Consider the following 130,844-nt stretch of genomic DNA (forward strand, 5'->3'; position numbering starts at 1 on the left):
ATGTACATGTTTTTTTACATTCATTTTTCACATGGTTACCGTGTGTATTGTTTACTTCTAGATATACACTGAGTGTATAAAACATTAGGAACACCTGCTCTTTCCATGACAGACTGACCAGGCGAATCCAGGTGAAAGYTATGAACCCTTATTGAGGTCACCTGTTAAATCCACTTCAATCAGTGATCAGTGTAGTTGAAGAGGAGATCGATTTTTAAATCAGGATTTTTAGGCCTTGAGACATGGATTGTGTTTGTGTGCCATTCAGAGGGGGAATGGGCAAGACAAAATATTTAAGTGCCTTTGAACGGGGTATGATAGTAGGTGCCAGGCGCACCGGTTTAAGTGTGTCACGAACTGCAATGCTGCTGGGTTTTTCACGCTCAACAGTTTTCTGTGTGTATCAAGAATGGTCCACCACCCAAAGGACATCCAGCCGTCATTGATGGAAGAGGACAAAGGAGGCTGACACGAAATGTGCAGAGCAACAGACTGGCTACAGTTAGTCAACTGACAGTCCAGTAYAACATTGGTGAACAAAGACCCATAAAATAATTCATAACTCGTCATGCCTTGACATGAATGGGGTATGGCAGCTGATGACCTTACACAGTTCCACTTCTTTCAGCAAAAAAACTAAAAACTGCATTTGCAGTGGGCTGAACAAAAACAAGGAACGAAAACACAGGACACTGGAGAATTGAGAAAACATGGTCTGATGAGTCCCTGTTCCTGCTGTTTCATGCTGATTGGGGGACTAGGGTACGGAGAAAACCACGAGTACATGCATCCGTCATACCGCGTGTCAACGTTGCAGACTGGTGGTGGGGGTGTGATTTCATGGCACACATTGGGCACCTTGATAAAAGTTTGAAAGCCACAGGAAGTCTGAACATCATTGCTAATCATGTGCATCCCTTCATGACAGCAGTGAATCCATCTGCAAATGTTTTATTTTGTAACAGGATAATGCCCCATGCCATAACGCTAGGATTGTACAGGTATGGTTCTGCGAACATGAAAGTGAATTCAGCTTACTGCAGTGGCCTGCCCAGTCACCAGATTTCAATTCAGTTGTGTATCTGTGGGAGGAGATGGAACAAGCTATTTGGATTAGAGCTCCACTACCAGCCAACTTGACACAACTGTGGGAAGCATTGGAGTCAACATGTGCCAGTATCCCAGTGGAACTCTTTCGAAGCCTTGTAGAGTCCATGCCCTGACGAATCAAGGCTGTTCTGAGGGCTAAATCCGGTGCAACTCAATATTCGGAAGGCGTTCCTAATGTTTTATACACTCGGCGTATAGGCCGATATAATTCATTTAGCGTTTGACAGGCTTTGTCAGTGTACCCCAAGCTATTTTACCACCACCACTAGATGGCAATAGCATCAATGCTTCAATCTCTGTTCAGCAGACCTAGRAGCTTTCTGAGCTGCAACAGTAACTTCCTCTATCAAAAGCCTTCTGATAAAGGGGAATCAAAACAATCATACAGGCAGTTTGACATATTGCAGCACTATTGCTCACATACCTAAACAAAAGCAGAACAATGCATGCCAAAATGTATCCGTTCCAGCAAGTACATTTCACGCCGCACAACATACGGTACTATTGATGGCTGCTATGCAAAGATCAGTCGGTATACATTTTGGCCAGGAACGCATCCATGACCAGCAGTGTCAAGAAGATTATCATCTCACTCTTAACAACCATTACCGTTCTCTCTTTGTAGATGTCTCAAAGCATGTCCTCGGTGTCATCACGGCATTCTGAGAAAATTGCCATCAGAGAGTAAGCATACGAAGATTGACACACAAAAGTGCTGATGTATAGTGTATATAGACTCCGTGGATGTACGTTTTCTCTAGCAAATCAAAGTATTTTATTTGTATTTCATCTTTCTCTCTTAATATCTGGTTCATTTTGTTGTTGTATATAGAATCTAGCACCATTTTGTGTGAAGGTTGACCGCTGTGTCTGTTTCAGTTTCCAGGTTGGCGACTTGGTTCTGATCATCCTAGATGAAAGGCATGACAACTATGTTCTATTCACCGTGGGTCCCACCCTGTACTTTCTCCACTCTGAGTCCCTCACGGCACTGGACCTCAAACCAGGTCAGAAAATCACCATCGCCTTTTAATTGTAGGCCTCAATTCTTAAAAACCATTAAGTTATTATAGAATAAAGTTATAATATACAAAAATGTACAATTTAACTTTTGTTGTATATAATAGACAATTATACTAAGTTATTGTGTAATGCGGTTTTGTAGAGCAAGTTATGTGCAAAAACAAGCAGGTATCTCTTTACAAGCTGTAAATACTGTTGAATTTATTAACTTGGACAGATAAGTGATTTTTGAGTAACCCGTGTCAAAGTTTGTGTACTGAGCATTGGTTTTATTGTGTCGATCACTGACAGATCCTATGTTTACTTCAGCATCAGGAGCCTCAAGACGGCCGTGGGTTCTTGGAAAAGTTATGGAGAAAGAATATTGCCAGGCGAAAAAGGTAAAGTATAGTAGTATATAGGTAATGAATTGTAATAGTCTAGTAGTAGAGCACAGTAGCTTTTCTTAATATAGATGGTCATTAAAGGAGGTCAAATAATCAATAATTAAAATAAAATGATGAACAATCAAAGGGTGACTTTCTAAGAGCATGTATGTTGTGTATGTTTCCCATCTTAGGCTCAAAACCGCTTCAAAGTTCCTTTGGGCACCAAGTTCTACAGGGTGAAAGCTGTTCCGTGGAACAAGAAAGTATAGTACAGCCAAGTTATGAGCTGAAATGTATATTTATATTGCATAAAGTTTTAAACACTCTCACATCATACATMATTTATAGATCTCTTATCAACTTGAAAATGAAAAGACCGATCATAATCGTGGTATTATTTTGGCCTTCAGTTCAATATCTCGTCAACCCCCTCTTTCTTTTTAATCTAGAGTATTTGTTGTTGTGGACCAAACGCTATTTCTTTATCAGGGCATGGCCCTAAACACTGGCAGAAAGCATTAATACCCGTGTGTTAATTGAACAAAAACTATTTGAATGTTTATATATTTAGTTCTCATTCATTATCAGCATTTGTCCTCTTTGTGGAAAATACTTCATCATTATCAGCAATATAATTCAAATGAAAATATACATTTATTGTAAATGTTTATGGATGAATGTTCACGGCATGCATATTGATATGTTTTCTTTGATTTGACTTATCCAGATAGATGTTGTAGTTGGAAGTGTAGTCAATGCTGTTTGTTACTCATGACRCAGTATGGCCCTCAGTTAATACTGAAATGTACATTTTGGCTGACTGACGAAAGCAGTCATCATTGCAATCATTGACAATGCACTTTCCAAAAACAATGCTTTTTGTTCATTCAAAAGGGAAGGAATTGTGCTATTAAATAAAATAAATACAGAAAAAACTAACAGCGCAAAACTTCCCGCTATCATAGAATATTGATATGTAGAAAGGAATACTTTGTTTGACCGTGTTTCATTATTGGATGACATTGTACATTAACCATCATTCAAATCACGGAAGTAACAATAAAGGACTGTATTGTAAAATAATTTAGAGTTTTGAAACAATAAAGGATTGATCCCAAATAACTTTACTGCACTTAGTTATTTCAACATAGCAGTTACACAACTAACATACTTGCCCATTACAAAATATACACATATAAGATGTAAAGACAGGACAGATATGGAAAATAGTTTAAGAAGATGTTTCCAATGCAACACCTCGAAGTGCAGCATTGGAGAGAGTATCATATATCGAATATACCTCAATGACCTGCATATGGGGATTTCAGTGGACACWAATTTATGTAAATCATGTCACTGAGCCGAGCCTGCCTTTGGAATGCTGTTAATTAAGGACATAGGAGGAAATGCTGCTTCTGTAGTTCAAGGACAATCAAGTCATTCAATACACTCCGTGACCACCTGCCTGTTTAAAAACCAGACTTGTTGGCTCCTTAAGAAATATAGTAGGCCAATATCTATGCTCACTATCTAAGAACATTTWATTAGAGATTTTCATTGTACTATACCAAAAACATTGAACGTTAATAGACCAAAGAAAAAAGCTCTTTATTGCTATTGATTTATTTTAATGGAATGGTGTAGTCCCCCTAACCCCCCCCCCCATTATGCTCGAATGAAAATGTACAAATAGACAAAAGAAAATATGTAACATTTGATAATAGCAGTTGTTTCCGAAATCGTTGGTTTGGAAATCCATGTAAGTTCGCACAAGCTATAAAGAAATAATTCTTATTTGATTTCGAATTTCTTCCTTTTGTGGAAAGCATTAGCTAATGTGGTTGTAGTGTTGGCATGCTATGGCAGGAAACAGACTTCAAAAAGGCTTCAAATCAGGAAGAACGGTGCGGCCCTCATGGAGGAGGAAGCACACCAACATCACTTTCCCAGATCACAGTAGGGTGCATCGCAGCTCTCCCTAACCATGTGGGTCTAGGGGTGTTTTAACAATGTTTAGCTCTATTTTCTCCATTAAGCATAAGCCTGTTGTCACATTTGGACGGCTTCTTCATAAATTGATGGTGTGATTCCTACAATTTTTTTTCAGGACGGGCTTGAATGAGAAAATATGCGACTACACACAGAATTCGATGATACCGAGGTGGCCTGGCACACACCAACCATGTGCACTGGATAGGCTCTTAGTGTAAATGTTTACGACCCCCCTCTGAGCATGGAGCTGCCTGGAGTCGCTCTCATCAGGCTCAATTGTATTTTAGCATTGCCATGTTAACAGTCAGCGGTTTAGGATTGTACTCAAACTACACTGAACAAAAACAAAAATATGAATGCAACATGCAACAACTTCAAAGATTTTACTGAGTTACAGTTCATGTAAAGAAATCAGTCAATTGAAATAAATGCATTAGGCCCTAATCTATGGATTTCACATGACTGGGAATACAGATATGCATCTGTTGGTTATAGATACTACTTTTTTTTTTTTAAGTAGGCGTGTGGATCACAAACCAGTCAGTATCTGGTGTGACCATTTGCCTCATGCTGCGTAACACATCTCCTTCGTATAGAGTTGGTCAGGCTGTTGGTTGTGGCCTGTGGAATGTTGTCCCACTCCTCTTCAAAGTCTGTGCGAAGTGGCTGGATATTGGTGGGAACTGGAACACGCTGTTGTACACGTCGATCCAGAGCATCCCAAACATGCTCAATGGGTGACATGTCTGAGTATGCAGGCCATGGAAGAACTGGGCCGTTTTCAGCTTCCAGGAATTGTGTACAGATCCTTGCGACATGGGGCCGTGCATTATCATGCTGAAACATGAGATGATGCTGGTGGATGAATGGCACGACAATTGGCCTTAGGTTCTCGTCACGGTATCTCTGTGCATTCAAATTACCATCGAATAAAATGCAACTGTGTTGTACGTAGCTTATTCCTGCTAATACCATAACCCCACCGCCACCATGGGGCACTCTGTTCACAATGTTGAGATCAGAAAACCGCTYGCCTACACAGCGCCATTTCTAATTGGTCACATACACATGTTTAGCAGATGTTATTGMGGGTGTAGTGAAATGCTTGTGTTCCTAGCTCCAACAGTGCAGTAGAATCACAGCGTGCCAGTGTCCATCAAAGGTGAGCATTTGCCCACTAAAGTAGGGTACAACGCCGAACTGCAGTCAGGTCAAGACCCTGGTGAGGACGACGAGCACGCAGATGTGCTTCCCCGAGACGGTTTCTGACAATTTATGCAGAAATTCTTCGGTTRTGCAAGCCCACAGTTTCATCGGCTGTCCGAGTGGCTGGTCTCAGACGATCCCCGCAGGTGAAGGAGCCAGATGTGGAGGTTGTGAGGCCGGTGGGACGTACTGTCAAATTCTGTCAAACGACATTCTCTGGCAACAGCTCTGGTGGACATTCCTGCAGTCGGCATGCCAATTGCACGCTCCCTCAAAACTTGAGACATCTGTGGCATTGTGTTGTATGACAAATCTGCACATTTTAGAGTGGCCTTTTACTGTCCCCAGCACAAGGTGCACCTGTGTAATGATCATGCTGTTTAATCAGCTTCTTGATATGCCAGACCTTTCAAGTGGATGAATTATCTTGGCAAAGGAGAAATGCTCAACAACAGGGATGTAAACAAATTTGAGAGAATTTAAAATAGGAATATATATTTTTAAATTCTGCAATCTTTTATTTCAGCTCATGAAACATGGGACCAACACTTTACATGTTGTGTTTAGTTTTTTGTACAGTGTAGTTCCATCAGTATCAGTTTGACTGATTCCTCCCTCAAATGTGTCTCWACACATCAGCTAAACTATTACCCCAAATAGGCCTATCCGTTATTCAAGTCAATAGGCCTTGTGCTTCTCCAAATGCATCAGAATAGAGCTATACCATACAAAATATTCAACAACTCACAAGTAGTTGTGTAAGGTGAATGAGGAGCTCAAAGTAGCTAGCAGGGAAGAAAGTGTTGTCTGTCWGAAAACMAGATTGTTCTCTGTATGTGGAGAGGCATTTGAAGGCAGGAAGGAGACCTTGGTTTCTACTATAGTATTTAGTCGCCCACAGCAATATGAAGGAAGAGAAAATGACTGCAATGCAGGAACTTTGAGAGTTATTTGTAAAACTATACAACTGCAGTAAATGTACAACCTGTTTTTCCAGAAACATACAAGAAAAAAAACATTTTAAAACGTCATTTTAGRGATTGGATAGCTACGTGCATCATACCCTGAATGTTACCTATGCATAACATAGTAGCAGCTTGTCATATGGAATTGGTCTCTTTAATACCATCAGCGCAACAAGTTGATTTGAAAGAAGCATCTCCTCTTGACTCGGCTCATGTATGAAAGACCAATAATAATCATCAAAGATACTCCAAACTGTAAAATGCAAGGGATAACCAACTACCCCTGCTTTGAAATGGCATATACGAAGAATTATTTCCTCCCGGCTTTTATGTACTTGTCATCAGATGCGATTCAAACACTCTAATGTTGTAGAGTTRTAGTGACATATCAAAAAGATGAAGTGAAAGAGAGCACGCACAATGAATGTCATATTTAGACTGTTAGATTCTACCCTTTGTTACTCATCTCTCTATTTCAAGATCATACATAAGTTGAATGTGATTTTCTTGCGTCTTTGACACTATAAATTAGATAGAGGGGCAGCAAATAAACAAGTATTATTCACTGAGTAAATATATGCATGAACTCAAAATGGGTAAATGAAAATGAATGGGAATGCATTATAGCAATCTTATTTTTTCCAAATCTAAATGAAACGGGTCTGTTGGAGAAGAACCAGTGGCATCGCGAAGGCTGGAACTGCAAACCAAGGAGTAAATAGACTTAATGCCATAAATTTTTCCCCTATTCATGATATAAGAATGGGGTTAGGGAAAGAGATTAGGTTATACATCTGCTGTCAGAGACTGGGGAGACCAAGCAGAGAACTTCACCTAAACAGAATGATCATCAAACAGGCATGTCTCCTATCTTCTCCTTTATTGTCCCTTCTTTCATTCGACTACAGGCACTAACCCAGACAGGTGCAGATTTAATACCTGATGAAATGAGCGAGAAATATGAGGGAGTAAGCAGCAATATCTGGATCTTACATTTTCTACCCACCACATATGAAGAAAAAACACTGTCACTATTAGTAACACATATTCACATAAATATGGATATTTTGTCATTCAACACTGCTATTTACTGTGTTGTTACTGCAAATGTACTTCTGATGGCATAGTTTTGTATGTAATTACTACCGTAGAGATAACTCACCATAGGAAAGCTGAGGTTTTGGGGCTCCTGCACTCACTAGGAAGAGACAGTGCGTAGGTTTATAGTTGAGTAGCTGTGCTGTGCCCTAAAGGCAAATATGAGGCAAAGTTTGGTAAGTAACATTCTAACGTGTGGTTAACAAGATTTCTTTCTTATCTTGAGTGCAACAGAAAGTATAAAAAAGTGTACTATATGCATTTGACGTGCTCTTTAAGTAATTTTCACATTCAGTTCAGAATCGTATGTAATCCTCTCAAATATAGAGTGAACTATTCCAGTTGCAAATGAGAATAATTATTCAAATACCACACACAACACTAAATCCCATTGATTTCAGTGCATGACACCATTTTTCCATTTCCTCCTCCCCGAAACAAAACAGCAAAGAAGCCAGTAAACATTAAATATCTGTTGTTTTATTGGGGTAATCTGGCTGCTTAGTAACTGACAAGTAAAAAATCTATACAAATAGTTTTGGAGTGTCTGAAAATAGATAGTCATTTAAACTGTAACTAACAGCCATGCGTTTTCCAGCTGCAGTGGCAGTGTTGAGGAAATGACACCAGCTTTGATGGGTTGTATAGCTTTTGAGATGAGCCTCTTTATGCCGCTTGCAGTTCCATTATGGCTTTGTTCGAAAGCTTGTTTACCTGCTGATAACATACACTGGTGGATTCAGGAGCACCGATCCAAAATCTGCTGCCAAAGTCACTCAAGTCTCATTGTACCACAGGAGGAGAAGAATGAAATGTTTACGCGGAGGGGAATGCAAAATGCTAAATGTGAAATCAAACTATGGGACCAATAAGGGATCAGAATAACTTTGCCAAGGTTTTATTTTTAGGCCCAGTTGCAATGCTAGCTTTCTGGAAAACGGTATATTTTTTTTGCCTCTGCTCTCTATGGCTAAGCTTGCACTCTATATTGGGGCTCTATATTGGGGGGTTTCTATCATTTTTACAAAATGGACAAACAAAAAGCGACATTTATGATAATTGTGGATTCAGTTTTCATAAAGAAATTGAATTAAATCATGGATTCAGCCAAACAATCTATTCTATACCATGCATCTCATTTGGTCTGTAGGTGTTTAATTTTAGAGAAGAAGCTAWGTTTGCAGATCAAAGGCCTCCTTTTGCTTTGTATATATAATAACATGGGCATGCAGGACCAGGCCCTCTGTGAGTCATGGCCCCAACATTGGGCCCCACACCCATCCACAGGCAGGTCTCCAGGGGGCCAGCAGGGCCCCCAGACGGCCATCCATGAGGGCCAGGTGACCCTGTCTCTGGGGTTAGCAGGAAACACTAAAGAGGGATGGGTAGAGAGGCTGAGGAGCTACTGAGTGTGAGTGTACGAGGCTGGTGACGGCAGCTGTCAATGGTTTGGAAGGAGAAGCCAGACAGATTGTGCGTTCTGCTGGTGCAGCCAGTTCGCCACCTGGCAGGCTTTCCCTTGTTAGAACTTCTTGCTGTTTCTGTTCTCGTCGTCAGAGAGATGTTTTTTCCCTCTCTCCTCGTTTGCGTTTTCATCCAGGAGGGAGATTTGAGATTTGCCAAATGGTTTAGAATGCTTTTGTATGAAATTATTGAAAATGTGCACTCTACGTTCTAGACAAAGTAGGCAGGTTAATCAGTGGCACTATGTCACATCACATCTAAAGCTATGGAAGTATCCCATTGATTCCCACAATAACATGAGTGATCAGCTTCTCCATGCCCATAAAACACATTACCCATTATAGCTTACTATGACAGTAATTAAGCAGTTTGATCATTTTAATATTGTCCTTGTCATGATATCTTAAGAGGCATTAATTACCATGAATTAATGAACATGTACAATATTGATTAATGATTGATTCAAGTTATCGGTCACCTCTCCCTCTCCAGGCATCTGATTGACAAGATAAAGTATAACACGTAGATGTTATCAGACTAACAGCCTGATGCAATTAGTTAGTCATTCCCACATGTACTGTATCACACCCGGAATCTAGATGTGGCTTCATAATTTCCTCCTATAATGCGTATGTGGCTCTCACCACCACTCACTTCACAACAACCACTGCCATCTCACAAATGAATACAGAGGGACGTGATTCAGTTCCAGGTTTTAGCTAATAACAGCAAGAGTCTGAAACTGGAGGTTGTCAATCCATTCTGGGATTTAGAATCATGATGTAGCCCACCAGTCATCTATGGTAAGATTTCTACAGAAGATTTATTGTAGACTATACATCTGATGTCAATATAAGTACTAGGCCTTTTCCTCAAACACTGCCTAACAAGTAACAACAGTGCCTTTCCAATGGCTGAAACCTCTTCACATGCACTTATAATAACCTCTTAATTCCTTAAAGAGATTCAGATGTGCAAATGCTATACTGTGTATGCACCATGTCATTGCTCTCTCTCGCTCTTCTGTGTGTGCATCTTGCTAGCTGTCACTCAAATGGCGAGGGACTGAAGCTCATTGATTAGAATTCGAATTGCTAAGAGGCTGGCCCACGTGGGATAAATGTAGGGAAAATGCTGCAGGACAGCTTCCAGAGAAACTGTGGCTTTCAAACTACTGATTTTGTGTCTAATTGAGGTAAAACAGTAATTCTGCTCATAGATGAGGTATTTATGAACGACACATTGACACATCCAGCCCAAAGTGGCAGGTTTAAAAAATACTACGTAGTCGCCAAAGTTTCAGAGCATGTCTTGAACAGGCATAACTATAAACTACAAGGATTGCAGAGTGTTCTATGATGGAGGTATCAAAGGTCAGAGGAAGTTCCCTCCAACCAGTCACAGTAGTAGGCGGAGACTATTATGACGAATTTCCACCAGAGATTTACCAAAAAGGTTTATGAGGTTGAAACACATTGTGGCTTGTGTTTCCCAGCTCCACRGCATGGCTTCAGTGTCCCAGTGGGCAAATGCCTCAGTGGATCTGCTCTGACTTGGGGCCAAGGCCAGGCCACTGGTACCTTTCAGCTGGCATTTACATAACAATGGCTGACTGTGGACTAACTGTGGGTTAAAGGTAGACTCCGCTAAATGAAGTTGACACGAGCAGCACCGCAGATACAGTATTGAGATGAGCGAGATGCTAGACTTCGCTCTCACAGACACACACACAGTATTTGTGCATGTGCATGGGTTCGCTTCACACTGTTCACAGTATGGTAGCCAGGGCACCAAAACGGGGGAGAAGTTGAGGCTAGCGCTTCAACGCTCTTAGTTGTTTGCGGAATTTGACCCAATATGCCGTTTACTTTCAGCATCTACATCCTATTGCTGAGTCTACCTTTAGCACCTTCTACGGTTAACACATTACAAAGCACCTTCTCATAAAGCAACTGTCTTGACGATGCGGAGGTTGTTGATTCTGTTTGCCTCAAGTCTTGATTCTAGTGTCACACTCCTGATGGAAACAGTTCCGGAAAAATAATTACACTAGAGCTTACTTAAGCAATAAGGCCCAATGGGGTGTGGTATATGGCCAATAGACCACAGCTAAGGGCTGTTCTTACTCACAACGCATCGCGGAGTGCCTGGATACAGACCTTATATTGGCCATATACCACCAACCCCCGAGGTGCCTTATTGCTATTTTAAACTGGTCACCAATGTAATTAGAGTAGTACAAATAAATGTTTTGTCATACCCGTGGTATACGGTCTGATATACCACGGCTGTCAGCCTATCAGCATTCTGGGCTGGAACCACCCAGTTTATAAATTCACATAAACACTGGCAACACTGTAGGTTAAGTCTCAGTTGGAATTGCGCCCCATTAGAAATCCAGTAGAGATCCACCATCCTTGATACAGCATACCTTTCTAAGACGTAGGGGAGTGACATCAAAAGTAATGTATGAATTGTATAAAGTCAAAAACTTAAGCAAAACATGAAGCAACTTACAATGAACATGTTGGTTGTTGTGCTGACATGGTAGCTAGCTTATAAGATCAAAATTACAAATGTGTGTGGTCCACCTGTCCACGATTTGTGAAGCTAAACTATAAGAAGTGAAAATATATAAATGATGCATTTAGAGCCTTAAATGTTTTTGTGACATTACATGCTTGCAAAACTAACTACATGCAACTTCAGAATAAGAATGCTTCTGAACACAACTAGAGGTAGCTACGGAAATCAATGAGCTGATATAATTCATCCTATTTTTGTTTGTTATTTCCCAACTGCCACAACTCATAGAGAGACTACAGTACAAACATGGCTGTGTCCCCTAAAAGAAGAACAAGGAGTAGTAGAGGTGAAGGGTCAACGCCAGCTGCTAAACAGAAAAGCTCACTGTCTGTTCAAGTTGGGAGGGAAGATTTTTTTTTCTCTCCAGAAGATAGTTTGCAACAAAAGTTGCACTGTTGGCCTGTTGAGTGTGGTGGTGTGGTGTCAGCTGGTCCCAGGCCCAGTGGCCCTCACCGGGCTCTGCTCTGCTGACGGGAGGGAGAGTGGCTGGTGGCTGGCCACGGCTCAGGACATGGCCTCGTTTGTTCACGGTCCCCCATCTCTGAAAAGAGTTATGCTGTCTGCTTTGAATGGACAGCGTTTTTCTTTGTGTGCTGGATCAAAACAGAGGGGCAAAGTTAGTCAGCAAGTTGCATAGCTATCTGCATTCTAATTCTTCAAGCCTCTTTTGTATGAAGTTTGGACATAAAGTTTCACACTGTGTTTGACGTGACTGGGATGCTGGAGGTAAGAGATCATTTTTTACCCCCCAAATACAAAATAGAACAGGCTAGACTGTAATTCAATAGTCAGCTACTTCTCAAATCTATAGACTACAGTACTGTACAGTAGCCTACAATCATCATAAAACTTCAGAATATAATAAATGATGGTACAGTGAGTATAGGCTATGTAGCTCAAATATTTATATACTTTTTTGAATCTGATCTATTTTCTAACCACAGGGTATTTGACTATGAATCCCTGGCACTTTTTATGTTACCTGAAGGCAAATGGTACAGATTTCTACAAGTTATTTACAACAACAGCCAAACCATTCCTCTGGAAACTAGGCTGCAGATCAAAGGATTGGTTTGATCTCTACTTAGCATATTTGTTTAACCTAGCCAGTGATTCTGAAAAGTGCACACGCTTTTGCCGTGATATGCAGAGCACCCTTTATCCGTCTTTTTCTTGTGTTAGCTCTGGATTTAAGTACTTTCTGTATTTAGGAGACAACTGGATTTGCCAGCTTTTGAAATTTAGTTGCCCACTGCTAGCAGTCTTGGCAGCCAGGGATAGATAACTAGGTATGTTCCACCGCTAATCCTGATCGGCCTTCTAATAGTATTTGTGGACTGTACAGCACTCAATTAGGGCATAATGTGCTATTTTTATTTCCTTTAAGTTGGATTAAATGAGAAAATGTGTTTTGCAGTTTTTGCATGTCTACTATTTACTTTTTGAAGTATTGTTTTATTTAGCAGTTTTATTCGGGCAATGCTGCTCTGCTCTCAACACACATGGATGCAAAATGTCAAGCAAAGAAACAATGTCCAAGCGCTCTAAAATAAAATACGTCAGGGCAATCAGCACATTTTCTGGAAAGAGAATGCTTATGCACACAATGCCCTAATTCTCTCTTACTTTGGGCTTTGGGAAAGATGAGCACAGGTTTATTGAGAGCCAGAAAAGAGGGCAGATGGCTCACAAGCGGGATAAACCTGGGAAGTCATGCTGTAAATGTGTTTTACAGAAAACAATGAAAGGAGCGGACAAAGCGATTGTGGCAAAGTCCTTTGGAAAATGGAAAAGCAGCTCTCAAAGGTCCAGGACCATGGAGAAGCCGGATGAGCCGTCTGAAGAAAGCAAGGAGGAGAACCTTTCCGGCTGCACCTGTGAGTCCCCACGAAAAGGCAAGAAACCAACAACCTATGGAGGAAAAGTACCTCATTTCCTTATTTAAAATAGTCATAGGCCTATTTCTCTCAGCTTATTTTTCTTGTGGCCATTTTAATTATTACTAGCAGCATTGTTTTCAATTTGACACTCTCTAGCTAGCCTGCTCTATCCAGCCAGTGAACAAACAAACCACATTGTTGGGCAGGAGAATTCCTTTTGAGCGAAAGTGTGTCTCCAATGATACCGCGTTGCCAGGAAAAAGACAAAGCAAAAAATAGCAAACACAAAAACAGTCACAGGTGCATGGGACTGAGAGAGAACCCAGTGAATGGTCACTGCAGTCCCTAGGAGGTCTTTCAGTGTAAGCCAGTGCGGTGGGTGGACTTCTGACAAGGACATTGGTGAGCAGCCAGGTGGAGTGTGTAACTGAGAATGCTCCTGTTTATTCTTTTCACATGCTAATGTAGCTCCAATCTGACTTCTCTCTCTATGCGGCAGAAACTTTACTTTGAGTCTACATTCATTCTTTCCTTTCAATACCTACAGAAGCATTTTGATACCTTGCATGCATTCAACGTAATCATTTATGATATGCATTGAACATTAATTAGTATGCGGTATTAAACTGCTGCAGGTGGTGAAAGAACGACAATCCAGTGTGACATGGAGATTTACAGGCCTTTTAGTGGTACTCTCTCAAAGTACGGTCTGACTTTCCATTCCTATTTGATGTACCCCTATTTACTTCCACACTTACATTAACATGTGTTTGTCTTATCAGCATACACAGTTTGCATCAAATATCCGGAAAGGGCAGATACGCTCCACGTTCTGTACACATGCACCAATATGAGGACAGAGGAAACACTGTGGAGTATGTGGATGATACGAACAGGTCATTTAGCCCATCTTGGCTAATGGACCCGCAATTCTGTCCAATTGATCAATTATCCATCTTGTTACCCTCTCATAACACCAACCTTACAGTAAATAGCTACCTTTAAAATGTATCATAATCTATCATCTTACGCTGAACAAAAAATATAAACTCAACATGCAACAATTTCAAAGATTTAACTGAGTTACAGTTCATATAAGGAAATCAGTTAATTTAAATAAATTCATTAGGCCCTAATCTATGGATTTCACCTGACTGGGAATACAGCTATGCATCTGTTGGTCACAGATACAGTACTTTAAAAAAGGTAGGGGTGTGGATCAAAAACCAGTCAGTATCTGGTGTGACCATGATTTGCCTCACGCAGCGTAACACCTCCTTCGTATAGAGTTGATCAATGTTGTCCCACTCCTCTTCAATGGCTGTGCGAAGTTGCTGGATATTGGCGGGAACTGGAACACGCTGTCGTACATGTCGATCCAGAGCCTCCCAAACATGCTCAATGGGTGACATGTCTGGGGAGTATACAGGTCATGGAAGAACTGGGACATTTTCAGCTTCCAGTAATTGTGTACAGATCCTTGCGGCATGGGGCCGTGCATTATCATGCTGAAACATGAGGTGATGGCGGCGGATGAATGGCACGACAATGGGCCTCAAGATCTCGTTACGCTATCTCTGTGCATTCAAATTGTCATCGATAAAATGCAATTGTGTTCATTGTTCATAGCTTATGCCTGCCCATGCCATAACCCCACCTCCATCATGGGACACACGTTGACATTAGCAAACTGCTTGCCCACACGAGGCCATCTGCCTGGTACAGTTGAAACCGGAATTCATCCGTGAAGAGCACACTTCTCCAGCGTACCAGTGGCCATCAAAGGTAAACATTTGCTCACTGATGTCGGTTACGATGCCAAGCTGCAGTCAGGTCAAGACCCTGGTGTACAAACCCCCAGTTTCATCAGCTGTCCGGGTGGCTGGTCTCAGACAATCCCGCAGGTGAAGAAGCCGGATGTGGAGGTCCTGGGCTGGCGTGGTTAAATGTGGTCTGCTGTTGTGAGCCCGGTTGGACGTACTGGCAAATTCTCTAAAACGACGTTGAAGGCGTCTAATGGTAGTGAAATGAACATTCAGTTATCTGGCAACAGCTCTGGTGGACATTCCTGCAGTCAGCATGCCAATTGCCCACTCCCTCAAAACTTGAGACATCTGTGGCATTATGTTGTGTGACAAAACTGCACATTTTAGATTGACCTTTTATTGTCCCCAGCACAAGGTGCACCTGTGTAATGATCATGCCGTTTAATCAGCTTCTTGATATGCCACACCTGTCAGGTGGCTGGATCATCTTGGCAAAGAGAAATGCTCACTAACAGGGATGTAAACAAATGTATGCATACAATTTGAGAGAAATAAGCTTTTTGTGCATATGGAACATTTCTGAGATCTTTTATTTCAGCTMATGAAACATTGGACCAACACTTTACATGTTGCRTTTATATTTTTGTTTAATGTAGTTCAATCGTTTACGTATCTGTGCATATCTGTCTTTTCCAAGTTCAGTTCCTGAAAAAGGGCAATATGGCTCCACTGTACTACACAAATGTTCATCCCTTCTAGTGTAAACTCCGTAAATAGCATCAAAGGCAGCATTGTCACTTACACCTCTAGCATCTTTTCTGCATAACCGACCACTACAACAGGCAGTCTCAGGGGACATACAGTTTTCCTATTCCAGCCCCAACCCTGAATTACTGTGTGTTCAGTGTAATTATAAAGGAGGGTTGTTGCCAGGCTATAATGCAGAATGCCAGGTGCACACTAGCAGTGTCTCCCATTCCCACTAACTCACAGAGCCGTATCTACACAGCCTACAGGAAGTACCCTAACCTCTAAGGGATTGTGCTGCTACTTCATTCAGCAGTAATCAGTTTAGATTTCTCTCTCTATTCCTTGTTGAAATGTTGAAACCTGAAATCAGCCATATGTCTGCCGATAAACATACATCATAAAGAGGGAAAGGGAGAAAGTGCAACACTTGGTGGTGCTCTATTTTCCTAAGCCTGCTTAGGTTATGTGACTGAGCCACAGTTGCTCTGTGAAATTATATCCCGATACTGGCACTGCATCCTTGTGAGGGAGTCTTGTAAAATGGGTTTACTTAGCGCCTTTGCTGGCATTTTCCGAAGATAGCAAATGCACAAACACTGCCCATGATCGGATTAACTGTACAACAAAATGATGTAACTCTTTGTCTTTCTTGTGTGGCATAGGTTTTCCTCTGCATGAGTTTAGTGGTCAGCTCAAAATGTAGACAGGGATGTTACAGAGCCAACATGCAGTTCAGCCATAAGACAAGTAGCACTATATAATATACAGTATATGAAAAGATTATGTCTCTTCTGTAGTTTACCATTGGACATGAATTGATTGTAAAGCGTCCGTCTCCAAAACACGCCATTTTAAACGACCGGGTCATAGAGACCTGCTGAGAGTGAGATACCCTTGCCCTTGGGCAACCATCCATGGAAGCAATCTCCCATAGTAACACACACTCCATCAATCTCAATCAAAGTATACACCTACTGAATAACACTTATTAGTTATTATTAATGGCGTTGCCCTTTTTTGCAAGCACACACGTCTTGTTGATGTCCTTCTCTAAGGCCTTCCTATGGACGCAAGGTAGTTTGTCACCATGTATACACATAATATACTGTATGACACTGAAATAAACCAAAGAATGCAGTATCTTGTACAACGTATACATGGCCCACACATGTACTGTACACCTGGTGTTCTACAGAGACTAGAATACAAAGATGTATCAAGGCCTTTCTTTAATCACTCAATTACAAATCAGTTGAAATATCTCCACGTATCCTACTTATTTACATTTTAATTACTACTATTACTTATTTTTCATTTTTTTTGGGATGTAACCATAGAAAGCTCAATTCCTCCCCTACACTAGAAAGAAGCAAAATGACTGTTTTTCACTGGAGGTTTAGATGCTTGTTTATCACTTTTAAATACCATCATCTTTGCTGAAATCCCCTCTCAAAAGAACCTTTCACTTGCTGGAATAAATTCAAATTAAAATTTAAATCCCTCTTTGCATTTCTTCAGCCTCTTTTAAAATAGCTGCCTCCTTTTAGAAAGCTGTTTATGTAGTGATCTGTTCATAATCCAGTTTGTTTCTCAACAGCGAAAAACACAGAAATCGTATTATCACTATCTTGGAGAGATGATGCGAGAAATCAGGAAGTATAAATGTCTGGATCTGTGGAAGTTTTCAAAGTGCTAAATCTTAAAGAATAAGGCGAAAGCCCTTTGATGAAGTACTCTGAACAGTAGCATTTGACTTGCAAATATCGATAGTACATTGTACTGAGAGAACTCAGAACGTATCAAATACCTTTTGTGATGTTATTCAAAAAACTAGACAATGGCTGTTCCTTGAACAAATATAAAGAAATCTTTCTCTCATTCACAGCAATCTGAAATATGTGCTAGGTAGATAACTCAATGTTCTACCATGTGATATACAGCTTTTTGTACTGAGCGTATGAAGATTTAACCACTGGCACAATGGGGGAACCTTACATGTCAAGTCTTCCATAATTCTATAAACAACAACCCTTCCCAATCTCACAAGGCTCACGTCTAATATTTTGTAGAAATCAAAATGTAATCAAGAATTTAATTAATAAAAACTGAAAAGTGCCTTGTGATAATAACTATCCAGTTGAAAATATGTAAAATAACTGGGAAGAGCCTGTTGGAAGATTTAATTTGCTCCAGCTAGATTGGGTTTATTGTTGGAAACAAATTATAATTGTGCCTCTAGAAAGTTAACAATGATCTAAACAAAAGGAAATCAATGGCCGAGCCCATTAATCACTCAAAGCAAGCTACTTGTGCTGAAGAAACTTACTTGATAATCAATTTCTTTGTTTTGCTCAAAAGGGCATTTGCATTCTGATTCACGTCAGCAAGCTTCCTGTATTGGGCGCAATCAAAACATTGTAAACCACATTAATGGGAGTATTTTTGTATTTTCAAGTGTATCTCTCTCTGTGTAGGCATCATGAAAAGCTGTGGCTGTCTTACAAACTGCTGTAAACGGCTGTTATTAACACGGACCCCTGCACTACTAATAAGGGTCAGTGTTGATTTGTCAACAACAATTATCAAGGTGAAACATTGTGCCAGACTCTTGTGTTTAATTAATTAAGACTTATGATTTTGGCATTGATAATACTGACCTTCGAGTACAAGTACAAGCAATCCAACTCTGTCTGCAGAGATTCTGCTAAAGATCATAGGTTATAAAATGGAGGCGAATTTGTAAGCTATGCATTGCCGGATGCTACTTATTATTACTCATATCAAGACAGTCTACTGCTCATCAGCGTCATCGTTACAGAAGCCATTAGACACACCTGTTGCCATTGTTCGTGGTCATCCTTTTGCCTGGCCATCCCAGGGGAACCACTGCTCCCCTGGCCTTTGTAGGCGGGTCTGTTTGTCTGCTTATCAGACATGGAGTTAAGATCTGTTGAAGACCCATTGAGACTCAGACCAAGACCCAACCTCTTTTATATAGACCAGAACAAGACCCAGCCTCTTTATACTCAGACCCAGAACAACACCCATCCTCTTTATACTCAGACCCAGAACAAGACCCAGTCTCTTTATACTCAGACCAGAACAAGACCAGCCTCTTTATACTCAGACACAGAACAAGACCCAGCTCCTTTATACTCAGACCAGAACAAGACCCAGCCTCTTTATACTCAGGCCCAGAACAAGACCCAGCCTCTTTTATACTCAGACCCAGAACAAGACTCAGTCTCTTTATACTCAGACCAGAACAGAACCCAGCCTCTTTATACTCAGACCCGAAACAAGACTCAGTCTCTTTATACTCAGACCCAGAACAAGACCCAGCCTCTTTATACTCAGACCCAGAACAAGAACCAGCCTCTTTATACTCAGACCCAGAACAAGACCCAGCCTCTTTATACTCAGACCCAGAACAAGACCCAGCCTCTTTATACTCAGACCCATAAACAAGACCCAGCCTCTTTATACTCAGACCCAGAACAAGACCCATCCTCTTTATACTCAGACCCAGAACAAGACCCAGACTCTTTATACTCAGACCCAGAACAAGACCCAGCCTCTTTATACTCAGACACAGAACAAGACCCAGCCTCTTTATACTCAGACCCAGAACAATACCCAGCCTCTTTATACTCAGACACAGAACAAGACCCAGCCCTCTTTATACTCAGACCCAGAACAGACCCAGCCCTCTTTATACTCAGACCCAGAACAAGACCCCAGCCTCTTTTATACTCAGACCAGAACAAGACCCAGCCTTCTTTCAACTCAGACCCAGAACAAGACCCAGCCTCTTTATACTCAGACCCAGAACAAGACCCAGCCTCTTTATACTCAGACCCAGAACAAGACCCAGTGTTTTAAAACTGTGGCAAGCTCAAGACCATTTAAAATGTTGAAATGCGATCCAGACCAAGATCACTGTAAAAAGTCAGCAAGAAAAGGCATATTATTCCTAAACATTATCCATTCATGCCCAACAGGCTCATACATTAGGGAAGCAAGGCGCCCTGGCACTTGTGTGTTTAATCATTCCTTCTTGGCCACATAACTCTGGTCAGAGGAGGTATTGGGCGATATATTTTAACCATGAACTTAGATACTACTAAAACCATCTTGTCCAGAACCATTAGTCCAGACCCACAGCAGAACATTGGGTGCCGAGTCACAGATCCAGACATTTTGGGCACTGACACCCAGACCAATGTGGTCCTTAGTGGTCTCAATATCAGGACCATGATATTAGTCTGATAAGGAATCGGTCCGTTTAAGTGTCAGTTAGTTGTTACAGAGCTTCTGTAGGCCATGGTACACCAACTTAAAGAAAGACATGAAAAGTACGGGAAAAGTCTGCAATCAGACTTTTTCACCATCACAGCAGATCCCTCAGTTATGCTATGTAGCTTTTGCAGTACTGCAGTAACTTCGACATAATATAATGAGGCTTCGATTAAGCATTGGGTGTGCGTCTTTAAAATATAGTGTAAGGTCGCCCACAGTTATACACTAGTTCTCCCCAAGGGTGCTGTCGGGTAGTACTAATCGTTTCTTTAACTGCGATGTAGTGACATGCAGTGAAGATAATGATGCCCGTGGAAAATGTCGTTTATTTTCAAAGAAACCTTCCCTGCCTGTTGACATCAACATAAAGATAGTTACACATCCTGGAGCTATGTCAACAACATGCACTTATGTTTTGTTGCTCCATATTTGCATATGCAAATTTTATTTATTTAATGTACCAGTCTTTTTATGTGACTCTTTCTGTGATGAACAAGGCATCAAGTGGTTGCACAATGGCAGACGGATGAGTTTACAGGGTTCACACTATAAACCAGGAGGTGGTGATTGGCTATTCATCTTATTTGAGGACAATTATGAAGCATTTTATCTTAAATTAACCTCACTTTATTTTAGAATATAATGATATTAACATATCCGGTTAATGACTGGAGAATATTAATGCCTACTTTGTTGTATTGAGTGAAAACTAGAGCTCTGTTTTGCCATGTAGTTGACTGTATTTGAATTGAGATAAAACGTGAAAAGGTTGGTTGACCTCATAAAGGTAATTTATGGTTCTTACCATGAAATAAATAAACAATGGAAAACATTATACAATACATGACCTAAAGTATGTGGACACCTGTTYGTCATTCCAAAATCATGGGCATTAATATGGAGTTGGTCCCCCCTTTGCTGCTATAACTGCCTTCGGGCAGGTAGCGTTCTTCTGGCATCCGCCAAACCCAGATTCGTCCGTTGGACTGCCAGATGGTGAAGCGTGATTCATCACTCCAGAGAACGAGTTGCTGCTCCAGAGTCCAATGGCAGCGAGCTTTACACCACTCCAGCCGACGCTTGGCCTTGCGCATGGTGATCTTAGGCTTGTGTGCGGCAGCTCAAGTCATGGAAACCCATTTCATGAAGCTTCCGACGAACAGTTCTTGTGCTGACGTTGCTTCCAGAGGCAGTTTAGAACTCGGTAGTGAGTGTTGTAACCAAAGACAGACGATTTTTACTCGCTACGTGCTTCAGCACTCGGATGGTCCCATTCTGTGAGCATGTGTGTCCTACCACTTCGCGGCTGAGCTCTTGCAGGGCAGAAATKTGCCGAACTGACTTGTTGGAAAGGCGGCATCCTATGACGGTGCCACATTGAAAGTCACTGAGCTCTTCAGTAAGGCCATTCTACTGCCAATGTTTGTCTATGGAGATTGCATGGCTGTTTGCTCGATTTTATACACCTGTCAGCAACCGGTGTGGCTGAAATAGCCGAATCCACTAATTTGAAGAGGTGTCCAAATACTTTTGTATATATAGTGTATTTGTAGGTTTTACACAAAGCCTGTATGGTGCTCAAAAACAATAGGGTGCTTTGACATTTCACTTCTTTGCTAACATAATTTGCAGCAGAATGCAGAAAAGCTTTTAGACACAGATGTGACCAATTGTAATACTTTTCTGAATGCAATCAAACACTTTCTATAAACACGAACAGGACTTTTGAAATGTGAACCCTTGTCTGACATGTAATTTCCTCCAACCCACTCCTCTTTTCATTTCTCCACTAACTCACCCCCAGTTTTGTGCATATTTCCTGTTGATGAAATAGTTTTGAAAACACTATAGGCTGGTTAACGGGTCATGTTGTAGGCTTTGGGATAAACCTTTTTGCAGATTAATCAGGGACAAAGCATATTTTTTGCGTGTTTGCGTTAGACTTCCACTGAATTTGTGAAAAACCGAACTGCTGGTCTTACTACACTGTCCTCTGTAATGGTTTTCATTTTGTCAGGATTGTTGTTGACAAGTTGATCCTTTTTAGGGTTTTATTTGATCGATGTGTTATTCTCACATTACAACAGTCTTACAGTAGTTCAGGACATGAAGTAATCGGTACTTTCTTGGACAAATGCTTATGATGTTCTTTCCCTATGATTGTCTGCATCAGGCTAAGGAAAGAAAGGAACATGCTTTTATTATTTGATATGATTTTTAAAGTGATGGCTCTATGCTTTCATATTTTCTAAACCACCATCTCACAGGAATGATGCAAAAGAAAGAACAAAAGGAACACGACTGTACTCTGGCAGTCCCTCTTTTCAGCATGTACCAATGGCGCTTGAAATACAGTTACAAAATTAGACTTTCAAATGAGGTATTAAACAAGTTGATGATCAACTGCCAAACCTTAAGTAATGATATACCCCAGCCATCCTCAAGTCCCCAGCCTTGCATAACCAAAATTCGCAGATGACAAAAAAGCACAGAAAATTCATTATTATTACACATGGTGTTCACACGTCTCTCCCCAGAGACTGGAGCGGCACAACCTAGAGATAAGCGTGTTTGGGTGGCCCCTGTTGTCAGCTGGGGAAGGGGATGCTTGCATCTCTAAGAGGCCCCTTACGGGTATCACTTATTTGAAAGGCTAAGCTACGGCCCCGTACCCCCATACTAACCCCCCTCCCCCCGCCCTGCTTCCTGCCCCTCCCCTCCCGCCCCAGGCTCCACCCAGAAGTGTGGCTTCCTTTTGTCATTGTAATCTGGCCCTGTTTGCTAAACGCTTCCACTGTTTACTCTCTGCTATGGCTGTCTCTTATACACATCTAGATGTGTATAAGAGACAGGGCCTACAGGGAGGAATTACACCGAATTACTTAAATATCTGCTATGCAGCAGCTAGCCTTCCTTCCTTCTGTCTCTTATACACATCTAGATGTGTATAAGAGACAGAGCTAACTCAGGAGGCTAACATGGCCTACAGGGAGGAATTACACCGAATTACTTAAATATCTGCTATGCAGCAGCTAGCCTTCCTTCCTTAGTCACCAAACATCACTTCCAGGTCCCTGCCTTTTACTGATAGCTAGTCCTCTCCGGTAACAGAAAAGGTCTAGGACAAAAGGGGTATTCATTCATTCAAATAGGAGAAGAAAAAAAAAGACAGACAGGTACTAAGATACAGAAGGGGGGAAAAAAATCAAATTAACAGACAAGGCTTTCATGACATACTTTGGTTGTTGTTGCCGTAGCGATAAAGTCGCAGACATTGAAACTCGTCTGTTGAGCCATTGTTATCATCCCTGGCCATCTGCTGCCGAGGAGTGACATTCCCGCTCATTTGCATGATGAGTGATATATGGGAAGCTTGGGAGAGCATATGCCCCACTCAGTCCTATGACAAAGCAAGTGAAAGTTTTAGAAGCATTAATATAAGGGGTGGAAATTAAAAAGGAGAAAAAAAATATGAAGATAAATCAGTGTGTGTGTGTGTGCGTGCGTGTGTGTGTGGTGTGTGATTGTGTGTAGTGTACTGTGTGTGTGGAGGGCTAACGCCTGCATCTGCCTCCTTGGTGCGCCTGTTTGTGTGTTTGCGGATGTGGGAGTAGAATGAGGAGGGGGTTGTCTGCTGTTGATGTGCAAATGTGCATCATATTGAAGGGCTGTGAATGGGGAGGTGTGACGTAAAAAGGGACCCGAACGCAGGTGCTTATCTCCAGGCTGTCAAAGGCACAGTATGTCATATTCCTGGGGACTACCTTTCAAAGACACAGCACCAGCTCGGCCATCAAGCGACTGGGGGGAAATCAAACTTTCTGGATCATAGAAGTAGGTTTGTGTCAAATTATTTTCCATAATAATAATGTAGTGGTTATGCTGGTGTTGGTGGTCAGTTGTTTTTGTCATTGACATCAATCGTAGACTGTGAGTGCATGTGAAAGACGAGCGTTTTTACCCTCTTGATGTTTGACGCTGTCATATGACTTCATCAAAAGCTGTTAGGGCTATATACCGTCTATGACTGTTTTACAGTTAATGCACATGCTTAAAGCTATTTGACAGATGACTACTAATGTGTTAAATGAGTTTGCTATGACTAGTTTTACGATATGAATACACAAATAATATACATTGTGCACTTCAAGAAAGTATTTTTCTGCTAAACACAGGATGGTTCTGTGTTCTTAGAAAACCTAGTGGAAAACAGCTTCTGCTCAGGTCTCCGACTGTTAGAGGGGAGATTATATGGCTCAAACTGGTTTTTAAGAAGTATGACCTATTTTTTATCATCCAGATAAAATTAGATGCTGTCTACACAAATGCTGTGTGTTTAATTTAGCTAGAGTATAAGCTACGGTCTTAGAAGAACGCATGTTAGTAATGTGTGTAGAGACAAAGCATTGTCAGGTTGTGCTGGACGGCTTTCGCAGTGACAGCTGTACACACGACTATCGAGCCGTAATGCACTTCAACTTTGACTTAGCCTTCCGGTAACATGGGAGTTTGTTGTTGAAACCGTTTCTTACATTTTATTTAGGCTTTAGACTCAGCTTATGTACAGCAGGACTTTATACGACGGTAACCTAAGACAAAAGTTGAATGAATGTTTGTTGGAATCCTGTTGTATTCTAAATGTTGTATTATAGTCGGTGATACGTGTTCATTGAGACTTTGCGGTGGCATACATGGTCCATACCTTACACTTGAACAAACTCTGAAGAGACACAGTACTCCAAGGTCTCCAGGGAAACTGTTGATTTAGTAGGAAGGATGGATGTTGCAAAGTTGATCATTTACCGGTAACTATCAATAGACTTAGGACTGTGCCTTGGAAGGGCAAAGCTAGGAGAATATTTTAAGGGATAATTTGGAAGAAAATTAATGCATTTTTCATAACATACTGTAGGTAGGGATTTTATCAAGACAAGTGGTGGGTTGATAAGTGCGTTGTGTATTGAGAAACACACAACTAGTGCAGCTCAGGATTTTTTCCAGGCCTTTGCTTAGTACACATGATTAAATTAACATACAGGCGTAACGTGTTGTGCGGGTTAGAAGACTTTAATTGGATTAAAATCCTTAAAGTAGTCAGTAAATTTGCGTCAGCTTCTTTTTTAAGATGTAAAAATGTGTATATTTGTTTGTGTAGTTTTCTATTTGCACCTTACGTTGTTTTGTTAAGCTTAAGTAAGCATGCAGAATAAAAAAAACATTCCAGCTTGTCATTTAAACAACATGTTCCTGTTGGAACAGTTTAGAACAGACCTCTCAAATATTACATTTTGTATCCTGTTATTGAAAAACCATACTAAATAAAACAAACAACAAAATGATCTATTTATCAACTTCAAATCCCTGAATCCCATTTGACCTGTGATATTTTAAAAAGGCAATGAGGTATACAGACCATTACGCCATGTCATATATAATAATTATTTTCAAGTTAGGTATGTCCAATAAAACTAGTTAGAGACATGTAATAACTGAGACAAACCACTGAGACCATGATCATATAGTCTCTTTACATGCTCTTGCAATACCACAGCTACAACAACACAAAGATTCCGRATGATATGGTATTGTAGTGTAAACAGTAATCTCCCCTCTACACTCTTGCTGTACTTTATGAAGCCCCCTTCCTGCTCCAAGCAAGTCAGTTGCTACATAATAGGGTAATGTTAGATCTGCCCGCACTCCTGTATGACAACAGGAGCTGTCCATGGTACCTAGAGAGTAACGACTTTGTTGTCCAGAGGGGGAGGTGAAATGACAAACTCCACTGCTGCATATCGTTTTTTTCTTTGTGAAAAGCTTGCTAAGTTGAGTTCTATGACGGTACATTGATTGTTCTATGGGATATCAAGTGCCCTCCTGTGACTTGTTAACTTTGTCACTTTGCACTCGACAAATCTCTCCATAACTCAACAAATAGATTCAAATAGTTATTCAAGACAAGAGCACACTTTACCTTTCAAAAATTAGATTGAAGAGCAAGTCAAATATAGAGAAAGTAACTGTTGAGCACTGTGAAACACTGCAGGCAGAAAATAGTTACAGTATAAAATAATTGCAGAAAATGCTCAGCGTTCAGTGTCCATCCAACATATATTTTGTTACCTGTTTTTCCACAATCAAACTTCACTTAGTTAATCCATGAAAATGAATTATGTGGATTTAATTCAGCAAGGTTTCAGAAATGTTCCATCTGCTGTTGAGCAGCTGGTGAAAGGATAAATGCAATTAATTACTTAACTTTTGAACAGAATTCCACAAAAACTGTTCTATTCGTGTATGATTGGGAATGAATTTGAAATCCCAAATGTACAACAGCAGTATGTATTTGTTATAACAATGCTGAATTAACCTTTTTGCTGCATGTGGTTGGTTTTGGGCCAAACTGATATTCACACCAAAATTGTATTTTTCAGCTTTCAGAAAGTATTCATACCCCTTGACTTATTCCACATTTTGTTTTCTTACAGCCTGAATTCAAAATTGATTAAATAGATTATTTTTCACACCCATCTACACACAATACACCATAATGAAAAAGTGAAAACCTGTTTTTAGACATTTTTGCAAATGTATTGAAAATGAAATACAGAAATATCTAATTTACATAAGTATTCACACGCCTGAGTCAATACATGTTAGAATCACCTTTGGCAGCGATTACAGCTGTGAATCTTTCTGGGTAAGTCTCTAAGTGCTTTGCACACCTGGATTGTACAATATTTGCACATTATTATTTTTAAATTATTCAAGCTCTATCAAGTTGGTTGTTGATCATTGCTAGAGAGCCATTTTCAAGTCTTGCCATAGATTTGAAAGCCGATTTAAGTCAAAACTGTTACCAGGCCACCCTGCAACATTCAATGTCATCTTGGTAAGCAACTCAAGTGTATATTTGGCCTTTTAGGTTATTATCCTGCTGAACGGAGAATTAGTCTCCCAATATCTGTTGGAAAGCAGACTTAACCTGGTTTTCCTCTAGGATTTTGCCTGTGCTTGGCTCTATTCCGTTTATTTTATCCCCAAAAAACTCCCTAGTCCTTGCAGATGACAAGCATACTCCTAACATGATGCAGTCACCACCATGCTTGAAAATATAAAGAGTGGTACTCAGTGAGGTGATGTGTTGGATTTGCCCCAAACATAACGCTTTGTATTCAGGACATAAAGCTCATATCGTTGCCACATTTTTTCCAGTTTTACTTTAGTGCCTAATTGCAAACAGGATGCATGTTTTGGAATATTTTTATTCTGTACAGGKTTCGTTCTTTTCACTCTTTCATTTAGGTTAGTATTGTGGAGGAACTGCAATGTTGTTTATGCATCCTCAGTTTTCCCCTATCACAGCCATTCAACTCTGTAACTGTTTCAAAGTCACCATTGGCTTCATGGTGAAATCTCTGAGCGGTTTCCCTTCTCTCCGGCAACTGAGTTAGGAAGGATGCCTGTATCTTTGTAGTGACTGGGTGTATTGATGCACAATCCAAAGTTGAATTAATAACTTCACCATGCTCAAAGGGATATTCAATGTCTGCTTTTTTATTTTTGACCCATTTACCAATACTGTAGGTGCCCTTTGCAAGGCACTGGAAAGCCGCCTTGGTCTTTGTGGTTGAATCTGTGTTTGAAATTCACTGCTTGACTGAAGGACCTAACAGATAATTGTATGTGTGGGGTACAGAGATGAGGTAGTCATTCATAAATCATGTTAAACACTATMATTGCACACAGAGCAAGTCCATACAACTTAATTACTTGTTAAGAACATTTTCCTCCTGAACTTATTTAGGCTTTCCATAAGAAAGGGGTTGAATACTTATTGACTCATGACATTTCAGCTTTCACATTTTTATGAACTGTTAAACATTTCTAAAAACATAATTCCATTTTGACATTATGGGGTATTGTGTGTAGGTCAGTGCCACAACATCTCAAATTAATCCCTTTTAAATTCAGGCTGTAACACAACAAAATGTGGGRAAAGTAAATGGGTGTGAATACTTTTTGAAGGCACTGCCTCTGTTTTATTGTCATGTAGGTCTTCTTATAGATCTATATGTATAGGATTTCAGCCAATATGATGTTTAGTAACCCATATTTGTGCTTTGGCTATATCAAATTAATATAAAACCCACAATGGTTTAAGTATATATAATGGATTCTGTATAATGATAAAGCACTAATCCTCTGAAGATCAATGTACTTAAGGCTATATATGTTTAAAATGCTCTTGTGGATCTGAGTGGGATAGACTATACATTTATTCCTGGCTGTGAAGTAGCAGTTGCTAGATATTTCCTGATGCGGACTATGAGATAAGTATTTAGTGATAAATACGAAATATTGAAATACTATATAAAACTTTGATATTATAAATGTTGTATAACCTAACTCAGATCATTTGATATATTCATATATGATCTATCTAGAAATAAATTAACTGAAAAGTGAACAGGTAGTATTATTTTTAAAAGAGAATAAATGTAAAATGTATCGTTTTTAGTGATTGGTTTTGTATGCTTGACATGTTGGAGCTATAAGCGATGTCCCTAATTAAAATTACATGGGATTTGTTTCCGCTCTTTTTTATTCAAAATATATTTTAACATTACCTTGATTGTAATGTTACCTCATTGGCTGCGGTTTTGTTTGTTGGCCTAACTATAAAGGATCTGCTTGTACCCTTGTGGGTTGGGAAGAATTAGGATTTATGAATTTATTTCCTCTGTTGTATTGTTTAAACAGCTTTGGTTTAGTTTTGATCCCTTCCTCTTGCCTTTGAGGCTGTTCCACGGTGTCAGCTGTTGACTGATAGTAAGAGAACTGCCTCACAGTGTGAATGAAAGAAAACTAGCGGTTGGTAAACACTGATAAGGGATAAATAGAAAGCGGTCAGGCAGAGATAGTTCTGTGGGAGCCCAGATTGTGTGCGGTCTGTTAAAATGAGATTCTGAGCCTGTCCTTTTTATTCTTACCCCCTCCCCTCCCCTGTTCTGTGTTTGTCTGGAAAATCTCCAGTGACCCTGCACGGCAGTCCCAGGCACTATTCTCTTTTTGTGTTTTGTTTTGTTTTCTAACAAGGGTCAAGTTGGCCAATAGACACGTCCCTGATGCTTATAGACAGCTGTCATGACTGCAAGTACTTACAATAATTCATTTTGCAAGGAATTATAGGTCTGCTGCTCTAGAAACACAGCATCAGTGAAATCGCTAAAAGAAAAGCAAAATGTGTAGAACATTATCAAAAATGTCCAGCCTTTTTGTCTTTTTGACAATTTATTGTCTTATGGTTTCACTTCATATTTCTTTAAAAAAAATGTCAATGATTTGTAAGCTACTTGAGAATTAAAAGTTTTGGACTCAATTTAAATTTGAATCAAAATTGAATGTTGTAACAGCTTATACAGTCATTATATAAAGTGCAATGTTAAAAAAAAACTTTTAAAAAACCAAAGCACAGATACAAAGATACATTACATACATGGACACATACATAGATCGTGTATATAGATAGCTACATAAATCAATAGATACATACACAGATCTATACATAGATACACATAGATTCATAGATACATACAGTACATACACACATACTGTACATACATACTGTACATACTTAAATATGCTGAACTTCATCAACATATAATTATAACCATATGTGTCTAAATACATAAAACCATGTCATGATATGATCGTTTAAACCAGAAATTGTCTACCTCACACCTAAAACTGAATATCTTCCACACAATGTTTTATTCAGTTCTTTTTTTAGGGGCAATCTGTTCATTCTTTTGGTCATTGATTTTTGGGGGGGATTCCATCTTTTATGTGATTAAAAAGACCTTCAGAGGTCTTACCTTGAGGGTCACCATGTGGTGTATTTACACAGAAAATAATTCAGCCCATTGTAGCCTGCCAGCTAATGAGATTGGTTGTTAAGTGAATGACACAAAGGCTACAAAAAAAGCTTAGCTGCTCCGTTGAATATCACAGTGTCCCCGCACACACACACACACACACACACCACGCGGCAGCGTCACACTGGACTAGCCTGGCTACCCACCCACCCCACTCCGATTTCCTTCAATACCATCACCTCCTTGATGTTACTATGAAAGGCAAAACAAAGGCTAAAAGGGGCATGGTAAGTCAGGCTAACAATTATGTCCTGTCGGAAATGTTCGTGTCTGTGTGTCTGTGTATCTACGTGTGAGAGTGTGAGTGAGTGAGTGAGTGAGTGAGTGAGTGAGTATATCTGTGTCTGTTTTGTGAATGCAGAGCTTTCAGTTTCAGAGTAAATAATGCTCTCAACAGATTAGTAGATTCATGAAAGGTTAGCGTAGCTTCTAAAGAGACTTTCACTTCCAGACATATTGGCTGATGTGATAGAGGACGAGACCCAGCTACCACATTAAGTTGAGACCGTTTCCTCTCCTTGCTTGCTTCCTTACTGTGACTTGACACGCTAGGAACCCCATCCATTACATCATGGTAGTTTCTTCGTGACTCCTCTGGTCAAACTCAAGTGTGCTTTCAGTCTTTTAGAGCGCTGTCCAAGTGCTGAAAATAAAAGTTTTATAGGTTGTTTTAAAGGGGACATGGTAGTGTATTTCAGTGCATTCTTTTTGGCTATTTCTTAATATTACAAAGTTACTAAATATCTTTCTAYGTATTCAGTTCATGTCCATAAAGTTTTTTTTTCTGACTTAAACTTATTTCTGGCTTAGACTTTGTCCTATGCTCACGGGACAGTATCAGTAGTATTCTCTACAGTTTTAGGTTGGTTAACATATATGTCAGTATATTATGTATCCTACATCATTTAAGTGTATCAAAATATCATGCATGGCCGGCAGACTGCAAAGTGGGTTAAAGTCCATCTTTTTTTTAAAACCCTGGAGTTAAGTCAAATTTACATTTGTTAAAGATTATTCATTTTATTGATGCATATAATCATAATCATGGACCATCTGCTGATCTGGCAAGCTTGGTCCAAACTCTAAAACAGCCCTGCTAACCTTTTAAGTACAAAATACTATAGTCAGGGCTTAACTCTTCTATCCCAGAAGTGTGTGTGTGTGTGTGTGTGCTGTGTTGTGTGTGTGTGTGTGTGTGTGTGTGTGTGTGTGTGTGTGTGTTGTGTGGTGTGTGTGTGTTGTGTGTGTTGTGTGTGTGTGTGTGTGTGTGTTTGTTGTGTGTGTGTGTGTGTGTGTGTGTGTGTGTGTGTGTGTGTGTTTGAGGAGATTGTATAGATGTTGGATAATACTTCATTCAGATCCTCTAGGGCTGCTCCAGACATATTTTTATATCACGCATCGCTTCGATAACCATGATATTAAGCATGATAAACTTCAAAAACAGCCTGGCTAACAGTACACATTACCAACTTGTATACTTTGACTGCACCACACACCGATGTGTACATTGCCATAGTTACGGGCATTTAACTGGATGAAGGTATTGTAGTAATTCCTGGTTTTGAACAATATTTGTGAAATGGTCAATGGAAACTATTGTATTCATTTTCTCCATTAGAATAACTAAATTGCTTTTATAAGCATTATGCATTTTTTCTAGCAAAATAAGAATTTTACAATAAGGCATCTCCATAAGGGATACAATACTTTTAACTTACTACTCATTCCAAACAAAGCTTATGCAGACTGAGAATTCATATGCCAGAGGTAAATCCGAGTTAACACGGAATTATACTGGCATGAGTTAAAGGACTAGAGTTTGTAATCCAGGTGGCCAGGGGATCACACAGTGGCAAAAATCACTTAAAACTCCCCAACATCCTGAGCCATGGAGCTCAGTGAGCTGGGAGATTTTTCAGAATTTATGACAGCACAGCTATATCAGAGAGTAGAGCTGAACACACACAAACTGTGTGTGTGTATGTGTGTGCGCGTCTGCTCACCTGCCCATGTGTATGTGGGTTGTGTCTGTGTTTATTGGGATAATTTACTTTATAAATGTATATACTCACTTAGTAAGAGTTGGAGCCAGATAACATGAGACCTTGACAGATTGGTATTATCCCCCTTTGACAGGTGAGGGGTTAGTATTCAGCATCCCAATTCAGCATCCCAATTCAGCATCCCATCTGCATGAACATAAATACATGTTTGGAGCTGAAAGTAAAGGATAATGGCCTCTATTTTAACAGCCGTTGACTCCACCTCTTCATTAGTAAAGTGACAAGTCTTTTTTGGGTCCATATCCAGAACATTGTTGGATGTGAGTGGCAGTGCAGGAAGAGAAGACATGGATAGAGTTTCTGTTGGTGTGTGTGTGTGTGTGTGTGTGTTGTGTGGTGTGTTGTGTGTGTGTGTGTGTGTGTGTGTGTGTGTTTGTGTGTTGTGTGTGTGTGTGGTGTGTGTGTGTGTGTGTGTGTGTGTGTGTGTGTGTGTGGTGTGTGTGTGTGTGTGTGTGTGTGTGGTGTGTGTGTGTGTGTGTGTGTCTATTCGCGTATACATGTGTTTTGGTATATGTGTGTGTGATTGTGTATGTGTGGAGGACAGGACAGGGCAGGACAGAGGAGCAGAGATAGAGTGGAGTTGTTTAATGACAGGAACAGCTGACTTGTTTAGAGAGCAGTGAAAGGTAATTAACCCTGGGAAAACTACAGCTGCCATGCGAGCTGTTCACTTCAGCGCAATCTGATTAGGAATCAGGCTACAGCACTGCCTGGCTCCTTTCAGACACACAAACACTGTGTACAGTGTGTGTGTTTGTGTATGGTGTGGATGCATGTGTGTATAGGGTGCATGTGTGTGTGTGTGTGTCTGTGTGTGTGTGTGTGTACTATGTAAACTTTTCCCTTAAACCCTAAGGCCTCTAGACATGGGAGACCTGCCTTTTGTGGCAAGGGGATTAGCTTGAACGGTTACTACGTTTCTCCAAATTGCCGACCACCTGGTAGCATTCAGGCAACCCTCCTGCGTGAAAAGGGTCTCCTTGGGCAGGAACAATGGCCAGGATTACTTTGTAGTGATGACAGACACCCGGGCTGGAACTTCTTTCCCCCAAAACACCTGTCAATGAATTAGTCTGTGTTAGTGTTTTGAAAAATCTATCTTCACTGATGATTTCAAAAATGCATTGTGCCTTGGAAAAGAAACGAAATGGGTACAATSCTGTAATGTAGGCTACATTTCATTTGGAGTATTATTTATCTTGGTAGTTATAGCTAGCATGGTAGCCAACCATTCCACAAAACAAAGCAATCTGCTGTTTTTGAATTTTCCAAATTTCTGTTCTGATTCAGATTGATATTTGATAATTGCAAATCATCTAAAAAGCCATATTTCATAGAATAATATAACTACAAAGGTGCCCCAAATGTAGTAAAAAAAAAACACCTGAAATTGGCTCTCTGATGGCGGAAGAAGAAGAACCAATCTGAACTTTGTGCCACGATGACTGTGTGGTCCTGGTCCAGATTAGCTCAATTGAAAAGGGAAGGCTTTGGGATGACTTTGGAAAGTGATTACAAGATTTATAAATCACCTCAGCGCAGGTGTCACCGTCTGACTCTTTTATGGGGTGTCTTGCTAGCTGGCTCCAATAACGAGTTTCCCCTGTAGTTATGCCATCATAACAAATCATTGAAGCAATAGTGGCCGGCCAGCCAGGCTCCTAATTGTCTGTTAAAAATTCTGGGGAGCCTCACTCTCTTTATTGAAGCTTCTCAGTCTTGGGGAAGTGATAAGAAAGAAGCCAATTTTGTATAAAAGTACTAATTTGGCATTAGACACAAACACTTTGCTTAGCGGCCAAGATGGTTGCATGAGAGACTGTTATGTCTGAAATCACAGTTGTCTTCAAGATTTTGTCTCAGTGTCTTTTAGAAGTCTGGAAGCGCCCCTCTATGAGGAAATAGATGTGTAAAAAGTGAAAGTCCACTGATCAGAAGATATTCTGTCTCCCTTTTACTTTATTTATGTGAATGGATTGGTGTTCTACAATTTGGCGATTGTTCATACGGTTTCTCTTCTTCTCTCTCTCTCTCTCTCTCTCTCTCTCTCTCTCTCTCTCTCTCTCCATCTCTCTCTCTCTCCTCATTGAAGTGTATATTACATTCATCAATTAGTAAAATAGTGGGGAATTAGGCAAGTCAGGTATGGCTTCTTCCATAAAGATGTAGGATCTGCATTTGACTGCTCTTTTATTGCTGAGAATTGTCCCCCACAGCAGAAAATGCTAACTTGTTGTGTATTTGAGTTTTAAAAAGGCTCCTAAAGTTTGTAATTTCTATCTCTGAAGTTTCAGAGTTGATTTGCGCTAACAAAAAATCTATCAACCCCTACAAATATATCCATTTATTATAATATACATAATAATTCACATTTCCTGTTGCTGCAGGATTATTTTCCTGCTAGAGCAAACTGGCTGAAATGAATATCCTGCATTTGTACCTTACATGTACCTGGCTTAGCTTCTTTATCCTACTTGCTGTCACTGTCCACAGTTTTCTCTACTGTTTTGACTTTTTCTACTTTCTACATTCTTCTGTCATCTTGTCATGGTATTGAATATACAATCTTTCAATGGAAGAGGTATACTGTGAGGATTTTTTGATGGGATGAGTTTGGAGCGTTACAAAGACTACTACTGTGTATGATACTTTGAACTTCTATAGTCCTTAAGACAATTTTCAGTAAAATTGCAGGTGTTGTCACAGAGCTGTTTCTCACGAGGTCATTTGTTTTTAGATCAATCATATCTTTATTGGTTCTGAATCATATGAAAGTCACCAATAATTAAACATCTATTAACGTCTGTTAATATGGAACGAATATGAGATACCGCATTTTATAGAAACATTACCCTATTTTTCTCAAGAGTTTATAAAATGCATCTGTATGAAATCTAAAAGAGAATGTCTCTATCATTCTAAAGGCCGGCTTTGATATGAATAGGAAAATCAGAGACCCCCCCCTTCCTCTCTTTCACCCTCCCCCTCCTAAAACGTCTCTTAGCTATTATTCTAATGTCCAGCTGCTAGCTTTTTAGGCAGAGGGCATCTGATGGCTGCCTGGTCACAGCACTGCAAATAGAAAATCCTTTTTTCAAAAACTTGTTTATCAAAATAGTCTCTGAGCAGGGCTTGATTAACTCACTATGAATTCATTTGCATGTCAATGAAAGGTGGTGAAAGGAGTTCTGTGTTCCTTACCATCATATAACGTTTCAATTTGGCTCTCCACTGACAAGGTTTATATCACTGTCTGCACACAAGCGACCACCATTATTGTAAAGCGTACCTTTTTTCTGTTAAAAAAAACACTTTACATATTGCTGATTCAAAGCACAGTGGAGGATAACAAAAACCCATGTTACATGTACAATTATGATCAGTTTGCCATATACACGTAGACATTCATTACAAGGAAATATTAAAGTAAATTGTGATATCTCTTGCCGTTTGCTCTTTATTATGCAGAAAAAGAAAACACTTAGCATGTAAAATGAATGTGACATTTTTTCCTGGGATAAACTATAATCACAGAAGTTACACCGCACATTTCGCCTTTTTTTCTCCTTCCCATAGATCAGAGTGTAATTGCCAGTAATCAGGTCTGTTTGCTGCTGATAAAACCACTCTGAATGCGATGAACCCTCTTTGTGTGATGACTCAATTATGCCAGAAGTGGCTCATCAAACCTGGCCCATCAGCTGCTTTAATAAATAAGGAGGAAAACTTGCTGCAGGCGCATTATAATTCCATTCATTCCATAATTAAATCCATTCCAGTTTTAACCCTTCGTTCGTATAGTCTGCCTCTGGAAGAGGAAACAAAAACAGGAGGGAGGGAGGGGGGGGGAACTGAACAGACAGTGACCTTGTGCAGAGCATCTACCCATCCCCATAATTCAAAATGATACTGCTGAGGAAAGGTTAAGAGAAAAGGCTCAGCGAGGAAAAAAAGGATAGGTATCGGTTCAGATAGAGCTCTCTTTCGTTATTTATGCATTGTCTCCACACACAGCTTTAGACAGTAATTATGTTAAAAGTGTAATCTAATCATAACAGTTGGTTGGGTGAGTGTTAGGGAGCTGACATTTTAAACATCTTATTCGGTGTAATCTCATTTGCCTAGCTATCATCTTGCCTCTGCCCCAATCTGAAGAAAATGTAAACAATGTAATTAATTTTCATGGTCTTTGAAATATTACTTGCACAACTGTAAGGTTGTATTGGTTTTTAAATGATTTGCCGCCAGTGTCATTGACTTAGTTTTACTTTATCACAATAGTGCCTATGTTAATTACACGAGGGTGTCCCAAGTGCAGGGATAAGCTGGGAACAAGGGGACATTTCAATGACTCAAGGTCAATGATGATGATTATTGTACTCATGAATATCCCTATTAGTTGGATCAGTAGCAGTACAGCAGTTGTTGGGATGGGCCAAAATAGTAACAACACCACTTGTGTAGGCGACGTACAGGTGTACCATTAGTGTCTTAGTAATCAACCACAATAGTAGTAATCCTAGTCGTAGTAAGTAGTAGTAGTCATTGTAGATAGTAGCATAAGTGGCAACAGTGGTGGTTCCTTCAATATCAACAATATGTGAAAAACTGCATTGCCCTGTCAATGGCTAACCTTTTGAAGTTGAATTCAAGCAAATAACCTCATATCTGTAATCATATGTATATTTCCCACTTGTAGTATGTACAGCAATGGTGAACAATAATTATGAACAATATAGGCTTGATTGCATTTATGATATATTATTCACCTCCCTTTGATTAGAGCAGGGGGAAACCACAGTTGGATCCTAAGTAACATATCCAATGGATAAGCGGTCCCCATTCAACTCCTCTCCAAACAGTGGATGAGGCCATGGTTATTCATGACTGCTTGGACTGAGAAGCCCTCTCCTCTCCCAGTCCCAGTCCCAGTCAGTCAGTCCCATTCTCTCCTCTCCTCTGTGGTGGGAAAGGTAGCAGATGGGGTTAGGATGGGGATTGGGCTGGGCCCAAGGACAGCAAGCAAAGCAGCCAGATTAGCACATAGAGAATCACATMGAAACCCTGAGCATCAGGCATTAGGCAACTCAGTATCCCCAGAGAAATCTGCCCCACACATGGGCAAATAGTCCTCCGAGAGCAAGACGTTATTTGTCTAYTTTTGTTGGGAGGGGCAGGAATATGACTCAGAAGATGACAAACCCACCGACCTGCCTCAAATAGTAGTGAGTCTCTTTTTTCTTATGCTAATGTCTCCCAGAGTCCCCCCTTTTGTTTTCCAGAGGGGAAATGCTCTGAGTGCCTTAATTAAGATGATGTTTTCTGTTTTTCCTTCTTTTTTTTTCAAAGCTAACAGAAATAAATAATTCTGGTAATAAGATCTGTGAAGTGAAGAGGCTTAATGTACTCATTGTGTTCATCCTTGTTTTCCCTCTTGGATGTTTTGTATTAATTAGACTGTGCTCAATCTCTGTCAAGCAATCAATTTGCATCTTGTTCCTTCATTCCACAATGTGAGGTATTATCATGTTTCCTGCTCCCCACCATCTCAGACTGACTGCATGTTACTCACCATATATGTCTATCATGACCAGAAACCTTTAGCTAGCAGTGAGGCTTGGAATAGTATGATCATTATCGGTAATTCATTATCCATTATAAACTGGGTGGTTTGAGCCCTGAATACTGATTGGCTGACATCCGTGGTATATCAGACTGTATATCACACGTATGACAAAACACTTATATTTACTGCTCTAATTACTTTTTTAACCAGTTTATAATAGCAATAAGGCACCTCGGGGGTTTGTGATATATGGCCAATATACCACTACTAAGGGCTGTATCCAGGCACTCTGTGTTGCGTCGTGCATAAGAACAGCCCTTAGTCATGGTAAATTGGCCTGACACCACACCCATCATTCCTTATTGCTTAAATATACTATGGTAAGTTGATACTAAACAAAATTGAAAATATTGCATTTCGGTGAGTTAACTCACAACAGTTCTAAAGTTGTATCTTTCCACTCCACTTTATGTTTTATCCTTTTATTTATTTATTTTGCATGAAAGATATACATTTATATAYATATATATATTTATAAACTGGGTGGTTTGAGCCCTGAATGCTCCGCTTTGCATCGTGCCTAAGAACAGCCCTTAGCCGTGGTATATTGGTCATATACCACACCCCCTCATGCCTTGTTGCTTAAATATATATATATTTGTTTTTACAGAGAATGAATTTCTCACTCACATCCTGAAACAAGTCAACAATTGTGCACACATCAACCAAGGTGGACTGCGTGGACCTTGCAGCACGTCATATATATTGCCCAGAAAACTGCAAACAAAGGTAGGCCTAATAATATATTTGTATATATACTGAACAAAAATATAATTGCAACATGCAACAATTTCAAAGATTTTACTGAGTTACAGTTCATGTAAGGAAATCAGTCAATTGAAATAAATGAATTAGGTGCTAATCTATGGATTTCACATGACTGGGCAGGGGCACAGTCTTTGGTGGTTCTGAGAGGGCTTAGCCCAATCAAAATGAGGTTTTCCCCACAAAAGGGTTTTGTTACAGACAGAAATACTCCCCGCCCACTCCTAGATGATCCTGCAGGTGATGAAGCTGGATGTGGAGGTCCTGGGCTGGCATGGTTATACGTGGTCGGTTGGACTTACTGCAAAATTCTCCAAAACGACGTTGGAGGCAGCTTATGGTAGAGAAATGAAGATTAAATTATCTGGCAACAGCTCTGGTGGACATTCCTGCAGTCAGCATGCCAATTGCACGCTCCCTCAAAACTTGAGACATCTGTGGCATTGTGTTGTGTGACAAAAGTGGACTTTTATTGTCCCCAGCACAAGGTGCACATGTGTAATGATCATGCTTTTTAATCAGCTTCTTGATATGCCACACAGCTTCTTGATATGCCACACCTATCAGGTGGATGGATTATCTTGGCAAAGATAATGCCAAGATAACAGGGATGTAAACAAATGTGTGCACAACATTTGAGAAAAATAAGCTTTTTGTGCGTATTGAACATTTCTGGGATTTTTTTATTTCAGCTCATGAAACATGGGCCCAACACTTTACATGTTGCGTTTACATTTTATTCAGTATATATTTTCTAGTAATAGGTTCAGGTAACATACATTTGGATATTATAGCATGCTGCTCGTGGATGTCCTGAAAAAAAATTATTATATTTTACCAATTCACTTTACCTGTGAACGGATATAGTTGTGTATTTCTAAGGCTATTGGAAGTGGTAGCCAGGATGTTTTGGAATGAGCAGCATGTTTAGCAGTGTCATGTCAACGCCCTTTTGACCCCTGTGAAATCACAGACTCAGATATTGTTTTACATATGCAGGGACGTGTAGCTAGCTTCGCTGAGTGTGCTGCTTTGTCGTTATACCACAGCACTTAACTAATAAGTAATGTATCTTACTTAAGGTTTAAGGTAGGCTGAAGGTTACCATGCCTCCCAGTTTACGAGTCCAAATTGGCTAGCTGCAACCATAACAATGTCCGGGCAGCTTTGTTGAAGGATAGTCTCTTTAAAAATACTTTGATCACACTGTCAACAGTGAAGAAACGGGACATATTTTGTATTGACCAATGACCACCAAAGAGCCATCATCATTTATAATGTCATACAGTTTTGTGGCATGTCAGGAATATATGACACAAACAAATCACAGCATGAGAGTGTAGTAAATATTAAATACAAACAAGTCCTTATTTGAGTAGCGTGTATCTATTTGTACTGCCCATGTAAATTCTCTTTGAACGTCATGTGTTCTCTCCCTGTCTGCACGAGTTTTCTACTCCGATTCCTCCTCTGCAGAATTAGATACAGCTATACAGCTTTGAGTTTAAGGACCAAGGATAGCTGTTGTCAAATGGGTGCCAAAAGCACATCCTCTATATACCCTCTCAGAACCTTTGTGCTGCTCATGAAGCAGAAACTATAATGCTTGAACATAAAAGGTTCGATCGGTTCCTTCGTCTCCCCTCAGATAATACAGTTCGTTTAATAGACACATTTGAAGGAGTACAGTACATCATTGAACACTCTCACAAACATATTGACTGCATTTGTAAAAGAATGATCTACTGACAAATGATCAGTGAAATTCTGTATGTACTCCTCAGTGTCAGAACCAAGGTCATCGGGGATCTAATGTAGATAGGAGCATTAGTATATTCAATACTTTTTACCATAACGCTTTTAGTGTTTTCATAAAACATGATATTGTGGCTTGACTTGTAAGAAAGAGGAATCCAAATGTTTCATGTACAGAGCATAAATAAGGTATCAAATGTTCTTGTACAAGAGCTTAAATTATGAAATATTGTTTAAAACAAGTCGATTTACATAATGTGAGTGTTGCTTCTCGATAATACAGAGGTGCATCATTTGTAAATATTTGTCAACCTGTGAAATTAATACAGCAATTACGCTATCTGAATTTGAAATGTATTTGTATTACTGTAGACACTGTAGCACATATACAGCATCTATAAATGCTTACAAAACGAGTGAGTTGTCTGTCTGCATGTGTGTGTCTGTTTGGAAAAAGTGTAATGAACTAATCAGGTACATTAGTTGTTACAGAATGTCATCTATAGTGTTTGGGTAGTTGTTTGTTTCAATAGGGCCCCTAGTAATCAAAAGTAATGAACCTATTATGAGCAGGTCCTCCGAGGGCCCGGCGTGGTATTAAGAGTGTGGCACATAAAAGGTTTATTAAAGGAAATTAAGGTTCATCACTGCCACACCTGCTCCCCTATTATAAATGTATGACAGGTCAGTGCCTTCAATCACAACAGCAAACCAGAGAGAGGAGTCATGTTTCCCATTACCAGGAAAAGTAACAGCGTATCCTGTGACTCACAGATTTCACTGGCCTGTGACCACTATACACCGCCATCAGCCAGGAATAATTACGTTTAATAGGTTTTATTTGGGATCCACACGTATGGTGGCGAGGGAGAGTGGATGGATTTTAACAACTATTTTGGTCTAAACACACTACTGTCTGTCTGTATGCTACCACCTGCACTTTAATGTCATTATTTTGCATTATTACATTTTTCACACCTCAAAGTTTTTTTGTTTTGTTTTAACTTCACCTTAGCTTGGTATTTTGCTTTTACATGCTACATGTGTTTTCGTGACTCTACACCGATTAAATGCCACAGATAATTTGCAGGTAACTACATCAATGTTCTGGGAAATATAGGCTTTTGTTGATAGGAACGGTCAAATTCATTTCAAAGAAACTTCAACCACTGACGTCAAGGGCTCTCAAACATTAAATGGATCCAGCATCTGCTGATAAAATGTTAACATCATTATTTCAGTCCCAGTTGYCAATATTTACAGAATCTGTATTTTGATAGAAATGAGCGTTACATGCATAATGATACATAGTGTGTTCTTTATTTACAGATGGATTCAGAAGGAGAGGATAACACACTTCAAACATGCAACGGTGGCAAAGGTGAGTAGCTTCAACAACTCTTACCATGTTCAGGGAAGCACATCAATAGCAGTAACCGAGCGCTTCAGCTATTCACACATATTCCACTTATAAAGCTCTGGGGTCTAGGGGGATATCAGTTCAACAATCCAACTTTACAACTGTCAATTTTACRAATGATCTTACCAATTTGAAGAGCACTGCATTGCCATTACATTACTCAGATGGAGAATTACTTCACCAAATTGGAACAGTGGCTCAAATTAGTTAAGGAGTGCATATATATAGTGTGATTGAAAACCTCTAGACAGGCGATGCCATTATGCTAGTTTTCCAAGCCTCTGAAGTCTGGTTGGTGGCACCAGAGCCATTACTACATCTGGAAAATGTATTATGGAGTTGTGCTTCATGGGAATACGGTGGACCTCTGAATGAGATTTGCATCGTTGCTGCATGGCCCTCTGGGAAAATCGATTTGCCTTTTCAGATCATGTTGTCAAAGCTGACAGGAGGATGATCTACAGTGGATTGGGGGAGTGGATTTGTTATCAATATAAAGGGAATCTTTGCGATAATTTTGTTCATATTAGAAAGCTTTTTTWAAAATAAAATAGTAAAACATTTAAATATAGCAACACATGTTTTGACAAGTAACACTAACTCTTTTTTAGAGATAATCTGCTAGAGTACGCTCCAAATTCATGCTAGGCGAACACCCCACTACCAAGAGTGTACAGTAGTAGGCCAGAGTGTTGCTTCCCGACTGGTTATCCAAAAGGTGGAGCTACTAGATCAGTAGCCTTGATCAGGATTTTGTTTCCCAAGTAGACAGATGCAGAGCCTGAGTCACTCCATCGAGGAAATGTGAACATGACTATTTACCTGACATACCTCTGCTTCTGCTTCTGTTTCCAGTTCCAGTTGAATGCATCACCCAGGCTCCCGGGTAAGGGTTCATGACCTCTATTTGAAAATAAACTCTTACAGATATCCTCTAACTCACCCCGGGTTTCTATGTCCTTACATACAGAGTGAAATAGGCATCCTTTGTTAGTAGATGTGGGATGCTGGCCATGCTCTTATCTTGATAATAATGGTTATAATTAAATTTGTCCCCATAGCTCTTCACTGCTTCTACGTACATCATTTTTTAATGGTATTTTTGGGTGGTTCGTTCATCATCTCAGCTAAATACAGTTTCTTCAACCTAATGTTGACCTTTTTTTCACTCTAGCTACAAATGACACTTGTACTTTCTGAGTCCCGCGAAAATACAATTGGCGAATAAACTGACAATGTTACATTTTAGGTTCACTTTCAGTTCAAAGTTTTCAGATGAACTCCAGTAATGGCTATGGCACTTTGTTGACCCCGTTGCTCTTTTTATTCATCCATCCCCCCACAACAGCCCATATGGGTCTATGGCTGCTAGGAAAAGACTCGCCCAGGAAGGGGTGCAGGGCGCCCCCGTCAACAAGAGAAAGTCTCTCCTGATGAGGCCCCGCCACTACAGCCCCAGCGAGGCGTGCTGCGAGGAGGAGAACGAGGACCTGGCACAGGCACAGGACAAAGAAGAGCTGAGGAACATTGACACTCCAGCAGGTAGACAGATGTCCTGTTGTTTTGTCTGTTTTGATGAACAATTGACGCTGAATTTTAAAATCCCATCTGTTGCATTCATATTTCCGTCCCTCTCTATTGCCTTTTAGGGCCCGGCATCAGCCAGACCCCATAGTCATTATGTACTGGAAGTGAAAGACGACACTGCTGGGTCTACATAAGTTGTGTCTGTCTCACATCCTCAGATTGAAGTTTATCTTTCATGATTTTTTTGGCATGGCTTTTCCCCACTTTTTTGATGAGGCCAGATTTCGGACTTCTCATTTCTTTTTGTCTGATGTGTTTGGTTTTTCGGGAAAAGCCATTAAAAAATAGGTTGAAAACACTGAGAATTGGAACATTATGATCGTGTTTGCTTGAGGCCCTTCTGTTTTGAATCTCATCTGTTGCTGTTTGTAAAGTTGGTTTAGTTGAGTGTAGAATACACACTTCATTGATTGATTATTAACACAAGCTGATGTTTCATCTTAGAACCAGCTCCCCTTCTGAAGGAGGACATTGGCATTGCCTAAACATGTTCTTATAAAACCAATGTCACTGATACAATACAATAGAATACATTGGTGCTCATTTGTCAGGAGATACTAAGACCAAGCTACGTACTCAATGACATAAGGAAATATTTGTGTTTATTTCATTTAAAAACATTGTCCCCCTCCAAAAGCAAAACATTTCTACTTCCTAATGAATTGAATTTTGAGCATTTTGGCCACAATATCCATGGTTTACACATGCATTCTCACCCACTATAATCTGCACTTATTTGGTATATTTTTAACGATGTAACTAAGCAACAAACGTAATTGTCCCCTTCGAAAGCTTTTGTTAGGCCCTCTAACACAGTCCAAATATACATAATTAGGCATAATGTCTACAGCTCATTATAGTACACATGTGGGTAGTTAAATGGACCAAGAGAGTAGCTCAATGAATTGTGCAGATTCATTGGAAATGGAATTTATTTGTTTCTGGGGTTCATATAACATTACAATTATCGTAACCCTTTTTGCACTAGCTTTGCCATCCGTTTTTTCCCCCCTCTGATAACTTTCTTTGTTCATATACCTCCCTCTCATGGTCTGTTTGCGTTTCAAGCAGAGCTTTTATGTGTCTGTATTCAGTCACCACTACTTTTCTACTGCAATATAACCTTTAATCAAGAAAAGTGTATATTTTWAAAAATCAAAATAGGGCCCTTGCCAACAGCAAGCCCTATAAAATACAGTGAACATGTATCAAAAGTCAGGCAACACAAACAAATGACTGCACATTGGGTGGTTAACATAGATCTACATACATTTGTAAATATAATTTTGTCACAATCTGGTCTGGGGCTATTTTATGTGAAAGGGTTGTGACAGTTCAAGTGGATAGAACAAGCAATAAGAATGTAACAGTGGGATACTGTTCATATCTGCATTTCATAACGAAAAGAGGGAAAAATAAGCCTCTCATTTGGTCGAGCCGCATTGCGTTCAACTCCAGCCAAGCTCCAACCCTGCTGCAGAGCGCCGGTAATGGCTATTCTGGAGTACAAACTGTTCACCTGTTCCAATACACAAACCACAGGAGGGATCCAAGTGCAGTCTCTTTTCTACTGCACTTCTCTCACTGTGTGTCATCCATCTGGACAAAAAGAAGTCATTTTTTTTGTCTGCTCTGCTAATTGTAGCTAAGCATAACTGACTTTTATTCTTTGGCCAGGCTGCTATTTGTATGCCTCTGTTTAGAAGGAAATGTCTCTAACAACAAAGAGATTATTAGCCACGTTTTGCGTTGCAAAATCCAGTTTGATATTTTGTGGGGTTGCATCTAAAAAGGAGTTTCATCAAGTCTATTTCATTCAACTTCTTGCTCTGCTGCTGGAATGTTTTGACCTGTCCTGTATTATATTCAGTACATGTACCTACATTTGCACAACCTAAAATCATATGCTTCAAAACAAAAGCCAGTTTCTTTTTTTTTGCCAGAGGTCCGTTTCCAGATAACACTTCCTGCATTTAGCAGCTTTTCTTTTTTGTGGGATTATGTTTTGTACTGTGGCCTGACTATAATGACGAGTTGTATCTGTTTGATCATGTCTATATTATCCTCAGCGGAATCCACTTACAAGCCTACGTAGCCTATATGCATCCTCAATGATTCCCAAATCTATCATCAACCTATTGGATCCCTCTCATTCCATTCTCCGTGGGCTACTTTTAGTTTGGTCCATGACGTCTAGCCACTTAAGAGGATAGATCTACTCAGTACAGTACAGCCTACTTATGATTTATGAAGTAAAAACCCGTATGGCCTCACCAAAGAGCTTTAGCACAGAATATAAGTTTAAATGATTTGGAGGATCAAAAGAGATTTTATTGAATCAATCTAGATGATAGCTTGCCATTGTTAATCATTGACCATGAGTTAATATTGATATAATCATGGGTGTTACTAAAATAAAGTGTCATTTAAAATGCATTTTGGGGAACTAAGAGGCCTAGCTTTCCTGTCAGTTCCACTTAAATTGACTAAGCTGGAAACCAGAAAATGAATTCTCAAATATTTTACCATTACTCACAGTCTTGGGATACATTAAACATTTTGATATGTCAATAAAAATGTCCACTGATAAACAATTTAAAAGCTTTCTTTTAAAAATGTTTAGTAAAGAATCAATATAAAAATAAATTACCATGTGCACTCCACATAATGACATATTGAAAAAAAAAAAAATTTAAGAAAGGAAAGGAAGAGGAAACCAATGGAATGTTTATTTTATATWTTTTTACTGACATTTTCACCACTTTCTTGGTTCTTATGCTTACATATAAATATGGTTTCTTAAATTAGTTGTATGCGAACGACTACATGTTAATATCTAAAAATCATAAAGCCCTGCTTAGCTTACACCTTAATAACTACTTAAAACTGATGTTCAGTGTCATAAGCGATGTAGGCTAAATCTCTGTCATAATCTGGTCCGTCTTAATCCATATCAAGTTGTTGTATTCTGATTGGAGATTTTAAAGAAGATGAAGACAATCTTTTTCTTTATCTCTAGGTTTCATGTTCAACTAGCCAAAATAAGTGTCTCATGTATTATCTCTGACGTACTTGAGGAATTGCAGCATAATCTTGCAGTTGCTGTCCTGTCCATACTATTATTATTTTCATTACATATTTGATTTGTCAATCCTCTTAACAGTCATTTAAAACTACAAGACATGCGTTTTCAAGATATGGAAACTGTCATGAAATGTGCGTTCAATGTCTCTGCTAAACATTCGAACTAAGCTCAAATGGGGACATACAAATTGTTACTCTCTCTGCCCAGCCAAATGTTCTCAGAAAAGCATGGCCTTAACATGAACAATTGATTCAAAACTGACAGCATAATTWTTTATTCTCTTTGCTCCTACTTTGTTTCTTAGATGGTTGCCAAGGTACGCTTAATGAAGTGCCCAACATAAATGGCTGCCAGGACTCAATAACAAAACCCCATGATTCCTTTGGATGGTCTGAAGTGGTGACTGATGACTCTCTCCATGAGGAGGTTGCCGCCTCGGAAACTCTGGAAGATGAAGAGGTGGAGGAACGAAACCAAGAAGAAGAGGAAGAAGAAGACCAAAGTCAGGACAGGATRAGTATGACTTGCAGTTCCTCGCCACGTAAAAGCCCATACGGGGACAGCCGGAAAGCCGAGTGGGAGTCTCTGTCCCTGTCTCATTCTGCTAGGGTGAATGGCACCAACGGCTGCATCAACAGCCCCTCTAAAGCCACCACCGGAGAAGGACACCCATTGGGCAGGAACGGCCACCAACACATGAGAGACAAAAATCCTGACTCGGACCTGAGGGCGTACAACATGGGCAGAGTAGGCCCCTTCCAGGCAGGGGCCCTGCGGCTCTACCCCAGTGAGGAGGACAGTGAGGGGGAGCCAGAGGTGGAGAGGCCTCCCCAGCTGGAGGCCTGGGCGCTGGGCCTGCAAGAGATGGAGAGACCGCTGGGCCTGGAGATGGACCGAGACAGAGGAGACAGAGACAGGGACAGAGGGAGGGTGAACCTGAGCCTCCTGGAGCAGGCCATGGTCCTGCAGTCAGAGCAGAGGCATGTCATCCACAATGCCTACAGGGAGATGGACAGGTTCCTACTGGAGCAGATGACCAATGAGAGGAGGCACCAAAGGCTACTGGATGTAAACTCCAGGGTGAGCTATCATGGATGCAAAGGTATGGATAATAGATTTGAATATGTCTTATTTCTTTGTCAATTCAAGATTTGTTGCTATTTTATCAGGTTTATGTTTTTTTCACAACAGGTTTTATCAACGTGAAGACAGAGAAGACCCTTTTCTTTAAGCCCTTTCTCTGTTTTTGTTTGGGTACTATTTCGGAAACTTGAGCACAATAGAACTACATGCAGTGAATATTGCACTTATTGAAATGAAGAGTTGTGGGCATAAAATAAGTACGCAGCAGACATGATTATGCATGTTTATCTAGTACGTATCAGACCTCTTGTGATTTTAATAATGAGGCTCTTCGAAACATAAAAATAATAAAATAACCATATTCCGAGGGTGAAATCGGAGGGAGGAGGAGGGTAAAAATCCTCTTAAGTACAAAAAACATTTTGGCAACAAATGAAGTAATAGACAAAACAGACGAAAATAAAAAAATATAAAAAAATCTTCTGATGGAATTGCTACTACTCAGAAAATTGGATTTTGATAGGAATCAACTGGATATTTAACCATGACCATAACTCTTAAATCCACCCAAAGTACCCCTCATGTTTTCCACTGATTCTTCAAATGACTGAAGCCTAATGTGTAATCCCAGATGTAATCTTTCGATGGATGGGCATTAAGAAATGAATGCCCTGTGTTGAACTGGAAGCCTTAACTAAAATTACAGATTAAAAGAAGCATTTTGCAAAAAGTGTCTAGCTCTTTGCATGATACTGTCCTGCAATCTGTATGTTTCTATGTAGCTACTGTATATCTATAGCACTGTAGCTTCAGTATTTAAGTGCGTTTCCACTTAGCAATTCCCAGAATCTCACTTAAAATACATTTTCGAGGAACATTCATGCAAGAAAACCTCTACAAGTTGAATCAAATTAAATTAGGTTCATTAGCTAAGACAATATTTCCAAAATACTTTTTAATTAACTATTACCTTTGTTCTACTCTTTGTTTGTGTGGTAAGGAAGGTTATAAAGCATGTTAAGAATGATACTGCAACATTCTTAAAGGTGTCGTTATGTATGCCTATGTACAGTATGTGTGACATATGTGAATGTTTACGTATAAATCAAAGATTTCCTGCTGTTTGTCTCCTCCCAGACTCTCCACGGCCAGACAAGAAGGATATTAGGTGTCCCACCCCTGGGTGTGACGGAACTGGCCATGTCACTGGTTTGTACCCCCACCACCGGAGTCTGTCTGGCTGTCCCCACAAAGTCAGAGTTCCCCCAGAGAGTAAGTCACTCACATAGACACCTGCTGTATACATCATACATACACAAGCATGTACACATATAGAATAAAATAGAATGAGATGTTGTTATCAATCATGAAATAAGTTCTGATGTTCGAAGGAAATCATGAATCAAATACAGATGTAGGATCTTAATTTGAGCCAGTTTGCTACAGCAGGACAATAATCCTGGAACAACAGGACATGTGGATTATTATGTGGATTATAATGAAGGCCATGTTTGTAGGGGTTGATGCATTTTTTGTAAGGGAAAATCAAGTCTGAAATTTGAAAKTGGAAATTACAGATGCATTTTTGRACCTCAAATGCACTGCAAGTTTAACATTTCCTGCAACAAGGTGGTCAAATTAAGATCTGTAGGTGCAGAAACTCTTTGATTGAAGGGCATCTCTACATTTTCCATTTATAGAATCATGCAAATAGAAAAATAATACTTGTTGTCACATAGGAACTTGGAGTTTACTTCTAATTTCTGAATATTGAAAAGGCTTTTTTTATTGGCTGTGATTTAGTCATTTCAATGTAACATAATAAACATCCAACATTAAACACTGATGTTACAAAAGGAACATAAAAAGCAATTACATTTTGTTCAATATGAAAGCATTTGCTCTTAGACCAGAGGCAGTGTTTGCAAATCAAAGGGGTTACTAACTCTGTATTCAAAAAATAAATAGACAAAACCTGCAAACTAATTGGAAAATATGTACAGAAAATAAAAGTTTCCAAGGATACCAAGTGGAACTCCAACAATGACAATGTTTTATGAAAAAATATCTGCGCTTTTTTGTTATAGTCTTATTTCCACTAAGGTATTTATATTATGCAACCAACACACAGTCCACTGACAATGGGAACAGTGCTAGTTAGAGATGCTTGTGTCTTCAAAGGATCTGTGCACTATAACCATGGTTTCTTTCTGATGTCAGTACATAAGCAATGTGTTAATTGAATAAAATTATCAAGAAATGAACAAGCAGAATGTATGCGTATAGTTTTCAACTTGATTATTTTCCTGTCTTCTCATGTCTGTTAATTATGTTAACTCTTGGCACTCCTATGACTCCTATGCCTACTCTAAATGATGTCACCACTGATGCAGTATATTCACCACTGATGTACAGTACAGCTCTCCTTCTACTAACCCTACTGTTTCACCTACTGGCCCTCTCCTCTCCTGTCTGTCCCCAGTCCTGGCCATGCATGAAAACGTCCTCAAGTGTCCTACTCCCGGGTGCACAGGAAGAGGCCATGTAAACAGCAATCGTAGCACCCACCGGAGGTACAGCCTGCAGGACTAACCTATTAAAAATGACAAACTGTACATAGACAGGTTCAATGTCGGACTAATGGGTTTGATTTCCTTCTATTCCTCCTCCAGTCTCTCAGGCTGCCCCATTGCTGCTGCAGTGAAAGTCTCCAAACCTCAAGAGGAGAGCCCCAAATGCAGACAAGCACCAGAACGATTGTCCAGGTAAATCACATGGACTGAGAATGTATGTTATAACACATGCTAAAGCTGTAATATTGCAGTATTGTCACTCTGACTGTTGACGATTATTGAAGCGCATGTGGACACACATTATGATGACAGTAAACCAATTGAAAACTATACTATAAAACATTTATTCTGAGAGCATAGTCCCTTTGATATAAAACAGTGTTTGTGCTCGTTGACTATCAATATCATATAAAATCAGGAGCTATGTTGGTTAACATTTACAGTTTCGTGTCCAGTTTACCCAGTCAGTGTATTGTAAAAGGAATGACAATATATAGCCTAGCAAAGCATCACAGATATGGTTTCTCAGTATCATTTGTACTTAAGCAATGGGTTAAGGTCCCATGAGATTCTCCCTATTAGGGACACAGAGCATAAGAACTCTTTGTTCCCTGAAGAGAAATGACAGGCAGACTGCCTACTCATACAAAAGGAATTAGTTGGGCAACATGCCTGTGTGTGAACGTACAATACAGATCAGATCCCACAATCCAGGAGGAGGACGTTGATATTATTATATGATTCAAACGACACCGTGTCCATTCCTTCACAACCACCTCGTATCGATATTATTCAATGTTCTATTACTTCCACAATCACCACCACCTCTTCCACAGCATGTTGTGCATAATGTGCATGTACAGTGGCAAGAAAAGTATGTGAACCCTTTGGAATGATCTGGATTTCTGCATAAATTGGTCATGAAATTAGATCGGATCTTCATCTAAGTCACAACAACAGACAAGCACAGTCTGCTTAAACTAATAACACACAAATTATTGCATTTTCTTGTCTATATTAAAAACATAATTTAAACATTCACAGTGTAGGTTGGGAAAAGTATGTGAAACCCTAGGCTAATGACTTCTCCAAAAGCTAATTGGAGTCAGGAGTCAGCTAACCTGGAGTACAATCATTGAGACGAGATTGGAGATGTTGGTTAGAGCTGCCGTGCCGTATAAAAAAAACACTCAGCAACATTTGAGTTTGCTATTCACAAGAAGCATTGCCTGATGTGAACCATGCCTCAAACAACAGAGATCTCAGAAGACCCAAGTTTAAGAATTGTGGGCTTGCATAAAGCTGGAAAGGGTTACAAAAGTATCTCTAAAAGCCTCGATGTTCATCAGTCCACGGTAAGACAAATTGTCTATAAATGGAAAAAGTTCAGCACTGTTGCTACTCTCCCTAGAAGTGGCCGTCCTGCAAAGATGACTGCAAGAGCACAGCGCAGAATGCTCAATGAGGTTAAGAGGAATCCTAGAGTGTCAGCTAAAGACTTACAGAAAGCTTTGGAACATGCTAACATCTCTGTTGACGAGTCTACGATACTTAAAACACTAAACAAGAATGGTGTTCATGGGAGGACACCACGGAAGAAGCCACTGCTGTCCAAAAAAAACATTGCTGCATGTTTGAAGTTCACAAAAGAGCATCTGGATGTTCCACAGCGCTACTGGCAAAATATTCTGTGGACAGATGAAACTAAAGTTGGGTTGTTTGGAAGGAACACACAACACTATGTGTGGAGAAAAAAAAGGCACAGCACACCAACATCAAAACCTCATCTCAACTGTAAAGTATGGTGAAGAGAGCATCATGGTTTGGAGCTGCTTTGCTGCCTCAGGGCCTGGACAGCTTGCTATCATCGACAAAAATGAATTCCCAAGTTTATCAAGACATTTTGCAGGAGAATGTAAGGCTATCTGTCCGCCAATTGAAGCTCAACAGAAGTTGAGTGATGCAACAGGACAACAACCCAAAAGATAGAAGTAAATCAACAACAGAATGGCTTCAACAGAAGAAAATACTCCTTCTGGTGTGGCCCAGTCAGTCCTGACCTCAACCCGATTGAGATGCTGTGGCATGACCTCAAGAGAGAGGTTCACACCAGACATCCCAAGAATATTGCTGAACTGAAACAGTTTTGTAAAGAAGAATGGTCCAAAATTCCTCCTGACCGTTGTGCAGGTCTGATCCGCAACTACAGAAAATGTTTGGTTGAGGTTATTGCTGCCAAAGGAGGGTCAACCAGTTATTACATCCAAGGGTTCACATGCTTTTTTCCAACCTGCACTGTGAATGTTTACACGGAATGTTCAATAAAGACATGAAAATGTATAATTGTTTGTGTGTTATTATTTTAAGCAGACTGTGATTGTCTATTGTTGTGACTTAGATGAAGATCAGATTACATTTTATGACCAATTTATGCAGAAGTCCAGGTAATTCCAAAGGGTTCACATACTTTTTCTTGCCACTGTATGTGTCAATTTCCTGTTCCTTACATGGACTTTATTTGACACCTACAGTAGCCACTTTCCTCATCAAATCCAACAACAACACCTCGTCTTCTTGGATTCTTCTCCAACCAGACCTCTCGGCCCCCTCATGAAGAAGTTGGAGTTCAACCAGTACAGCTACAGGTTCGCCCATCACCATCCTGTCACCGCCGCCTTGCAAGCCAACCTCACCAAGGACATGGACAAGTACAGCAAGATCCGCTTTGATTACGCCAGCTTTGATGCACAGGTCTTCGGCAAACAACCTCTGATGGCACCCAACCAGGACCAAAAAATCTCTCCTTCACACTTCCCTGACTGTGAGTTTCGCACATTTTATTTGATTCAGGGGGGGGGGGGGGCATGTGTCAAGCCACATTAAACGGATTTAATGTGCAAGTGTCGCTCATCTTCTGCCACAAATGTGCAGCCCATACATGATCAGACAACATCCAAACTACGAGTATGCAACACACTCACAAGGTTCCTGTAAACAAGACAATCATGCTTGTGTAATATTGCTTACATTTACAGTTTAGTCATTTAGCAGACGCTCTCATCCAGAGCGACTTACAGTTAGTGCATTCATTTTAAGGTAGCTAGGTGGGACAACCACGTATCTTAGTTTTTTCACAAAGTAGCTATCAGCAAAGTCAGTGCTAGTAGGATTTAAAAAAATATATATATWTTTTTTTTAAACAGATCTGTCAGATCCTGAGAGAATTGTCATTTTATCAAGAAATACATGTTTTATCCACACAGTCTATGTTGTCCCACCTAGCTACCTTTATTCAAGCACAGACTGATGCCATTGCAACCACACTGTAACAACAAATGTATAGCTGGTTGCACGATGCACCATAGTATAGTGAGTATAATCAGCTGTTCCTGTAACTTGCTGAATGTGTGTTCTGTTATCTAGCAGCTCTACAGTACACCGACTTCCTGGGTGCCCCTGGCAACCTCCTTCCCACGCCTGACCCCGGACGGCACAGCCCACCCACCCAATACAAACCGGGATGTGAGGGGCTCCAAGACACCGCAGCCACCACCGCCATCCTCAACCTCTCAACCCGCTACCGAAGCAACATGGAGGCCATCTCCATCTCTGGCCGGCCCCTGGCATCCTCCACAAAGGTAATCAAATTAGACCACTTGGAAAGGTATTTAATGGGGTCATTTTAAAGCAACTCTGATTTGTGTATAAAAAGGGAGAAACATCAAAAGGACTGTTTTTGGCAAAGAGATCGTGTCTCTGGTGGCAGGGAAACAAGAGGTTCCCCTCCATAAAGCTTTAATGTACACAAAAGAAAATTTATAAAATCACATCAAAAGAAAAAAATACTATCAACCTTATTTGTCAATTACAATTAGACTGTAGTTTCTACTTTTATGGTAATAGTCACAATTAATCAAAGATAACTGAAGAAATCTGTCATTCATTTTGATGTTTTTTGCCGATGAGATCTTAGTCGTTCAATTTTTACCTCTAACTAAGATGTTTGGTGCATTATTTCGAAATAAAAAAAATGTGCATGAAAATGAGTCGTCTCTCGTTGAATGACAACAAAGACTTTACTGAAGAATCCCTACTGTTGACCAATCACTGACGAAGGGGCGTAGACTTCGGTTACTGACTTCGGCTTGCCTCAAGAAACAATTTTGTGTGCCTGAACAACCAACAAAAACCTTACCGTCACAAAATGACGTCATAACATATGCACAAACTCTTCCTAACTGTTACAAACACCCTTATTTCTCAATTACAATTAGACTCTGTAGTTTATGTAAAACATGTGGTCATGCATATTATTTTATTAATAGACAAAAAAGAAAAGGGAAAAATTATTAACTGTATGAAAGTGTGTCTTGCATGCTGCAGATGGCGGAATATATTTTGCTTAGTAATATATTATCCAGGATAAGCTCTTTCTCTATCAGATGGCCTATAAAACTAGTTCAGTGGATTAAACCAATCAGCTGAAGGACTCATTAGCTGAAATCTTTTATTCACACAAAACCAAAATCTCAGTGATTTATTAAATGTGCACCAGTTTAGTTTAAAACTTGACCCATTTGTGCACGTCCTGAATAATCTCTAGAGGGAAAAAAACCCAACTGCCCTGTCCACTACGTGGAAAACCATGATACTCTCAACTGAACTGAAACTTGGCCTTCCTATGCATTACGTTTGAGCATAACGACGAATGTCTCAAAACCCAAACAAGGCCTCTCTACATTATGTAATTTATGACAGAATATTGATAGATAAATGATTCAAGGTTTCCAACACCTACACAGTACAGAACCCAGCTTGGTGAGCTGAGAATGTGGTCTTGTACCAGGTGTCAACCCACTGAATGAATAAAACAGTGTTAGCAACTTAATCATTCGTGCTCTTCTGCATTGGACTTATGTAGCATACAGTACACTGTATGGGGCCATGCAACTCATATGTTTGTTGTATCTCTGTAGGTAGCAAATGCAACAAAAATGCATCACAACTCAATGTGAAAAGTTCATGCTATTGAGATTAGCTACAGACATGTCACCATCACAGACATAATTAAAATGGACAGCCACACACGCATGCAATGTCCATGAAAATTATCCCCTTTAATTAATTTGAAAGGCTCTCTTTTGTTACAAAAATAATGGGGGATAGGTTTAATGGGACATATGCGTTGAATAATTGGTTTCATTTATAGGCCGTATTTCGGCATTTAATGAGGTAAAACTTTTAATACTATAAAACCTATAAAGCTGAAGCACACAGCCCAGCATTTCACATAACGCAGAATGAGTAACACATCTGTCAGTGAGAAAACGTATGCTGCATTAAGCTTTTTCATTTTTGTTTTAATGGTGATGACCTAAAACCAGCACCCCCAGCTGCCATCTTGGTTGTGTGTCCTAGAAAACAGATAGATTACACAGCTGTCGCAAAAAAACTACACACCAAGCAACGATTATTATTTTGTTCAACAKAATTAATGCTGGCTTAACACCACACTTTACCCCGGTGTTAGATAATCACTCAGCGTCTTATTTTCATGTAAATGTGTATTTGAGGTGCAATTCAAGTTATTTCTCACAGGAATTATAGTTGTCATTTTCAGAGTGGCGCACACTTAAAGCATTGTAGTTGGTGCTAAGGCATGTCATGGAAATATATGCATTTCAATCTTCATAACTTCATAACCCACATATTTTTATTTCCCATGAAACTGGCATACCTGTATGTTTTTATTAAAGACAGTTGACTATTTCAAAAAAGTGAATTACCTGCTGACTGACTTGTGAACTTCTTCTCATTTAGGACATGCCCATAGAAGTGGATGAGAACGGCACCCTGGACCTGAGTATGAAGAAAAGTCGGGAGGTGAATGCCCCACCCAAGGTGCCTTTGGGAGACGTTGCCCTGTCCCCTCCTGAGTCCACTCTCAAGCAGGCCGGCAGTGTGCACATCAGCCCTGCCTTCTACCATTCCCTGTGTGAGAGAGACGCCTGGGACACACCTCTCAACTTCAGCAAAGCACAACAAATGATGCACGACAGAGAGGTAAAAGCTCTTGTTAAAGAGAGTGTTCCTCACAGCTGGTATTCCTGGTTGTTGTTGATTTAAAAGGCCATGACATTTGTACTGTTATTAACTCACCGACGACAACATCTGGTGCTGAACACATAATCTTTGAGGAAGTAAATCCAAATGTTTTACATCACAAGTATATACGTCATAAATACTGTCCGTGTGGATTAAATGTGACTTTAAATGGATGTATGGTTTACTGTAAGTATCCTTCAGCGTAATACCTCAGCCTTACCGCCTAACCCCTAGGCTTGTGTTTTAAGAGTAATAAGTGGGATGTTTTCATTGAAAATGTTCAAAACTCAAGACTGAGACAGGAAGTCAGGAGGTTAAGCAGATTTTTAAAGACACTTTATTATTAAGACTGCATCCGAAATGGCACCCTATTTCTTCTGTAGTGCACTACTTTTGACCAGGGTCCATGGCTCTGGTCAAAAGTRTTGYACTATATAGTGAAAAGGGTCCATTTCAAACGTACATACGTCTCTCAGCAGGAGGATTTTGACGACGCTTCTCTGGAGAACCAGAGCTACTCCGGAGACGCAAGCATGTTAAGCCCCAAGACCAAGATGCTCTTAAGAGATGCTAAGAAAGAGCTGATGAGGTATATCATGTTAAACATGTCGGGTCTGCTCATTCTGGGGGTCCAATGAGGGGAGAAATTGACATATTGAGGCTTCTTTGCTCAGTCATCTGTGTATAATGTGCATTTCCCTCTAAAAAGGTCAGCTGACAGATGGTCAGTATTAATAACAAAAGTGTAATTCCCGACCAGACCTTTTAAATGGGGCAGTATATTATAAGTGGGGTGACTGAATACACGCTCAGTGAAATGCACTGGACATGATCTATCCTATTATTAGCTCTTATATTGTTACCTATTATATATTACATATCGTTGTGACTGGTATGTCTGCAGGTTCATGTGGAGAGGAAATGTATCTTGTTAAAAGTGAGTTTTTACATGTCCGTATGTCCTCAGCTTACCACTCTTGACTTTGTAGTTAGACTCTGTATGTTCTCTTGAGTTTGGCTCTGGGGATTTGATTCACTTTATATGGTTAGATACTATTGAGTCATTTACAGAAAACAATTAGATCTTCCAAGTGAGCACCTTTTAATGAACAACTTTCTGCCACTCCAAATAAACACCTTCAGAGACGTTGTTGTAGTGAATGTGTTCGGGAGTAAAATATGTTCTACTAAATTTCCTGCTGCACTAACACTTCACACTTCCAATTCCACTAATAACAATTCAATGTCATGTTACGAAGGTTAATACACTGTATTGAAAGTCCATGTATTCTAGAGTATGGTCTAACTAAGTGTTGTGTTCTCTGCAGCTGTCCTACCCCCGGCTGTGACGGTAGTGGCCATGTAACAGGAAATTATGCGTCACATCGAAGGTAATTACACACTCGTTAACACCAGCTAGTAAATACTGTAAGGCTTGGTTCAGAGGAACTATGTTGATTGTTTCATGTTGATCAGCATTATATGCTGCTGAAAATGAAAACTATACATTTTTTTGCAACCTTATTGTCGCTGTGGAATTTAAGTAATTTAAAACTGACTTGTAATTGTATTGAAACATTGGACAGAAAACAACTGTACAAACTTAAGATGATAATGCAAATGGTTATCATATGGTTTTGGAGAGGATGACCTCTCTGCCACATTGCACTGTATAGTATATCAATCACTGTCAGACTTCAATTGAATTGAACTATGATCAAAGGGTTCATTGTAATAACTCTCTGGTGTGGATCCTCTGTCTGTAGTGTATCTGGGTGTCCCCTGGCTGACAAGACTCTCAAATCACTGATGGCAGCCAACTCTCAGGAACTAAAGTACGCGTTGTCCTTTCAGTCATCATCAACTGTTTCTAGCCAGTAGTTCACCTGTTTGTGTCCACTCATTCAATTTTGTGCTATTTTATTGGATTACATTATACATTCTACCTGGTCTCATGCTGTTTTAGTCATATAATAAATTGACTATATTGAATTTGCACTTTTATCCACGTTGTGTGATCAGGCTGTTTACACTGTGTGTAGAAAACATTAAGAACACCTTCCTAATATTGAGTTGCAGCCCCTTTAGCCCTCAGAACAGCCTCAATTCGTTGTGGCATGGACTCTACAAGGTGTCAAAAGCGTTCCACAGGGATGTTGTCTTCAATTCTTTCCACAGTTGTGTCACGTTGGCTGGATGTCCATTGGGTGGTGGACCATTCTAGATACACATGGGAAATTGTTTAGCATGAAAAACCCAGCAGCGTTGCAGTTCTTGACACACTCGAACCGGTGCGCCTGGTACCAACTACCATACTCTGTTCAAAGGCACTTAAATCTTTTGTCTTGCCCATTCACCCTCTGAATGGCTTAAAAATCCATCTTTAACCTGTCTCCTCCCCTTCATCTATACGGATTGAAATGGATTTAACAGGTGACATCAATAAGGGATTATAGCTTTCACCTGTTCAGTCTATGTCATGTAAAGAGCCTGTGTTCCTAATGTTTTGTACACTCAGTGTACATAATGCAATGTACTGTATATCTCCTGACCTCATAAAGGCCCTTTGGCTTCCATTTTTTTTAATGCATTTAAATATTATATAATTGTTCCAGAGTTTCACCTGTTTTGTCTGTCTCTCCACCTGCAGGTGCCCAACACTTGGATGTGATGGATCTGGACACGTGACCGGGAATTATGCTTCACACAGAAGGTAGTCTAGACTGGATGACACGAATGACTGAATTGATTAATAGAAATGTGTTTGAATCTTGTTGTTTATTTTTTATGAATTTATTCATCTTTGACTTTTGGTAAACTGTTGTATATCCAAGAAGATACGATTCTGACGACACCTGACTGATTCTTGAAAACTGATTTTGTTGTTTAGAATGTTGTTTTCAATGACATGCTTTGTGAGAATCACTGATGGAAGAGTTTGCTTGATTTTAGCCCTAAATTAGTGTTCATTATTGTTAAACCGTATCGTCTCTAAACATTTGTAGTTTGTCAGGATGTCCACGTGCCAGAAAGGGAGGCTTGAGGCTTACACCAAACAAAGATGAAAAAGACGACCAAGAAATGAAGTAAGAGATTATTCTTATGATTGTTGTTTTTCATTTTTTTACTGGCATGATTACATGATTGCTGTCTCAATGAATGAAAATACTTGTATCCGGTTGTTAAGAGGTCATTATACCAGAAAAATGACAATGAAATTGTTTTTCTGCCCATCATTAGTAGATCATATTTCAAAGATTAACAACATGTGTTTAATACATGTTTCAAACACTGTAATATTTTTGAGTTGTCTTAATAGAATATCTGGCTTATCACTCTCTTGTGAGTGTTTTCATTATCATCGTGTATTGTTTATTACAGGTCCCCCATACTACTGTATGGGTACAAAGCGTTGATTCACTGATGTAAAGCTGAATTATTCTAGATGCAGTTGTCTCTGGAAAAACTGATATTGGTCTTAAATAAAAAATGTAATTGATTGCTGCTGCTTAAATCCAAAGTCCGATGTATGAGACCTTGTTTACTTCTACATCTGGACAGAHACAGATTTCCCAATCTTTTTAATTACTAATGCAGGGCCAAGAGTTTAGGAATTAGACTGGAATAAATCGCATACACATTAAGAGAGGGCGGGGGAGCGACAGGTAGCCTAGCGGTAAGAACGTTGGACCAATAACCGAAAGGTTGCTAGTTCGAATCTACCCACATGTAGTGCATCTGTGATGTTACTAGATGATTGTAAATTGTAGGCCATATGGCATGCTTCTATTGTCCTGGTGCCTTACATCTGTGGTGTGTGGATGGATGGAAGTAATGGGGTTGTTTTGTCCTCTAAGTGCTAGCCGTACTCTGAACAACGAAGTGCAACAACAAGCTTCGTTACAGTAGTACTCTGTTTGTACGCTAGCTATGTGTTCCATTTGTACCATCTCAGCCTGCCTTTCACCTTTACCAATAAGGGAAGAGTTCAGCAACCCTCAAAATTACATTCTTTCACATGACGGGATACATGACAATTATGTGTAATTCATGTCACTCCATTACTGACCTGTAGAAAACAGAGCAGGAAAAATGTAATTACCCTTATAACTCTTAATAATATTCAACAAGACTTGTGCTTATGTTTTTCGATTACAAACACAAATAACCTACCTAGTACTGTATATGTAGGCTATATCAATCTGTATGTGTTTATTATTCCAACGTTTTTGTGGATTAGCAACTTGGCTGATACGATTATTTGAGCCTGTTGTCAGTTTCGATGACTACATTTTTAATCAGCATTTGACTGGATTAATCAACGTAATGGTTTGACAACTCTTCCGGTCTAGTTAGTGAGGGATATTTATGAACTGTGCAAATGATTTGTTTGAGTATGTATGTATGTATTATGTGTGGTTTAACAGGTTAAGTAAAGTCGTCGCAACTCAGTTGACAGCATTTTGATCTACTTACACTTCCATTGTACCTAAACTGTACACAGCGATAGATTTACATATCTCAGATCATACTGTATTTACTACATCTGTCATATCAAATGGCCTGAACTGCCAAACTATTTTGAGGGAAAAACAGCTTACTGGTGACAATAATCTTTCTCCTCTGCCTCATCGGAATGAGAATAGACGTCTCTCACAGCGGCACTCTGTACATTGTCAACAGTCTGTGTGACAACATGAATCTCTCCACTAGCAGTATTAGGGGAGGACATCAGATAGTAACAGACTCCTGGGTGTATTCTGAACGTTGTAGATATATAATTAATAGACCTGACACAGTTGCATATTCTATTTTACAGATAATCTTATCTGTTCTATGCGATGCATTTCTAGCTGAATGTTTTGTAACGTAAAATCCTCCTGAACAGACCCCTTGTTTGTCTCCCTACTAGGTGTCCAGTGATAGGTTGTGATGGGCAGGGCCACACATCAGGGAAGTACACATCTCACCGCAGTGCAGGGAGCTGCCCCCTCACTGCTAAGAGGCAGAACGAGTCATCCATCAATGGCCTCCCCTTCCCCTGGAATAAGGCCTGCAAACAGGAACTGCCCCACTGTCCCTTGCCCGGCTGCAATGGCCTTGGACACGCCAATAACGTGTTTGTCACCCATAGAAGGTGAGGTTGCATTGCGTCAATTTTGTCCCGTACGATTCCAGTGAAATGTTTAGAATTTCTATCGATACTACTATCCTTGACCACTGACCCGTAATTAAAGGCGCACTCCTTGAACAACTAAATAGCTTTGAGATTGACATTTGTGAGTTGGTAATATTTTTGTAATTTGAATTTGATTTCTAAATAGTTTGTCTGGATGCCCACTTAATGCTCAAAGTATCAAGAAGAAGATGTCAGGAGAGGAGATGGTGACTATTAAACTGAAAGCCAGCAGTGGTAAGTCTTGGTGGTGTACTGTACATACAGTATATGCTTTGGCAGGATAATATATTTTATGGAAATGTTCATCTTAGTACCACCGAAGTATGTGTAGACCCCCTCCTAGTTGATTCACTGAAGCACAGTAGCAGGTTTAGTTTGAACTTCATAAGAGTATTCTCCATTTTCAAACAGGAGTCGACAACGACGATGACATGCAACACTTGGATCATGAAATCAAGGAACTGAATGAATCCAACCTGAAAATAGAAGCTGACATGATGCAACTGCAGACCCAGGTAAATATCCACATCTGTGATGATATGATGGTTTTCAAAGGACTCAGGCCTAATTCAGTTTGACAAGTTTTCCTCTTTCCTGAAAGCAGATTTCGTCAATGGAATGTAACCTGAAGACAATTGAGGAGGAGAACAAGATGATTGAACAGCACAACGACAGCCTTCTGAAGGAGTTAGCTCGCCTCAGCCAGGCTCTCATCAACAGTCTCACAGACATCCAACTGCCTCAAATGGTACAGTAGGCCTCATCCGAACCTCCCCACTTGCATTTTTTAACCATATTTCTATCTATAGTGCAGCATTTTCCAAACTCTGTCCTTGGGAGGGGTGCACGTTTTGGTTTTTGCCCGAACACTACACAGTTTTGAATTAGCTGTGTAGTGCTAGACAAAAAACCAAAACGTGCACCCCTTGGGGTCCAGAAGACCGAGTTTGGTAAACCCTGCTATAGTGATATTAAATTCCTATTCTCACTATATGCTTCAGTTTGTGAACTAATATTAGAACATGTTTGTGTTCCAGGGGCCCATAAGTGAGCATAATTTCGAAGCCTATGTGAACACATTAACAGATATGTACAACAACTCGGAGCACGACTACTCTCCCGAGTGTAAGGCTCTCTTGGATAATATCAAACAGGCTATAAAGGGAATCCACGTTTAAGCTGTCAAGCCACCAAGAGGAGGTATCTTTGAGTTGGGATAATGGTATTGGATGACTGTGTTTTTCCTGGAGAGTGCAGTGCTGGCTTAGTTGCATGTATAAGACAAAGCTTTGGGAAATGTGTCAACATTTCACAGTTGAATACATTGCACTGAGACAATTACCAGCTGAAAATAATTTTTCATGTTTTTTAACGCTTCTGTATTCACTTGACATGTTACTTCTGGTGAGATTTCTACCCCCCTTGCACTTAATTATTTTGTATGGTTTGCTTGATTTAAATCTGTATTTGTTATTTTTTGTCATTGTTATGTTATTGCTATTTATCATCTTTATTCATCAATGTATTTATTTAAACATTTTTTAAATTGTATTTCTATGATTGTAAAATGCTAAATATTTGAAATCCTTTGACTAATTGTATATTACATTGATGCACATTCCAGTTTTAATCATAGCTCTCTTTTGCCGTCTAGTGGTGGTTTATTTATATGTCAGATCAGATTCTAATAAAACAATTTGGATCTCCCATGAAGGTAGAGAACTCTACTAGAATAATCCAGAATCAATTTTTTTTTTAAATTGTTGCTTTCGATTTCTATTTAATATTCAACCCTGAATGTATGGTAAGACAAAATGAAGACTCAAAAATGCAATGCTACTGTACTGTACACTCATAATTGAACAATATGTTAAAAAGTTGACTGCAATTGGGGAGTTGCGTTTGGCTCTTAGCAAAATGCAACATTGTTTTATTTCATTCAATTAACTGAATGTCAAATTCAACTTTGAGTGTGTTGCTAGAATAGAGCAACTGACAGCACTAAGACAATTGATAAATCCACTTTGACAAGATATTGTCTTTCTTTTTCTTAAATTATATAGATATTAAACTGCCTTCTGTGCACACACTGTGTGTGCATATATGTGCCTACATGTAAATGAATACATAAAATATACAGTTCTCTGTTTTGTGGTAGGACAGTATTATGTGGATGGTGTGTAATTTATTATACAGTACACTTATTTTCAAAGGAGAAAATGTTCTTAATGACTGTTTATATGCCATTTCAAATATTTAAGCATCGTCTCAGTAGCTGTAATCTCAAAGTCAGGTCTTGAAGTATCACAGGTTAAGAAGTGTTAGTGCTTTTTAAAACGTTTTACTTATTTTCAGCATGGAAAAAAATGGCGAGGAAGGTATTAGAAGAAATGAACCACCACCATACAAACATTACTCTGAGTTCAACTATTATGACACCTTTTAAAATGTATGCTCATTATTACTTAATGATGGTCGGTGGCATTTCGGTTTCAGTAGTCACACCAATTTCAAAATATCCCCCAAAAGGCACTTGGTGGCGTAAATATCACTGCCGGTTCTTTAGTGCCAGCATGTATTTTCAACCTGTCAATCATTTTGTAAACTGTCAATAATTTTGATTTTCAGTTCATCACTATTACCTGAAGCAAAAAGGGACAAACAAACAATGATATTGCTAGTTCTTAACTGTTTGTTTTCAATTGTTATGTTTTATTTATTCTTAAATTGAGTTGTGAATCAGTTGCACTTTCACTTTTTTTCTGTTGTATTTCAGTTGAGTTCTATTGCCCTGGTGTTCCAGAGAAAGATGACGCTTTCTTTGTTTGTGAGCATTGCTCTTGATGTCACAGTACAATGTTATTATTTTGAAGTTTGCATGGGTTGATAGTCCTATCAAGTTACAATAAATTGAGTTTGACTAGGCCTACTACACATGTCCTGAGGAAGAATTCGAAGAAGTGCATATCTACAAAACATAGCCAAATTAAGGACACTTGTTGAGAAAAATACTTTATTTTATTCAAATAGTCAACACATTGTAAAGAATTGTAATCTTGAAAAATGTAATCATTTAACATTTTGTTTAACTTAATAATTGTGTTAATTTATTTATAATTCGTAATATTTAATTCATATACCACACATTGTTTGCTCAGGAAGTTTTGTGAAGAATATTTATTTTCCCTGTTAGTATTTGATGTTTTGTCATGTGAACTGGATTTTTGTGGAATTATATTAGTATGATGAAACTGTAATGTATTTTCTTTCCTTTTTCATTCAAATGTTATGCTTTTTCAGTTCAAGTAGTTTGTAAATCGAAAGTATTACTTTTGTTATTTCATAAGCAGATATGCGCTGTGTTGTACAGTTTGTGTATGGTAGAAATAAAACTTTTTAAATGGTTGTGTGTGATTCTCAGACGTAATGTAGTACAGTATGTTGATGTTGCCATATTGGTGCATTGGATCACTTTCCTCCCCATACTGTTACTGTAGCTTCATGAAGTCAATACCTGAGGATGACAAGTCTGTGCCACCTGGTGGTGAGTAGAAATAAGACAAGACATCTCAGATGAGAAAGTAGGCAAATACAGCTATATAGGCCTATTCTTTGTTCATTGCTGACAATTTGGTTGCTGATATGTATATTAATTGAAACCCATTCCATCAATTCACAATCCTCATAGAATTGTACAAGTGTATCAGTATGTTCATTCAGAATGAAGCCAGAGATTAAATAAAGTGAGTGAGCAGGCCTTGCCAAGCAGCTGGGGGACTACAACAGTGATAGCTTTCAAAGAGACAGTACAAGAGCAGACAGCACTACAAATCAACCCATCTGAACTTGTCACCTCATGATGAGGTTGCTTACTAGCTAAAACTACATGACATCCAGATACAGTTAGCAGATAAGCAGTTTTCATCGTCTCTATACTCCAGAATTTTGATTGATTTGAGATTTAAAAAATCATATTAGGCAACAGTACATAATGTCAGCTTTTATTTCAGGGTATTTTCAAACATATCTGTTTTACCGTTTGAAAATGAAAGCACTTTACAGTGCCTTCGGAAAGTATTCAGACCCCTTCACTTTTTAAAATGTTTGTTACATTAGAGCCTTATTCTAAAATGTATTAAATTTAAAAAAAAAATCCTTATCAATCTACACACAATACCCCATAATACCAAAGTGAAAACAGGTTTTTAGAAATGTTTGCAAATTTATTAAAAATAAAAAACAGAAATACCTTATTTACATAAGTATTCAGACCTTTTGCTTTGAGACTCGAAATTGAGCTCAGGTGCATCAGGTTTCCAAGGATCATCCATGAGATTAACATTATTATCATATCAGTATTATTATGTTATACCAACCATATCAGTAACTGTGTTTATATCCACAACTCAGAATATTAGTTATTATGACAATTGTTTTGCTGCTATTAAACTAAAATATAGAGTTCTAGTTCTAGTTCAAACTGCCTCAACTGTGTCATAATTTTATGTTTAAGACATTGCACTTAATATTTTCTTTACACTTATCACTGGCTTTACACATATCCTTTAGATGTTGAGATAGATGTAGGTTTATCCCTGGATAACATCAGCCCCCAGCTACACCTAATTTCAGCTGACGTGCGATTTCCAGCTCAACCACTTTAGTATGAAAGAGTTTTGGTGTTTCCCCAGTTTTGTTTTGCTCCATATTCTTTTTGCTTCTCTATCATAAGTTGGTGTGGGTTTTTCTTTTAGTTTGTCTTTTTGGAGGCAAACCTGGTGGGAAATGTTCCCTCTAATTTATTTTGGCACTGGGAGAATTTCAGGTCTGTTGAGCGAAAACTTGAAAATTGTGAATGTTCTGTGCAACTTCCAGCGCTTGTCTACTGTTTACACTGAGGCTGTACCAGCTTTAAGTTATAGTTTTACCAGTGGCCAAGTAGGTTACTGTGGCTATTTGATCCTAATGTACAGTGCATTCTGAAATTATTCAGACACCTTGACTTTTTCCACATTTTCTACACACAATGGCCCATAATGACAAATCAACAACAGGTTTTTAGAAATGTCTGCTAATTTATAACAAAAAAAATCCCGGAAATATTACATTTACATAAGTATTCATGGCGGAGGCTCAATCAAGGCTCAATCAAGCTAGCCGGCTTGACTACTTTCTTATGTCATTTTTGTTGGCACCAAAAGTTAGAGGAGTGTTGATAGGGGACAGGATGTGGTCGGACCATCAAATAATTGGTATACACATTACTCTTACAGAATTTCCGTGAGGGCGAGGATATTGGAAATGTAATCAAAGCGTACTGGATGACAACTTGTTTTTAACCAAGAATTTATAACTGATCTTTTCCTACATAACATAGGTACAGCAGATCCTCTACTTGTATGGGACACTTTTAAATGCGCCTTTAGAGGCCATGCAATTCAATACTCAACTTTAAAACAAAAACAATTTAGGTCAATAGAGTTCATTTTAACAAAGGAAATAGAGTAACTAACAGTACAGATAGGTATCAATACAAACTGTAACATAGAGGCACAGAATACGTTAGAGGAAAAACAAAAGGAAGAGGAATTTATTATAAAAGTGTAATAAATTATAAAAATAAAGCGAACTGGAAGGAGTATGGGGAAAAATGCACTACATTATTTTTTAATCTTCAACATAGAAATGCTACCAATTTCTTTTACAGAAACTTGTTACAAATAACAGTAATCCAAAACAATATTTTGAAAGAGGAAACAAAATACCTTAAGCACATTTTTTTAAATTTCAGTCTCATCCATCCCCACTAACAAGTTAATTGTAAGGATTTTTCTGTTAATGGTGTAAAATGAACAGCTGTACAGAAATACTAATGGGAAGGCCTAATTACAGAGGAGGAACTTCTAGATGCAATTAAGGCCTTCAAGTCCAGGAAAACTCCAGGGCTGTATGGCATACCAGTTGAGGTATATCAAATATTTTCGATGTACTCAAAGGTCCTCAAACCTCTCACTTTCGGTTATTAACATATTTTAACATCTCCTATAAATATGGTAGACTATCAGATACTCAGCAAGAATATCTGATTTCACTATTACTGAAACAGGACCCAGGTGGTAAATATAAAGTTCCAGTCCACCTGAAAAACTGGATACCCCTTACACTTCAGTGTTATGAGCCATTATTCTAGCAAAATACATAGCGTATAGAATTTAAAAAAAGGTATTGTCGGATATTTTTCATCCTAATCAGACAGGTTTTTTAAAAATGAACAATACATTGGAGATAATATAAGACATGTACTGGAAGCAATAGAACACTATGAAAAATATGGGAAACCAGGCCTGGTATTCATGGCTGACTTTGAAAAGGCCTTTGATAAAGTACAACTGGAATTTATACATAAATGCATGGACTATTTTAATTTAGGAGAATGGGTTAAAGTTATGTACAGTAACCCCAGGTGTAAAATAGTAAATAATGGCTACTTCTCAGAAAGTATTCAATTGTCAAGAGGAGTAAAACAAGGTTGTCCGCTATCGGCATATCTATTTATTATGACCATTGAAATGTTAGCTATTACAATTAGATCCAACAATAATATCAAGGGGCTAGAAATCCAGGACAAAGGTGTCATTGTACGCTGATGTTTTCTTTTAAATCTGCAATTTGGATCCCTGCACAGCCTCATAGATTATCTAGATAATGTATCTAACCTCTCTGGATTACAACCAAATGATGATAAGTGCAGTATATTACGTATTGGATAGCTAAAAAATTMAACTTTTACATTACCGTGTAGTTTACCAATAAAATGGTCTGACGGTGAAGTGGACATACGCTGTACATACTCTCACTACAATACATTTTAATAGAAAGTCAGCCAAATTAGATAAGATCTTGCTACCATGGAAAGGACAACACCTGTCTATTTGTGGAATAATCCCCCTGATTCAGTATTTCGTCATATCCCAGTTTACCTATTTACTTATGGCCCTTGCTATACTTAACAACTTGTTTTTTAAATTTTATGAGCAACAAATATTCCACTTCATTTGGAACAGCAAGCTAGACAAAATTAAACTAAACACACCTATTTATATAATAAATATGAATTTGAAGGGCAGAAATGATTAAATATGAAAGCATTGGACCTCTCACCTAAGGCTTCAATCATACAAAAACTATACTTAAATCCGAACTGGTTCTCTAGCACATTAGGAAGGATGTCTCACCCCGTGTTCAAGAATGTCTTTTTTCCCTTCATTCAGATTACAACCTCTCACTTTCGGTTATTTGAAAATGAAATAATCTCCAAAATATTGCTTTTTAAAACAAGCCATAGACAGCTGTTTGCAATTTCACATTAATCCAGCAGAAAAGCCAGAACAAATATTACAACAAATATTATGGTTAAACTCAAATATAGTAATTGATTTTTTTTAAATCATTATTTTTGGAAAAAATATTTTATAAATTGTATAACCGTTGAAAATTATATCATAAATTGGACTGGTGGAGTTATGTCACAAATGCAGTTAACAAAAATATATGGAAATGTGTGCTCCCTATCCAAAATTACAACAAACTGACTGCAGCATTACCGCAAAAATAGAGGAGGCAACGTGGAAGGGGGAGAAGGTAAGGAACGTCTGTCGGCCTTGCATTAAAACCAAAATTGTCTAAAGAAAATTGTGATAAATAAAAAAGTATACCAGTTTCATTTAAGGCCCAAAAAATGGACAATGCCACCATACAGGTTGCAAAATAGTTGGGAGGAGATTTTCGATATACTGATTCCATGGCACATGGTTTATGAACTGATACACAAAATGACACCCAGATTCAAAAACGTTTCAATTTAAATGATTATACAATTCGTGCAACCAATAGGATGTTGTATATATAGAGTTGAAGTCGGAAGTTTACATACACTTAGGTTGGAGTCATTAAAACTCATTTTTCAACCACTCCACAAATTTCTTGTTGACAAACTATAGTTTTGGCAAGTTGGTTAGGACATCTACTTTGTGCATGACACAAGTAATTTTTCCAACAATTGTTTACAGACAGATTATTTCACTTATAATTCACTGTATCACAATTCCAGTGGGTCAGAAGTTCACATACACTAAGTTGACTGTGCCTTTAAACAGCTTGGAAAATTCCAGAAAATTATGTCATGGCTTCAGAAGCTTCTGATAGGCTAATTGACATAATTTGAGTCAATTGGAGGTGTACCTCTGGATGTATTGGAAGGCCTACCTTCAAACTCAGTGCTTCTTTGCTTGACATCATGGGAAAATAAATAAAGATCAGCCAAGACTTCAGAAAAAAAATTGTAGACCTCCACAAGTCTGGTTCATCTTTGGGAGCAATTTTCAAAACGCCTGAAGGTACTACGTTCATCTGTACAAACAATAGTACGCAAGTATAAACACCATGGAAGCACGCAGCCGTCATACCACTCCTAGAGATGAATGTACTTTGGTGTGAAAAGTGCAAATCAATCCCAGAACAACAGCAAGGACCTTGTGAAGATGCTGGAGAAAACAGGTACAAAAGTATCTATATCCACAGTAAAACCAGTCCTATATCGACATAACCTGAAAGGCCGCTCAGCAAGGAAGAAGCCACTGCTCCAAAACCACCATAAAAAAGCAAGACTACGGTTTGCAACTGCATATGGGGACAAAGATCGTACTTTTTGGAGAAATGTCCTCTGGTCTGATGAAACACAAATAGAGCTGTTTGGCCATAATGACCATCGTTATGTTTGGAGGAAAAAGGGGGATGCTTGCAAGCCGAAGAACACTATCCCAACCGTGAATCACAGGGGTGGCAGTATCATGTTGTGGGGGTGCTTTGCTGCAGGAGGGACTGGTGCACTTCACAAAATAGATGGCATCATGAGGCAGGAAAAATTATGTGGATATATTGAAGCAACATCTCAAGACATCAGTCAGGAAGTTAAAGCTTGGTCGCAAATGGGTCTTCCAAATGGACAATGACCCCAAGCATACTTCCAAAGTTGTGGCAAAATGGCTTAAGGACAACAAAGTCAAGGTATTGGAGTGGCCATCACAAAGCCCTGACCTCAATCCTATGGAAAATATGTGGGCAGAACTGAAAAAGTGTGTGCGAGCAAGGAGGCCTACAACCCTGACTCAGTAACACCAGCTCTGTCAGGAGGAATGGGCCAAAATTCACCCAACTTATTGTGGGAAGCTTGTGGAAGGCTACCCAAAACATTTGACCCAAGTTAAGCAATTTAAAAGCAATGCTACCAAATACTAATTGAGTGTATGTAAACTTCTGACCCACTGGGAATGTGATGAAAGAAATAAAAACTGAAATAAATCATTTTCTCTACTATTATTCTGACATTTCACATTCTTAAAATAAAGTGGTGATCCTAACTGACCTAAGACAGGGAATTTTTACTAGGATTAAATGTCAGGAATTGTGAAAAACTGAGTTTAAATCTATTTGGCTAAGGTGTATGTAAACTTCTGACTTCAACTGTATGTATATATGGGGGATACCACCATCCCAGCTCTGCAGATTGTGCTGCGAAGAGACAGAATCATTAGATCACTTGTTTTGGTATTGCCCATATATAGCTTGTTTTTGGCAAATTCCAACATTTACTTGGAGCCAACTCTGCAAATAGCACTGCTGGGTAATTGGAGAAGTCATAGTCAATCGATCAATAATCTAATAATACTCTTAGCAAAAATGTATATATTTTTTATTTACAATCAGTAGAAACTATGAGAATAGAAAGGTGGGGGGTGGTAGGGTTATGGGAAAATAATAAAGGTTGAATCATCAGTATACATGGACACACATGCTTAGAGAGAGAGAGAGAGAGAGAGAAGCATAGTAACATATAAACAGTAAAGGCCTGTTTACAACTCTTTGGTAGTGGAATGACTTTGGCTTCCTGAGAAAGAAAAAAGAAAGAGAGAGAGAGAGAGAGAGAGAGAGAGAGAGAGAGAGAGAGAGAGAGACAGAGACAGAGAGGTTGTGCAAACCCACAGTTTCATCAGTTGTCTGAGTGGCTCGTCTCAGAACATCCGACAGGTGAAGAAGCTGGATGTAGAGGTCCAGGGCTGGCGTGGTTACACGTGGTATGCGGTTTTGAGGCCGGTTGGACGTACTGTCAAATTCTCTAAAAGTTGTTGGCTTATAGTAGAGAAATTAACATTAAATTCTCTGGCAACAGCTCTGGTGAACATTCCTGCAGTCAGCATGCTAATTGCACGCTCCCTCAAAACTTGAGACATCTGTGGCATTATGTTGTGTGAAAAAAAATAACATTTTAGAGTGGCTTTATATTATCCCCAGCACAAGGTGGACCTGTGTATGTATCATGCTGTTTAATCACCTTCTTGATATGCCACACCTGTCAGGTGGATGGATTATCTTGGCAAACAAGAAATGTTCACTAACAGGGATGTAAAAAATGTGTGTACAAAATTTGAGAGAAATAAGCTTTCTGGGATATTTAATTTCAGCTCATGAAACATGGGACCAACTACATGTTGCGTTTATATTTTTGTTCAGTATAATTGAAAAGCCCAGAATGTCCTCTCAAAGGGACAACAGGACTTCATACAGCGGCTTGTATGTCCTCAGAGATAAAGACCAATAACTAATGTCCACTAGAGAGGACAACAATGTATTGCCATAGGGTCTCAGGGGGATATGTATTAGATTTTTTACCCTGGTTCAAAGTTTTCCCTTGAGGCAATCAGGCTGTTTCTGTGGCAGCGCAAAACACACGCCTGTCTGCCTACGTCTGCCAACAGCACGTGACATGTGTTTACATCCTCTCAGCTGTGTTCTTTCGGAGTGAAGAACCGACTGGCAGGCTAGTCACCACTTCACAAACTACAGCTCGTTAAACTAGCTGACCTTGTTTTTTTCCTTTGAAGTGCATCCACCCCTGGGACTGAATTGATTCATTTGACTCGGCGCTGTGAGTATTTTCCAAACTAAAGTGCAATGTCGACATTTTGTATGTTGTTAGAAAGTGGTTAGTCGCTAATGGTAGCTGACCAGCTATAGCTCGTTAGCTACCATTGCTTTGTCTGAGTTGGTGACGCACAGACTTTGTTTGGGCCCGCATAATTAGCAATGTGCTAAACCTAATTTCAAGAGACTTGACATCTTTTTTACAACAATGCCTAACTGTCAACTCGACTTAACCAACCCTTTCACCATGAATCGCAATGTAATTTTTGCCTATTATTTCGTCAATACTTAGCTAGCTATTTTAGTTAACTAAGTTAGTTGATCATGGCCATCATTCGACTGAAAAGCAGCCATCGAGCAAGCTAGCTAGCTACAGTTGGCAACGTTCAAGATGTGACATGCTATTTGGTCCACATTATTTAACGTTAACCTGCAATGCTGGTAGATATTAGCTATGGCCCTAACGTTGTGTGAAATGTGTTTTGTCACGCTTTGCTTACATAACAACACTAGCTAGTAGTACTAACCTGAAATGTTAGTTAGGGTAACTAAAATGTGTTGTGTCTTTAATGCATGATTAAAATAACGCATCACAACAACACGTACAGTAGGTTTTAACCTAACGTTGGGTAACGCGTCGTTAGCAGATGCAACTTAGATAATCAGCGGGCTACATTATGAAGCTACATTATTTCAGTGTTATCAATTTGATAGTTATTAAACCATAAAAAATTATATCCTGCCCATTTCCTGTTATTGTTTTTTCCCCATCACACACAGTGCAGATATAGCTAACATGGTACACTCGTAAGATGATTGGCTAGAAAACGTACACCCTGTGTCTGTACTAGAAAGCGGCTGATTGGTTTCAAATAGTTATGTCAGTCGTGGATGAGAACTAGCCAATTAATACATTGTATCATCAGACTACATTAGCTGCCTACAGAGGCTAAATTGTAATGTATCTGACAACAACTCGTTGAGTTTTTCCCCCCCTCTAGATGTAGCTAGGCATATTCGTTTTAGCAAAATCCATAGCTAGTTTGGAGAGCTAAGTGAACAAACTAACATTAGGCTAGTGGACAGCCTACTATCAAGTGTTCATTAACAAATCACTCTGTAGTACCAGGGGAAATAAAAGTAGATTTAAATTTCTACTGTCCCTGAATGACCCCAGAATTAACTGTGAATCATAATTTATTTACCCCCATCCGCACTTTAAGTAACACTGTACAACCTAGCGGCCTAGCCTACATCTTGGCCCCATCCAGATAGAGCATGGCATTGTGTATAGATAGTTTCACTGAGCATGTTATTGGGTTGTCCCAGGATCGGTTACATGTTTCATCACCCTGCCCAGCCGGTTGTCCTTGTCTTGTTCTTAGAAAGGCGCATGACATGTCACTGCATGCTCTCTCCAGGGGTGGTTCTAGGATTTGAAGACATTTGGGGCTTAGCCCAAAGTCAGTAGGGGGGTCTGGGGGCATTCTCCCCMAGGAAAAAAAGTAATTTCAACAGCTAAATACATGAATTTAGGGCACTTGGAGATGAACATTGAGAGATTAGATCTTCCCTCCTCCCAAAGCAGACACTGCCAATACTCAATTACAGTAGCAACTGTGAGACTCTGGAACACTCTCTACTTTGGAACACATACAGTGCATTCGGAAAGTATTCAGACCCCTTGACTTTTTACACATTTTGTTACGTTACAGCCTTATTCTAAAATTGATTATTTTTTAAATGTTTTATCTCTCATTAATCTATACACAATACCCCATAATGACAAAGCGAAAATAGGTTTTTAGAACAGTGCATGTCAGAGCAAAAACCAAGCCATGATGTCGAAGGATTGTCCATAGAGCTCCGAGACAGGATTGCGTTGAGGCACAGATCTAGGGAAGGGTACCAAAAACATTCTGCAGCATTGAAGGTCCCCAAGAAGACCGTGGCCTCCATCATTCTTAAATGGAAGAAGTTTGGAACCACCAAGACTCTTCCTAGAGCTGGCCAAACTGAGCAATCGGGGTAGAAGGGCCTTGATCAGGGAGGTGACCAAGAATCCGATAACAGAGCTCCAAAGTTCCTCTGTGGAGATGGGAAAAACTTCCAGAAGGACAACCATCTTTGCAGAACACCAATCTGGCCTTTGTGGTAGCGTGGCCAGGCGGAAGCCACTCCTCAGTAAAAGGCACATGACAGCCTGCTTGAAGTTTGCCAAAAGGCACGTAAAGGACTGGGAGACTACTCAGGATCAAGGGAAAGATTAACAGAGCAAAGTGCAGAGAGATCCTTGATGAAAACCTGCTCCAGAGCGCTAAGGACCTCAGACTGGGGCGAAGGATGACCTTCCAACAGGACAACGACCTTAAGCACACAGCCAAGACAACACAAGAGTGGCTTCGTCTAAGTCTCTGAATGTCCTTGAGTGGCACAGCCAGAGCCTGGATTTGAACCCGATCAAACATCTCTGGAGAGACCTGAAAATAGCTGTGCAGCGACGCTCCCCATCCAACCTGACAGAGCTTGAGAGGATCTGCAGAGAAGAATGGTAGAAACTCCCCAAATACAGGTGTGCCAAGCTTGTAGCGTCATACCCAAGAAGACTTGAGGCTGTAATCGCTGCCAAAGGTGCTATAAATTTGCTAAAATTTCTAATCGGGTTCAAGTCATTATGGGGTGTTGTGTATAGATTTATGAGGGAAAAAAACAATTTAATACATTTTATAATAAGGCATTAACGTAACAAAATGTGGAAAAAGTTCCGAATGCGCTGTACATCTACAGTGTATTGCCCAAAACCCTTCAACTTCAAACAGACTCTGACCTGTCCAATGAGTCTCTCTCTCTGTGCAGTAATTAGAATCCATAGAGCAGCTTAGGTGATACTCTCTCCTCTGACTATCTCCATCGCATTCTCTGTCTGTTGCTGTCTCTTATAATGACTGTTTTTATAGTTCACTCCGTTTTCTACTTGAGTCATCTTTTGCTCGCCCTCCTGCTGCTGCATGCAGCTAACCACACCAAGCCCAGCCCCCTGTCACTCAAGGAGAGAGCAGTTGCGAGTACTTTCTTGCCTTTAACCTTGCATGGTCAGATGGATGCAACAATTTTGGTGACCTGCATTATTTCACAAGTGTAAGATACACAAACTAATAATGTATAGAACAGTCTGCAAATTATCTGCTAGTTTATTTTCCAAGCAACCATGCTATTTTGTTTGTTTTTTCGCATTGTTCGTAACTTGTTTTGTACATAATATTTCTGCTACCGTCTCTTATGACCGAAAAGAGCTTCTGGACATCAGAACTGCGATTACTCATCTCAGGTTAGACAAAGAGTTTTTCTTCAATGAGTCGGACGGGAGAGATACTACAGACACCCGACTGGGGCCAGATCCTCGCTGGGGAAGGAAACAGAGGTTTTGCGGAAAAAGATCAGGGTGCCTTGAGAGGATCAGGTGATGAGTGGCTAATCTGCCTTTGCCTTCCGTCCTGCTAGCTAACGTTCAATCGCTGGAAGATAAATGGGACGAACTGAAAGCACTTATATCCTCCCAACGGGACATTCAAAACTGTAATGTCTGCCTCCCGGGTGGCGCAGTGGTCTAGGGCACTGCATCGCAGTGCTAGCTGCGCCACCAGAGTCTCTGGGTTCGCGCCCAGGCTCTGTCGCAGCCGGCCGCGACCGGGAGGTCCGTGGGGCGACGCACAATTGGGCTTGCGTCGTCCGGGTTAGGGAGGGTTTGGCCGGTAGGGATATCCTTGTCTCATCGCGCTCCAGCGACTCCTGTGGCGGGCCGGGCGCAGTGCGCGCTAACCAAGGGGGCCAGGTGCACGGTGTTTCCTCCGACACATTGGTGCGGCTGACTTCCGGGTTGGAGGCGCGCTGTGTTAAGAAGCAGTGCGGCTTGGTTGGGTTGTGCTTCGGAGGACGCGTGGCTTTCGACCTTCGTCTCTCCCGAGCCCGTACGGGAGTTGTAGCGATGAGACAAGATAGTAATTACTAGCGATTGGATACCACGAAAATTGGGGAGAAAAGGGGATAAAATTTATAAAAAAATAAACTGTAAYGTCTTATGTTTCACCGAGTCGTGGCTGAATGACAATATTAAGAACATACAGCTGGCGGGTTATACACTCTATCGGCAGGATAGAACAGCAGCCTCTGGTAAGACACGGGGCAGGGGCCTATGCATATACAGTGGGGAGAACAAGTATTTGATACACTGCTGATTTTGCAGGTTTTCCTACTTACAAAGCATGTAGAGGTCTGTAATTTTTATCATAGGTACACTTCAACTGTGAGAGATGGAATCTAAAACAAAAATCCAGAAAATCCCATTGTATGATTTTTAAGTAATTAATTAGCATTTTATTGCATGACATAAGTATTTGATACTTTGATCCTTGGCGTCCACATCACCAACAAACTATCATGGTCCAAACACACCAAGACAGTCGTGAAGAGGGCACGACAAAGCCTATTCCACCTCAGGAGATGGAAAAGATTTGGCATGGGTCCTCAGATCCTCAAAAAGTTCTACAGCTGCACCATCAAGAGCATCCTGACTGGTTGCATCACTGCCTGGTATGGCAATTGCTCGTCCTCTGACCGCAAGGCACTACAGAGGGTAGTGCGTACAGCCCGGTACATCACTGGGGCCAAGCTTCCTGCCATCCAGGACCTCTATACCAGGCGGTATCAGAGGAAGGCCCTAAAAATTGTTAAAGACTCCAGCCACCCTAGTCATAGACTGTTCTCTCTGCTACCACACGGCAAGCGGACATGGAGCGCCAAGTCTAGGTCCAAAAGGCTTCTTATCAGCCTCTACCCCCAAGCTATAAGACTCCTGAACAGCTAATCAAATGGCTACCCAGACTATTTACATTGCCCCCCCCACCCCCTCTTTTACGCTGCTGCTACTCTCTGTTTGTAATCTATGCATAGTCACTTTACCTCGACCTACCTGTACATATTACCTCAACACCGGTGCCCCCGCACATTGACTTTCTACCAGTACCACCTGTATATAGCCCCGTAATTGTTGATTACTGCTGCTCTTTCATTGTTTGTTATTCTTATCTTTTTTTGTTTTGTTGGTATTTTCTTAACTGCGTTGTTGGTTAAGGGGTTGTAAGCATTTCACCTGTTTTTTATTTGGCGCATGTGACAACTAAAATTTGATTTAAAATAATTTGTGTTAGCTGCTAATCGCTAGTTGGCTAGCTTGCTAAATGTGCTAAGAGTCAGAGCAAACGTAGCTAGCTAATTCTGCCTGGTACCAGTGCTAGTGTAGGCCTAGATACGCATGTTTGAGCAACGGTATCTTATCAGAGAGGAATAGGCGAAGTATGAACATGTTGGCTAGCTAGCTACATGAAGTAAAAATAAATAACTAAAAAGTAATGTAGCATCTAATTAGTGTCACCTGGAAACACTGACCAACACTTTGGTTCCTACCCTGTTAATAATTCCTCCCTGGTTTATTCCTTCGTTGTCATTCAAGGTGCTGCCCGCTATATTCCAACTYTAGAATTAGAATAATCATTATTTCCATGATTCCAACAGTTCACTAATTAACTAAGGCTATATTTTTTGGGGCCCGCTGCGTGGCACAGTGTTACAATTTTAATAAAAGTGCATAAATTGATGAATGCAGATTTTAGTTTTTTATGTATATATTTTTTWAATATATTTTTGGGGGGTGGGGTTAGATTTAACAGTATAAATGGAGAAAGCCCAATTGAAATCACATATACTTTGTGTTGCTACCCTAGGGTCATGAACTACTCATAAAGCATATTTAGAACTTTTATTATCCCAAAATACAACATCAAATATCGTGATATGCGATTTTCTTCATATATCGCCCAGCCTTACTGTGTGTTCTAACTGTAAAAATGCAAGTGTCCGCAACACAATTCCAAACATGACCGACAAGAAGCTACATAGCCCCTAGGCCTCTCAAACTCAACTCTGGGCCCCAATCTAGTTCCGCTGCATATTTTCATTGTTCTCCTCTAATCAGGGACTGATTTAGAGCTCAGACACCAGGTGTGTTTAATTAATGATCAGGTAGAACAGAAAACCAGCAGGCTCTGGACCTCGTAGGGTTGAATACCCCTGCCCTAGTCTATTTATATTCATATAGCCATGAGCACATTTTTTACATGTAGAATGAAATAAGTTAAGACCTCTATGATTAGCTGGTAAAACTGACTAAATGAATGTGAGATTTTGAGATTACGTAACATTTTGAGGACACAGTGGCAATCAGCAGTTGAAACAATAACAAAACGTACTCCCTGACCCTGTTTCTGTAAAAAGCTGAGGGATGGGGCTGGAGAAATGTTACCTCTTTCAAATTATAGACAGCTATGGATGCAAGGGCTGACCAACCATAATATAAAAATTAGAGTTTTAAGCATGTTTTTAAATGCTATATAGTGTTTGTTTACATTTACTTTGTTTACAAACATTGTGGTAAAACAAGCTTATATTTTAGGTTCTGATGGGGTGCAACAGTGTTCATCTAACCTCATGAGGAGTTCTATTCTTCAAGAATCAATGGGTACATATCATTAATTTATAAGTCCAAAAATGGACGTAGCACCTGCTGATTGCCCCTCTTAGGGACTATGCATTTTCAATGTTTTGTTCTCCTACAATCTAACCACAAAGCTGGCCATCTTTCCCCCTCTCTTTCTGGCTGCCCTCCCCCTTCTAAGTTCAAAGTGTATTTGTTATATATACATGGAGTATATAGTGCAGTGAAATGTTTACTTGCAGGTCTCAACAATGCAAAACAATAGAACATGTAAGTGAATAAAGAGTAATAAAAATAAACACTCAAGTAGTTACATAGCCTATGTAAAAAAAATATCAGACATGAGCCAAGCATGTTTACCTGTAGAATGGAATAGGTTATGATTCATTTAATTTTGTCAGTTCTACCACCTCAACATAGCAAATTTTAAACTGGGTTAAATATTGTGTGTGTGTATGGTAAAGTTCAGCTTCAGTCCACAGGGGGGCACAGTGGCACTGTCAGAAGATACTTTTGGTCATGTAGTGCATGTGGACACCTGCTCATAGAACATCTCATTCCAAAATCATGGGCATTAATATGGAGTTGGTCCCCCTTTGCTGCTATAACAGCCTGCACTCTTCTGGGAAGGCTTTCCACTAGATGTAGGAATGTTGCTTGGGGGACTTGCTTCCATTCAGCCACAAGAGCATTAGTGAGGTTGGGCACTGATGTTGGGTGATTAGGTCTGGCTAGCCGTTTGGCGTTCCAATTTATCCCAAAGGTATTCGATGGGGTTGAGGTCAGGGCTCTGTGCAGGCCAGTCAAGTTCTTCCACACCAATCTCACCAAACCATTTCTGTATGGACCTTGCTTTGCTCACAGGGACATTGTCATGCTGAAACAGGAAAAGGCCTTCTCCAAGCTCTTGTCACAAAGTTGGAAGCATAAAATCGTCTAGAATGTAATTGTATGCTGTAGCGTTAAGATTTCCCTTCACTGGAACTAAGGGGCCTAGCCCGAACCATGAAAAACAGCCCCAGACCAGTATTCCTTCTCCACCAAACTTTACAGTTGGCACTATGCAATGGGGCAGGTAGTGTTCTCCTGGCATCCGCCAAACCCAGATTCGTCTGTCAGACTACCAGCAGGTGAAGCGTGATTCATCACTCCAGAGAACGCGTTTCCACTGCTCTGGAGTACAATGGCTTTACAACTCTCCAGCTGAAGCTTGGTATTGCACATGGTGATCTTACATGCTGACCACACCACTTTCGTGTGTTGCATTTTTTTTTTTTTACACATACATGTTATTAAATCATTGCACCCACACTGCTCGCACGTGTCAACAAGCATCTGAGTAGCCAGGCGCTAAAATAGATCTTGGTTCTGCAAGGCCTGCTTCTCCCTTCTCTTCATTGGTTTTTAGGAGCATATACTCACGTGGGTGATTTGAAAGATGAACTGAGGTCCACACTCCAGTCGGTTGTGGTAATACACCTTTTAAAGTTGTTGCCAACTGCCATATAAAGTCCAAAATAGAATAAGCCTGAAGGATGAGAGATTACTAGAAAACAAACATTTACCCTCCTATCTGTGGATTAATTGTCGGAGTAGAGGACCTTGTGCATTTCAGGTGAAATAACAACCCAATGTTTATATCTCCAGGACAAATTAGCTAGCAACAGCAAGCTAGTTAGCTAGCTAAATTGCCATAAATGTTTAATGCTTTTTGACCTGTCCCCTAAACAAGGCAGTTAACCCACTGTTCCTAGGCCGTCATTGTAAATAAGAATTTGTTCTTAACTGACTTGCCTAGTTAAATAAAATAAAAATATATGGCTGGTTCAGAGTTCGTTTTGATATTTCAACCTGCGTGTCCTGATCGCGTCTGGTGTGGGTGAACAAAGTCCACATGCTCGCCCGGTCTAGTCAGCATGTTACGCTTGTGTGCGACTGCTCGGCCATGGAAACCCATTTCATGAAGCTCCAGATGAACAGTTCTTGTGCTGACGTTGCTTCCAGAGGCAGTTTGGAACTCTGTATTGAGTGTTGGAACCGAGGACAGACGATTTTTACACGCTACGCACTTCAGCACTCGGTGGTCCCGTTCTATGTTCTAGTGTGGCCTACCACTTCGTGGCTGAGCCATTGTTGCTCCTAGATGTTTCCACTTCACAATAACAACGCTTACAGTTGACCAAGGCAGCTCTAGCATAGGGCTGGGCGGTATACCGTATTTTACTATATACCGGTATTTATGCACGGACCGGTTTGGGTTTTTACTTTACCTTCTATAACGGTATTTTAATGTTTGATTTGTTAAATGTTATTCGCCGTGTGTAACGTCCATTTTTATAGTTTACTCCGCTACTTGACTCATCCCTCTCCGCTCTCTCTCTCCATGCTGCTTTCCACACAGACCTAGTCCCACCCCCTGTCTCTCAAGGAGCGCATTTGTTGTTGCTTGACCACGAGACACTTCCGTTCAGTCTGCATGGTCAATGCAGCACATGCAACAATGTTGATGACAACGATGTTGTTTCCACTTTGATCTTAATATAAATCTGTTCTAGCGTTCTATAATTACAATATTAGTTTGTGTTTCTTACATCTGCAAACAGCTAGTTTGTATTTTCTTAGCAAGTTAAGCTAAATCGTGTTAGCCACTAATGCTAATCACTAGTTAGCTGGCTAGTTAATGTAGCCAAAGATTATAGGGTCCCATAGGAAACACTGAACATCACTTTGGTTCTTACCCTGTCACAATAACTCGTCATTCGTTGTTCAACACTATTCAAAGTGCCCACTATTATTTACATTCTAAGTATAGAATCGGAATAAACATTCTATTTCCATGATTCCAAAAGTTCACCCAAGTGTTTTGATCTAAATCGCAATTGCAACATTTGGTTAAAAATAATATGGCCTAGTATTTTTGCCCATATCGTGGCAGTGTGGAAATGATCTGAAATGAGTGCAGGAAATGCAGAAATTGATGGAAATGCAGGAAATTATTTTAGGTTGAATTGAACAGTATAAAACAATCAGAATGGAGAAAGACCCATTGAAATAGTTTAGAATGTATGTGTTGCCACCCTAGGGTCACGCACTACTCATAAAGCAAATGTAGAACTTTTATTAATCAAAACTTAAGACCAAATTTGAAAAATACCATGATATGATATTTTGGCCATATCGCCCAGCCCTACACTAGCAGGGAGGAAATTTGACAAACTGACTTGTTGGAAAGGTGGCATCCTGTAACGGTCCCATGTTGAAAGCCACTGAGCTCTTCAGTAAGGCCATTCTACTGCCAATGTTTGTCTATGGAGATTTGCATGGCTGTGTGCTTTATTTTATACACCTGTCAGCAACCGGTGTGGCTGAAATAGCCAAATCCACTAATTTGAAGTGATGTCCACATACTTAGAGATATCTCTATCATATGTATGATATATCTATATATCTAAAGGTTCAAGGCTGAATTAAAAAACATCTGGGGCTGAAACCCAGGCCTAATGATGCTCTCTTGACTTCACTATAAGCCCAGTAGGTCAACTCAGGCACACATTCTGTTTAACCATGTCAAATTATCATGATTTGTCATTAAATCTGGRTCATGTTATGTAGGCAAATGTTAGAGTTTTGCCGATTTAAAAATGTATTTTAATAGAGCTGACTATTAACTTATTCTACCTGTTACAGTCCACAACTTTGTGCCCTGCTGGATTTTTACTTAGTGCCGCAGCCAGTCCACAAGGTGGCGTAGCGCCACTCTTACTCTTTGTGGTGCACCCTGCATGGCTATGCATTTCAGGGAGGGTTTAAAGAGCAAGGACAAAAATCTGCTTCTGTAACACCGTACGGTACTAGCACACGTTGGTGAGAATTAAGCAATTCTTTATTTTGCCAGTGTGTGAACGAACAGCCAATGGAAAATGACCTCCCCACAAGGCCTAGCCTGCCAGCTGCTACTTCTACAATGTCACCTCCGAATGTAATCTTTATTAGCTGACTCGGGATATGTCAGGTGGAGATGCTGAGAAAGCAGATCGAGAATTCAAGACATGTCTTCTTCCTCTGCTGCATCTCTCAGAAATGGGCATTATATCTTAAATTATTAGTTGCTACCTGTCCTGCAGTGATTTTCATGCTTCATCATAAAATACTATACTTAACTTTTCCGGTATTATGAATGAATATCTCATTGTGGTTAACATGCATGAACTCTTGAGGAATTTGGATACATTTTGCCTCTAACGTTTAATATGCTTACGAGGTAGTTCACTAGATATCAAGGACTGAGCACCAAAGGGACGTAACTGACGATATCTGAATTGTAGTAGAGTTCGAAAAACGTATTTAAGTGTCACTCCACAATAATTGACAATACAAAATACAGTTAACACACACATTGTGGACCACTCAAATAGAGTTTTGAAACACACAAAAAAATCTGTCAAACATGGTACTGTATTTCCTTTGGCATCATCTATAATACACACACCAATGCACATGTATGCATAAACAAAGTACAGTATGTATAAGCAAAGTACAGTAGATGAAAAGATATTTAGGCACTTTAAAAAAGAAAGGGTATTGTTACCTGATGAAATGCCGCACTTTATTTTAATCTAGACTGTTAAAATTATTGTTTTGGCTGGACAGCTGATGAAAAATATATTCCCTAATGTCATTGTATAAGCTAGTAAAGCAAGGCATGGGCTTCTAATTCATTTTATTTATCATTTTATTTAACTAGGCAAGTCAGTTAATTCTTATTTACAATGATGGCCTATCAAAAGGCGAAAGTCCTCCTGTGGGGACGGGGGTTGGGTTAAAAATACATTTTAATAAAAATATAGGACAAAACACACATCATGACAAGAGAGACAACACTACATAAAGAGAGACCTAAGACGACAACACATGGCAGCAGCACAACATGGTAGCAGCACAAAACAAGGTACAGACATTATTGGGCACAGACAACCGCACAAGAAGGTAGTGACAACAATACATCACGTAAAGCAGCCACAACTGTCAGTAAGAGTGTTCCATGATTGAGTCTTTGAATGAAGAGATTGAGATTAAACTGTCCAGTTTGAGTGTTTTGTTGCAGCTCGTTCCAGTCGCTAGCAGCAGCAAACTGAAAAGGCAAGCGACCCAGGGATGTGTGTGCTTTGGGGACCTTTAACATAATGTCACTGGCAGAACGGGTGTTGTATGTGGAGGATGAGGGCTGCAGTAGATATCTCAGATAGGGGGGAGTGAGGCCTAAGAGGGTTTTATAAATAAGCGTCAACCAGCGGGTCTTGCGACAGGTATACAGAGATGACCAGTTTACAGAGGTGTATAGAGTGCATTGATGTGTCGTATAAGGAGCATTGGTGGCAAATCTGATGGCCGAATGGTAAAGAACATCTAGCCGCTCGAGAGCACCCTTACCTGCTGATCTATAAATTACGTCTCCGTAATCTGGCATGGGTAGGATGGTCATGTGAATCAGGGTTATTTTGGCTGCTGGGGTGAAAGAGGACCGATTACGTTAGAGGAAACCAACTCTAGATTTAACTGTAGCCTGCGGCTTTGATATGTGCTGTGAGGACAGTGTACCGTCTAGCCATACTGTCAAGTACTTGTATGAGGTGACTACCTCAAGCTCTAAACCCTCCGAGGTAGTAACGACACCCGTGGGGAGAGGGGCATTCTTCTTAGCAAACCAGGCCAAGGACCCCTCCGACACCAATACTCCTTAGCCGGCCCACAAGAATGGAATGGTCTACCGTATCAAAAGCTTTGGCCAAGTCAATAAAAATAGCAGCACAACATTGCTTAGAATCAAGGGCAATGGTGACATCATTAAGGACCTTTTTAAGGTTGCAGTGACACATCCATAACCTGAGCGGAGACCAGATTGCATACCAGAGAGAATACTATAGACGTCAAGAAAGCCAGTCAGTTGATTATTGACAAGTTTTTCCAACACTTTTGATAAAAAAGGCTAAATAGAAATAGGCCTTTTAATAGTTAGGATCAGCTTGATCTCCCCCTTTCTAAATAAAGGACGAACCGTGGCTGCATTCCAAACAATGGGAACCTCCCCGGAGAGATAGGCTTGGCGATTATAGTGGCAGCACCTTAAAGAAGAAAGGGTCTAAACCATCTGACCTAGATGTTTTTTGGGGGTCAAGTTTAAGGAGCTCCTTTAGCGCCTCGGACTCAGTGTCTGCCTGCAGGGAGAAACTTTGTAGCGGGGCAGAGGAAAAAGAGGGAGGAGCATCGGGGCTAGTGGCATTAGAAGGGGTGGGAGATGAGGAAATGTTGGACGGGCAAGGAGGCATGGCTGAGTCAATAGGAATCCTGACTTAATGAAGTGGTGATTTAAAAATCTCAGCCATGTGCTTCTTGTCAGTAACAACCACATCAACTTTAAGGGACATGGGCAGCTGTGAGGAGGAGGGTTTTCTCCAGGTCTTTAACCATTTTCCAGAACTTCTTGGGGTTAGACCCACAGAGAGAGAACTGCTCCTTAAAGTAACTAACTTTGGCCTTCCAGATAGCCAGAGTACTTGTTTCTCATTTGACCGAACGAGAGCTAATCAGCCTGAGTATGCGTGTGCCAAGCCTTTCGCCAAATGCAATTATTGAGGTGGAGTAACTCTGCAAGATCACAGTCGAACCAGGTGCTTAACCTGCTTTTTAAAATTCTCATTTTATTTATGGGGGCGTGTTTGTTAACAATATCACTGAAAATATAAAAAAAGGTCCAAGTGTCTTTGACAGAGGGGGATCAAGCTGATTCTATACCAATTCAGAGGCCAGGTCATGAAGGAAGGCTTGCTCATTAAAGTTTTTTAGCAAGCGTCTATGACAAATCAGGACAGGTTGTTTCACTGAGCAGCCATTACGAACACAGGATGGAAAAAACTGATCACTAAGATCATTACAGAAAACACCAGACTGATTCCTACCAGGATTATTTGTGAGGATAACATCGAGGAGAGTAGCCTTTTCTGGGTATTTGGAGTCATACCTTGTGGRATTGGTAATAATCTGAGAAAGATTTAGGGAGTCCCATTGCTTTAGGTTGGTTTAAGCAGTTGGTTTAAGCATGTCCCAGTTTAGGTCACCTAGCAGGACAAATTCAGACTTAGTGTAAGGGGCCAGGAGAGAGCTTAGGGCAGGTTGGGTACAGACCAGTGCTGATGGAGGACAATAACACCCAGCAACAGTCAACAAAGAGCTATTTGAAAGTTTAATTCTTAAAACCAGCAAATCAAATTGTTTGGGGACAGACTTGGTGGAGACAACCGAGCACTGAAGGTGATCCTTGGAAAAGATTGCCACTCCCCCACCTTTGGAAGATCTGTCTTGCCGAAAAAGGTTATAACCAGAAAGGTTAACATCAGTATTCAAAACACTCTTTCTTAACCATGTCTCAGTAATGACCAACTAATCTGGATTGGAGCTGTGAACCCACACGTTCAATTGATCCATTTGAGATAATAAGCTTCTCGTGTTAACGTGCAGAAAACCCAGGCTTTTACGAGAGCAGAAATCCGTGAAACCGATATCGGAGCACAAGTCAGAATTGGGGCTAGCAGCAGTAGATGGGCCAGGGTGTACATGCACATTTCCAGATATCAACAGTAATACAATCAAGGCACAGCAGAGGACAGGGAGAGCTCTGCTGTGTTGATTTATAACATTTGAATGTGCATTAGATGGCAACCGGATCATATTATTATACAGCAATTTCATCCGGTAACATGCCGGCGAGAGGTGGTTAGAATAGGATGGGAGGCCAAAAGTCAGTGTAACCAATAGAGAATCAGAACCCCGAGTGTGGGAACAAACAGTCTGTCCCATGGTTGGGTAAACAAGAAAGGTCATAGTCAACAAAGCATGCAGGAGTCATGAGGCAAAATGCACAAGAAAAAAAATATAACGACTTGGGGCTAGCAATTGTAAGTTCAGAGTCACTCGCCCCAACAGTGCTTGTGTGCTTGGGAGAGAGGGGGGAGTGTGGTGGGGGTACCTGTACCAGACAGGGGGAGACAAGCAGGGCAGACGGTGAACAGATCGCCAGGTGGAATCCAAGCAGCAGTGCAGCAGGCAATGGGAGTAGGTGTCACACCCACTTGGGAGAAGCTTTTATTTCAGTAGATCTCTGAACAGCAGGAGGGGGCTTCAAGGCCTCCGGATTTGGGTGGGGTAGCCTGCCATTTGTTGGGCTCAAAGGCTTCCACATTTTAAGTTGTATTTGGTCTGTCCGGTCTGTCTCAGTTCCAGGTTGGATGGTGTATTAATCCTTCCAGGTAATTTTGTCCAAAATTAAGTTGTAGGTTTGACCTGGAGTGAAGGTTATGCTGTGGAGGGTAGCATCGTGTATATATCCCTGCTGAAAAATCCAAGTTTATCTAACTCCAAATCTATCTTTTTGTAAAAAACATATTGAAAAATGTGAGAGCTCACATGCAGCTGTGTCTCTCTCTCTCTCCCTCCACTTCTAAAGTTAAAATGGATGCATTGTCACAGAAAGTACAGACACATTTATCTAGAGGAATGTTTGTGTATCGACCAGTCTCAATAGTAAAAGGGACCACTCCACATCAACATTTAGCAAAAGAGCTTTGATATTGCTTGGATAAATCTCTATGCACATATGGTTCTGTCCCAAAAGTGCATTTAAAAAGGAAGTAAGTGTGTGGATTGTTTCTTCCGGGTATTGACCAGTTGAATAGGATGCCTATGCATTTCTCTACGTAGTCTCCATCTGTAACTACATGGATAATTCCTTCTGGGTCTATCCACAGACTGACGTGCCCTGCTATACTTCTAATCTTACATCTCTCAACATTGTCTCCCTCTCTCTCAATTCCCTAGAGTTAGCCTGTCTTGATATGACAATGGTGTGAAGTGGCCCCGAGGGAAGAAGAAGAACACAACCACTCAGTCCCTCAGGTGTCCTCTTCATCTTTCCATGCCACATTAAGACAACAACACAGCGCTCCACTTTTGGAAAGAAGAGTTTTGCACCCGCTTTTTGTTCTACTGTTTCTTTCTCGCCATGGGGGGTGCGGTGAGTGCCGGGGAGGACAACGATGATCTGATTGACAACCTGAAGGAGGCGCAGTACATCCGTACGGACCACGTGGAGCAGGCCTTCAGGGCCATCGACCGCGGGGACTACTACCTGGTTGGCTACAGGTACTACAGTACCCATAATGCTCTGCACAGCATATTCAGTTTTGTCTTGGGGGTGAATCCTAACTTGCATTGATGTACATTGAAGACTAAGTGGAAGTTACGATTTGCCCCTTAGTAAAGGTGTTCCTGAAGATAACACTTTATCAATACTGCAGGGACAATGCCTACAAGGACCTGGCTTGGAAGCATGGCAACATTCACCTGTCTGCCCCCTGTATCTACTCTGAGGTGATGGAGGCACTGAAGCTGCAGCAGGGACTGTCCTTCCTCAACCTGGGCAGTGGGACTGGGTACCTCAGCACCATGGTGGGACTCATCATAGGTAATGATGCTGCTGTTTTTTTCCTATGCTTTCAGGGAAATCTTGATTTGATTATTATATAGTGATGATATACATTGATGCTCTAGCCCTAATTTGTTAACCTATGCTTAAATAACACACATGAACAGCATATGAAGTCAAACACAGACTTGCATCTTCTTTCATAAATGATGTGTAATCACTGATAATGAAATGTAAAAAAAAAAAATGTGCAGGTCCATTTGGAGTGAACCATGGAGTTGAGCTCCACAGGGATGTGGTGGATTACGCCAAGGAGAAACTGGATGACTTCATCAAGAATAGTGACAGCTTTGATAAGTGAGTTGGATGCTTAATCAAAGTGTTACAAATGTTATGTAGGGTGTAATGGTGCATGCAGTGAAACTCTAGTCAAATAACTAGCTGCAGTTCAGTTAGTATTTATGTGCCTGCCAACTCCCAGACATGGAAATTGCCGCCTTAAGATTGTGTCTTGCAAATGGAATACAGTTGAATGTGTTCAAATCTGTTTGTTTATTTTTACGTTTCTTCTCAGACTGATAGAAAAACGAATTGGCTTACTTGTATTACTTTTTATTTTGTTTTTGTCAGGTTTGAGTTCTGTGAACCCATCTTCATGGTGGGCAACTGTCTGGAGATCTCGTCAGACAGCCACCAATACGACCGTATCTACTGTGGTGCGGGGGTGCAGAAGGATCATGAAAATTACATGAAAATCCTGCTCAAAGTGGGGGGTATTCTAGTGATGCCTATAGAAGATCAGGTAAGCGGTAGAATGCCTCTGAATATTGCAGAAAACATAAACATCATCGTTATTCACGATGATGCCGTGACCATCGGGAATCACAGAGGCTGCATCCGAAATGGCAACTTATTCACTGTAGTGTACTATTTTTGACCAGAGCCCTGTTCAAAAGAAGTGCACTATTTGGGACTAGAGTGCCATTTCGGATGCAGATGACGTGAAATAGCCGTGGCCTGCAATGACCAATGATGTTATGATTCCCAGCCGTTGTTATTGTGCATCAGAAGCCCCTGAACGGGGACTTACACCATCAGTCTTCTCTATTTTTGTCCTCCGAGAAATTGGTAAATAGCAACAACACTTGAAAAAGAATGACATTGTGTGGCACTCAAGCAGGGAAGGGAACCCAAAACATGTTTTTAAGGGCTTGCAGAAGCCCACACAGTCMTTCATCCTGTGAAATGGAAAGTCTAGCTGCTTATGTTGTTTTTCTGAAAACGGTTGAAACTCCTACGTTGCCAGGTTGGTTTGGTGGCGCAATAAGGAGATACAAGGTTTTGATGAGGAGAAATTGAGGCCAAAGGGCTGTGGCAGCTTAAGAAGCTTAGGTACACCACAGTTCTTCTGGATCAACGCCTCTACATCACGGCCAAAACCAGCTTTTTGTCAAGTAGATATTTGATTTGAAAGCACCAATGTCCCTTTCTGGTGTGGAACTAAAAATGCATATAATACACGTGATGTTGTCGCTCTGTTGTCATGGTTATTGACTGTGTTGTTATCATGGCTGGTATAAATTCTCCATTAGCTAGTGGAATGGTGGTGGTGTTGTGGTTGGTATGTGTCTAGTGGATTTGGTGGTGTTAACATGGTTGGTATATGTTCTCCGTTGTCTCAATGGCCTGATGCTGTTGTTATCGTGGTCACTATACAGTAACTGTCACTCTTTTGTCTCTTGTTGCAGCTGACCCAGATCACCAGGACTGGTCAGTGTTCCTGGGAGAGTAAGAATATCCTGGCTGTGTCGTTCGCTCCTCTGGTCCAGCAGAACAGAGCTGAGGGAAGCAAGCCTGATACAGTAGAACTGCGTGAGTCCTCTCTATCCCCCGTTCTCTACTCTATCCCCCGTTCTCTACTCTATCCCCTGTTCTCTACTCTATCCCCCGTTCTCACTCTATCCCCCTCTTCTCTACTTCTAATCCCCCCGTTCTCTACTCTATCCCCCGTTTCTCTACTCTATCCCCCGTTCTCTACTCTATCCCCCGTTCTCTACATCTATCCCCCGTTCTCTACTCTATCCCCCCGTTCTTCTCTCTACTCTATCCCCGTTCTCTACCTCTATCCCCGTTCTTACTCTACCCCGTTCTCACTCTATCCCCCGTTCTCTTACTCTATCCCCCGTTCTCTTACTCTATCCCCCGTTCTCTACTCTATCCCCCCGTTCTCTACTCTATCCCCCGTTCTCTACTCTATCCCCCCGTTCTCTACTCTATCCCCCGTTCTCTACTCTACCCCCCGTTCTCTACTCTCTATCCCCCGTTCTCTACTCATCCTCCCCGTTCTCTATCGATCCCCGTTCTCTACTCTATCCCCTGGGTCTTATTCACTAGGCATCAAAAGGAAGAGAACTGAAACAGGGACAGAGTACCTGTTATTCGCCCCCTGAAAAATACTCATTTTCCCTTTGCCACATTTTGCTACGGTGTGCATTAGTGAATATGAACCTGTTATTTTCTGTTCTGTTCTCTGTAAAAAGACACATTAGCACAATTCCCCCTTTTGTTTAGTTTTTCTATCTATCTTTTGAAGTGTAAAGTAAGCCACACTTTTTAAGTCAAAAGATTTATTTAAAGTTAAAAGATGGACGTTTCAATAAATATTAATAATAACTTTGCTTTGACTGTAGAGGCCTTGCTGCCCTGCAGGGTGGATACATAATACAAAATATTTCAAGCACTAATGGATTTTTCCGTTACTTATTTTTCTATAAATGAAGATGAAGTTTGTATATTGATCTGTATTATTGATGTTTATATTCGTTTTTTTGTATTTATTGTTGTGAATGCAAGGCTCTTGAGAACGAGACTTTGGTCTCACCATGATTCCCTGTCGAAATAAAGGTTAAATAAGTATTGTCCCCAAATGACCGTACAATATTTGGAGCTCTTGTGTGCTGAATCTTAATAGAGAATGTTATTTGGCTAATGTGATTTGACCTTCCATCTTTGTCTCTCTCCTCCTCAGCCCCGGTGTCTGTCAGGAGCCTTCAGGACCTGTCTCGCATCTACATCCGCCGCACACTCCGAGATCTGACCAACGAGGAGAGCCCTGACAATGGCCTGGTGCAGAGGGCGCCCCAGAAACGCAAGCGCAGGCGTTGCCGGCGGCGACGTATTAACACTTACGTCTTTGTGGGCAACCAGCTGATCCCCCAAGCCGTGGAGAGCGAGGAGGACGAACGGATCGAGGAGGAGCAGCACAAGGAGGAGCAGGAGACGCAGGAGAAGGAGGAGGAGAGAGACATTGGCAGCATTGAGATACTGAAGGCAGTAAATCTACTGCGAGATAAAATCATGACTTTACCTCTGCCTGAATCGCTGAAGGCCTATCTGTTACACTACCGAGAAAAATGACTGATGGCTCAACCTGCTGGCATCCGTTCTAATGGATGCAATGCCTGCTGAGATGCTTTTCCTCACTTTCCTGTCTTCTTTTTTCAGTGCAGAAAGATGTAGCATTATTTTTTATTTCTCTTAAAGGTGAACCTGGAATGGAGACTGAGAGACTTCCTGGTTGTCTTGGATACTATGATCTGTTTTTTTTTAATGTTGTCTATTGTTTTGGATTTGTATATCAAAGCTTTATTTAAAAGCCTACTGAATGGAAAATCATTTTCAAAGATATTTTGAGGATGTAGATGTTAATATTCCAGCAAATTGTCACTAAATGAAATTGTATAAAATAAAAAATGCTAACTATATTTGTTAAGAATATGATAATGAAAAGATCCATAATTTTACTGCAACTTTTTCTAGAAGCTTTAAAGAACTTATTACGGAATAAAGATGTACAATTGCTGAATGGAAGAACCAGAGACAAATGCATGTACACCTCATATTATTTGAATCAAAGACTATTATGGAACATTTTATGAAACATTTTTCTCGTGAATCTTTGAAGGGGCAGTTCTTTCATTGTTCTTTCCTCACACTGTTATGTTTGAGTAGAGTGATTTATAATGCTGCGTGACGATGAGAGATCAGTGGGACTCGGACTAGATTGCTTTGTAATTTCAGCTAGAGGGAGTTCGTAAATCTATCAGGAGTGTTATCAGAATGGTTATATCCTCATATTTTATCTCACTTTGCTCTTAAGTAACATACATTAAGCTTTTATATGAATAGGCATTTTAATTTGGTGATACACTTTTATGGCCTTGAGTGATTTGTCTAGCAGACTTCTTTTCCCATCTTTTTTGCTGACTTGCAGAAGGGTTTATAATCATCATGCCAGTGGTTAGGCTACTGGGGAATCTAATTAATGAAAWTTTTTCTAATGGTGAATGAAAATGGCCTTCTCATAAATGTCTTGATCCGAGAATCTATTTTTCCCCCGGCACAGCATCTCTAGTTCTTTATCATGAGGACCTTAACACTTACAGTACTTCAGAACAAACAAGAAAACCCGCTATGGACTCACAGGGGTATTTGAGTCATATAATATTGTGTAGTGATAAGTGGTATGGATTCTCTTAAAGGTCATGTTTGTCATCTTTGGCCCACAAGACATCCACTCATGATCATTTGGAGGTGATGTCCTACATGATCAAAGATATACTATTACTTTGTATATGAAAAGAGGTGGTGTGTTTTTAAACCACAAAGAATGACCCGAGGCGGGTCATGGCACAAAAACTCACAATACGTTGTTTTGTACTGTATTTTCTATTTGCAGCAGCGCAAAATCACAATGATGGGAGATTTTTGGAATCCTTTCTCTGTACTGTTGGTGTATTCAACATAGCGAGCACCTTATTCTGTTGTCCTAAATCATGAAAAGAGAGTTGTCATCCTTGGGTTGATGTATGTGGTTTTACTGTGGACGGGAGCAAATGACAAGACGCATGGTATTTGAGTCAGGTAGCTGTACGTGTATCAATTATCATTTTATTGTGAGACTCCCAGTTTAAGAGATGGCTTTTAAAATGCCATCACTTCCGCTCCTTCTCAAGTGATTCTTGTTTTATGGCAATGTGAAAGGGGACATTCTGACCACAGTGAAGTCTAAGAATGATGGGGTGCTTCTACAGTACATTCCAGAAATGCTTGAAAAAGAATAGCATGCTCAATACCCATTGGTAGATGTCACGTTTGTGTTCATATTTGACAGTTGCGTCACATACTTGGAAATTCCTGATTGATCTTGCTTTGAAAGAATTGTTATATTTCAATAGCTGAAATGATAGTTGTTGATATATTATTGAGGTTACATTTTGTATGAACATGACAACAGTACAGTAGCTGGTTATGATACGTTTGGTTATAAAATCATTTGGATTAGGTTTGATTTGTTGTTGTAGCGCCCTCTTGCTGTCACAAGGCACTGCGAAGTCTTCTTGTATGTAGATCCATACTCCACTTGTGTTAGTTCTATGGCTAAACAGGCATGTGCTCAAAGCCTTCCATCTTGTTCTGGTGTAGTGTATACTATTTGGGTTTAACATGGGGTTAGTTGATTTCTATATATTGGTTATTGTATATTGTGAAGATCCTGTAGACCTTTTTCCATCATGACCTGAGCAGTGTTCGCATTGCCAGGAAAACGTTTGAATTGTAAGCAATAATACATAAATTACTTTAACTACAAAAAAGAAGCAGCAGAACCGTATGGCTCTAATTGGCAAAAACAACACATTTTTACAGTCATTTACAATAATCAAATCTCTGAAAAATGCAGAGATGCTAAATTATGTACACATGAAACTGTTGAAATCATTATTTACAATTGGTACAACGGCAAAGTTATGGTGGACATAATTCAGGAGTCATATTACCCCATGTACCAGAGGTGATGCGTTATCATATGTACAGTAATACTGGATAGAATTGTTTGGTTCCCCAAATGGTCCCCACAGTAAAGACCCAATTCCAAGCCTATGTTATGGTCTTGCCTTCAATTAATTTGTAGAAAGGCAGAACTATTGTTCTGTTTTTTTTCTTATCAGGCTCTTGTTGATATCTCAGTGTGATGGCAGTTCATTGTTGAAATGGTGTCAGTTGTTCCCTCTGTACATACACAAAATAAAGGTCACAGACTTCATATTTTGCCTCTGTTTAAATCATTAATGCCTTCCCACTGTCATAGAGTCCCACAGCTACTTATTGTAGCGCCATGCTTTTCTCACCCAAGTATTTCAGTTTCAATTCTTCCTCTTTGCCAAGGACTCAGTGAGTCGTGGTTTAATCTTTGTCTAATTTCTGTCTACAGAAGTAGCATAGCAACAGCCTTAACCCGGCACTAGCCCAGCACTGACTGTAACCCAAAAAATAGTAAATTGTGGTCATAAAATAAATTATTCACAAGTATGTGGCTTTACATCTTTGGCTTTACTGTCAAACAATGTGTCTATTAGCTCAAGTTAGGATCAAAATGTTATTCACAAGTCGGCCACATGTTATAAAATGTTTTATTTATAAAAAATTAAAAATAAATAGCCACCCCTTCAATCTCTTGTTTTGAAGTGTTCCAAGCCAAAGGGTATGTGAAAGAGATAAGTTACGACGCCGAACTGCCGTCAGGTCAAGACCCTGGTGAAGACGACGAGCATGCAGATGAGCTTCCCTGAGACGGTTTGTGACAGTTTGTGCAGAAATACTTTGGTTGTGCAAACCCACAGTTTCATCAGCTATCTGGGTGGCTGGTCTCAGACGATCCCGCAGGTAAAGAAGCCGGGTGTGGAGGTCCTGGGCTGGCGTGGTTACACGTGGTCTGCGGTTGTGAGGCCGGTTGGACGTACTGCCAAATTCTATAAAACAACGTTGGAKGCAGCTTATGGTAGAAATATTAACAGATTTTCTTGCAACAGCTCTGGTGGACATTCCTGCAGTCAGCATGCCAATTGCACGCTCCCTCAAAACTTGAKACATCTGTGGCATTGTGTTGAGTGACAAAACTGCACATTTTAGAGTGGCCTTTTATTGTCCCCAGCACAAGGTGCAAGTGTGTAATGATCATGCTGTTTAATCAGCTTCTTGATATACCACACCTGTTAGGTGGATGGATTATATTGTCAAAGGAGAAATGTTCACTAACAGGGATGTAAACAAATGTGTGCACAAAATTTGAAAGAAATACGCTTTTTGCGCATATGGAAGATTTCTGGGAACTTTTATTTTAGCTCATGAAACATGTTACCAACACTACATGTTCAGTATATTATAGAAAATATATATTCAAAATTCACCATGGGTCATCATCATTGAACTTGGTAAAGAGAGCATAAGGGTGTCAACTATTTCGTCTCTGTTGAAGACATCCAATTAATAAATGTCTTAATCCTTTCAAGTAATCCTCAAGTAATATTATACATATTCCTTATTTTCCTTTTATTCATTTGGATGTCAACCTTTATTTACATCTTAAGGAAAGATAAAGAAAGAAAAATAACATTCCCGAAAGGGTTTATTCAATTGTTGCAGGTTGTATTTAGAGCAATATCTTCCAGTGAGTATAGGTAAAGACATTTTCACACAACCACATGTTCTGAATCTGTCTGACTGTGTTGGCTGTAGCTAGCACTTAGTCTGAATCCTTCTCAATGATTCAATTGACTTAATGATTGTGAATCCGCCCTTAAAACGAGTCCTGACCAGGTTGGGTGTGTGAGAGATTACTCTTCGCTGAAAACCTTGATTAAAAAACACCTCTCGACTGCCCCTCTTCCTGACAGACTCAGCATAGCAGCACTCATCCTGTCCTCTCCTCCACATCAATAAAAAAGCTGTGCTTACATCCAAAACCTGAGCCATTTCTTCTCTGCAACTCCCCATTCATTTCTGTTCTGTTGAAAGGAAATTGTATATCATTTGACATGATGTGATTTATATTTATAGCATATCGGAACTACCTCAGGGGCAACAAAAATAATCTGGTGCCATAGGGTTGATTAGTGTATACATGTGTGTATAATCCATAATGCACACACATTTCACCGTTTATTTGTTGAATTAAAGGATGTTTCCAGATAAATCAAATCAAATAACATAGATTGGAGAAAACTAAGTGCTTTCAACTTCGTTATACAACCACACAAGAAAAAATACTAAGCTATGTAACACTGCAGTTTACGTTCCCATCTTTTCAATATTCATGAATCTAATAATTATTCACGATTATTAGGAAATCAATCGGTTTAATTGATGAAAAAAATTACTAACATTTCTGTATGACTAATTAACACTTCCAGTGATAAATGTTGGCAATATTAACTTAGTGACTGTCCTTAAAATTATAATCATCAGAATTCAAATTGTCTTGAAATCTTCTTTTGTCAGGAAGAAGATAGCAATTTGTTCATAGTCCTCAGTGTATGTACCTGTTCAAAAAAATACACTTGAACCTTCAAGAAAATGATATAATATTGTAGAAAACAGTTTGTCTCCATTTTCACCATGGAAATAAAGTTGTGTTATGTTTATCAGCAGTGTGAACAACACATGTGAATCATTGTGAATTATGTCTGAGGACCTACCCAAAGACAAAAAACTAAATTCAGAATTGTTTTGTCATCCATTCTCCATTCATTGGTTCTGCGTTCACTCCTCCATATTAGAAAGTTGTTTGAAGTACAGTGCAATGTACAGGTCCAAAAGTTCACACAGTTATCATCCCTTTCTCTGATAAAATATAAAATGTGTCTTTCTGGAAGAAAAAAATAGGTCTGCCAATAATAGTCCATTTACATGTTGGATTCACCTGTCTTTGTTCATTGGATGACAGTACAACATACTCGTTTGTTTTGTCTCCTTCTCTCTGGTCCATGATGTAGTGAAAGTGCAGTGTCGAGAGGGAGTACTCAGGGGAAGGGAAGGAGAGGGGGTGAACAGGCTCTGTCAGGTAGAGTATTTGATTTTGGATGTCTGTGTATTACAGGTGAGAGTGGGAACCCCCCCAGTGGTCGTCGCAGCACCTTGGCTCTCCAGAAACATTGGATCCAGGCAAGCAACTTTGGCAGCGAAGAACGCATGGATACAGTGAAGCACGGCAAAGAGGTTAGAAAATTCCAGCTCCTGGGAAACAAAAGATAGACAGTAAGTATTTCATGTTTTAGTATAATAATACAAAAAAATTGTATGAATGCACAATACAGTACATCGTTGTTCACATTGCTATCAGATGATAATGGCTAAGAAAACATGATACAAATATGATATCTGTATTGGCTGATTTCACAGAGAGGATTTCACAGAGTCAGAGAGGTTTGTTACCTTGGCTTCAATAGCTTTATTGTCCTGATTTTGGAACAGAAATTTGATCTTGCTCTTCCCATCATCAGAGGACCCTTTCAGTTGGGAAAACTTGTATCTCCATAGCACTGCCTATATAGGGGAAGGAAGTAAATGTGGTTGGAGATGGTTTATAAAGAAGCTTATCTTCTCTAACTGAGATGGAGTCAAGCGTTACAGTAAACTAGCTGTTTATCTAACTGAATTACAGAGCTAAATGAATCCTATCATGTTTTTCCACCTAATATTTGAAAATGTACCAGACAGTGCACTTATAATAATAAGTCATAACTTCAGCAGGAAACTCAGTGTGGATTGTAGAGTCACCTGGAAGATGACATCCTGTTGTGAATGACGATTGGAATCTACTACAGAGTGATGATAAACTTCCTCCTAATTGTCAACCATTTTGTTGGGCCCGTCTAGAGAACGTGAAAGCGTCCACGTCACCTTGTTCTAAACCAGTAGCCTGAGTTTTCAACATTGGGTAGGTCGGTTTTAATTTGTGTCAATAGAGTTCGAGCTCTCCCTCTGTATCACTGTCTGTCTTTTGAATAGAATGTACATTTATTTGCCCGTGGTAAGGAATTTACACAAGTAATATATGCAAATTAATTTATTCACATTCCATACAAAACAAGATATACGTGTACAAAACAATAGGAAGCAACACTTTCCCCCCTAGGGGCTCCACACAGATCTGAATCCTGGGAGTGCAGAACAAGGCCGATCTCCAATCTGATTAAATTATTAAACATTCCCCACCATGTGTATAGTTTTACAATTGCCGTTTAAATACGAATTGTAATTTCATGCTTGTTTTGATAAACAATACCCTGCCTATCAGCAGTAGGCTAGGCTACTGCAARACTCTCTGGGGAGAAAAAAATATGCCTCGCTGTGTCAGAATTAGGCCCAAAAACACAGAGAACAATGTAGCTGTCGATGTGTCCTGTTTGTCCACATTATGTATTCTAGTGGAGTAGTTCTGGTGGCTCTCAGACTTGGTAAATGTCCAAAGTGGATGTACCAGTAATATAACTTACCTTTGAAGCAGCATCGAAACAGACAAAGCCCATACTGAAGTCTACGGTCAGTCCCATCAGGTGGCTCTCCATGATGCAAGCGTATGTTTTACACTATGGAGGGGAAACAGTGCATGATGCTAGTCACTAGAGGCATATATAATAGACAGCATAATCTTCCACAGCTAAACGCACAAATATCAGTTGTTGTGAGAGGATGAGCAAGCTTGGCCTGTATAGTAGAGTATGCCACTGCTTCTCTTTATCACTTATCAGTTTATCTCCTACCATTGTTTAAGCAGGATGAGCCCTCCCACATAGCTCTGCCTCACTCCCCACCCCTACCTAAAAGAGTTTGGTTTTGATTGGTTTCAAGTGACAATTTTGATGACAGAGAGCTTGGATGTTGCTTTGGGGGGCGTTGAAACCTGCCTGGAAATTGATTTATGAAAAAGTTCTGCCTCTCATCTATTGTGTACCTGTATTCTCTCCACCTCCAGGAAGGTAGCCATCTGAAAGGCCTTCTCCCAAATGAGCAGCTCACACTCCAGCTCTACGCTGTAGAACATGTCCTCCCCACACTCCGTTTGGACACTGAAGCAGTGCTTCCGCTTGTCCAAGAGGTCACTGTCCTGAGAGAAACACGTTAGTCATGCCTGCCATCACACCTGGGTTCAATTGGTATTTGTTTTCTTTTAAATGCTTTGAGTGGTTTCATTGAGCCTGCCTGGAATGCCAGATGGGCGGGGTTTGCACATTTGGGACAATTCTATTGGTTCCGTTGCTCCTGACAGGCTCAATCATAATCAAGTACAGTATTTTAAATGTTTCAAATATTATTTGAACCCATGTCTTGCTATCATGCTGATAATGTGCACAAGGGACAGTGAGTGACTCATACAGTGGCTTGCGAAAGTATTCACCCCCTTTGGCATTTTTCCTATTTTGTTGCCTTACAACCTGGAATTAAAATGTATTTTTTTGGGGGGGGGGGGTTGTATCATTTGATTTACACAACATGCTCACCACTTTACAGATCCAAAATATTTGTGTGAAACAAACAAGACATAAAACAAAAAAACTGAAAACTTGAGCGTGCGTAACCATTCACCCCCCCAAAGGCAATACTTTGTAGAGCCATCTTTTGCAGCAATTACAGCTGCAAGTCTCTTGTGGTATGTCTCTATAAGCTTGGAACATCTAGCCACTGGGATTTTTGCCCATTCTTCAAGGCAAAACTGCTCCAGCTCCTTCAAGTTGGATGGGTTCCGCTGGTGTACAGAAATCTTTAGGTCATACCACAGATTCTCAATTGGATTGAGGTCTGGGCTTTGAAAAGGCTATTCCAAGACATTTAAATGTTTCCCCTTAAACCACTCAAGTGTTGCTTTAGCAGTATGCTTAGGGTCATTGTCCTGCTGGAAGGTGAACTTCCATCCCAGTCTCAAATCTCTGGAAGACTGAAACAGGTTTCCCTCAAGAATTTCCCTGTATATAGCACCATCCATCATTCCTTCAATTCTGACCAGTTTCCCACCCAGTCCCTGCCGATTTAAAACATCCCCACAGCATGATGCTGCCACCACAATGCTTCACTGGGGGGGATGATGTTCTCGGGGTGATGAGAGGTGTTGAGTTTGCGCCAGACATAGAATTTTCCTTGATGGCCAAAAAGCTAAATTTTAGTCTCCTCTGACCAGAGTACCTTCTTCCATATGTTTGGAGAGTCTCCCACAYGCCCTTTGGCGAACACCAAATGTTTTTGCTTATTTCTTTCTCTCAGCAATGGCTTTTTTCTGGCCACTCTTCTGTAAAGCCCAGCTCTGTGGAGTGTACGGCTTAAAGGGATCCTATGGACAGATACTCCAATCTCCGCTGTGGAGCTTTKCAGCTCCTTCAGGGTTATCTTTGGTCTCTTTGTTGCCTCTGATTAATTCACTCCTTGCCTGGTCTGTGAGTTTTGGTGGGCGGCCCTCTCTTGGCAGGTTTGTTGTGGTGCCATATTCTTTCCATTTTTTAATAATGGATTTAATGGTGCTCCGTGGGATGTTCAAAGTTTCTGATATTTTTKTTAKAACCCAACCCTGATCTGTACTTCTCCACAACTTTGTCCCTGACCTGTTTGGAGAGCTCCTTGGTCTTCATGGTGCCGCTTGCTTGGTGGTGTTGCAGACTCTGGGGCCTTTCAGAACAGGTGTATATATACTGAGATCATGTGACACTTAGATTGCACACAGGTGGATTTTATTTAACTAATTATGTGACTTCTGTAGGTAATTGGTTGCACCAGATCTTATTTAGAGGATTCATAGCAAAGGGGGTGAATACATATGCACGCACCACTTTTCCGTTTTACATTTTTTATACATTTTTTAAACAAGTAATTTTTTTCATTTCACTTCACCAATTTGGACTATTTTGTGTATGTCCATTACATGCAATCCAAATGAAAATCAATTTAAATGACAGGTTGTAATGCATTCAAAATAAGAAAAATATCAAGGGGGATGAATAGTTTTGAAAGGCACTGTATACTGTACTGTATGCAGATTAGAAATCCAGTGATACACTTAAGGGGATGTGACAGACATTGGCTGGAATTCAATCACCATGCATTTTAGTATTTCAGAAAATCTGTTTCACATGTTGAGAAATGCTGTTTCACATGTGTAATTCAATGTGTTATGGGTGGAGGGACATAGTTGACTATACATATAGAAATAACCAGTTATGTGCACGGCACGAATGACCAGCTCACTCAGTATGTGACGACGAACCTGGCTGAGTGAGAAATKAATAAGCGGAGCTGCTGTTGCTGCTGTGAGGATTTCAAAATCAAGTGTCAACTCCCTCGTCCCAGCCGAGACATGCTGCTGTGCATAACAAATGCACTCGTGAAAGAGCATTGCAGAAAAATTCAATGATACCTGCCAGGGTTTCAAAAAAGTATAACTGCTTCCAATAGCAGCATTTTGAGTTTTACTGTTTTGCACTGTCATATGAAAGCGAATCCAGTGGTCAAGAAATTGATCAACTCTAGCCTTGCAAAGACGCATTGTGCGTAGAAATTGTGCAATATCCACACATTCTATGTCACAACTCTTTCCATTAAAATGACAAAGGACACATAGCACAGATCTCTTCTCTTTTTCATGTCACCTTTCAAACACAGACCCTGAGATTTGCTACTCAGCAGTTTCTAAATACAGTACCTCAGGCGTAAAAGTTGTTGACATACCTTTAAAACTTTACACATGATCTCGTACACAGTGTAGCTTTTCTCCGCCCTCGTCCAGTCCCATGTAGTCACCTGCAACATTACACATGAAATACCCTTTAGTCTTCTATTCAGATGGATCCCTTTGAAATCTTTTTGAAGTGTAATTACATTGGTCTGTTTCAGTTTCCTTAACTTTAATATTTTATATCCTACTTGCACACTCTGTGTTCCCATGTTCACACTTGTTACGGGTTTGTTTTTTCTCTCCACTTCGACGTTGGTTAGCATGTTAGCACGATAGCTGAGGTGCGCACTGATAGGAGTCACCTCGTTAGCCACCTGTGCTGCTGGCCCAGTGCATCAGGGGAAAGGAGATGTTGGGAGAGCTAAACCTCATGGCAGCTGAGGTAAGATTTCCAGCTCAACCACTTTAGTTAAGAAAGAAGCCTGAGTTTTGATGTTTCCCCTGTTTGTTTTGCTCTATATTCTCTTTACTCCCTATCCTAAGTTGGTGTGGGTTTTTCTTTCAGTGCACCGGTGTGGTGATGAGGTCATCCATTTTACAAATGTTTTTCTCCATGGTGTAAGGGCCTGAAAAGTGAGCTTGCAACAGTGACCCATATTCTCCATATTCTCACTGGCAAACTCACAGGTGCGGTATAGCTGCAATCTGTATTGAAAAGCGCTTATGTGCTCCAACAGATTTGTTTTCATGTTTGAGGTGTTGTCCTCCAAAAACCTCTCTCTCAGCAAGCTCAATGGACCTCTGACCAGTGGCGGTCAGTGCCGTTTAAGATGAGGGAGGACGATTATTATAAAGTTTTTCATGAGCTTGGCCTTATTTCTATTACAACATATTGGATGACTGTCATTCATAGTCCATTCACCCAGTTAAATGTAACAGCGATAGGTTTAGGCTACTACATGATTCTCTAATTTTCCCTATACCCATCATGAGTGGCTCCCGTGTGGCTCAGTTGGTAGAGCATGGCGCTTGCAACGCCAGGGTTGTGGGTTCATTCCCCACGGGGGGACCAGGATGAATATGTATGAACTTTCCAATTTGTAAGTCGCTCTGGATAAGAGCGTCTGCTAAATGACTTAAATGTAAATGAGGTTGCTACTACCTAGCCCCCCATACTGGTGGACCGCAGACCAGATCCAGACGCAGAACGGGGTCAATGCGGACAGCGGGTCCCCCCAAAAAACTAGTTCAGGCTTCGACCCCTGGTATCATATAAACACACATAAGACATGGAAGAATGCATAGAATTGCAGGATTTAAGCTTTCATTTAACAGCAAAAAAATCTCAACTACTCACTATATTTTATGCACCGCAGTGCTAACTAGCTGTAGCTTATGCTTTCAGTCGTAGATTCATTATCTGATCCTTTGATTGGGTGGACAGCATGCCAGTTCATGCTGAAACAGCTCTGGTATGTTCGAGGACGTCCTCCGGAAGTTGTCATAATTACTGTGTAAGTCTATGGAAGGGAGTGAGAACCATGAGCCTCCTAGGTTTTGTATTGAAGTCGATGTACACGGAGGAGGACGGAAGCTAGCTGTCCTCCGGCTACACCATGGTACTACCCTACAGAGTACTGTTGAAGCTACTGTAGACCTTCATTGCAAAATACTGTGTTTTCATCAATTATTTGGTGACGTGATTATATTAAGTATAGTTTTATCTAAAAAGATAACTTTTTAAATGTTTGCATTTTTATTTTTATGAAATTTAGTGAGGAGGATGGTCCTCCCCTTCCTACTCTGAGGAGCCTCACTGCTTCTCACATAATGTCCAAACACTAGCTTGTTCGGACTGAAACCGAGAGACTCCTGAACAACCTCCTGTGCTGCATGGGCACTAGAGGCATCCCTTCATCCCAGTCTTTCTCGAACTCAAAGTAGTAAGCTCTCAACATAGACTGCAAAGTCTGATGAACTCTCTCAAGAGCGCCTTGTGACTGGGTGATATGCACTAGAGGGGCAATGGGTAACACCCAACTTCTGTAGCACTTGCTGGAAGATCTTTGACATTACATTTTAACCTTAGTCAGACTGCACTATCTGCGGATATAAACGTTGAAAAGGATTTCACAAGGCCCTTAACAATACTGGGAGCCATGATGTTTCTCAGTGGAATGGCCTTGGGGAAACGAGTGGCAGCACACATGATGGTTAAGAGAAAATGGTTACTACTCTTTGCTTTGGGCAAAGGACCAACACAGTCCACCAGAACACTGCTAAAAGGTTTGTCAAAAGCCGGTATAGGCTACAAAGGTGCCACTGGCACAGTTTTGTTCGGTTTACCAGTCAGCTGGCAAATGCTACAGGATTTACAGTAAACCATAACATCATGTTTCAGACCAGGCCAGAAGAAGTTACGCAGGATATAATCACAAATCTTGTTCACCCCAAGATGGTCTACCATACTTCCATCGTGAGCCAACCTCTGTATCTCTTGTCAGAGTGTAACTGGAACGACAATTTGAGATACACTGGGCCTATCATTTGGACCAGAAGTGGCTTGAGAACGCCATTTCTTCATCAGAACACCATCTCTGTCAAAGTGACCCATGAGAACTTCATCAAACTCTTCCTCTGGACGTATCTCAACAAAAAGAAGGGAGAGGGAAGCATATTTTCTCTGTTCAGCAATTAGCTGCTTCCTAATTCAACTGTAGGGAACCTCTCTTCTTTCAGCGGTCCTACCAACTCGCTCACCTTTGGGGTTTTCAAAGGAGAGGTCAACTCAGGAGGTTTACTGAAATCAGGACCACACAAAGGTCTCAGACAGATTAAACATGGTGGGATCGCTGACATTCTCCTCAACACTATACTTGCTCTCTGCAATCTTCTGAAACATAGCACGTGTAACAGCAAAAACTGGGAACACTCTAGGGTATTTGTCTGATAACCCATCAAGTTCCTCTACTCTGCCCACAAAAAAACTGGATTTGGCACAACCTTCCCTCAAGTCAGATTGCTGCCCAAAATGAATGAGAGCCCTTTCACAGGCAGGTTAGGCCTCACTCCAATGACCACAGGATTAGAAACAAGATCAGACTTGAGTTCCACAACATACAAAGAAACTTTGATGCAGCCCAGCTCCACGCCTTGAACTAACACACTGTCACGAGTTGCTGAAGTATCAGACAAAGGCAAAACACCCTCCAAACTGAAGGATTGGGCTGCCACAGTGTCTCGCAGTATTTAACGGCTGCTTAACATCATCACCACTCTGAAGAGACACAAACCCATCAGAAACAAAAGGTTCATACACAACTGATAAAAAGTCTGGCTGCACGCTCTTCTTCTTCTTTTCTGTATTCTAACTCAAGTTCCCTTTTCTTGTACTCAAACTTACATTTCTGTTGCTCTAGTTTTGCCTTTAGTTCTAACTCCCACAATGGCACGTCTTCAGGGTTTATTCTACCACCCGTATCACCCTTTTCATCAGCCTCTCTGAGAGTATTTCCTTCAGCACCAAAGCAGCATTGAGTAAATTTTCGACCACTACTTTTGGATGGACAGATAATACACTGATGTCATAATGCTTTGCAATGATGATCAGATTCGCCTTTGTACAGTTATATTGTATTTCCCAAGTTAGGTCTTTCACAGTCACTGGTTTTCTTTTTTTATTCAGACCCTTTGTATGAGACTCGAAATTCAGCTCAGGTGCATCCTGTTTCCATTGATCATCCTTGAGATGTTTCTACTTGATGGGAGTCCACCTGTTGTAAATTGAATTGATTGGACATGATTTGGAAAGGCACACTCCTGTCTATATAAGGTTGACAATGCATGTCGGAGCAAAAAACAAGGAATTGTCCGTAGAGCTCCGAGACAGGATTGCGTAGAGGGAGAAATCTGGAGAAGGGTACCAAAAAATGTCTGCAGCATTGAAGGTCCCCAAGAACACAGTGGTTTCCATCATTCTTAAATGGAAGAAGTTTGGAACCACCAAAACTCTTCCTAGAACTGGCCGCCCRGTCAAACTGAGCAATCGGGGGAGAAGGGCCTTGGTCAGGGAGGTGACCAATAACCCGATGTTCACTCTGACAGAGCTCCAGAGGTCCTCTGTGGAGATGGGAGAACCTTCCAGAAGGACAACCATCTCTTCAGCACTCCACCAATCAGGCCTTTATGGTAGAGTAGCCAGACGGAAGCCACTCAGTAAAAGGCACATGACAGATCGCTTGGAGTTTGCCAAAAGGCACCTAAAGGACTCAGACCATGAGAAACAATATTCTTTGGTCTGATGAAACCAAGATTGAACTCTTTGGCCTGAATTCCAAGCATCACATCTGGAGCTAAACTGGCACCATCCCTACGGTGAAGCATGGCTGTGGCAGCATCATGCTGTGGGGTTGTTTTTCAGTGGCAGGGACTGGGAGAATAGTCAGGATCGATGGAAAGATGATCGGAGCAAAGTACAGAGAGATTCTTGTTGAAATTCTGCTCCAGAGCGTTCAGGACCTCAGACTGGGGTGAAGGTTCACCTTCCAACAGGACAATGACCCTATGCACACAGCCAACACAACATAGTAGTGGCTTCAGGACTTCTCTGAATGTCCTTGAGTGGTCCAGCAAGAGCCCGGACTTGAACCCGATTGAACATCTCTGGAGAGACCTGAAAATTGCTGTGCAGCGACGCTCCTCATCCAACCTGACAGAGCTTGAGAGGATCTGTAGAGAAGAATGGGAGAAACTCCCCAAATACAAGCTTGTACCGTCATACCGAAGAAGACTCAAGGCTGTAATTGCTGCCAAAGGTGCTTCAACAAAGTGCTGAGTAAAGAGTCTGAATACTTATGTAAAAGTGATATTTCAGTTTTTTGCTTTGTCATTATGGGGTATTGTGTGTAGATTGATGAGGGAAAAAAACTATTTCATCCATTTTAGAATAAAGCTGTAATGTAACTTATTGTGGAAAAAGTCAAGGGGTCTGAATACTTTCCGAATGCACTGTACATTATGATCAAATAGCCACATGATCCACTGTTAAAACTGTAACTTAAAGCAGGTACAGGCTGGAGGTTGCACAGAATTTTCACAACTTTCAAGTTTGCGCTCAGCCGACCTGAAATTCGCTCAATGCCCAAGAAAATGATAGGGAACGTTGCCCACTAGGTTTGCCTCCGAAAAGACAAACTAAAAGAAAAACCCACAGCAACTTGTTATAGGGAGCACAAACAGAATATGGAACAAAACAAAATTAGGGAAAACCCTAAACTCACTAATGTGGTTGAGCTAGAAATTGCACCTCAGCTGAAGTAAGGCGTAACTGGGGGCTCCTCCGGGATAAACCTACATCTAACATCAATCTCGCTTTATATTTTAGTTTAATAGCAGCAAAACAATTGTCATAATAACTAATATTCTGAGTTGTGGATGTAAACACAAGTACTGATATGGTTGGCATAACATAATAATACTGATGTGGTAATAGTGATCAATCAAATGAAAAGCGATGGGCCACAGACGGTCATCAATCAGGTGTGGTATTATAATTGTCGTCCAGCTGTATACATGTACGGTTTAATAGACAATAACAAAGGTGGAAAATGTGTGTAGGACTCATTATAGGCTGGACAACAATGTACACATTTTCAAAAACATTTGTCACATATTTTCAGAAACTAGTTTCGATACATTTATGTGGTAACCTTTTTTTTTACAGACTGGTATTTAGCAGGTACTGTAAGTACCAGAAAGTATCCATTGTTGACACAGTTTCTTAGTGAAATATCAGGTAAGTACCAGTGGTGGAAAAAATACCAATTGTCCTACTTGAGTAAAAGTAAAAATACCTTAATAAAAAATTACTCAAGTAAAAGAGAACGTCACTGAATAAAATACCACTTGAGTAAAAGTCTAAAAGTATTTCATTTGAAATATACTTAAGTATCAAATGTGCGGCAGGTAGCCTAGTGGTTAGAGAGTTGAGCCAATAACCGAAAAGTTGCTAGATCGAATCCCCGAGCTGACGAGGTAAAAATCTGTCATTCTGCCCCTGAACAAGGCAGTTAACACACTGTTCCTGGGCCATCATTATAAATAAGAATTTGTYCCTAACTGACTTGCCTAGTTAAATTAAGGTTAAATGTAAAAGTATAAATCATTTCAAACTTCTTATATTAAGCAAACCAGATGGCAAGATGTTCTTGTTTTTTAAATGTATGGATAGCCAAGGTCACACTCCAACACTCAGACATCATTTAAAAACAAAGCAATTGTGTTCAGTGAGTTCGCCAGATCAGAGGACGTAGGGATGAACAGGGATGTTCTCTTGATAAGGGCCTGAATGGGACTATTTTCTTGTCCTGCTAAGCATCCAAAATATAACTTTTGGTACTTTTGGGTATCAGGGAAAATGTATGAAGTAACAAGTACATTATTTTCTTTTGGAACGTAGTGAAGTTGTCAAAAATATCAATAGTAAAGTACAGATACCTAAAAAATGACTTAAGTAGTACTTTAAAGTATTTTTACATAAGTACTTTACGCCACTGGTAAGTACCAGCTTAAAACAGACTGTAAAATAAAGCGTTACTTTACGCCACTGGTAAGTACCAGCTTAAAACAGACTGTAAAATAAAGCGTTACTTTACGCCACTGGTAAGTACCAGCTTAAAACAGACTGTAAAATAAAGCGTTACTTTACGCCACTGGTAAGTACCAGCTTAAAACAGACTGTAAAAGAAAGTGTTACCATTGCTACTAAAGGGAATTTAGGATATAAAACGTACAGGAGGTGCTGAGAACTTGAAGAGTGAGGAACCCCTCAAGGCAAGGAACTGTGATGAATACATTCGGTCCTGAACGGAGTCCTGCTCCTTCTCATCTACCCAGCCCATGTAGATAATCTATCAGAGAGAGGGGGGGGGATATAGAGGGGAGAAAGAGAGAGAGAGGGAGAGAAAGAGAGAGAAGGAGTGGAAGAAATGGAAATGGAGAGGGAGAGGGAGAAAAACACTTTTTAGAGAAAATGGAAGGCAGCAGGCATCAAGTCTTTCTGCACTCATCTCAGTCAGAAGGATTGCAGCGAGCCACAGTGGAAATGTTTGCTTGCATTTCCCTCTCTCTATGGACATCTTGATGGATGAAAACACTGAGTGAAAGATTCAGGAGCAGCATGAGCAGTCGGTCTCTTCTAATGTACTTTAATTGCCATGACGATACGGGATGTTGAATGATTTCATGCTTTTGTCATTTTGGGGCTGTAGATGGATTAATTATAAAAACAGTTAATTCACTATCCATGTCTAGGCTGATGGAGGGATTGTTGCTGAAGTGAGGACCAAGGGAACTTGTGTTGTCCTCTCTTACTGATGATTTCTCTTTGCTTTGACTTTATGATGCAAATCGTTCTCCCTCCGTCTGCAATAGTTGCCACTGGCACTGCCAGTCAACCATGGCCTTTCTGTGGACTATTAAACCTGGTTGGAATGAATGAATGACATTTTATTTTCATGTCAAATCGCCAGTTGGCAACCGATACCTTACTGGATTAATTGACAAACATTACTTACGAAGTGATAATTCTTCCAGTGCCCTGTGCATTCAGGTTGGATTGACATTCAGAGAGCGTTCTAGTACATTAAACCGTGTAGAGTGGATGAAGCATCTTTTGGGCATAGTCTGTCATTTTTTTAAACCTTGGAACTGTGCTTTAAAAGAATCCATTGAATAAAAGACCATGTCATGACAATTTCATATCAATGGTGAGGATTATTTTGTAAGGTATACATAGTAGTATTAGTAGCAGGGGTGAAAGTATATTTAATTTTTTACCGGTACGGAACACCCAAGTGTACCACAAAAATTACAGGGTAGCCTACTCTGGAGGATATGGCCGATGTTCTCCTCTGGTGCCAGTAAGATAGGCTACTGTTTGCTCAATTAAATWAATTTTGATAACTAAAAGACAGATTGGATCTCTTTATAAAGCAAGAACCGGCTTTCTATTCCGCAACAAAGCCTCCTTCACTCACGCCGCCAAACTTACCCTAGTAAAACTGACTATCCTACCGATCCTCGACTTCGGCGATGTCATCTACAAAATAGCTTCCAATACTCTACCTGTCTCTTATACACATCTAGATGTGTATAAGAGACAGCCTGCAACACGCGCTCCAGCAGGTGTATCTCACTGATCATCCCTAAAGCCAAAACCTCATTTGGACGCCTTTCCTTCCAGTTCTCTGCTGCCTGCGACTGGAACGAATTGCAAAAATCTCTGAAGTTGGAGACTTTTATCTCCCTCAACAACTTTAAAAATCTGCTATCCGAGCAGCTAACCGATCGCTGCAGCTGTACATAGTCCATCTGTAAACTACCCACCCAATTTACCTACCTCACCCCCCATACTGCTTTTATTTATTAACTTTTCTGCTCTTTTGCACACCAGTATCTCTTCTTGCACATGATCATCTGATGATTTATCACTCCAGTGTTAATACTGTCTCTTATACACATCTAGATGTGTATAAGAGACATGTATATAGATTCTCTTTTTTTTTCTACCATGTTATTGACTTGTTTATTGTTTACTCCATGTGTAACTCTGTGTTGTCTGTTCACACTGCTATGCTTTATCTTGGCCAGGTCGCAGTTGCAAATGAGAACTTGTTCTCAACTAGCCTACCTGGTTAAATAAAGGTGAAATAAATAAAATAAAAAATAGCAATAGCCATTTGCTTTCCAAACAGTTGTTCCGCAATTGTATTTTTAAATATTGCAATATTCCTGGCTGGGTCTCTCTGCTCTTCACTGAAGTGCACACTTGGCCAAATTGTGGGCCCTTCCAACTGTAGGCTATGCGATTTAAAACAATCAACAGCTCTTTTTTCTTTTTTTTAAGCGAATGATTCTCTGTGGCAAAATCATGCTTTCTGGTATAGTTGCCCATTTTGAATAATGTGATATTAATTTCTGTATAGAAAGGAGTAAGCTAATTAGCCTATACAATTTGGGCAATTTAATTTAAAGCTTAGCTTCCCCTAGCCTTATGGACACAACGCCTACTGTATGCCTTTTAACGTGGCTTAAACATAGCCAGTCACTTAACAAAGGCACTCATGTAAGCTACCCGTGCACATTCGTTCACTCACAAAATAATTACAGCATCCAAAACCCAACAATGCACTTTGCACTTGCAATTTGATGAATGGAAAGAGACATCTGTTACAAAACACCTATGTGTAGTGTAATGAAATTCTGAGATTGTCATTAGGCCTACACTTAGCCTGAATTGATGCATCATCCACTGTTGTCCACGTGCGCCTCGATCTCAGCAACTTATCTCCGCCTTGTCGCAAGCGTCTCAGTTACTCAATATGTAAGTGTTCTCCTTAAACCACAACACAATTTGGAGTGTATACCACCCGTTTTCCAGTCAATTCACACATTGTTAGTGTGTCTGATATGCAGTAATGTTAACTAATAGGGTACTAGCATATAGTTTTTTTTGGGGCATGTTGTATTAATTGTGATAGGCTCATGTTTTACTGGTAAGGTGTACCCCCACTATTTATTTTACTGGGACGATGTACCGGACCATACTGCCTTACTACTACTAGTAGTAGGCCTAGTAGTAGTAGTAGTAGTAGTAGTAATAGCTTACCTGTTGATTAACTGGGAAGTTTCTGTTTATCTTCTTCACCTGTAAAATCAAACAWTAAACTMATTGCAACATAATACACAAAGATTACATTTGGTAGCAMTTGATTTTATAGTCCAGAGACTATTATTTATGTTGCGTATTTATTACTACGGAAATAATAAGTTATTACTCACTGGTTTGTGTCACTGAAACACCATTTGTTGGCTGTATAACATTTCATTAAGTATCATCATACCAGTATAATATGCTCCTCTTTGAGAAGCACACACACTCAGTCTAGCATGGGCCCACCAAAACCAAACGGCTAACTCTCTATTTACAACATTCTTATGTTATCCCCACAGACATAAAAGAACACTGTTGAAGTGAAACTACTTAATGTATTCAATGTATGTAAATTGCTAAATGGATAGAGTCATTTCAACAAGGACCTGAAGCTGTTCCAARAAATTCTCTCCCTCTCCCTCTCGCTCCCTCTTTCTTTCTCTCCCTCTCCTTCTCCTTCTCCCCCTCGCTCCCTTTCTTTCTCTCTCTCTCTCTCTCTCTCTCTTTCTTTCTTTCTTTCTTTCTTTCTCGCTCTCGCCGTCTGTGAGAAGTAAAAGCTAGGGAGCTACAGAGAGAGAGAGAAATAGAGAGAGAAATAAAAACATTCTGTTAGATAACGGTATTAGCAGCTCTGACTGGGGTTCAAATACTATCTAAAATCTTTCCAATACTTTCAGTGTTTTCTCTAGCATACCTAGAGTGCCCGTTTTGGGACTATTCTATTGGTCCTTTAAACCAGGCAAGCTCAATCAAGCACAGAAGTATTTGTAATGATGTCAAATAGTATTTGAACCCAAGTATCTCCTAATCCACGCCACGCTATCAATAGAACCCTCTCGCAGGAACAGAGAGAGCACCAAATTATACCTTGCCGGCCTCCCACAAAGTCTTCCTATGGAGGAGGGTAGCTATTACATTTTCACAACATCTCATTTCCAAAATGGTACATTTCTACAGTGATCCAGGAGAGGAGCCAGTGTTTATTTTTCAATGTTATGGAGAGATGCAGTACTAGACCTGTCCAGTGCCTTAGAAAGGCGTTGGAAGTCTGCCACAGATATGTCTCCTAACTATTCTGTTAGTGTTGCACACAATGAGCAGATCAGCCACTGTAAATAATTCTTCATTTCTCACTTACCAACCAAGCTTCCATTTTTAGAGAGACTGATATAATCATATCCAGGTGACAACCTCTTCCATGCATCTTGGTACAGTAAGAAGTGGGTGGGGAGCAAATTGGTGGCAGCCAGAAAACCCTCTGTTCCACACTGTACAGTAGTGACAGTGACTCGTCAGTATTATGCTCAGTGTGACCCCTCACTTAGTCCACTCCACATTAGCCCATTCCCCATTAGCCCCCTAGAGGCTTTATACTCCCTAACACTGCCCCTAGGCTACATTATAATTACATTTCTTAGAGGTTGCTAATACTATGCTAGGTGTTGAGATGCTCTTTACTACATTCCGAACCACACTCTCAGCAGTACTCCAACCACCCACCCAGGCCAGAATGAGGATTTTATCTGAGTGGGAGTTAGCATTAGCCAGTGTCAGGACTGTCCACAAGAATCCAAATAGATCAGATCAGGTTTGCAATGAATAACTTCAATCAGACCCCCTCTCACCTGCAGAGGGGGGAGGAAAGAACTAATGGTGACTGACAACTCATGTCTTGTTGTAAATCAAGGGGAGAAGATGCAGGTATCCCTCTCCAAATTCACCAAAAGAATGTGCATGTGTCTCAACAGACCTTTTTCCTGCTGAAACTCTAACACGTTCAAAAGCAACTACTGAAACAATATTTCTAACATAGAATGTGGGGAATGGTCAGAGGCGATCTATAGAAAACTAATGTAATTTTATTTGTTATTTTGTGATGTCATTAAAAATGTTAAAAATGAAATACTGTAACTTAGAAAGTATATCAACTACATGTACGAAGTTTCCATACTATGCGTTGTGCATGTAATATGAACAATTGTGAAAGTGTTTTGTTAAGAAAGGGATGTGATTTGAGATATATGTTTGTTATAACTGTGCAGAGTAAGTAGTCACCGCCCCTGAGTGAGTTCAGAGAGCGTGTCAGCCTGATGGAACTGTCCATTTCGAACAACATGTATAACATGATGGGTTAAGAAATTGACATACTAGACCACAAAAGTGTCAAACTGCAGCTGCACGTTTTAAGTGGTTTGAACAGTGAATCTCAATACGAGGTAGAGACGATAAACTCACCTCACGGACAATCACTGGTACGGCTGATTAGCTGTCCCAAGTAAAGTATCTTCAAAAGCTAATTTAAGTGGGGCCATTCTACTACTCTGCTCAAACCATCGTATTACGCGACTCTCATCACACCACTTGGAACCATCGACACGGCTGGCTAGCCTATCTTCAAAGCAGCATCTTCGAGAGCGAATGGAAAGAAAATAAACTCTGTAGTTTTGTACTTCCTCGCCTGATCTTTACCAGGTCCACTTACTCATTAAACAGTAATGGACGACATGGTATTAATTTGGAAAAATCTACTTTGGTGCTCAGAGATAGCAACACTAAAAAATAAAACCTCTAATTTGCTTTCTGTCAGTTGGATACAAAGTGAGGACGGTCCAACCACGAAGATACAGAGCTGACTGGTACACACACTTTCCTGACCCTGTTTGTTGAGCACTATCCATCTGGAAGTAAAACAAAGCACTAACTTGTTCCCCACACACCCAGCGAGAGAAAGCTTTTTCCAAGATGTTCAAACAGAGAAATGGAGCATAGGACACAGTTGCCATCTCCGGAGTTCTTTTTAATTTGCTTGCCACCTCTCGGCATTATTATTATTGCATAATGCATCATTCTGAATTATAGATGATACAAATGCCTAGTTAGCTTGGGGTTATAAGTGTATGCCGTAGCTGTCTCCAAGAGCCAACTCTGATATTGTGACCTACGGCTCTAAAAATAAGTGGATGTTTCATAGCATGAAAAGACATTCATATATAGAGTATGTGACTTATATGATACATCTGACACATTTATTGATACAGTTAGCTGTTTTTCCCCAATTACAATCTTATCTCATTGCTGCAACTCCCCAACAAGCTCGGGAGAAGTGAGGGTCGAGTCATGCATCCTCCGAAACATGACCACTAAATCACTTTTACAGCCACATGCAACCTATATTACTGTAGTAATACAGTGCTCTATTGTATTTTTCAAAACCAAACCTGTGGATATTGAAGGCTATGGAAAATCTACCTATCTTACTCATGTTTTTGCCTTCAGTTTGATTATACTCACATTGTGCTTGGTGAGAGCTGATATGTTAGTTGCGATTGCTTGGAGCCAATCTAGGCAGTCTTCAGCAGCGGGGCACGTGATAACCCCGCTGCAAACCCCATCCACAGCTATGACGTGAAATGCATTTTTCCTATAGAAATCAGAATCAGACAATGTAGTATTTAGCACTGGTTGGAACAAATTCAATGTGATATTGACATCAATATCAATATGAGCGAGGTATATCCCAATATCGTTTTTTATCTGTCCGTATATTATGATGACCCATGAACTCACAATTCTATTACTGTACATTCAAGAGAAATAAGTAACAGTCAAGCAAGCTTTGCAGCAAAACTGCCAGTGACTGACTTCTTCATTTGAATCATCTCAAGGTATTTACAGGAGACAAGTCATTTTAACACAAAGTCACCAAAGTCCCTTACCAGGGGACCCCTCTCAAATAGCAGAGGCACCGGGGTCACTGAACCTTCAGCAGCAGTGACAGTGTGCCAGAAAATGGCCCATGACTGCATTTTGACAACGAGCGGTCTCCGGTCCCCCTGCTGCAGCACAGCACTCAGCTTACTGTACCTGCAGACGTCAGAGCCGGGGACGTGCTGTGACAGACGAGAGTGGAGGAGAGGAATAAGGCGCAGGTCCACCCATCTCTTCTCCCATCGGAGCCCAGGGGACGTGGGCCAAGATGAGCAGGACAGTGTGTCCTGCAGGAGTTTATACACACAGAGAATGGAACAACTCATCGTTTGGCACTTCATATAGTATCTCCCATGGCACACTAAGATGTCAACAGCCCAGGCCTGTTCATGATTCATACGGGTAGACGTAGCTGCAGCAGAGGCTGTATAAGTACAAGCCATTGTGGAACTACTGAATAATGTGTTTTTTTCCTCTGGCCCAGAGAAAGAGTGAGAAAGAGTTRGAGCACCCGGACTGTCACCGTCTGCCTGTGAATACCACTATGGAATAACAGCCTACTGGCCATGTTTCAGGAGTTGCAGAGAGAAGAGATATGGCTGAAAGTTATATAGAAATGAGAATGTTGAACTGTACCGTGTTGTTAGGATGGTAGTTCAAGTGTAAGCCACTGTCGCATAGAGGGGAGGACGTTCCACTGCTCTGATCACTTGGAACACCTGGGAGTAGAATGACATTCAGAAGTTATAAAAAAAAAAGTCATATTATCGCTTCTTCAGCCTTGGTACAATATTCACTGGAACTTTTCCATCTTGCTTTATTTCAGGTAATAACAATATTCAAAACAACTTTTATTTCCAGCTCTATGTGTAGATGGAGAAGGTTATTTCTCTAATCTTGTTCTTATTTCCTCTCATCATATCCTTGGTGAAAATAACACAATTTCAGCTCTGATATTTCTGTGGAGCTTTCTAAGATACGCGYGCGTACATGTGCAGTCTTCACAGAGGGGCAGTTTCAGAAAAGCTGGTGTCTTCTTCAAGAAAGAAACAGTCAGAGTGACATCCTCTCCGGCATTTCGCAAAACCTGCACCTGGAAAGGAAAATTAGGAGAATTGTCAATACTGCCATTGGACTTCTAAGTCTTAAACTCATTTCAACCACGTACTTGGATGATGGATGTAGTGCAAATTCCCTTCTTAGAACAAGTAGATTAGATATTGGTTGAAAACCTGGGAGATTTATGCGGCCTCACGCATTTTGGGAGGTTGAAACATACAAATTGGAAAAAGGTGTAAAACAGATCTTACGGGTCCCACAGATAAGGTCGAATAAGTGAAACTAGATAAGGTGGCGTTGCAAGTGTTGCAGCTTCAGTGAAATATGAGACATTAAGTTGTCAGCTTCTTACCACTTCCTCGTGGCGATAGCTTCGAACATTTATTCCATTTATCTAAAAACAAACAGTCTTATGGTTAGTAACAATGATATCAGATCCATTAAACTGATGATAAGCATAATATGCTTTATTTTACATCATTGAAGTGTGTTTGAAAACGTGGTCCTTGATTCGTAAAACAGCAATCAAGTGCGTTATATATTTCTGTCGTCCGTGCTCAAAAATAGCATTGCTGCAAAACAATGAACGCTGACAGTGACAGTTGCAACGAAGATCTCGATTGCAATTGTACACTACGTTCTTCCTGGCCATGCCAACACATAGCTCAGTGCACTCATATACCGCATAGTGATCCATCAGCAGAGTTTGAAGGGGTTGGAATTCAACCAGACCTGTAGTACAAACACTGAACGACACCAGGCAGAAGAAACTGTCACAATACTCATCATCATCGCTTACCTGGAGGATTCCATCTCCGATAAACAGCAACCCAGACAGTTCAGCTGCAGACAATATATTATATATTATGTTTGGGTGAAGAAATAATAATTCGTAAGGCATAATGAAATGGATACAAAGAACTAAAAAAGAGCTTACCTTTTTGCTCTTTTGATATTTTTGATATCACAACAGGGATTTTGTGTTCTGCGCCTCCCTAGGGGGGTGATTACATAGTTATGTAGTTTGTTGCACAAACAAATAGCGGAAAAGAAAGAAACAGAGGAAAAAAGAGAGAAACTATTGTGTCTTCCCGCATAGTCTACTCCAATAGTCTCCTCCAATAGGCTACTCCAATAGTCTACTCCAATAGTCTCCTCCAATAGGCTACTCCAATAGGCTACTCCAATAGTCCCTACTCCAAAAGGCTACTCCAATAGTCTCCTCCAATAGGCTACTCCAATAGGCTACTCCAATAGTCTACTCCAATAGGCTACTCCAATAGTCTACTCCAATAGGCTACTCCAATAGTCTATTCCAATAGGCTACTCTAATAGGCTACTCCAATAGGCTACTCCAATAGTCTATTCCAATAGGCTACTCCAATAGGCTACTCCAATAGTCTACTGTTGATATGAATCAATTGTGGTTGTAAAAGATCAATTGCATTAGGTGAAAGTAAATTAAAAGATAGAATAGGGAGAAAACAACTAATCAATGGCAGAAAACAACTAATCAATGGCAATCTAAATTACCTTGATGCTCAAGCCAAAACCTCCAATCGTCTGTCTTCTGATTGTTACAGTTCTCTCCTGCAAGGAATCAGATAGATTAAAGAGACCGTGTTTATTATGGAGATACTTAGAGTTTCATTTGACTTTACTTAGAGTTTAAGTTTTACCGTAGATGCAAATGAAAGAATAACAGAGCTGACTGATATAGAAGGAAAGTAATAACGGAAAGGTCCCTTTTAAATGGTGCTTGATATGAGACATGGGTGTCTCTCCTGTTTCTGTGCATACAGTACGTATCACTACACACTTATTACACACTTAATGTAAGTACATCAAATTACTGTAAGGGCCAGAGCATGTTTGAGTACAACCAGGTACAGGGTGTGTATGCTGGACCAATGAGGTTGAGACATGCTTAGGCATGGACCAATGAGGTTGAGTATCTGGCTCGTCCTGTTTATTGTATGATCTCATCAGTCATGCTCACACCTCACTCTCATGGTTCCAAATATACAGTAATTCTTGCATGACATGACATGTTCTTCTTGTAATTGAAACACCCTTTAATATGAATATTGATTTATGGTTTTACAATTGACTGAAGTAGCTCTTCCATGAGCATATGGTCTTTCAGTCAGTACATTGTCAATATCTTTATATTGTTACCCCAGATATAGTGTGTGTGTGTGTGTGTGTGTGTGTGTGTGTGTGTGTGTGTGTGTGTGTGTGTGTGTGTGTGTGTGTGTGTGTGTGTGTGTGTGTGTGTTGTGTGTGTGTGTGTGTGTGTGTGTCACCATCTACAGAGGGTATGGGCAACTTTGATAGGGGTGGGGGCCACAAAAAAATCTGAACTCATCATGAGGGGCTGCAGAGGCTCACAGGTCTGCGTATCCACATCCATACCCACACATGCAGTCAATGCCGGCACTAGCCTTTTGGAGTGTCTGTAAAAGAGCCGTATGATGTCAATGCGTGGTATTTTATGTGACAGGCACAGCAGGTTACTTACACTCGAATAAAATGGTTCTCCTGACACGCAGATGACATCTTGCTCTTGAATTGTCAGAATGTCTTTAGCCAAGTGCAGTCGAATATTGAAAGGCTCCTCATTACCATCTTGCAGCAGATAAACCCCAGTCTTCGTCTGCAAAGTAAATCAGTGGAAAAATTATTTCTCATTCTTCTATGTCCGAATTAACTGGCCATGAAATGAAATGAAATAAATGTCATCGAATTGGAAAGACATTGGAAAGACATTGTAGAGACTTTTGGCAGAGTGACACAGAGAATGCCCTATGGACATTTTCCAATGGGTTAGGAAAAGATCTATCATAATTCATGATCAATTCAGGGAAATCTTTTTTTACTCACTAATGTTCTGCATACATCTTCCATATTATGTTGCAATTCCGTTAAAAGAAGACAGGATAAATATAGACTCACTGATTAAGGTTAGTGTTGAACTTTATTTTAGGCCTGGATTCAGTTTCACTAATTAGTGTAAATTGCATAAATGTTTTATGCACTGTTCTATAACATTAATCTCAGCTAAATATATTGTCGTCTAGGCCCTGAAAATTAAACCAGGTAACTGCAATGATATGCCTCTTAATAACAGACAAAGGAAACAATTAGTTACAATCGTCTAATTTAATAAAGCTCCAATGAAATAATTCAGCATCATTTCGTCTATCCATCTAAGATTCTAGAATAATGCTCAGTCACCAGATATGCATTTCTCAGTGTTGCGCAAAATAAATGGATGAGAGAAATCATCATCATATCCCGTGATCCATTTTAAACATGATGATCTGCATACATTTGTATTCTGCATAGCCAATTCCCCACCAGCTATTTGGAATGCCTGTCCTGTCCTTGAGACTATGGTTAAGTCTAAATATCTAAATAACAGAAGCACCTTCACCTGACATGATTACTAATGTAAAGCCAAGTGGGCCAATGTGACTGAGCATCCTTGACAACACACGCAGTAGTGTCACCGAAGGACACATTAGTCACCAGTTTGCATTAGTCACATTAGTCACCAGTATTTTTAGTCAGAAATGGCAGCTCGATTACAGGTAAGGCATCTCAAATAATGATATTTACATGTACTGTATCTAGCTCTGTGTAAAGAAATCATGGCAGCTCAACTGCAGGTATGGCAACTCATAGAATGACATTTACTTGTGCTGTACACAGCCTGTGTGAGTATTATTAATATCAACAGCATTTATGGTGTGTATGTCTCACTCACACGTAAGAGAGAGAGAGAGAGAGAGAGAGAGAGAGAGAGAGAGAGAGAGAGAGAGAGAGAGAGAGAAGAGAGAGAAGAAGAGAGAGAGAGAGACGAGAGAGAGGAGAGAGAGAAGGAGAGAGAGAGAGAGAGAGAGAGAGAGAGAGAGAGAGAGAGCTTCTTTACTTTCCCCAATGCACAAGTGGTTATATCCACACAGCGGGTAACTCAAGTATTTCCTGTGACTGTGCCTCAAAACCAAATGTTTACCTGGCCCACCACCACTCCACCATGGACTTGAACAGCCTTTCATGATCAGGTCACCATATAAGGCAGCATTGCCCCACCTTCGCCTGGACCCTAAAGGACCCTCCCCCCCCGGACCTACACATAGAGGACCCAGGTAGCGAGGACCTACATCCAGACCACACCACCACCCAACCAATCAACCCCCCCCAAGTCAAACCATGCCCACAACCATTTAGCCCCCTCAGATCAGACCTATGCCCTGCTCCTGCCACAGCCAATGACCCCCCCGCAAAGAGGACCTCAACACGGAAGTCACACATTCGCCCAGACTGTGAGCAGGCAAACAGGCCCAAACCCCACTCTTACACTAGCCCAAGCTAAAGTCTTTGGAAGTCAAGTTAATAAACAGATCACTGACCATTTCGAATCCCACCGTAACTTCTCCGCTGTGCAATCCGGTTTCCGAGCTGGTCATGGGTGCACCTCAGCCATGCTCAAGGCACCGCCATCAATAAAAGACAGTACTGTGCAGCCGTCTTCATCGACCTGGCCAAGGCTTTCGACTCTGTCAATCACCGTATTCTTATCGGCAGACTCAACAGTCTTGGTTTCTCGAATGACTGCCTCGCCTGGTTCACCAACTACTTCGCAGACAGAGTTCAGTGTGTCAAATCGGAGGGCCTGTTGTCCGGACCTCTGGCAGTCTCTATGGGGGTACCACAGGGTTCAATTCTCGGGCCGACTCTTTTCTCTGTATATATCAACGATGTCGCTCTTGCTGCGGGTGATTCCCTGATCCACCTCTACGCAGACGACGCCATTCTGTATACATCTGGCCCTTCTTTGGACACTGTGTTAACTAACCTCCAAACGAGCTTCAACACTCCTTCCSTGGCCTCCAACTGCTCTTAAACACTAGCAAAACCAAATGCATGCTTTTCAACCGTTCGCTGCCCGCACCTGCCCGCCCAACTAGCATCACTACTCTGGACGGTTCTGACCTAGAATACGTAGACAACTACAAATACCTAGGTGTCTGGCTAGACTGTAAACTCTCCTTCCAGACTCATATAAAACATCCCCAATCCAAAATCAAATCTAGAATCCGCTTTCTATTTCGCAACAAAGCCTCCTTCTCTCACGCCGCCAAACTTACCCTAGTAAAACTGACTATCCTACCAATCCTCGACTTCGGCGATGTCATTTACAAAATAGCCTCCAACACTCTACTCAGAAAACTGGATGCAGTCTATCACAGCCATCCGTTTTGTCACCAAAGCCCCATATACCACCCACCACTGCGACCTGTATGCTCTAGTCGGCTGGCCCTCGCTACCTATTCGTCGCCAGACCCACTCGCTCCAGGTCATCTATAAGTCTGTGCTAGGTAAAGCTCCGCCTTATCTCAGCTCACTGGTCACGATAACAAGACCCACCCGTAGCACGTGCTCCAGCAGGTATATCTCACTGGTCATCCCCAAAGCCAACACCTCCTTTGGCCGCCTTTCCCTCCAGTTCTCTGCTGCCAGTGACTGGAACGAATTGCAAAAATCGCTGGAGACTTACATTTCCCTCACTAACTTTAAACATCAGCTATCTGAGCAGCTAACCGATCGCTGCAGCTGTACATAGTCCATCTGTAAATAGCCCACCCAATCTACCTACCTCATCCCCATATTGTTTTTATTTACTTTGCTGCTCTTTTGCACACCAGTATCACTACTTACACACCATCATCTGCTCATCATCATCTGCTCATCTATCACTCCAGTGTTAATCTGCTAAATTGTAATTACTTTGATACTATGGCCTATTTATTGCCTTACCTCCTCATGCCATTTGCACACACTGTATATAGACTTTCTTTTTTTTCTATTGTGTTATTGACTCTACGCTTGTTTATTCCATGTGTAACTCTGTGTTGTTGTTTCTGTCGCACTGCTTTGCTTTATCTTGGCCAGGTCGCAGTTGTAAATGAGAACTTGTTCTCAACTAGCCTACCTGGTTAAATAAAGGTGAAATAAAATAAATAAAACAAAAGATGCTCAGCAGGCTCTGCTCACACTGACTGGCCTGAGTTCAAACCACATGACCAACAACATTGGACACTTTATGGAACACAAAGCCGTCACTATCTCATCCTGGAATATCCAAGGCCTGAGGTCATCTGTCATTGGCCTAAAGAGCAGGAACCTGGATTTCATCAAAGAAATTGTAAATACAGACATTGTCATCCTACAAGAAACATAGTATAGAGGAGATGGACCCACTGGTTGCCCTCTGGGTTACAGAGAGCTGGTAGTTCCATCCACCAAACTACCAGATGTGTAACAGGCAAGGGACTCAGGGGGTATGCTAATTTGGTATAGAGCAGACCTAACTCACCCCATGAAATTAATCAAAACAGGAACATTCAAAAGGAAATGATATTAACAAAGAAAAATGTCCTCCTGTGTGCTACCTATATCCCCCCACTAGAATCACCATACTTTAATGAAGACAGCTTCTCCATCCTGGAGGGGGAAATCAATCATTTCCAGGCCCAGGGACATGTACTAATCTGTGGCGACCTAAATGCCAGAACCGGACAAGAACCTGACACCCTCAGCACACAGGGGGACAAACACCTGCCTGGAGGTGACAGCCATTCCCTCCCTCATATGCCCCCTAGGCACAACTATGACAACATAACCAACAAAAAACGGGTCACATCTTCTGCAGCTCTGTCACACGCGTGGGTATGTACAGTCATGGCCAAAGGTTTTGAGAATGATACAAATATAAATTTACACAAAGTTTGCTGCTTCAGTGACTTTAGATATTTTTGTCAGATGTTACTATGGAATACTGAATTATAATTACAAGCATTTCATAAGTGTCAAAGGTGTTTATTGACACCATTACTGAAGTTGATGCAAAGAGTCAAATATTTGCAGTGTTTACCCTTCTTTTTCAAACCTCTGCAATCCGCCCTGGCATGCTGTCAATTAACATCCTAACTGATGGAGCCCATTCTTGCATAATCAATGTTGGAGTTTGTCAGATTTTGTGGGTGTTTGTTTGTCCACCCGCCTCTAAGATTGACCACAAGTTCTCAATGGGATTAAGGTCTGGGGAGTTTCCTGGCCATGGACCCAAAATATCGATGTTTTGTTCCCCGAGCCACTTAGTTATCACTTTTGCTTATGGCAAGGTGCTCCATCATGATGGAAAAGGCATTGTTCGTCACCAAAACTGTTCCTGGATGGTTGGGAGAAGTTGCTCTCGGAGGATGTGTTGGTACCATTCTTTATTCATAGCTGTGTTCTTAGGCAAATTGTGAGTGAGCCCACTCCCTTGGCTGAGAAGCAACCCCACACATGAATGGTCTCAGATGCTTTACTGTTGGCATGACACAGGACTGATGTAGCGCTCACCTTGTCTTCACAGGACAAGCTTTTTACCAGATGCCCCAAACAATCGGAAAGGGATTCAATCAGAGAAAATGACTTTACCCCAGTCCTCAGCAGTCCAATCTCTGTACCTTTTGCAGAATATCAGTCTGTCCCTGATGTTTTTCCTGGAGAGAAGTGGCTTCTTTGCTGCCCTTCTTGACACCAGGCCATCCTCCAAAAGTATTCGCCTCACTGTGCGTGCAGATGCACTCACACCTGCCTGCTGCCATTCCTGAGCAAGCTCTGTACTGGTGGTGCCCCGATCACGCAGCTGAATCAACTTTAGGAGACGGTCCTGGCGCTTGCTGGACTTTCGCCCTGAAGCCTTCTTCACAACAATTGAACCGCTCTCCTTGAAGTTCTTGATGATCCGCTAAATGGTGGATTTAGGTGCAATCTTACTGGCAGCAATATCCTTGCCTGTGAAGCCCTTTTTGTGCAAAGCAATGATGGCAGAGTGATCTCCAGCCTTGTCCTCGTCAACACTCACACCTGTGTTAACGAGAGAATCACTGACATGATGTCAACTGGTGCTTTTGTGGCAGGGCTGAAATGCAGTGGAAATGTTTTTGGGGGATTCAGTTCATTGGCAAAGAGGAACTTTGCAATTAATTGCAATTCATCTGATCACTCTTCATAACATTCTGGAGTATATGCAAATTGCCATCATACAAACTGAGGCAGCAGACTTTGTGAAAATGTATATTTGTGTCATTCTCAAAACTTTTGGCCACGACTGTACATAGTCAATGGTAGGCTTCGAGGGGACTCCTATGGTAGGTACACATATAGCTCATCTCTTGGCAGTAGCACTGTAGACTATAAACTTTATCACTGACCTCAACTAAGAGTCTCCCAGAGCATTCACAGTCAGCCCACTGACACCCCTATCAGATCACAGCAAAATCACAGTCTACTTGAACAGAGAAATATTCCATTACGAGGCATCAAAACCAAAGGAACTGAGTAGTATTAAGAAATGCTATAGATGGTAGGAATGTAGTGTAGAAACCTACCAAAAAACAATTAGGCAACAACAAATTCAATCCCTTTTAGACAACTTCCTGGACAAAACGTTCCACTGTAATAGTGAAGGTGTAAACTTGGCAGTAGAAAATCTTAACAGTATATTTGACCTCTCAGCTTCCCTATCAAATCTAAATATTTCAAACAGAAAACCGAAGAAAATCAACAACAATGACAAATGGTTTGATGAAGAATGCAAATACCTAAGAAAGAAATTGAGAAACCTGTCCAACCAAAAACATAGAGACCCAGAAAACCTGAGTCTACACCTTCACTATGGTTCATCACTAAAACAATACAGAAATACACTATGGAAAAAGAAGGAACAGCATGTCAGAAATCAGCTCAATGTAACTGAAGAATCCATATACTCTAACCACTTCTGGGAAAATTGGAAAACACTAAACAAACAACAACACGAATAATTATCTATCCAAAATGGAGATGTATGGGTAAACCACTTCTCTAATCTTTTTGGCTCTATAACAAAGAGCAAAGAGCAAAAACATATACATGATCGAATACAAATCTTAGAATCAACTATTAAAGACTACCAGAACCCACTGGACTATACATACCTTGACCTAAACATCAGCGCCCAAACTTAAGGAAAGCTTTGACTATGTACAGACTCAGTGAGCATTGCCTTGCAATTGAGAAACGCCGCCGTAGGCAAACCTGGCTCTCAARAGAAGACAGGCTATGTGTACACTGCCCACAAAAACAGGTGGAAACTGAGCTGCACTTCCTAACCTCCTGCCAAATGTATGACCATATTAGAGACACATATTTCCCTCAGATTACACAGATCCACAAAGAATTTGAAAAGAAACCCGATTTGATAAACTCCCATCTACTGGGTGAAATACCACAGTGTGCCTTCACAGCAGCAAGATTTGTGACCTGTTGCCACAAGAAAAGGGCAACCAGTGAAGAACAAACACCATTGTAAATACAACCTATATTTATGTTTATTTATTTTCCCTTTTGTACTTTAACCATTTGCACATCGTTACAACACTGTATATATACATAATATGACATTTGTAATGTCTTTATTCTTTTGGAACTTCAGTGAGTGTAATGTTTACTGTTCATTTGTATTGTTTATTTCACTTTTGTATATTATCTACTTCACTTGTTTTGGAAATGTTATATGTTACCCATGCCAATAAAGCCCCTTGAATTAGAGAGAGCGAGAGAGAGCGAGAGAGAGAGCGAGAGAGCGAGAGAGAGAGCGAGAGAGAGAGCGAGAGAGAGAGCGAGAGAGAGAGCGAGAGAGAGGTATGTATGTGTTGGAGGCAGAGTCATTCTCATTAGCCTAGCTGAATCAGTGCTGTGATGCTGCTGTATCGCTGGGTAGGTCAGGAGCCTCTCTCTGCGTTGCTTGGCTGAGCATTGTTTGGGCTGCTGTACAGCATGTATGTACAGTAATTACCCTTATCTCTGATCCCATCTTGTGTGTCATCATTGCCCTCCCATCCTAATCCTGTCCATCATTATCTACATCATCAACTCCAATCAGATGCTGTCGTCTGTGTACATTTACAATTTACACTGCAGGCGGTAGGCACCAGGCACCAGACATGCAACAAGGACAGTCACATTTGCATCTACCTAAGCCAGAGATGCATTGTGATATGATAACTCAATGACACTTGTTGTGTTCCAAAGGTCAACACGTGTCATCAGTTGAGTAAGATGTCAAGAAAAAATACATAACACTAGTCGCCATGGCAGACCAATTTGCTCCAATTATCTTTGCAAAATGCTGAGGGATTGAAAGCTATTCAACTCAAAATGTAGCTACCTCTTCATTTGAAGTCTTGAAATCCATGTGCTACGGCACAGTGAGGGAATCTGCCCTGGAGAAAAGAAAGAAGAGGAAAGGAAATTGAATTAGCTTCCTGAACAAAATACCTAGCAGTTAGTTAGGGACATGGTTCTTCTCATTTCTAGTAATAACACAGATTGATCAAGCTCTTCGTGATGGTGTATTCCTTTACACTTAATATAAACACAAAACCCACCGGCATGGTCTGCCTATTTTCATTACTGTCATGTCATAGGATTGAACAATTTGAATCCAGAGTAATAGATTTGCATTGCAATTTCACTTCTTTCTAGCAGAATCCTGTGCAGAACCCCATGGATTAATCAGGGAGGAAACCAAAGACCATTAAATGTCTATGAATAATTCATAAGCTGAAGGTGAGAACCTAAGTATCTACAGATGTAAAATCTTAATTTGATTACCCTGTTGCAGGAGAACTGTCCATCAACACAAGAAATGTTAYGTATTTGAGGTTTAAAAAGTCTTCTGAAGTTTGTAATTTGACATTTTAGACTTGATTTCCCCTTAGGAAAAATGTATCAACTGCCAAAAAAAATCCATTCATTATAATCCACATAATAATTCACATTTCCTGCTGCTGCATGATTATTTTCCTGCTGTAGAAAACTGGCTCAAATTAAGATCTTAATCTGTACCATGATTAATGTTTTAATATGGAATCCATTGCTCCTGACTGACTGTGTTACCATATCTGTTACTGTGTTACAGCAGGACTAATAATTAAAACAGTGAGACACGCAACAACCAAAGCTGATGGACACATGTCTCTGGAGTAGCCCAGTAGTACTGCAGTATTAAAACATGCTACAGCTGAAGCTGTTGAAGACAAGTCACAGATGAAGGCGTAGTACAGTTCTGTTCTTTAGTAGTAATAGAGGTGGTTTGAGACAGAGCCATAAATAAATGGCTATGGTTTGGGATGAGGATAAATATAAACATATGCTTCCCTTGTCCTCAACCTTGTAGTAAACAAACTGCTGTCCTTGAAAATGAATGAATTACACTAAAACAACATTGTGCTTGTGCTTTTAGTCTCACCTCAGTAGAAAGGCCCCCGGCTCTTTGTCTGTAGAGGTCTAGCCATGAATCAGGCAGGTGAGCACTGATTCTACCTGTGGCAGAKGAGCTTCCCTGGGCATGGCCGTGGGGTGACGCAGGCTCTCACTTGGAGCTGGTGGTGGAGCCTGGCCTACGGTGGGCTTGGTTTTGGACCACTCTGGCCACTGGCTGGCCTGGTGTATGGGCTGTTGTTATGGCCAGGTTGTTGTGGCCAAGGTGCTGTCCCAATCCTTATGGTGGTTAGGGAGGGTGTCTGATGGCGGACTCAGGAGCAGTTCCACTCAGATCCAGACTCAAAGGACCACAAGAGCTGAGATTAGAAAAAKACATAACATTTGAGTCAGTCTGCGAAGTAGTGGGAAACTAGACCATGAGGCTATAAATGGCTAATCCCCCAAAAGTATATCACAGTAATAACCCATATGGTTTGTGCCTGGTGCAACACAGATGGTGTTCTTTAATGGAAGCCTCTCAAACATCATCCAGGTAGAAGCAGGAATTCCCCAGGGTATCTGTTTAGGCGCCTCAATATTTACTAACGACATGCCACTGGCTTTGAGTAAGGCCAGTGTGTCTATGTATGCGGATGACTCAACACTATACACGTCAGCTACTACAGCAACTGAAATGACTGAAACACTTAACAAAGAGTTGCAGTTAGTTTCGGAATAGGTARCAAGGAATAAGTTAGACCTAAATATAAGTAAAAGSATTGTATTTGAGACAAATCATTCACTAAACCCTAAACCTCAACTACATCTTGTAATGAATAATGTGGAAATTKAGCAAGTTGAGGTGACTAAACTACTTGGAATAACCCTGGATTGTAAACTATCATGGTCAAAACATATTGATAGTAGCTAAAATGGGGAGAAGTCTGTCCATAATAAAGCTCTACCTTCTTAACAGCACTATCAACAAGGCAGGTACTACAGGCCCTGGTTTCTACCTTCTTAACAACACTATCAACAAGGCAGGTACTACAGGCCCTGGTTTCTACCTTCTTAACAACACTATCAACAAGGCAGGTACTACAGGCCCTGGTTTCTACCTTCTTAACAGCACTATCAACAAGGCAGGTACTACAGGCCCTGGTTTCTACCTTCTTAACAGCACTATCAACAAGGCAGGTACTACAGGCCCTGTTTTCTACCTTCTTAACAGCACTATCAACAAGGCAGGTACTACAGGCCTTGGTTTTGTCGCACCTAGACTACTGTTCAGTCGTATGATCAGGTGCCACAAAGAGGGACTTGGGAAAATTGCAGTTGCCTCAGAACAGGGCAGCACGGCTGGCCCTTAAAAGTTCACGCATGCATGGCAATCTCTCATGGCTCAACGTGGAAGAGAGATTGACTTCCTCATTACTTGTTTTTGTAAGAGGTGTTGACATGCTGAACGGACACCCATGCATACCCAACAAGACATGGCACCAGAGGTCTCTTCATAGTCGCCAAGTCCAGAACAGACTATGGGAGGCGCACAGTACTACATGGAACGTTGTTCCACATCAGGTAACTGATGCAAGCAGTAGAATCAGATTTAAAAAGCAGGTAAAAATACACTTTATGGAACAAAGGGGACTGTGAAGTAACACAAACATAGGCATACAAACACATGATAACATACACATTGTACACGTACGGACACATGGATTTTGCGTTGTAGGTATGTGGTAGTGGAGTATGGGCCCGAGGGAACACACTTAGTSTGTTGTGAATTCTGTAATGAATGTATTGTAATGTTTTTAAAATTGTATAACTGGATTAATTCTACTGGACCCCAGGAATGGGGATCCATAATAAATACAAATAAAAGTTATATTTCATATTTAGAGAGCCCCCAATCATGGCACAAAAACACTTTACAGCGCAAAAATACTGATGACGACAAATTCTCAATGTGATCTAATGATTTGTATTCCATACCAGTTCATGGGTAAGGGGTAAGAAATCACAGAGAGAATTTGTTTGACAAGCGCAGAGGTTGAATTTCAGAAAACAGTTCGCTACAAAGCGGTGAGAAGTCTCAACTACTGCAGGTTGTTGGCACCTGTGGGTCTAATATAAATACCTTGCAGCAACTAGATGGCAATTTTACATGAAGTAAAATTGTGGGACTTGCTTTACCTGTTTAAAATGATTTTTGTGGTAGTTGAAGAAGGACATTTTTTTTTTTTTAAGCAGTCAAAGTAAAAGAAAAACTTAAAGCAGTCAAAAATATAGTCAAAGTTAAATGTAATTAAATAATTGGTCAGATTACTTTGATATACTACTATATCAACCTTATTACTTTGGATTGTGGGGCAGTTAGATCACACATTTCATCAGAAATAACAACACTCGGACTACTACACTGTTATACACTCTCCTACTAGAATACCACAGCATATGCATTGTCAAAGTTTTWAATAAATGAAATAGTTTTTCACAACGTATTTGGATGACAGCGGGGTGTTCATGAAGTCCTCTTGAGGGGGATCCGTGGGAAGAGGGACCCACTGACCAGAAAGGGGGAACTCCTTCCCTCGGAGCACGTCTGCCCCAAGGWGRGACACACAAGTTAACTGAGCATAGCATACGGTGCATTCAAAAGTATTCAGACCCCTTGACATTTTCCACATTTTGTTACGTTACAGCCTTATTCWAAAATGGAATAAATAAAAMAAATCCTCATCAATCTACTGTCACACCCTGGCCTTAGTTATCTTTGTTTTCATTATTATTTTAGTTAGGTCAGGGTGTGACATGGGGAAGGTATGTGTTTTGGTTTGTCTAGGGGTTTGTACGTTTAATGGGTCAG

General features: G+C 40.4%; 4 protein-coding genes across 12 annotated transcripts in view; 3 read left to right on the forward strand and 1 right to left on the reverse strand.

Moving 5' to 3' along the window:
* Positions 1–3,366, forward strand: part of rb1cc1 (RB1-inducible coiled-coil 1) — a 17,995-nt gene extending 14,629 nt beyond the window's left edge. For 2 of the 3 annotated variants that reach the window (XM_024009207.2, XM_024009208.2), the window contains exons 20-23: positions 1,736–1,794; positions 1,990–2,117; positions 2,425–2,513; positions 2,693–3,366. In XM_024009207.2, coding sequence (XP_023864975.1) covers positions 1,736–1,794; positions 1,990–2,117; positions 2,425–2,513; positions 2,693–2,770 — 354 coding nt within the window. In that variant the 3' untranslated portion in view covers positions 2,771–3,366. The remainder of the gene's footprint in view (positions 1–1,735; positions 1,795–1,989; positions 2,118–2,424; positions 2,514–2,692) is intronic. The other variant, XM_024009209.2, reaches the window with a different exon arrangement.
* Positions 3,367–24,036: 20,670 nt separating this feature from the next.
* LOC111979349 (suppression of tumorigenicity 18 protein-like) lies at positions 24,037–65,091 on the forward strand. 7 transcript variants are annotated; one of them, XM_024009831.2, is made up of 22 exons: positions 24,037–24,341; positions 38,745–38,863; positions 41,984–42,035; positions 42,930–42,960; positions 43,423–43,616; positions 47,051–47,848; positions 48,967–49,101; positions 50,312–50,402; positions 50,502–50,594; positions 52,934–53,223; positions 53,826–54,040; positions 56,223–56,465; positions 56,984–57,096; positions 57,836–57,898; positions 58,274–58,342; positions 59,158–59,220; positions 59,513–59,593; positions 61,420–61,644; positions 61,832–61,920; positions 62,098–62,201; positions 62,288–62,434; positions 62,724–65,091. In XM_024009831.2, exons 1-22 carry the CDS (start codon positions 24,182–24,184, stop codon positions 62,862–62,864), a joined length of 3,516 nt encoding a protein of 1,171 aa, XP_023865599.1. In that variant the 5' UTR covers positions 24,037–24,181; the 3' UTR covers positions 62,865–65,091. The 7 variants fall into 7 exon arrangements, with proteins under 7 accessions (XP_023865599.1, XP_023865601.1, XP_023865602.1 ...); XM_024009833.2 differs by having other exon boundaries at positions 53,829–54,040; XM_024009834.2 differs by having other exon boundaries at positions 52,997–53,223.
* A 22,996-nt stretch (positions 65,092–88,087) lies between these two features.
* Positions 88,088–92,530, forward strand: pcmtd1 (protein-L-isoaspartate (D-aspartate) O-methyltransferase domain containing 1). The gene is made up of 6 exons (XM_024009704.2): positions 88,088–88,411; positions 88,567–88,733; positions 88,949–89,051; positions 89,325–89,496; positions 90,443–90,566; positions 91,723–92,530. The coding sequence occupies exons 1-6, from the start codon at positions 88,272–88,274 to the stop codon at positions 92,109–92,111; spliced, it is 1,095 nt and encodes a 364-aa protein (XP_023865472.1). The 5' UTR covers positions 88,088–88,271; the 3' UTR covers positions 92,112–92,530.
* Positions 92,531–95,849: 3,319 nt separating this feature from the next.
* sntg1 (syntrophin, gamma 1) overlaps positions 95,850–130,844 on the reverse strand; it is a 63,012-nt gene continuing 28,017 nt past the window's right edge. Inside the window, exons 2-19 of the mRNA XM_024009260.2 lie at positions 128,022–128,352; positions 126,939–126,993; positions 119,193–119,327; positions 118,205–118,261; positions 117,609–117,666; positions 117,471–117,514; positions 117,024–117,065; positions 116,603–116,705; positions 116,249–116,331; positions 115,769–115,899; positions 115,196–115,325; positions 111,860–111,898; positions 108,984–109,100; positions 102,246–102,317; positions 99,487–99,639; positions 99,029–99,121; positions 97,965–98,075; positions 95,850–97,766 (exon numbers count right to left, since the gene is read on the reverse strand). Of these exons, the coding sequence (XP_023865028.1) occupies positions 97,590–97,766; positions 97,965–98,075; positions 99,029–99,121; positions 99,487–99,639; positions 102,246–102,317; positions 108,984–109,100; positions 111,860–111,898; positions 115,196–115,325; positions 115,769–115,899; positions 116,249–116,331; positions 116,603–116,705; positions 117,024–117,065; positions 117,471–117,514; positions 117,609–117,666; positions 118,205–118,261; positions 119,193–119,327; positions 126,939–126,965 (1,572 nt within the window). The 5' untranslated portion in view covers positions 126,966–126,993; positions 128,022–128,352 and the 3' untranslated portion in view covers positions 95,850–97,589. The remainder of the gene's footprint in view (positions 97,767–97,964; positions 98,076–99,028; positions 99,122–99,486; positions 99,640–102,245; positions 102,318–108,983; positions 109,101–111,859; positions 111,899–115,195; positions 115,326–115,768; positions 115,900–116,248; positions 116,332–116,602; positions 116,706–117,023; positions 117,066–117,470; positions 117,515–117,608; positions 117,667–118,204; positions 118,262–119,192; positions 119,328–126,938; positions 126,994–128,021; positions 128,353–130,844) is intronic.

Source organism: Salvelinus sp. IW2-2015, linkage group LG19, assembly GCF_002910315.2.
Source record: "Salvelinus sp. IW2-2015 linkage group LG19, ASM291031v2, whole genome shotgun sequence".
In the NCBI taxonomy this organism is placed as follows: domain Eukaryota; kingdom Metazoa; phylum Chordata; class Actinopteri; order Salmoniformes; family Salmonidae; genus Salvelinus; species Salvelinus sp. IW2-2015.

Excerpts from the sequence above, each read along its gene's own strand:
- pcmtd1 (XM_024009704.2), top strand. The coding sequence starts at position 88,272 with ATGGGGGGTGCGGTGAGTGCCGGGGAGGACAACGATGATCTGATTGAC. Across the intron at positions 88,412-88,566 it reads TACTACCTGGTTGGCTACAG|GGACAATGCCTACAAGGACC; the intron begins GTACTACAGTAC and ends TCAATACTGCAG. Across the intron at positions 88,734-88,948 it reads CATGGTGGGACTCATCATAG|GTCCATTTGGAGTGAACCAT; the intron begins GTAATGATGCTG and ends AAAAATGTGCAG.